The sequence below is a fragment of the Emys orbicularis genome, chromosome 17 (genome assembly GCF_028017835.1).
Source record: "Emys orbicularis isolate rEmyOrb1 chromosome 17, rEmyOrb1.hap1, whole genome shotgun sequence".
NCBI lineage: Eukaryota > Metazoa > Chordata > Testudines > Emydidae > Emys > Emys orbicularis.
In genome coordinates, this window is record NC_088699.1 from 1397504 (window position 1) to 1537988 (window position 140485).

Sequence of the window (140485 nt, forward strand, 5' to 3'; positions counted from 1 at the left end):
AAAGGGCAGATTAATCGTCTTGTGCTGGTTCTGTCACATGCAGGGATATATTTTCTTGTTGGAATTTACAAGTAGTTCCATCTGAGAAATAAACAACCAGAGATAAAAATTACATTGTCACAGTGCAGGTGTGATAGATGTAAGCGACAAGCCATCCCGGTCTCCAAGGCAGCACCCGGCTGACACACTCCACTAAGTGAGACCTGGAGGAGCCCCAGGCCAGGGGAATGAGCTGCTGCTGGGATCTTCACAAGGAGAGCGTGGAAACGTGGCAATTGTCACTGAATCACTCTAAAGCACAGAGTGCTCTAGGTACCTGCCCCCCCCAGGGGACCACACAGTGTGATCCCAGGCATACTACAGCCAGCGGAGAGGACAAGCACTGAGCCCAAGGCCCAGGGATGAATGGGGAGATGTGCTCACCTCCAGACTGGCCAGAGTGAATTAGTGTGAGCAGAGATAGCTCCACCATCACCCCCTGAGAACCATGCCCTTGCTGGGCCTTCAGAGGAAAGAGGGCACCTCCTCAGAGTTCACTGAGACAGAGCCTGGCGATCTGAGCTTGGGGTTATCGTGTGACTAGTTATATCATGTCTGCATTTCAGATCTCGCTTCCAACCTCAGACTTGACTGGAGAGATCTACGGGCTGCGATGGAGTCACTACATTTCCCATCATTAAGCTCCATTGCACAGGGCGAGCTGACTTTATGATGTGGAGTGGGCCAGGAAATGGAGCCTCACAACCAGGACCCTCCCGAGAGCAAGCAGGTGACAGAGCAAACTCTGCCTTCAGTTGTCACTCCCGTAGGGAAGAGAAGCCTGATCCCCGTGCCCTCTGGAAAGACCATGTCAAAGGAGCAGTCATCATCTCCCCTTCCTCTTAAGACATCCCTGCAGCTGGTGTTGGCAGACAAGACCCTGGAGACAAGGAAATAGACCCCACCCAGGTAATCGTTCCATAAGGCTTTGTGCTGCTGCGAAGGGTTCTCTTGCTCCCCAGCCTGGCAAAGGCTGTGCACACACTCTGGGAGAGGAAAGAATTCCCCCTGGACTGGGGAGGCCAGGGACCCTCTGCCCTGGGACAGCAGCATCTAGTCTCTTATAAAACTGCGTCTGGGTTCTGAGAGCTTGGAGCCACAAACCGTTCTAATCAGCCTCTGTCTTCTCATTCCACGTTTTCCTTTCTTTGTGGGACACTGACATGGCTGAGCACTGCATGCAACAGCCTGGCTAAGTCTTTGCAGGGCCCGGGATGTCCCTGGCAAGCCTTCTAGGCAAAGTGGTAAGAAGGATTAAGGTTATTTACCCTGGGCCCCTTCTCAGTTAGTTTACTCCTTCATCTTTATCTGTTTCCCATGACTCTGTTTTCCTTGGTGTGTCTGTATCACTGAGCAGATCTACAGACTGGGTCACTGCTGTTCATTGTGGAGGGACAGAAATCTAAAACTGTACTGAAACCTGTAAAAAAAAAAAAAAAAAAAAGGATCTAAAATGGCTGAATGGATTCTCCCCCCTGCCAGCAGGATGTGGGTCAGCAGCTGCTGGGGCAGCGCCAGGCCTCCCTGAGGGTCACTTGAGGCCCCACACCAGGGCAGGTCTCATTACTCCACACTTAGAGGCTGACAGCAGCACCCCAAATTACTTTCAGTCTATAAATAAACCTGGAAGCAGCTGCTGGAGTCCCTTCCGTGCCAGTCAGGATTTATCCACATTGCTCTGCCTTATCAGGTCTGCTTTTCACAAGCACTTAAATTCATGGGGAAAGGAAAAAGTGAAATCAGATAGAAATGCGGGTCTGTTTGCTGTTTTCTCCAATGAAATGGTTCTGGGTAAACAGCAGACGCCTTTGATGAAATCCCAGCAGGCTTAGACAATAAAGCTGGTTACAAACTCAATCTGGTGCAGATATCAGATCTGAAATTGTTTCAAAAAACATGTCAACATTTTCTAATGCTGCTGCAAAACTTCCTCAGCGCCCTGCCACAAACCTGCAGCTGTGGCACGGGGCCTGCTAGTGCCGGGGTTTACAATGGCTCCAGTGGCTCCATGGCGCCGGGCCCATGCTCAGAAGGGGCCCCGGCCTGCTCTGCTTGCACTGCGCCCCGAGACCCCACTGGCTCCCCCCGCGCACCACTTGCTCCTCTCGGCCTGCCCGCCGGCTGGGCGAGGGTTCCTCTCCGCTCCCTGCCCCCACCCCCTGCTCCTCCCACCCCCCTGGCCAGACCCCAGTGCTCCTTCGGCTCTGGGCAGTCTCTGCTTCCCACCACCTGTGGGGCCCCACCTGTCTCTCCGGAGCTGAGCCGCCTGGGACTGGTGCAGAAGCCTGGCCAGTCTCAGCCCAGGGGTGGAGGAAGACAGTGTGGGGGGCTTGGCTGGACCCCTCCAGGCAAGTGCAACTTGAGAGAGCCCGGCCAGGGCAGGCCCTGGCCTGGCTGATTGCACCACTCCCGAAGGGACGGAGCGATTCCCGGCCCCGGGACCAGCCCTGGCTGCGCTGCCGGCTCAGCCTGGCAGACAGAGTCACCTCCCAGCAGGGACGGTGAGTGCAGCCGGGAGGCAGGGTGCAAGGGAGTGGGTCTCTTCGGGGTCTGGGGGGGGTGCGGGGCTGTGAAGGGGCGGGGAGGATCTGTGTGTGTTGGGGCACTAGGGAGTGGGGGTTCTGTGGGGGGTGCTGGGCAGTTGTGGGGCTGTGGGCTGGGGTGGTGTTGTGCAGAGCACTGTGCATTTGTGGGTGGGTCTGGGGGCCTCTGGCCATAGAGAGTTGGGGGGTGTTGGGCAGGGGAGCTGTGTGGTGGGGCATGGGCCCGCCCCCGAGGGGAAGGGGCACACTGACAGCACAGGGCCGGGCAGGCCATTGTGCATCTGGCAACTGCCGGTTTGTAAATAGTGCCCTTGCCTTGGGTGGAGCAGGGCCACCCCTGCCAGGCCCCATTGCCTCTGCTGGCCCCTCGCTCCGGGGACTGACCTCCCCGCGCCAGGCCCCATTGCCTCTGCTGGCCCCTCGCTCCGGGGACTGACCTCCCCGCGCCAGGCTCCATTGCCTCCATGGGGGCCCACAAATATGTTTGGCGCCGGGCTCACAAAAGGTGAATCCAGCCCTGGCACTGCCATCCCCACGCTCATCCCTCAGCTGGTGTCCAGAATGAATTCCCACCAGAGAATCCTGTGCCCAGATTACTCATCTTCTCTGTCTGCACAGACAGCACCTGCAGGGCAAGACAGTGGCAAATATCAACTTGGAGAGACAAAGCAACCTCTTGAAGTCAGCAAGGATGACTGTGGCATAACATGTGACCTCAGAAAGCAGCTATTCCTTTCCCAGCATGTTCTGTATTTCCTCACCTCTCACCTTAACCACCTTTACTTCTGTTTTTAATCATCTCAGAACAAAGCCTCTTCTTGTATTTCATGTATAGCCCTCACTTGCATGCAACTACCAGGAGTGTAGTGCTGCTGGAGCGATCTGGAGTGTTGCTCCAGAACCTGAAATCCAGGATGGAGCAGTGCTTTGGCACTTCACCTGGTGCATGAGGTCGCAATGCCACTCAAATGTGGCCCAGCCGCCCCTCTGTCATGACTGAGGAGTGGCAGCCTGGGCCAAACCTGAGTGGCACTGCACCCTGCGTGCCAGGTCACAATGCCACTCATCCCTCAAATTTGGCCCAGGCCGTGTGAGTGCAGGGTGGGTGATGGTAGCAAGCGGAACTGCTGCCCTTGCCCAGGATGGGAGCAGAGTGCTAAGTTGGGGGGGGGAGGCAGGAAGATCCCAGAGGTGCTGAATGAGGGACTGGGGGTGAGTTGTTGATGGGCTATGGGGTGACTGGGGAGTATTGGTGGACTTGGAGTCTGGGGTTGCAGGATGTTGGGGAGCGGTAGTGTTGGGGGCCAGGATATTGGGGGTCATCATCAGCATAGCTTATCACTCCAACATGGCAGCCAAAACCTGGTGTTATAATTTCTCTCTAATAGTTTCTTGGGACTACAGGATGTTGACAAGAGACACCATGTCAGGCTTGCCTAGGCTTCCCACATTCACACTTGGGGTCATTCTTCAGTTTCTACACGGTTATTTTGTCACCAGTCTTGGTCGCCCCAGTTCCTGCTCAATCCAGAGTGCACCAGTGTTTTCATTTGAGGTCAGTGCCTAAGGGGAGTTGTTCTGAAGGAACCAGGTTTTCCAGGATCATCAGCATTTCCCACCATGTTGTTACTCGGTAGCCTTCCACAGTGGTATTTTGGGGTAAAGGATTTTCAGAGGCAAAGCTTTTTCTGAACTTCAGCGCCCTGGGTGATGGAATTTGTCCGTGCTGTGTGTGTTTGGATCATACACCTGTTTTTGTCTCTCGTTTTTACTGAATATATCCCATCACTGAGGGAGGTGTGATCCTGGCCAGGCAGTCTAGCGACAGGTTGGAAATCAGTTTCAAGGTCCCAGTGGTGATCTTTCAGGAGTGATTAAATTCAGTATCAATTTCGTATGCATGTTTTGAATGTGACATACTGGGGCACAGCACTTCACGGTTGAGTACACAGCAAGATTGAATACACAGTTCAGAGTGTTTTGGGGTCAGCTCCCCATTTTGAGTTGGCCAGTTTCTTGAGTACACAATTCCTGGAGTTCAGTTTCTTTTTCAGCTTCTTGATGTGCTCTCTGAATGTCAGCGTTCAATCTAATGTGACCGCAAGGTACACTGGATATTCATAGTGCTCAAGGATTGTACCATCCCACCGTATCTGGAGTTTTTGCTTGGCCTGACAGTGTTCCAGATGGAAGGGGCAAACGTGTCTCACTGGGGTTGGCATTCAGGAATCATGTGCAATACTGTAGTATTCTCCAAGTAGACTCAGGGAACCAGTTAGAATGTGCTCTGTGTCCTCAGTCTTTCTGATTGGATGTCAGTGCAAAGATCATCTGCATAAATGAATGTTTGCGTGTTGGGGAATTCTGGTTCGTCATTTGCATAGACATTAAACAGCAATTGTGATAGCACTAAACCTTGGAACAATGCATTCTGTTCTCAACAAAGAAATGTTGATTTTCAAGCAAGGATTAGATGATTTGGACCATCTTGCTATTTCTCAAAATTCTTGCCAGTTTCAGAAGTGCATGATGGTTCAGAATAACATAAGCAGCCAACAGATCAACAAACAGATCCCCTGTAATGTTGCAGGTTGCAAAGCTCTCTGATGTACTGAGTTCAGTTTACAACTTGACCACATCATGAATGCCCTAGGCAGAAACCAGGCTGGTCATCAGTCAGCTGCCCTTCCACTACTGGCGCTATTCTACCCGTTATCCCCTCATCTAGCTTGTAGCTTGAGCAGAGTAAGGATATTGGCTGGTAGCTCTTTGCAGAGTTAGGGTATTTATGTGGTTTGAGTAGTGCAATCACTTCGGCCTGTCTCCACTGTCTGCATTATTTCCAGGCAAGAATTCAAGAAGTTAAGTAGCCACTTTTGTGTTCTTGGTCAGAAGTGTAGTAATAGTTCATTGAATGTGCCTTCAAGTCCAGCTGCCTTTCCACTTTCCAGGGGTTTCATGGCTATTGTCAGCTCCTCCACATTAAGCTGCTCATTGTGGACTTTGCTGTCCTGGGGAGTGAGCAAAGTTCCTGCTTAACTTGTTTTGTTTTGTGCTTTGTGGACTGGTTTGCCATTGAGGATGAGTAGGTGTGCAACTTGGCTGGGACACACTGCGGCAATGTGCTTTGGATGTTGTCCATCAGGGTTCAGCTTACGAATGGTGGCCCAGGCTTTCTTGTTATTGTGGCACAGGTGAGGTATTTCAATCCGCTCCCTTCTGTGGTCACATTGCTCATCTCCGTCTCTCTCATAAGCATTTCCCTGATCCAGTGATTCCTTCACTCAAGGGATGCAGGTCAAACAGTTCTGAATAGCCCTTATATTATTGGCTTGTCTGTTCTGAAAGCCCAAGTACAGATAAGGTCTTATATCCCCTGGGGGCGTGCTTTGGGTCATCTTCCACACCAGAGAGACAAATTCTCCATAGTGCTTGTGTCAGAGCAATGTTAGGGATGGATTCATCCAGTTCAGAGGTCAGGCCTTCCCAGTCAGCCTTTCCGAAGTTGGGTGTTGACAGGTGCTGTGTATTCTTGGGTTGTACTGCAGCCTGTATTGTCACTTGCACTGGTGTGTCCTGCAACTTGGGATTGCTGCCATGACCTCCCTTCTGACGTTGCTGCGTTTTCAGAGGTGACAGAGACTACATCAGGGTTGTACCCCTTGCTCCATTGTGCACTTTGGAAGATACATTTATCCTTGAAGACTCAGAGCAAGGTCAAGTTGTTCGCTGCCACCCTTTTCTCAACTTCTTCCCCATTGTTGTCATTGGTGGGGTATCCAATGTTGAAGTCAGAAGGCACGATTTTTTTCTGGCCATGCAAATTGTTCACCTGGTGGTTTGTAAACAGGAACTACAGCCATTTGATCCAGTTCAGCCATGACAGGTTCCATTGTACCATTGTGTTTCACAGCAGTGTTTCTAACCAATTGTTTGTTACTGTAGCGGGCTGGTTACCCGCTCCGGCCCTGAAAGGGTTACAGCCAGGCCTGGGAGAGGGCTGGGGCTGTGAGCCAAAGATGAGGCGGATGGGGAAGCAGCCACAGCTGGGGCCACGCCCCAATCAGGCCACAGCTGGCCCTATAAAAGGCTGTGGGCCAGGCGCTCAGGCAGTCTCTCTCTAGCTCTGGCCTGGCTGCTTGGGAGTTCGGCAGGGTACCTACAGAGGAGCTGGGGAGCTCCAGGCTGGAAAAGCCCCCAGGCTGCAGGCCTTGCCGAAGGCCTAAAGCAGGTACTGGGGTTGCAGAGGGGCAGCCCAAGGGTAGGCAGAGGCAGCAGGTCCAAACCCCCCTTGCCGATGATGAGCGGTTTACAGACTGCGTCCGCCCCAGTGTGCGAGGGCTAGATGGTGACTGGCAGTAGCCACTGAGGCAAGGTTGGGAAAGAAGGTTGGGGGGGGGTTCCCCTGGGTGGGGAGACCCAGAGAGTGGGGGTACTGCCAGGGGGCAGCACCCAAGGTAAAGGAGCACCGGGGTCCAGGAGGGACACGGGGGCCTGAGGCACGCAGGATACCGGCTGGCAGAGGACGCTCCAAGGCTGGAAAAGCTAATTCCCTGGACGACCAGCAGGAGGCACCACACCGGTGAGTCGTCGCCTCGCTACGGTTGCGTACAGCTATCGGGCTACCATAGGTGTTGCTTTCAGTGTTTGCATCAATATGCATGCCAGGAATGTTTGGTGCTGTCGTCTCCCTGCGAGTTTCTTGCAGGCACATGATGTCTGCTTCATCCTAGACAGACCATTAGCCTTCTCTGCCAAGAATCCCTCCACTGCTGATTTAAAATACTGTACTGTCTACAAGGGGCCATTTGTGTCAATGTCTGTCTAGACTCTAGATTGTCTACTGTGGTCTCTGTGCATATGTTGGGGGTGAGCGGGGCATGTTGGAGGCTGTGGCCAGTGGGGCTGAGGTGTTGGGGGCTGTGATGAGTGGCATGTATGTCAGGGTTGCTAGGATACTGTCAGGATAAGTGGGAGCAGGTGGAAAACCATTGTCAACCTGGTCTGATCTGCCAGTTTAACTGGGTTTTTGGAATGGCCCCAAAGTAGTTGGAGCATCCCAGTGAATCTTGCCCTTGTTTGAAGTTTGCAGGAAATATTAATGTTGTAAAAACAATATGTTACATGTGCCGCTAATGGGCTTTTTGACTAACTACATATGTGCTTTGGATGTGCCTTGCTACTTAGTTTAAAGTTTGGCATATAAAAGCTGAGTTATGCATGTTTTCTGTTGTATCAAGTATAATATGTGTATTTATTACTAACGTGCAAAGTATCATAATTGCTGTTGTGCAGTTTTTCAATTAGATAAATTTAAATGGTAAACTGTTAGCTGGGTTTTGAATATGGATGCTTTATCTTATGGTGACATCACACAGAAGATAGATTTTGGAGACTATCTCATGTGAGACAGAATTACTAACTTGAGATCACTTTTGCAGGAAGTAGTGCTACATCCCTGGCAGCTCCGCCCACCCTCACACACACTCATGCCACACACCTCTCCTGGCCAGGCTTGCATCTATGTTTACACTTGCCTCAGTGCAATGCCAGCTAAATGATGGAGACTTCACTAGCACCTTCCCAGTTAAGGCTGTGTTGATATTTACATGTAAAGCAGGACTAAAATCCCTCTATTTCACTTTCATTACTGTATTTGGTCTCCAGATTTGGCACAATCACTTCAGAGGACAACTGACTTTTCCATGTACATTTTTGGAAAAATATTGACTAACTTTTGCAGAAGAAACATTTATAAATGCTCCTTTAGGAAATTTTACTTTGACAGTATCACAGTTTGAAGTTCCTCTAGGAAACAGACACAATCCCTACAAACTCCACACTTCACAACCACCCATTTGCAGTGTTAACTCTGGCCGTCAGTACAGTACGCTATTGTACACACAGACAGAGAGTTCAGTTCTGTAACTTCTGCATAGAAAGCAATGCCAAATTAAGAGCCATCACTAGCGAGATAGCTCATCCATTCACATAATGTTTCCTAAACATTGCAGAAATACGTCTTGCACTGGCACTACCTCATTATTTACATGGCCCAACACACAACCATGTAGAGAATTATGTGCCCTGTACAGTATAGAAACCACACCAACCTGTGGTCATGACCAAAGCATGGGAAGATGTACCAAGTGCTCACGCTGGAGTTTGAGAGTGCTTGCTGGTTCATCAGGAGGGTGACGATACTTGGGCTGTGGCTGGGCATAAGGAGAATTGTTGTGTGGAGCACAGATGGGGTGTGAACAGACTTGGGCTTTGTCTTGACTAGGAAAAGTGGGTGAAGATAGGTCAGGGTTAGCTAACAAGTGCTAGCTACGCCTGACCTAAACTCCACTTTTTTCCTAGTGTAGAGGCAGGGTAAATCCTCTAGTTCAATTTTAGCTGCTTATGTTGTAGCCTAGGGTGTGTCCAGGCTTGGACACAACTAGCTAAAATGGAACTAGAGGTGTTACCTGGCCTCTACAGTTTGGAAACGGTGGGGCTTAGTTCGTATGTGTTAGCTAAACCTGACCTACCCTCACCCACTCTTTCTAGTCATGACAAAGTCATAGCTACTATTTCCGTGCTTTGGACACTGTACGTTGGTGGGATATGCAGTCTGGCAACCTCCAGTTAACAAAGCTTTTTGTGTGACAATATATATCCGTGATGAGCAAATGCGCCAGTATGTGGATTGGGGGTAGGAGGGGGAGTTATTTGCATTCAGAAAAACATTGTTTGGAAATAGGGTAAAATTGCAACTAGAAACAGGCAGGCGGATTCTGAAGGGTTGTGGCACGGTTTCTGAACTTCTGGAGACTGGTGTTTTCAGCCTAGTGTTGGGAAGCATTCCGTTTTCCAAATGAGGGTGGTATTCAGGCTCTTTGGACACTTATTGTTGTGGGTGGCACATCCCTAAGGTGGATAATGTAGAGGGGGTGTGGAGATGCAATTGGAAGGGCTTTAATGCTTAACTCAAAGGAATGGTTTTCCATGATTTAATATTTTGCATGCCCCATGTGCAGCTCTGGGTGCATGCACAGGAATTAAATGATAACACAGACTGCTCGTCCAAGTGTCACAACCTGGCCCAGTCCCGCTCTCTGGACAGACACAAGTCTGTTGTGAGTGGATACAACCACCAGATCCACAAGCTTCTAACACCCTGGGGCTGGGTAGTGGCTGGTCACTGTGCCTAGCTCAGGGTCTCTCAGGCACACTCCCAGGTGCAGACCAGGTGTCTGACACTCTTCTTGGGCAGTGGGACACCACAATCCAGCTACCTCAACTCTGGATCTAGTCCCTCTGCTCTCCCAAGCCCCCAGTCCCGTAGACACATTTCCCCAGAATCCAGGAGCTCTGGTTTCTCATTAACCCCGATGTGTCAGGAAAACAAGGAATGCAGATTATCAAGGGTTTTTCTTAACCAAAGACCCTTTACTCTTGAAAGCACTAGAGTTACAGATCTATGAAAAACAAAATCCTGGACACAACCCCGCCCCAGATCTAATCTCTTTCCTTCTGTGAGTCCTGGGGTTGACCAGCATTCACAGGCTAGGACTCTTCCTGCTTTCACCTGGCCTTCTTGCACGGGGCAGTGGTCTGCCCTCCTTCACGGGGAGCTTTCCGCCTTAAATATAGTCTCTGATCCCCTTTCTGCCCATGTGCTTCAGCCAGGGGAATTATAGGCTCCAATCCCACCCTTATCAGCTCTCATTGTCCCAGTAGGAAAGAATCATTCGATGCTGATGGCCCTCGATGGCTCTGTCACAGCTCCTAACACACAGTCTTTCTACTAGTTACAAAATGGCTGTTCTATTCACAAAGGAGATTACAATACAAAGTAGAGACCCTGAAACACAGTGGGGTTCACCATTAGAGCCAGGCATATCCCCAGTCTGTCACATCTCACCCCTATCAAAGATGAAAGGATCAGAGGCACCCCCTAAGCACCCTAGGGAAGTTCTCATATCTCCCTCTGCCCTGCCTGTATTTCAGACAGCTCCCTATTGATTTAAACCCATATATTCATACAGTGAACATCCTATAACCAAGCCAAGAGGCAGTATTCATACATCATTACAGGGCAGCTCCCAGTCCATCACCTTTCCACCTTTAGATCACACTGGATGGGTACCCGGGGAGTTTCACATGCCCTCATGTGCCCCCGCGACCTCAAAGAATTGGAGGGGCTGAGGCTGGGACTGAGGCAGGCAGTCGTGCTGTGCACTGCCAGGGCTGCACACTCCAGGTGGGGCGGTGAGGGTGGCGCCCCCTTGAGTAGTTTGAGTGGTCAGGACAGGCCTGGCCCCCTGCAGAGCTGCTCCTATCCAAGTTGTAACTCCTGGGCTTTGGTTCCCCAGTGTCGGGGAGGAAGGGATTCAGGCCCCGGCTCTGACATGCCTTCTCAGGGTGTCTTTCCCCACCCCAGCACCAAGTGTCTGTGAGGAAACCATTTCCTTCTTCGGAGACAGATCCCTCTCTCTGCCTCCGTACAATATCAACGGGAATATCCTCTAACATTCCTGCCACCAGAACCCCTGAGCCCTCCCGGTCATAAAGTGTGGGGACGATACCGAGCAGGGAGGGGCTGCAGATGCTTTGGGGACAGGATTAAAATTCAAAATGATCTGGACAAACTGGAGAAACGGTCTGAGGTAAATAAGATGAAATTCAATAAGCACAAATGCAAAGTACTCCACAGTCAGCTGCACACATACAAAATGGGAAATGAGTGCCTAGGAAGGAGTACTGTGGAAAGGGATCAGGGGGTCATAGTGGATCGCAAGCTAAATATGAGTCAACAGTGTAACGCTGTTGCAAGAAAAGCGAACATCATTCTGGGATGTATTAGCAGGAGTGTTGTAAGCAAGACACGAGGAGTAATTCTTCTGCTCTACTCTGTGCTGATTAGGCCTCAACTGGAGTATTGTGTCCAGTTCTGGGCGCCACATTTCAGGAAAGATGTGGACAAATTGGAGAAAGTCCACAGAAGAGCAACAAAAATGATTAAAGGTCTAGAAAACGTGACCTCTGAGTGAAGATTGAAAAAATTGGGTTTGTTTAGTCTGGAGAAGACTGAAGGGGGACATGATAATAGTTTTCAAGTACATAAAAGGTTGTTACAAGGAGAAGGGAGAAATATTGTTCTCCTTAACCTCTGAGGATAGGACAAGAAGCAATGGGCTTAAATTGTAGCAAGGGCGGTTTAGGTTGGTTGTTAGAAAAAACTTCCCAACTGTCAGGGTGGTTAAGCACTGGAATAAATTGCCTAGGGAGGTCGTGGAATCTCCATCATTGGAGATTTTTAAGAACAGGTTGAACAAACACCTGTCAAGGATGGGCTAGATAATACTTAGTCCTGCCATGAGTGCAGGGGACTACACTAGACAACCTTTTGAGGTCCCTTCCAGTCCTATGATTCCATGACTTCAGTAACTCAGCCAGTGGCTAGAGGTCTATTAGAGGAGCAGGTGGGCGAGGTTCTGTGGCCTGTGATGTGCAGGAGGTCAGACTAGGCCAGTCCAGGCGCAAAAGGGGAACAGATCCATAACCCAATGGATGCCTCCACTCAAACTGCTGGGAAATATGTGCTGGGGTAAGCAGCGAGGTGAGGGAGAGAGAAGGAAGGAGAGAACCAGAGAGAGGGCAACCAAGACAAAAGCAAACATAAGAATGGCCATACTCAGATCAGTGGTCCATCTAGCTCAGTATCCTGTCTTCTGACAGTAGCCAAAGCCAGATGCTTCAGGGGGAATGAACAGAACAACGCAATTATTGAGTGATCCATCCCTTGTCATCCTCTCTTAGCTTCTGGCAGCCAGAGGTTAAGGGACACCCAAAGCATGGGGTTGCATCCCTGACCATCTTGGCTAATAGCCATTGATGGACCAACCCATCCTCCATGAACGTATCTAATTCTTTTTTGAACCCAGTTATACTTCTGACCTTCACAACATCCTCTGGCAACAAGTTCTACAGGTTGATCGTGCGTTATGTGAAGAAATACTTCCTTCTGTTGCCTATTAATTTCATTGGGTGACCCCTCGTTCTTGTCTTCTGAGAAGAGTAAATAACACTTCCCTATTCACTTGCTCCAAACCATTCATGATTTTATAGACCTTTATCATATTCCTCCTTAGTCATCTCTTTTCTAAGCTGAACAGTCCCACTCTTTTTAATCTCTCCTCATACAGAAGCTGTTCCCTACCCCTAATCAATTTTGTTGCCCTTCTCTGTACCTTTTTCCATTCCAATATATCTTTTTGGAGGTGAAGCAACCACATCTGCACGCAGTATTCAAGATGTGGGCGTAGCATGGATTTATATAGAGGCAATATGATATTTTCTATCTTATTATCTATCCCTTTCTTAATGGTTCCCAACAGTCTGTTGGCTTTTTTGATCTCCGCTGCATATTGAGCGGATGTTTTCAGAGAACTATCCATGAAAATAGATAGAAAGTGAGAAAAGGGGGAAGAGAGCGACTGCAGGGAGAAGGAGCCAGACCCTGAGGGGAGAGACCCCCGGGCCTTGTTCCCAGCTGACATATGCTGGTATCACTAGCTGCATTGATGCCTGGTGGGCACTGGTGTTAGGCGGACAAGGCAGACCTAGGGATGGAGGAGTGCTGACTACAAATGACAGGGAGAGAGAGGGGTGGTGAGCCTGGGCAGGTGCTGAGGAAGTGGCAGGAGCTGACCCCTTCACTGACGTTGGCTTTGCTATCGATTCCCGCTGCACTCGGCCTCATTATCGCTGATGAGCTGCTGCGAGTGGCTGGCAGAGGAGACGGACGGGGAAACGGGGGAGTGTTCTCCTTGGCTCTCTGGGTCATATTAAATATTTACTGGGTTTGGTTTGGTTTTGTTCCCTGGCCTATTGATCAGAGAGCCGGAGCGGAGAGGCTGGGCAGGCCTGCTGGATAGGAACAGCCGGGAAAGATGCCGAGCAGCAACACAAAGTGCTGGGGATATGCAGCTTTTAGGGCTCTGCCAGACACTTCTGCCCACCCACATTTACGGCTCCTCCGTGTGAGTGCAGCCACCTCCCTGGGCCCTTCTCTGCCCCCTGGGACAAGTGCAGGGAGGGATATCGGAGGAGCAGAGTTTACAGGCAGGGACTGAACTGGGCTGTGTCCAATTTCATTAGATGGGGCAATCAGGCACCTCCATCCATCCCTGTTTGGCTCAGACAGGGCCCCCACCCCCAAGGACATTGGGCCCTGGCACAAAGCACACAGGGAGGGAGGTGGCCACCCCAGCTCAGGGCTCCCAGACCCATGGGAAGGGCCACATGCACAGGATCATGAGGGGCTCGCTGTGGCGTCTGTCTCTCTCCAGGGGAACAGAAGGGCAATGCCCCAGTGGACGGCTGGGCACAGGGGAGACTGGTGCAGCCAACTCGGTTTCTATTTAAAGAGAAGCTCCACTGGAAAAGGAACAAAAGCTGAAAGAAGCTATAAATAGCATCCTCCTTCACACTGGCTCCTCTCACTCTAATACTCTGGCTCTGCTGGTGCTACCACTCTAGGCTGAGCAGCCGCACTCCCCTAGGAAGAGGAAGAGGCTCCCGCGCTAGCTGGGGCTGCCCCCCCACGTGGCTATCACAGAGCTCTTCCTTATCAGACAGCTTCAAGGGTGTCTGTCAGACAGCAACAAGCAGCTCAGGTCTGTGTCAGAGAACATCTGATAGCAGAGAGCTGTCCAGACAGATCCAGCTGCAGGTGGGGAATGAGCAGCAAGAGCAGATGAGACTCTTGAGATCCTGTCTTCATGCCGATGTCCGTAGGAGTAAAGAACAAGAGAACAGAAAGCGGCAGCAATAGGTGCAGCCCGAGCAGCTCTGTCTCTACACAGAGTGTTTTTCCCCAAGAAAGTTTCCTCTGGGGACGAGCAGCTCTGAGGGTACGCAGCCTGCGGTGCCCACAGCTCCCTCTCTGTACAGCTGCGGTAGGATGGGGCGAAGGGTCACCAGAATGCAGCAGCTTTAAGCTTCCAGCTTGTGGAAGCTGCACCAATTCACAGTTCCGGCATCACTTCCAAGGCCAGATGGGGCTGGAGGCCCGTGGCGCCCCCAGCCCGCTGTTCAGCAGGAAAGCTACGATTCTGGCACAGAAATGTTTAGTACATTTTACGGCAGAGGTGCGGGAATGAAACGATACATCACGGAAAGAAGAGCAAGCCCACCCCTCACTTGCCCCGCAGTGGGGGGTCCTGCCATACGGGGCGGAGCCCAGCTCCCTGCTCCAGACCTGGCACACATGGTCACAGCAGCGGTGGAGATGGAGGGGTGGCCGGCCCAAACCTGAGTGCCCCTGCGACTACACGGGCCAGGTCACAATGCCAGTTGGTTTCACGGACTTTATTGAATAGCCCTACGCATCAGCAATGAAAGCTCCACTCACCCGCGGAGAGCACCCTCCATGCCTCTGCAGGACGTTTCTAGTGCGCAGGTTGTGTTAACACAATATTGACAGGGTTTCCCTAGGCCTGGCAAGACTCACAGCACAGGGGTTTGATTAACTAGTATAATACCCTCCTCTCCTGCCTCCAGCTACTACCAGGTTCTTCCAACACAAGCAGCCAATCCCTATGGGCAGTCCCTGCCCCTTTTCAGTGCCAATTCAATGTGTTCTCAACAAGTTGGCAGGGTGGTAGTGCATCGAAGAGAGAGGAGGCCCCTCTCCATAATCCCCCATACCTAGTGTGTGCTTTTCCCCTGCTTCAGGGGCTAGAAGACTCTGATCTCATCCTGATGTGAATCAGGAGTGAAGTCAGAGCAGCACCACTGCTGCAAAACTTGGTTGGGGGAGAACTGGACCCACATCTCTTCTTTCTCTCCTTCTCTGTCTCCCCTCCGCTCTCTGCATCTCTCTCTGTCTGTCTTCCCATTTCTCTCCCCTCTTTCCTCCTCTGCAGTGGTTCCCTGGCTTCTGACACTTTGTGTGGGCCCCTCCCTTGCCCTGGAAGAGGATCACTGGATGCAAGAGGGGGTGAGCAGAGGAGTCTCAGGCAGACCTACTTTCAAGGCTTTAATCCTTTTTGCTTAAAGGATTTTTTTTTTCTCAGCAAAGATGCGGTCTGATCAGAGGAGAGACGCAGAGCGCTGACAAGCTGCGGAAGGCGGAAAAAAAGGAGAAAGAAATACATATTTATTACCCTCAATTATTAAAAAATAGATAGCAGCAGATCTTAGGCCCTGGCAGAGGCACTGCAGAGTCATTTGTGTGAGGACTATTTTGTTTTTTTAAATCCCATTGAAATTATAATATTCTGGGCTTGTTAGCAGAAACACCCGGCAAATTCTTGCAGAAAGAGGAACCATGATGGAAGAAGTGTAGAACCCTGATGCCCAGAGAATTACTGATCCCTCCAGATCCCTGCTCTAGACAGTGGTAGGGAAAATCTACAGCCTTATCCGTCCCCAGGGTGAGAGAATGGACAGCTGGAAGTCCCATCCTGAATCCAGCAGGGGCTGCAAAACCAGCTCCTGCCCCCCTCAGCCAAACAGAGAGGGAAGGACCTGTTCTGGGGAAGGAACTGATTTAGTCCATCACAAAGGGCAAAGACTGAAATGCCCAAGACTCCAGGTGTGCTAACTTGTACTGCACTCAGGCTGCTCATACGGGACTGACAGGGATATGCTCTGTGAAGTCCCTGGAGTTACTCTGGATTTACACCAGGGACACTGAGCAGGATCTGCCCACAAGTAAATAAATCTCCAGACCTTGCTCCTGATTTGTGTCCTTCTATAAGAAGCTCTCATATTTCCACGGTGAGGGTTTGTTCTATGAATTACCCTACTGATCTCACAGGTCCCCTCTTTCACTGCCTCCAGGGAGCTGCTGTGGCAAGAGACACAGGGAATTCCTAGCCCCTGGTGCGGAGCTCGACCAGGAACCATTTTCTGCCAAGGAGACTGTTGCCAATGGCAAAAGCTGCATGGCTGTGGCAGAGCTGATAGAAGGTCTCCACGCCCAGCATTGGCACGCTTGGAGCCACCAAGGAAAGCACCCTCTTGTGAAGAAGTGAAAAAGGGACCCAGTCTGCATGCAGACGGCGAAGGGGGAGTGACAAGAGGCTAAAGCTCAGACCTCTGTCCTCCAGAGACTGGGCTTACATTTAAAAACCTCCTATAAGAGGCGACTTTATGGACTCAGCCTACTCCCTTGTGCAGCGGCTGTTAAAGTTCTCCTGGTGCGGGCCAGTTCTTAAGACAGAGACTTCCCGTTTCTATAGCTTCCCTGTGGCATATCTAATGCTTGTTACATAAAGTCATGTTAGGACAGATCAAAATAAACAGCCTCACTGTGCTGAGTGCAGCTGGTTGGCTACGTGCCCCTGTTCTGGGTCTGGGCTGTTTATTTCCACTCCCTGGCTGCAGGTCCAAGTCTCCCCTCATTACTCGCAGCCCTTCCACTCGCTCCTCTCTCGGTCCGTTTGCAGTCGGGTTTTGCCACTTGTGTGTTTGCTACCTCGTCCATGTTGCTGTTGTCAGCAAATCTGATCGGTTAAATTTACACCAAAGAGATGCCCAATAAAGAAAGAGTCTCATTAACAGGCTTCTATGCCTGTTCAGGAGCCCAAACAGGCAGGAGAACACAAGGGAGCCCTGACAGGCGGGCAGGGAGCTCTGCCTGAAGACTGGCACATGCACAATTGAAATAGTCTAGCAGGGCAGGACTGTCTCTTGTTTCCATTGCGCACGCTTCACCACTGTGACCAAGACAGCTAGAGTTGTGTCGTCCCCCCCCCAAGTGCTGCTCCACAGACCCCACATTGAGAACCACCAACCTACGGCATGGTTGTATTAATCACAGCAAGAGCTGCTGCTCAGAACAGGCCGGGCAGTTACAGCCGGGGGGGGCTGCAGGACAGAGCTGGGGTGCACTGACTGAGCAGTGCTAGGGAGCCAGACAGCTGCAGATCAGGACGGAGATGATTAACAGAACTGTGCATGGGGTTGCTCAGCATCTGCCTGCAGTCTCTCACTTCCATGAGTATTAAAATTCACTCAATAATTATAAAACGAAGACACAAACCTGTGTGTCTGTGAAGTCACACGTCTCTCGTTTGCTAAGTTCAACAACAAGGGAACCTGCGCCTTTGAGCAGGTAGCTCCACAGTGAAGGGGAGTCCAAGCCTGCTCCAGCGTCCCCGGGGTGCTTCTCCCTTGGTGGGATTGCCCTGTGGTGCAAGTTCTCATTTTGCCTTGGGACCTCCAGGTAGATTTATCTGGGCTTTCTGGCTACACTTATCACCATGGTATCTGAGTGCTCACTCCCAAATAAGTGAGGAATTACTACAAGGTCCACAACACTTCCGGAGGCTTTCACCTTCCACTGGGTCGATGACGTGAACTGGATTCTATAAAAATAAGACCAGCAAAACCAAAACTCCAAACCGACTTGCTATTTCTGTCGCTAATGCAGTCCTGGCCTGCTCGGGTGTCTAACAGTGCCCGAGTTCTCAAACTGCAGCCCATACAACACGTGTTGTGTACCCACGGAAAGGAGGCAGATCACATGGTTCTGGCTCCTCCTCCTTGTTTTCAAATGCTACTTCACATTAAAAGAAGCTAAAACTCTTTAAATAATTCCCTAATATTAACTTCCCATGTAAACAACGGATGCAGTTGCCACAGGGACGTTATGAGATCATGAACGGAGGCAAGTGGTCCACCCTACTTAAAGGTTTGAGACCCTCTAACTAGAGGCTTAAATACAGTGTCGGGTTTAAGGGGATAAACTCCCCTGCAGCTGCTGGACATTGTACCTGATAAGCATCAGTTGGTATCACTGCTCTCTAAATACAAAGCAGTGCTGGAGAGGTGCTGTTCTTCCTAGAGTCCTTCCTTCGGACAGCCATTGCTGGCTGGAACAATGCCTGCACCACACACACTTATCAGTGCCTCTGCACTGATAAACCTCCACTCTAGCACACAGAAGGAGTAGACAGGGTCTCCTAGTTGATGACCTGAGCAAAAGCCCCCTGCAGTCCTATGGCAGGTACCAAATAGGCCTCAGGGGTTTGTCTGCTCCATTTCAAAGCCAACAAGCCTCTCTACTGCGCAGCAGCCAAGCCTGCTCACCTACATTGAGCTCCCCATTGACAGACCAGTAATGCAGCCCCACGCTTACCCTCCCAGTCAGTGCTGGGAATCTGGTGGCAGGAGAACAGCCCTCCTGGCCTTGTCTGCAAGACTCATAAGAAGCTGCTTGTGAAGCCAAGGCAAGCACAGAAACATCAGCTAGGCCAAGCAGACCGTTTCCAGAGCCCATGATGCAGGTGCACAAACTGGGAAGCAAACAGAAAACAGCTGTAGGTGCTTAAAAATACAAGGAGCAAAAAAGAGGCTTTCTGCACCAAATGGAGCATTTTCTGTTTCATAACTTTTCAATCCTACTCTGCACAAAGAAGATTGTCTTCTAATATCTCCCTGCCACTGCTGCCCTGCATCTGCCACTCATGTCACACCCATCCATAAGCATTCAGCACCAGCACTGAGGACAGCCCAGATCAGCATTCTGCTAGCCTGGCCTCACCCTGCCGTCCACATGGGCAAGCCATCCCTCCCATGAATAGAACAAAACCCAGCTGCTTGGCAGAGCTATGCATACCCAGCAATGGAACCTCAGCTTCCTAGTCACTTGTGATCAGTGAATAGAATACACCTCTACCCCGATATAACGCTGACCTCGGGAGCCAAAAAATCTTACCGCGTTATAGGTGAAACTGCGTTATATTGAACTTGCTTTGATCTGCCGGAGTGCGCAGCCCCGCCCCCCCGGAGCGCAGCTTTACCGCATTATATCCGAATTCGTGTTATATCGGGTCGCGTTATATTGGGGTAGAGGTGTATTCCTGAGAGTGTCCATCTGACCCTAGGGTGCATCTGAAGAAGTGGTGTTTTACCCACGAAAGCTTATGCCCAAATAAATCTGTTAGTCTTTAACGTGCCACCAGACTCCTTGTTTTTGTGGATACAGACTAACACGGCTACCCCCTGATACTATGCACAGGATGGTGAGTTTCCATAAAGACATCCTTAACTGGGACTCTGGCCGGGATGGTTTCTTTGGAGGTACAATCCAGCATGAAAATCCACATTTCGGCACCTTTCCAGCATGCAATGTGAGGTCCCTTTCTGAGTCATGTATGGGACAAATGGAGCTGTTACAAGAAGTGGTGCTAACCTGCCCTCTGAGCCTACCCTTGGTGTTGTGGGCTCACCAATACCACCGGGTTTGCACTTGCTGTGACGTGTCAGTCTGCCTGTTGTACATGCCTATGAAATCCCTTGGCCAGTGCTCCAGCTGTGTATGCACACCCTTCTGCACATGCTCAGTGCATTGCAACAGCTGTGCTCGCAGTGGGTGCATTACACTAATACACCCCTCTACGCAGACCTTTCCCATGGGCACCAAGGCACATGCACGCTCACACACACGATGCCAAAATCCTTACTTAGCAGCTGTTTTTCTAAACAAACTATAACTTGGGTGGTTTCAGTTTCGCTTCTCCATGTACTCAGAGTGATTACACAGTAAAATCACCAGGCTTCACACAGTTTGCCTGTGCAGCTATTCTTATAACTGTTGCCCTCCTCCTCCCTCCCACACTGTTACATCCACTTGTTGCATCTTTAGGGCAGGGACTGTTTGTATTTGTATGTTTGTAAAGCACCTAGCGCACCAGAGCCCCAATCCGCAATACAAATACATACAATATCATAATGAACTGTGCACTCTGTCACAGATCCATCACAGCCCCAGTGCCATCCACTGATCGATCACACAGCTGGAAAGAAAACATCTCTAGTTGATAATCGTATATAGTTTCTAAATGTTGAGTTGACAACCCTAGTTGATTTATATGTTTAATAATATTAAACACTGGTACAGCTCTTCACAAACACTGACAAATTCTCAGCTCCTTTATGTGTCAGGTAAAGTAATTGTTACTATCCCTGTTTCACAGAGGTGGCAAATGGAAGATTCAATGACTTACCCAAGGCCCCACATTAAGTCAATGTCAGAGCTGGAACTAGAATTTAGGAGTTGCCGGCTCAGTGCGGTGCTCAGACCAATGGTGTTCATACCATGTGCCTCAGACAATGTGCAAGACACGAACCAGTTAGCATGTTATAAAAACTCACTGTATAGAAACTCACTCTGAATCCTGGGCAGGTAGGTCAGAGTGATTATTCCCATTTTACAGACTAGAGACAGGCATTAAGCAATTTGCCCAAGATCACAGAGCAAGGGGTGGCAAAGGCAGAATAAGAACTCCCTGGCTCCCAGCAAAGTGCTCATTTCTACAGACTACATTGCTTGTTCCTTTGTTCGGGTTTTTATTTCATTCCCTTCTTGTAAATAAATTTTTTTTCACTGTGCTATTCAGGAGCAGGCTGTTTACACAGGGATAAATCTAGTAACCTTGGGACACTAAACGTGTAGTCTAGGCTGAGGGTTTCTTCCCACATTTCAGCTGAGTGTCTTGGGTGGGCCCCTATAGCTGGTAGGCAGTGAAGGAGCATATCTAACAATCAAGTCTGCACACGGGATGGCTCAGGGGATTGATAATGGGTTACAGCTCCAGCTTTTCAACTCCAGCTTTCTGCGTCAAACGTGGCGCAAGTTCTTAGCTGTCAAAAGCTGTTATCATTCAAAGGCTGTTCAGTGGCTTGTGTAAGAGGAAGTCCCAATGCAGTTCCCAGATGTCCACCTCAGAACTGGCACACTTCAAGTCCAGACCCCTGCGCTGAGGCAGGCTCAAAGAAACCCAGACCCTCCCTGACAGTACTTTGTCCAATCTTATTCTTAACAACCTCCAGGGATGGGGATTCCACACCTCCTTTGGTAACCAATTCCAGTATCTCACTACCCTTAGGGTTAGGAAGTTTTCCCTAATATCTAACCTAAAACTTCCTGGCTGCAGATTAAGCCCATTGCTTCTTGTCCTACCTTCAGTGGACATGGAGAACAATAAATCATTATCCGCTTTATAACAACGCTTAGCCTATGTGAAGATTGTTATCAGGTTCCCCCTCCGTCTTCTTTTCTCAAGACTAAACATGCCTAGTTTTTTTAACCTTTCCTCATAGGTCAGGTTTTGTAAACCCTGATTTGTGTTGCTCTCCTCTGGATTCTCTACAATTTGTCCACATCTTTCCTAAAGTTTGGCACCCAAAATTGGACACAGGACTCCAACTGAAGCCTCACCAGTGCCGAGTAGAGCGGAACAATTACCTCCCATGTCTTACATACGTTACTCCTGTTAATACGCCCAAAAATGATATTAGCCTTTTTTGCAGCTCATGTTCAATTTGTGATCCACTTTACCCCCCAGTTCTTTTGAGCATATTACCACGAAGCTAGTTATTCCCAATTTTGTAATTGTGCATTTTATTTTTCCTTCCTAAGTGGAGTACTTTGCATTTGTCTTTATTTAATTTCATCTTGTTGATTTCAGACTAATTCTCTAATTTGTCAAGGTCATTTTGAATTCTAACCCTGTCCTCGAAAGTGCTTCTAACCCCTCCCAGCTTGGTGTCATCCTCAAATGTTATGAGAATGCTCTCCACTCCATTATCCAAGTCATGAATGAAAATACTGAATAGTACCGAACCCAGGACTGACCCCTATGGGACCCCATCAGATACATCCTCCCAGTTTGACTGCAAACCATTGTAACTACTCTTTGAGTATGGTCTTTCAACCAGTTGTGCATCCACCTATCCACATCTCTGCAGAAGAGCTAGAGATTGAGTGGATCAGACAGAGACTACTCCCTTGTACACCTGACAGAGCCATGAGGGAGGTTTGCTCCTCAAACACCCATGCTGTACCTACTCCATGGATAATAGGAGTTCATTCACCAAGACCAGCATGCCAGGGAAAGGTGTACTGAAAATCACTTGGAAGCAAAGAGTAAAGCATACATCTAAAAGAGAGAAGCAGTTCTCTGGCATGGGGTGGGTTTTATTTTGATGTATTTTTTAATGTAGCTCTTTGATCCCACTCAGAAGTTTGGAATGTTCGAAATAGTCTTGCAGTAATGGCTGAGTGGGCTGAGTGCAGGTGAGATGGCCGTGGGTACACACTCTGCATAATCTAGCAAATGGATCTTGCTGCAAAATAGGTGATCTACCGAGATACAGATATATTTGGTCTGCAGGACAGTGGCCTTTGTTCCGAGCAGCCTGTGCTCTGCAGGACAAATGGCTGTAGATGCTTCTTAGTGTAAGGGCCATGGTGGGAACCGGCTGGTGTCATGTGCCACATCTAGGGAGGAGACACAAAATGCAGCTGAGGGACTATTTTTAGCATACAGGTATGCCTAGAAACGTCTGAGCAGAGAGTGTTGCTGCTGCCCTGTAGAACTAGCTAGCCACATCCCAAGGGTCAATTCTCTGTTCGCTCTCACACTCACCTAAGCTCTACCGTTAAACTTCTTGGCCACTTCACAGTGATGACCCTCCACTCTGCACATTCTGACACCTCTAATGACCCCCACCTGACAACCTTCAGCTTGCATTGAACAAATAAAGTTGTGGCTTCTTCTCAATTCTCGTAACAGAATTGACCTCTCCTAGGCAGAAAGATCTCTTAGATCTTTGGCACAAGAACCATCTTTTAGTAGCTGTTTGTCCAAGGTCCGGCTCAATGGGTCCCTGATCCCAAATGAAGCCTATGTTCTACTCTGATGAAAATGTTGTTATTAAATAAGGTCCCAGGCAAGAAACTAGCCCTTGAGCTCAGCTCCATCTCTCTCCCCTCCTTGAGGAAAACTGCCCAGGATTATCCCTTTTCCTTCAGGGTCAGTCTCTTTACACCTGAAGCTGGCTGTAAAGAGAAACTGACTAAAGCGTCTGGTCCCTTCCCCTTGGCAGCCAGGCCCTCTGATGCAGAATGAACAAGGATTGATCCTAGTCAGTTTCTCTCTGCAAGTTATTAACAAAAAGAGCCTTCTGCAAAGGGAAATGGGCAGAAGCTCAAATTGGCCCCTTTAGCTCCTTCCCTACCCCAGCAACTCCAGCCTGCGTCTTCCTGGCTCCCTTCCAGGTACCAGCCGAGCAACAACATGAAATTAACTTCATGTCATTTTGCTGCTCATCTGGCGCATGAAGCTTTCAGCTAAGCAGGAGAGGAGCTAAAAAGACATGTCAATGGACTGAACGAGCCACATGGACAACTTCAACCCCTGGACTCTGTTGTCCATGGTCTTGGCATCCTCCTTGACCTTGAACTCACCGTCTCCTCCCCAATCTCCTAGTCTGCACATCTGACTATTGCCATCTCTGGAAGAACGCATGGATACAGCATGGCTTTTGCTCCACTTCTCCTGACATGCTCACCCAGGCCTTCGTTACGTTGTCACTATGATTTAGTCCTGCAATGCCTAGCCCTTTACAGACTGATAACACTGTCAGTGTCCCTACTCCAAAAAGCTCGCAGGCATTGGGACACCATGGTGAAGAGAGCAGCGCAGATGCTCAGACAGATTAGCTTGCCTCTTGCCATGACAGTTGTGACTCCCTGCTCTGTAGCTCCCCACAGCCCACCTCTCCAAGCTCTGGTCTGTGCGGAATGCTGCCACCCACCGGGGTGCTGGAACTAGGGGTGCGGGGGGGCTGTCCCCCCCCCCCGGCTTGAAGTGGTTCCATCATACACCGGGTTTACAGTTTGGTTCAATGGCTCTCAGCTCCCCCACTATACACATTGTCCCCCCTGCTCACGTATGTGCAGTCACATGACACAGCATCCCTTCCTCAGACCTCTCCACTGGCTCCTGCCCACTGTAAGAGCCAGCTGAAAACCTCCCTTTGCCCATCCCCTCACCCACCTCTCCCGTAGCACTGGCCTCCTCAGTGTCCCTGCCCACAGTCTGGGCCGTCGGGGAGAGCCTGCTCCCGGGACCTGCTGTGTCTCTTCTGCTGCATCTCAGCTGGAAACCTTCATCTCCCCCACTGTCTGCCCCAGGCTGTTCTCAGCAAGGTGTCCGGGAGGTACACTTTGGAACAGGACACTGTGAACAGTAGTGCTAGACTGGGGGGCATTGACATGGACTGCAATAAAATCCCTCCCAGGGATTTCTACTTGGCGTCCTCGGGACCCCAGCAGTGACAAACCAGCTCTGTCATGTGGGAGGCAAAACAAAAAGCCACTATTTAATCCTCTTCACTCACGAGGGAAACTGCCCAAGCACATGTCTCCTGGCCCCTGGAATGGCCTCCAGAAACCTCTGTGCCCCTGGCCACAGCCTGCTGGCTGCTTCCTGAGACATCCCATGGAGTGGGTATGGGGAGCCCAGAGGAGGCCACAGCCCACGCCAGCTCCAAATTGCCACGTTCCTCTGACATGGAGCACGACCAGCTCACAGCTGCAGTGATGCTCTAGGGAAATCAGCGTGGCTCTAGTGCTCCACAGAAAGTTCCCTGCTTCCCTCAGCCATTCCCCACAGGGAGGGAGCGCCTGGGAGTCTGCCTCCTCACTCCCTCTTGTTGTGGGGAAGGGCAGACTGGCCCCTCCTGCACACTGCGCACACTCCCAACCTGTCTCGTGGGGTCTGTTTGGTTTCATTCCCTTCCCAGAAGAATTACATGGCCTCACCGGGGAAGCACTTGGGACTGTACACGTGTACCAGACTGTCTGTGCCACAGAACTGCAGACTTGCCAAGGAATTGGGCCTATTCAAGCTGCCATACAGGGACCATCTGGCTACAGAAACCCAGAGAATGGAATGCATCTTGCAGGAATGCAGGCCTTAATCTAGCTGCTTGTTGAATTATTCAGAGATGGCATTAACTTATAAATGAGTGTGTTTGACTGATTTTGTGGTTGATGTACAGATAAATTCTAATGAAAGACAGCTACAAGATTTTAAATTATTAATTAGACTGCCACTTAACAAAGCCTATTTGGCACTCTATTTCCTTGCTTAACAAGACAAAAACTTTAAGAATAGGTTCTGTATTAGCCCAGAGGCTGTTGATTTGCATTTTGTTTTTCTAGCTCTGAAAATGAGAGCTGTAGATCTTGACCTTAACAGGCTAGCCCTGGTGAAATGAAACCCTTTTACCAGACCTTCCTTCCTGTTTGCGGGGAGCAGCTCCACCTAGTCTCTGCATCTCATTTCCTCTCAATTTTTCAGACCAGGGCAGTGCTTTGCTATCCCCAGGAGTGCCTGGGTGATGGAGGGGCTGGAAACCAGGGCAGCTGCTATTTCTCTCTTCTCTGAGCATTGTCAGCAGCTCCGGCACACTTGGGATTCTGAGCAAGTTTTGTTTTCTGATGGGGTCCATTTGCAGGGATGGTGCTCGCCAGAGGACACAGCACACTGAGCACCTAACCCCAGGGGCAACAACAAACTTGTTTTGACTAATAAGCTGCACAAAGTCCACCTGGAAGTCAGAGAACTAAGACTCAGAACCCAAGGCCCTGCAGCTGCAAGGTGCCTTTACTCCCCAGCAGAGAAACTCCTTCCCGTGCTCCAGGCTCTCCAAGCGGGATCCCAAGTTCTCACCTGTGCAGCATTCCAGGAAGTCCTCACCCTGGGCAAGCTTTAGTGCTGGTGCCACCAGCTATGCGTTGAGAGACGGGCCTAGTGTCCTTTATTCCTGATGCCCCGAGCGCACATCTAGCCTATGTGCTAGATCCTGAGCACCTGAAGTGAGTTCAGCACCTCGAGGGGCTGGCACAGACCATCCCTCAGCACAAGCCTGTGGAGGAAGTGCCAGTCCTGGTGCCACTGCCCTGGCCTGTTCCACACTCACCCTGCATCGGACAGGGTAGGCGAGAGTGCCTAGTGCCTACTGCAAGGACTCAATCTCTCAGCGTGGGCCAGCTGCAGCTGAGAACTTCCAGAAGAGGGGACCAACAGGAGGGAGTGGAGCCACAGCCCCTGGAAACCTCCCCAAGTCCCCAGGATGCCTCAGTGGTCACCCGTGGCCTGGTTCAGAGCCTCAGGGCTTGGTGCAGACTTTGGCCAGCTCCTGGCCTCCTGGCTACCAAGTCTTGGCCTGTCCCAGGACTCTACCAAGCCACACAGCCTGCCCAGCCATTGCTTTCCGCATAGCCAGTGGCTGGCATTGGTGCATGTGTGAGGAGGGAGAGGACCCAGACTTTGGCTTCTTCCTTTGTAGTGATGTCAAAAACCTTGGCCTATGACGTCCTAGTTTGTTGCCATGGAAATAGTTGTGATGTCACCTGCCCAGAGTTGTGACAACTGCAGAATTACATGGGCACAGAGGGGTGCAGCCATGGGGGGACTCTTGAGACATGTGAGGGGAGCTGAGACTTTTCCCTTGAATAACGCCAAACGTTAGCGTTAGCTGGAAGGTTCCCCCAGCTCACTGCCAGTCCCAGAAGCCCCCTTCTTACAACAGCCCCCCCGCCCGGCCCTCTCGTCCTGTGCTTTTATTGCCCTCCCCCTGGGCCAGTCAGTAGGAATTAAAAAACAGCCTGCGCCAAGGATCCGCACAGCTCTGCCAAGTAACCCGCCAGCCCCGCGGCGCCCAGGCCGGCTGCTACCAGAGCCCTCGCCCCTGCTCCCTCGGGCCCTGGCGGCACCGCCTGCCCGAGGGGTAGAGAGGCGGCCCAAGGGCGTGCTGAGAGGAGCGCCCCTTCCCTTCTTGGAGAGCAAGAGCTCCAGCAGCGCCGAGCCCAGCGCCCAGGGAATTACATCACCAGCGGCTGCCGGAGCCCATCAGCTCCCCAAGGGGAAGGAGCATCTCGGGGGAGCGCCCGGCAGGTGGGGAGCGCAGCCCGGCTCCCGGCGCCTCAGGGGTTAACGATAAAAGACCCAACTCTCCAGCCTTTGGAAAATTAATGAGCTACCTTGGCAAGTCCTATAATCCCCGCGTCTGGGGCTGTGAAATATTGATTCTGCTCTCGGCCTCCCAGAGGGCTTGGATCAGAACATCCAGCTTCGGCAGGGCCGGGGGGAGCGGGGCAGGGGCAGAGGGGGGCGGCGGGGACAGAGACAGCGAGGAACAAAGGGGAAGAGACAAAGCCAGCGAGTTTCCAGCCCCCAGCTCGGTCCCGTGAGCCCCCCCCCCAACTCTTCCCTGCATTAAAGTTTGAGGCTGGGGCGATGCGCCCCCGAGCTCCCAGGCCCCCAGCCCAGGCGTCTCCCCGCCGGCAGCAGCTGGGGCTCCGACCCCCCGGCGCTGGGCGGCCGCCGGACCCTGAGCGCCCTGCCCGGCAACAGCACCCTGGACAGCGGACCGGAGCCCCGGCGCGTCCCCGCCGCTCCCGCCGCGGCTCCTAAGTTTGGTGACACGGAGCCAAGTGCCAAAGTTGAGGCCCCGCGGGCGGGCGCCAGGCGCGGGATCGGCCCCTCCGGAGCGGCGCAGCCCCTGCCCCGCGCAGCCCCCGCCCGGACTCACCTTTGCGGAGCATCTTGGAGCCGGTGCCGCTGGGAAGGACGCGGTGAAACCTCCCGGCGCGGCGCCGATCAGCGCCTGGGGCCGGCTTGCGGGCGGCGGCAGCGGCTAATCCGAGAGCGCGGAGCCGGATCCCGGGGCAGCTGCCCCTGCAGGGGCATCGCGAGCGGCAGCGGAGCCGAGTCCGGGCTGCGAGCGCGCAGGGCGGCGGCGCGGTGCTGCTTCCTCCCTCCCTCCCTCCCCTGTGACTGGCGCTCGCTCCCTTCGGCGGCTTTTAGGGGGAGCCGCCCCCCTTTGGGCCGGGAGCCGCCGCCGCCCCCCACCCCCTCGGGCTGCGCCTATAAAGGGCTGCGCGGCGCGCCGGGTCCCTCTCCCCGCTCCTCCCGCAGCGGCGGCGGCAGCTGGGCTGGGCTGGGCTGGGCTGGGCTGGGCGAGCCCGGCCGCTCCCCTCCCGTCGCTCCCGCCTCCCATCCAACATTTATGAAAGTGCTTCGCTGCCGAGCTCCCACGTACACCGCCCGGCCCGGCTCCTGCCTCGGGCTCTGCCCCGGCGGCCACCGCCCCCTGCCCTGCCCTGCCCCGGGGGCCTCGGAACCGGACCCTGCCCCTGCCTCGGACCCTGCACCTGGCTGTGCCCCGGCGGTCACCGCCCCCTGCCCTGCCCTGCCCTGCCCCGGGGGCCTCGGACCCTGCCCCGGGGGCTCTGCCCCTGGCTCTGGCCATGGGGGCTCGGGGGCGGCCCTGCATCCACTTGCCCGATGGGGGCAGCACCTGCCTCTCGGTGCCCTGGGCTGAGCCTCTGCCTCCCTGCGCGGGAGCTTCGGGCGCCAGCTGTGCCTGGCTCCGGGGAGCGCAGGGCCCGGGCCGGGCAGGCCCGTCTGCCCCGGCGAGGAGGCGCGAGGCCACGGGCCGGCTCGGGCCATTGGCCGCAGCGAGCGCGGCGGGCTGCAGGATGGGGAGGGGGGGCTGGCCGGGGCGCTCCTCGCCCTGACAGACAGCTGCTGTAACTATGACAACGTGCCAGGCAAGACCCTCTCCCCATCTCTATGACAACGCCAGGAGCCAACTCCCCCGGCACGCGGGGGGCACTGGCGCGCGCCGCTCCCGCCCCGTCCCGGGGGAGCCCGGCGCACCAGCCTGGCTGCAGCCCGGTGCCTGGAGCCCGGCGCCGCGTGTCCCCCCTGCCCGCGGGGCGCCCGGCTCCGGAGCCGCCCGGGACCGGCCGCAGGTGCTGGCCAGGGTGCTGGGGGAGCCCGGGGACGGGCGGGCCGCTCCCCGCAGGCCAGTGGGTGCTGCTGGGCGGGGCGGGGCTGGCAGGGCCGGGGGCGCTCGGACTGCTCCAAGGCACAAGCCAGGCCCGTTTCAAACAGCCTCAGTGCGGGACTTGGGGCCGGGGCAGCAGCGGGCTCCGCAGGGCCACGGGGGCTGCCTCCGGCAGCAGAGACAGACTGGGGGGCAGCGAAGGGAAGCTCCTGGGCAGGTGATCTGGACCCTTCAGGAAAACCAGAGCTGCCGAGGGAGGGGAGCGGCTGGGGCCGAACACCCCGAGCGCCCCCCAGTCCCTGGCATTTCCATCCCGTGGCTGCAGGGAAACCTGCCCAGGGAGGAGGGCCCGGAGCCTGCACCATGTGCGGTCATACACGGCTAAGTGCTAAGCTACGGATCCGCCTGGCAGCGCCTGCACCCGCTGCGCCCTCCCTGCATCCCTGTCACTGCGTGTGGGCTGGGCCCAGTGTCACCTGCCCCTGCTGGTCCCTGAATCCAGCTGGGAGCCAGGCTCCTGGCTGCATGTCTGCAGGGAAAGGCTCATGGGAGTGTCACCTGGGTAGCTCTCTGTGCCACCCTTCCCCATCTCCCTATCGCTTTCTCTCATCCCTTCTTCTCTTTCCCTCTCTCAGCCCCTTCCCCACTGCTCTGTCTCCCCCTCTCCTTTTCTCACACTACTTTCTAATTAGATGGGAGAGCCAACCCAAGTCAGCAGTCTGGGGTGTGATCAGTGAGAACACAGGGCACACTCCCACCAGCCTCATTCCACCATTGCAAGTCAGCCAGTTCTCACAGAGGCATTTTTGCACTTGAGTATTGGAACAAGTTCAGTCTGAAGCCAAGCGAGTGGGGAGCACGGCAGAGCCTCTCTCTGTTTGCAGCTGGGAGTTCCCCCATCCCCAATGGATGCAGGCAAAGGCCTCCCAGAAGGAGATGTTTGAGCGCACAGACACCAAAGAATGAACGATAGATTTGGGCCTCCGGTTGGAAGGTGTAAGTCACTAATAATTCTCTCCACCAAGGGCCTGCTGTGGAGAGTGGCGGGGAGACGGGCCCAGCAGATTAGAGTTTGGGAGCTTCATAAAGTCTCTGTCAACCCAAAAGCTAAGAGTTTTTGGCGAGCTAGTTGGGGTGATTTGCCTTCTATACAGCTTTGATTGTGGACAAACTGGAAAGAGTCCAAACAAGAGCAACAAAAATGACCCAGCATGTAGAAAACCTGACCTGTGAGGAAAGCTTGAGACAACTGAGCATGTTTAGTTTTGAGAAAAGAAGCCAGAGCCTGAAAACAGTCTTCAGATATGTGAAGGGCTGTTTTAAAGAGCACTGCGCTCAATTGTTCTCCATGGCCAGTGAAGGAAGTAATGGGCTTAATCTGCAGCAAGGGAGATGTAGGTTAGATATGAGGAAACACTTGTAACTCTACGGGGAGTTGAGCTCTGGAACGGGTTATTGAGGGAGGCTGTGGAATTCTCATCATTGGGGGGTTTCAGAACAGGCTGGACAAACACGGATCAGGGCTGATCTAGGGTTCCTTGGATCTGCCTCAGCGCAGAGGCTGAACTAGATGATTTCTCGAGGTCCCTTCCAGCCCCGCATTTCTCTGAGTCTGCGATGTGAACATCACGAGTGTGGTTACTGTTCTTTCCACACACACTGGGAATGCTTCCAAAGACGGAGCAGCCCAGTGACTGTACTCGCCTGGAATGTACAAACCCCTCCGCAGCCCTGGGAGAATAAGGGGCCTGGGCACATTGGTGGGATGGTGTGAAATGGGGGCGTGAGATGAGCCCACTATTGGACGAAGTCTGTCCAGAGTGAGGCAGGCACTGATTACTCAAGCGCTGAGTAAGGGAGTGTGTGGTGCAGCTGTCACTCAACCTGTGTAGGGGAGGGAAGGTCTAATTTAATTAGTTTGTAATCAAATGTCAGAGAAGTCCAAATGCAGCAGCGAGTGTGTCAGTGTGTGACGCCAGCAAGAGGCTCCAGGCCTGCGGGGCTCCAGCAGGGAGATCCCCTGGGACAGCTCCACTCCTCTGGGGCAGTGAAGCCCCAATGCCCAGCGAGGCCAGCGAGAAGGCCCTTCACCTGTGCAATGCCCAGACAGGGGAGAGGAAGCTGAGCGTGAGTGTCCTCAGAGTGCACTGCCGGGCCCAGCACGTAGGATAAGGCACCCCCTGAATGATGGTGGTTTGCAGGAGAGTGGAGCCTCTGGACTTAGGAGAGGCAAAAAGCAGAGCCCACTGGGGCCCCTTTATGAGAACTGTAATTCCTGTCCCCGGTGCTCCGAGACTAATGTGAGGGGGGCCTTAGAAATAGCAGTCCGGGGAGCAGAGCCCTGAGCACTAGCCAGGTGGTGAATGTGACAGAGGCCCTGATGCACTTCAGCAAACCCTGATCGAGCCCCAAAGCTCCTGCCCAATGCGCCTGTGTTTTCTCTCTCTCCTGCCCCATCCCTGCCGGCCCAGGAGCTCTGTATGTAAATCTTTCTCTTTTCCAGCCAAACTCTTCCTCCTGCCCGATTCGCTCAGTGACATTGCATCCAAGGGTTGTGGTGAAGTGGATCTCCAGGGAGCCCCTTCTTCCTGCCCTTGTCCCTCCCTGGAGCACAGTCCCATTGGTGAGGTTACAGCTGGATGCTGATGTTACAGACATAGATGGATGAACTGAATCCAGCCAATCTGTGGATCAGGGTCCCACGTCTGAGGGATCCTGACACCTGCCTGGTTTTATCCGACAGGGAGGGCTCCTGCTGAGCGTGTTGACCTCATCCTGAGCCTGACAGACAGAGAGAGTTGAATGCCTGTCAGTGCACTGTGTCAAAACAGCAGCCTCCTAAGGGGGGAGGGGGGGAGGAAAGGGAGGGGATGAGAGAGAAGGGCTTGGGGGCGCTGCAGGCGCAGCAATGGCCAGAGCTGGTCCTGAAACCCTCCTTGATGGGGGTTTTGGTCCATTGCCCCAGAGCGCCTGATCCAGGGATTTAGAGATCAGAACATTCCCAGACAGCTTGTTCCAGCAGAGCTCCATGGCGCAGCTGAGAGGGGGCCCGGCACATTGCTCAGGGGATGTCAGGCTTCCGTCTGGGGTTTGAGGGAAAGGGTTCATTGTTTAGGGCCATATGAATTGCTATCGCAGGACCACCTTTTGCTAGGGCTCTAATTAGCAGGAGGATATGAGGCAGGTTTCTTTGGGTTCTGGTGATTGCAGGAAGTTAATCCCACACAATGACAATCTGCCCAGCATTTCTCTGCTCCAGCCAGGGCAGTTGTGGAGGAACTGCTTTCGCTTCAGACGGGGCTGGGACTGAGGACAGGCCATGAGGACGTTTAGTGCTGTGGAGAGAAGCTGAAGGAACAGGCAGCCTTGTCTATGCACTTACATAACTTGTTTTGAAAACGCAAAGAGCCCTGAGAGCAAGTAGGTCCTGGCACATGCTTTGGGATCGGGACCCGAGGGCAGGTATGAAGAGAGACTTGTGTGGTGAAGGAAAGCTGCAGCCCCGTGTAAGGAAGGGGGCCCCTTCAGGCAGTATTTGGTCACCCATTACACCTCATTTTGGGTGCTAGGGAACTGGCAGGTTGGGGGGCACCATCAGTCCCCCATTAGAGGTGGTCCCTTGCAGGTGGCCCAGCCTTGGAGAGGGGAATCCATTCACTGTGAGGGAGCACTAGAAAAGACATTGTTTTTGCGGCGATGGGAGGCCCGCTCCGGGACGAGCATGCAGGAGAGGGGCTGTTGGAATTATTACACCTGTGGGCAAAGAACCCTCTCTGTCAACACATGGTGCCAAGCGTGCAGCAGGAGCGTTCCTCTGTCAAACAGCTAAACCAGGCTGGAGTGATCACTGGAGGCAGATCTCTGAGCAGGGCCTTGAGAACCAGACCCTCTGAAGGTGTTGTCATGGCCATCCCTGTGAATGGTTCCTTTGGCCTTATGGACACACATCCCCTCAGAGAGTGGGGAGAAACCCATGCAGCCCAAACGGGGCCCAGCACCATTATAAAACCACTTGCCCAACTACACCAACAAAGCATTGGCCACGTTTGCTACCAAGTTTCTGGAGTCCCAGGAAGTGCTAGTAGCAAAGGCTTGGGCACGCTACACTAGGGAAGCCAGTGTAACCTGCGGCTTCAGAAGTCTCTGGAGGGGTACTGGGTGCCAGTCCTGTCCCTGAGGCGTCTAGCTCCTTCTACTACTCTTTCAGCTTCTGTAGAGGAGGCCAGGTCAGTGGAGAGAAGAGGCAGCCAGGGGGAGCAATGGGCAGGAGGCACATGTGGGGAGTGTGATGGGGCGCACTTGGCCCGCACTGGACGGGGAAGGGTTAACCCTACACTAAGGAAACCACGCCCCCTTCACTCTACTGGGCCTGCCCCAGGTGCACCGGTATAAAAGGGAGCAGCTTAGCTCAGTTGGGGGCTGCCCACCGGGGAGGACGCATGCACGCCTGGCCACACACCCACCCACCCGCACGCCCGCTGGCTCCATCCAAGTATCAGCCGAAGCCCAAGACTGTGGAGCTGGAGACGCTGTAACCCAGGCAGATGCCAAGGGACCTACAGAGACCTTGCTGAGTCCGGAGTCCCCAGGGACAGCACAGACCGGAGAACCCAAAGATAACAGATGCCCAGACTGTGACAGCGGGAACTATGGTAGGAAGCAGCCTAGGAGTATTTGATAGGGGCCCGGTTTGTGAACCGGAAATTTGAGTCAGTGTGTTTTGGTCGGAACCGCCCCCTCTCCCGCTGACTCAGTGGCACACGCCCCTGCCACCACCAGGGCCCTGGGCTGGGGTTCAGTGCAGAGGGAGGGCCCTGACCCCCCTACCCGGGCTGCCATCTCCTTTCTTGTGCATGGTGGCCCCCATCCAGGCTGACCCTGGCCACTAGGCCTTCCTGCCCTGCTGACAAGGGCGACTTTACTGACTGTGGCCACTACGCCTTACTGCTCTGCCAAGAGGGGCGAATCTATTGACTCTGGCCGCTAGGCCTTTTGGCCCTGTCTCACTGGGGCAAATTGACTGTAGCCATTAGGCTGCACTGCCCCGCCAAGAGGGGCACACCTATGGACACTTGGTGATTAACTGTGGATTATCGAGAGCTCAACCAAGTGACACCTAGGCTCACTCCAGTGGTTGCTGCCATGATTTCCTGGTATTTGGCAATCTCAACAGGAGCGCAGTGGTACCGAACGCCTTCTTCTCTATCCCACTTCACCCCGAATCACGGTACAAGTTCACATTCACCTTTGATAATAACCAATATACCTTTAGCTGTGATCCCCAGGGGTTCTACAGTGCACCCTCCATCTGCCACAAGTGTCACAGAATGTGGAACACCATTCCAGAGAAGCATAAAATAATTAGCTACGTCGATGACATCCTTACTGCGACGTCAACCATGGAAGAAAATCTAAAACTGTTAAATGTAGTCCTGGGAAAAGTAAAGACAACAGGATTTCTTATAAATCCTATAAAGGCCTCACAAAAAGTGACTTACTGAGGAGTGGAACTTGGAGTAGAGGGTAGAAGACCTTATGTCCAACGCATACAGCTTATATGTAAGCTCCCCGCCCCACAAGATATCTCGGCTCTGAGATCCAGTCTTGGCCTCACAGGCTTTCTCCTGGGGTTTCGTGGCGAACTCCTCAGAGGTCGCCACCCACTCACCAACCGCTGCGAAAGGACAAGGGTGGAAATGGAATGAAGAACACATGGAGTCCTTCAACACACGTAATCAGGCTCTAACTAAGCACCAGCACTCACTTATCCCAGGCGGGACAAACCATTCCAGCTACAGTTAGCCAAGACTGAAAGGGTTAAGTGCTGTGCTTCTTCAAGATAATGGGAATGGACCCAAACCAGTGGCATATGGGTCAAAAGCACTGAGTGACATCGAGCAAAGGTATTCCCCTTGTGAGTGTGAGGTATTGGCACTGATCTGGGCCATGCACCATTGGGAGTACTTGATAGGCATGTCACCAGTGATGCTCCAGACAACACATACTTTACAGGTGTATGTTCTATCCGGACAGATTAATGATGGAAGGGTATCCAACCCCAGGTTGGCAGGGTGGACCCTAAATTTACTGAACAAAAATATTGAAGTCAGCAAAATACCACATCTGTCACCATCCCTTATGCGTTATTAGCACAGGGAAGACCATGCGTGCCCTTTGCAGAGGCGGTAGCTGCCTGGCCACGCTGGATGCAGCTGCCTCAGAAGCTTGCTTGTTTATTTGTTCACACTCTGACTGGGTGGTCAAGTAGCGTGACCAGACAGCAAGTGTGAAAAATCGGGACAGAGGGTGAGGGGTAATAGGAGCCTATATAAGAAAAAGCCCCAAATATAGGGACTGTCCCTATAAAATTGGGACACCTGGTCACCCTATGGTCAAGGCACTTACCAAATAGATGCCCATTTGGATCACCTAGGGATATGACTTCAGCAGACAGCAAGCTAATAGCACATGCCAAATACCTGAAGCATGCATGGCAATTAGTAACAACCAGAAAGGGGGATACTTACCTGTTCAAGGTGAAAGCCCATAAGAAAGATCAAGCTGAAGTATCCAAATTAAAGAAGAAGGTCAACAGACTCGCTAAACACACTGCACTGCAAGGTACAGGGCAACTGTGGACCAAATCTGATCTAAAGGCATATCAAATTCAGGAAAAAAACCCTGAAATAGAAGATCAAAAGGACATTGTTGCACTGCAGAAACAGGACAAAGAGTTGCAAGATCTCTTAGTCAAGGAACAGCATCAAAATTACAGCATCGTTCAGAACAAAGATGAACTAACCCTGGCTTTAAGAAAAGACCTAAACAACATAAACCCAGTTTTAGTAGTTCCCGTATGCCTAAGGAAAGAACTCATTGCATTATCTCACAGTCACGGCCATTTTGGCTTAGAGAAGACGGCGAGCAGACTGCCTGTGGATTTGGTGGCCCAGTTTAACCAGAGACGTGGAGAAGCACCTGCAGAATTGCCTGAATTGTGCAGAGAATAATCCAGATCATAACATCGATAAGGGTCCAATACTCCATCGAAAAATACTGGGCCCAGGGTCCTGACTACAGATTTGATAGGATCGCTGGGAATGGCAATAAACACTGCCTAGTGGTCGTGGATTCATTCTCCAAATGGATAGAAGCGTATCCTGCTAAGAATAATACAACCACCACCACTGCAAGAGATTTCTCGAACAAACTTTCTCAAGGTTTGGATTGCCCGACGAGATCGACTCCAATCAAGGCCCCCACTTCATGGGAGAAGTAATGAGGTAACTTTGTCACCGTTTTTGTCAGCTATTACCATATAAGTGCTGTTGGCCTCCGCCAACGCCACCATTGAGACATTTCCTCATGTGGGGTACAGCCGTGGTTCTCAAACTTTTGTACTGGTGACCACTTTCACACAGCAAACTTATGAGTGCGACCCCCTTTTGTAATAGCTGACAAAAACGCTGACCAGACAAGCTTTGTTCACAAATGGGAAAAGGCTTGCAAGTGGGAGCTTAATGATGACCACTTGGGCAATTGTTCAGAGGTGTTAAGAGTGAGAGGTGAATCTAGATGTGTCAGCATCAATTCAAAGATCCCCTTGTATTAAAGATGGGAGTGTTTAAGGTAAAGGTACAAGTGCAATTTGTGGTAAAGGTTTTAAATATAAAGATACATACTTCCTCTAATGTGTGTATAGCAGAAGTACAATAACACCAAGGACTTACAATGAATTACTTAATTCATTTAGTAATTTGTTTCTGTAATGTAGTAGATGTAAAATGTGCAACTGTTACGGTACCAGCGATATGAATGTCAACATACACGACACAGGCAGATGGGTTGTAATTGGTATATATGGAGCCAGAGAGGTCAAACAAGTGGCAGTGGTACCAGAGCCTTATATAAGCAATGTAGGTCCTGTGCTAGTAAAGGAGAATTCCAAAAGGCTATTGCTCATTGAGCCAATCTATTCTCTAAAGAAGATCACTATGCCTTGCAAGTGGAAGTAAGCAGCATTGAACCTAAGTGTGCACCGTAGGTCCAAACACTGATCTCAGGATGGGACACTTGGGTGAAAAGCATCTTGCCCAAGCTAAATAGGGTCAAAAGGGATGTAGTGGCAAAGGTGTTAGGAGGAGTTGGTACCGGTCTAGGTATTTTAAACTCAATTGATGCCAACATCCTGGCTGGAAAAATCAGTAGTATGGGGCATGATGTGGCCTCACTGAGCCAGCCAGTGATCTCCTCATTAAACCTCTTGAACAGTCTGGAATATGAAGTTGTTAAGACCCTACCAAAATGGTTTGGTTTGCAAGAGGAGGATCATAAACAAATTAAAGATGCCGTAGGGGTGTTACACGGCAACCTCTCATGGGCTTTAACTTGTGCTCAAGCCCAATCCTGGCTGCTCAATACAGCTAGCAGCATTCTCACGGATGGAGTCAATGGAATCCTCCCTTCAGAGCTGAAGCAACTACTGCTAAGAAATGTTAGCTCTTGTGAAGCAGTCCACCAGGCAGGGTGGAAGGCTGTCAATTTCTCATGACCTGGAAACCCACTTCACCACCACATTTATACTAACTAGACTCAATGCCAGTCAAAGGTGGGTGTACCCCTTCGGACCAATAGGCTTAAATGTCAACAACTCTGTTCTCATCCCTATGGACATTCCTAAATGGGTGCACAGAGATGATGCAGGATATAATAGTGTCAACTGAAATTCCTGCAACTGGGAATCGGGTATTGGCTATACATGTACCACAGGTTTTATTGAGGGTCCACGTATCGGTGTAAATATGGACCAAGGAAAATGTCACTAGTCTCCAGCCAAGTAGTCGTAATAGCTCAGCCATTGTTTATGCATATGTGTTTGAAGCTGGTGTACCCGTTTCTTGGTTAATTCCTTTTATAATGTCAGTCGTCATCCCCAGGTCAATTTGGGGTGTAACATTGACTTTCTGTTTAAAAATATTTCTGTGCAAGCTGTTCATGTTGCCTACATGTTATATAAAGGTGAATCCCATCATTTTGGGGGTAAACACATCTGTGTTAAAACAAAAAGAACAGGAGTACTTGTGGCACCTTAGAGACTAACAAATTTATTACAAATAAATGTGTTAGTCTCTAAGGTGCCACAAGTACTCCTGTTCTTTTTGCTGATACAGACTAACACGGCTGCTACTCTGAAACCTGTGTTAAAACAGTTAATAGTGCACCCGAGTTTAAGACAGCACCTTAAAAGGTGGAGGCACAAGGTAAAAATGTGATGGTCACCATGCACCACTCCACTAATAAGCTAGAAAAGCTTCTTGAAGGGGTGCAAAGGGAGACATCTTTCTCACACTGGTGGGAAGCTTGTTTCTCAATCCCACCAACTTCAAGGAAGCATGGAGTGTGTTGATTCACCCATTTGTCTTATTTTAATAATACAATTTGGTTTGTTGCGATTGTTGAGACTATCTGTTGGATAAAGAGAAAGTTAAAAACCCTCTAGAGAAGCCAAAGGTCTGTCATGCCAATGGTCTAACAAAAGGCTCAGTGTCGACTGTCTCAGTTCTTCCTTTGGCGGGAAGGTCTCGGGGTGAGGAAGGGGATTGCTACCTGTGATTAGATACGGACCAAGGGGGACCTGTAATAAGGAGGGAAGGGGAATTATTTCCTGGCTTCTCTTCCAACCAATTGTAGGTTTAGCACTCCTTCCCTCACTTACTGGTACTGCTTGGTCTCCTTCTTGTGCCTCCAATTGATAATCTCCAGTGTGGAAGCAAAAAAAGAACTGTCAGAAAAGAACTGCAATGCATGACAGTTTGTTAGCAAGAGTCAGGCTAACTGTAGCCCTGATAACGCGAGATTTGTAAAAGCGAGAATTGTGTAAGGCGGGTAAAAAAGTACTGTGTAAAAAGTTATTGTAACTTTGTATAAATAAGGTGTAAAAGACCTTGTGTAAATAAGGTATAAAAAATATTGTATGTTGGCAAAAGTCAAAACAATTAAAAAATAAAATATCAAGATGGCTTATGTATAACAAAATGCAGCTGTCCCTCATTATTAAAAAGTATAAATGCTTGTTGTAATTAAGTATCAGTGAAAAAGACCTGCTTGGCTCTCTCCCTCTGCACAATTGTGAGAGTAAATAAAGCTTCTGACTTGCTGTACCCAAACAAAAAGTGAGAACTCAGTTTTTCTCCGACAATTTGGGGGCTCGTCCGGGATGGCAACGCCCTCAGAGGCACCGGCAGTTACTACGGATCGTTCCCCTTCGAACCCCATGGCGCCACAATAGAGGTAGGAGACCTTTTGAAATCTCTATTGGGGTGTCGAAGGAGGACTGTCCGTGGGGCCGTCTGTCCCTGTTGGGCTCACGCCATCCGAACTTATTGACTGTGCAGCAAGGTCAGATGCTGAGCGGCGTAGGGGAATTGTTTGCCGCCCCCTGTATGCATATGCGAGGTGCATAGGATTGCACCTGTGTTGAGGGGTTGTTACCGCCTCAGCAGGAGGGGTTTTTACTGCCTCATAGTCCGGACAGAGGGGTTGTTTACCGCCTCAAGAGGGGTTTTTACCGCCTCGAGTAATGCATCGAGGTACTTGGGAATAGTACCTGAGGTACTTGGGAATAGTACCTGGAGTAAGGCCTTGGTGTGTGTGTGTGTGTGTGTGTGTGTGTGTGTGTGTGTGTGTGTGTGTACACCAGTGTGAATTGAGTGTTACCGGAAGACGCCCAGAGTACTCTGCGAAGTCTTTTGGCTCGTGACCAGAACTACTCTAACGCAAGCCCGGTAACTAGAGGATCTTTTAGGAGATCCGACCCACGGTACGCTAACTCGGCCTGGCATCGTCCGGCGAGGAAGCTGCCTGGGTCTAGGAGTGTGTGAACCCATCTTCCCTCCCCTTTTCCTCTCCGTGTGAGCCACTGACTGTCGGACCATCTCACTGGATGCAACAGAGTAAGCGGCGCCGTCTCTCTGAGATTAGCCGACGCTCTTTGCTGAAGGGAGATGTAGGAGGTCATGGCTATCCTCGTTAGTCTCTCCTGTGTGAGTACCCTGTAGGGAGAGATCCTTAGTTTATATGCCGCTAGCGCGGACAGGGCATCCTCCTCCCTGTGTGTGTGATTGGAAAATGGGTGGGGGACAGTCTAAGGATTCCCTCTCACCCCCTAAGGGTACCCCAGCTTATTTTATGTACGTACATTATGGTCCATCAACCTGCAGGTATTTAGAGAATTGGAATCATTACACGCGTAAAAATTCATCTAAACAATGCCCACTAGAAGGTACCTTCAATCTAGATAAGATCATACATCTCAGAGGAGTTTTTAATCACCAAAAAAGAAAGCCTCTGACACACAATGGGAGCAATTTGTCTATTGAGGAAAGGAACGGGTTAATTTGAAATTCAGCTTGGTCCAGAAATAAAAAGAAAGTTAATCTGCGTTCAAGGTCAAGAATCAATGCAGACCAGGCTAAGTACAAAGAAAAACTACTTTCGGCCCCAGCTGGCTGTAAAAAAATATAGACATAGTCAAACCAAAGGCAATACAAGTTACAGTGCTGAAATTACATTTGCAAAGCTTAACTGTCCAGTGAGATCCAACAGTCTGCCTTTACGACCCTGGAGCCGGCGTGGTTTGGGGACGCTGAAGAAGCCACAGGCAGCCGGCCTGGACTGAAATCACTGAAAAGACGCCCCAGGAGACTTCAGGGTGTAAAAGAACTGCCCTCCCAAGAGAGGAAGCAAGTTGGAGATTGCACAGCACCTTCTCTCAACGTTATACACAGACGTGGCCAGTCTGGACATACGTGTGTGAGTATGAAAGTGTGCCTACTCTCAGCCGCAGTAAGTCTGAGAACCGGAGAGGGATTTAGCATTCCTCTCTCCACCCCGGTTGACCGGGAAGGGTGTCAGGTGGATCTACCCCAGTCGTAGCAGGACTGGGCAATAGAGAAGTTGGAGTAATAGAAAAAGTTGTGTACTTGATAACTAGAATTGAGCAATTAAAAGCATAGATCATGAACCAGGCAGCAACTCAAACCTATGCCCAGGGCAAGTTGCAAGCCTTGAGACAGGACTTCCAGGCAGAAAAGGAAGCACTGGCTAAGCAAGTACCGGTCCTTCAGGGACTTGTCAAAATTTAACCATTTGTGTTTGCATATGCTGTAACAGCAGTGTGTTTGCCACAAGAGAAAATTGAATAGTTAAACGCCAATGGGCCCTGCGTTTTGCCCAAGTGGCAAGCCTCACGAGGGAGGACTCGGGTAGCCTTGTGAGTAAGAATGTTTAAAAGAAGAGACCAGGAAGGGTGGGGGCTAGTTGAGAAGCCCACCCTCCTATCTAAATTGGTAGTGAAAAAGCCGGTGCCCATGGAAGGGACGGTTCAGCAAGAAAAGCAGGATTGAGCCCAAGCGGGCAGGCAATAGATAGAGAGATTGGAAAACAGGTTGGAAACTTTAAGGGCATAGTGAAAGAAAAGAAGTAAGTAATTATAAACATGGGGATTTCAAATCCCCAGAATAATAATTGGAATGGTAAAATCTGAGTTGAGTTGGGTGTAGTTTTGAAAGACAAGCAAGTAATTTAAAAAAAAAAAGTGAAAAGTTAACTCTGTAGTTGCTAGAGGGAATCAAGCAGTAAAACTTGGTAGGAATGTCTGTAAGTAATTCAGGCAAGAGGTTATTTAAGTGGAATTATTCAACTATGAATAAGTTAGTCAAATGTGCTGAAGAACACTCCTGCTGTGTACAATCTGTGTTTTATAAGTTTGAAATGAATTGGTATTGTTTTAAAGTTGCAAAAACCGAAAATACTTTTGCCAGACACAGGAAACTAGTGTTGTTTAATATGGTGTTTAGCATTTAATCCTTAAGGTGACTTAATGCTTTACAAGATTTAAAATGTTTTAACTAAAGACCAAAGGTTGTGGCTGCAGCAGGGTAGTCAAAAGCCAAAAAAATAAAAAATTTAAATTTGTTTTTGGGTAACAAAATAGCAAATAAAAAATCTGGTAAAAAAATAAAAAAGAACAGTGCCCCTGGCTCTGTGTGGTCGAGCTGTCACTTTACTAGGGGTGCATAAAAATTTTGTAAGCACAAAAAAAACAGTTACACCTTGTGTAAAAATGGATGTGGCTAGTGTTGTGGAAATTGAATTGTGAAGAGGATGTGCATTTTCCCCAAAACATGTGCAGTGTATATTGTAGCAAAGGTAAAAAAAATGCAAACCTACCAGTATAGGTTGTGTTGTCTTTTTCAGATCACTGAGTGTTTGAAAGCAGGAGCTAGAAGTAAAAGGCAATCAAAAGTCTAAAAAAGTTAATTGTGTCCCTTTTAAAATAAGAATCTTTAAGCTGTGAATAGCTTTAGATCTGGAAGCAAGCCAGAAAGCATCTGTATTAATGCAATTTTCTAACTAATAAGGTAGAAGCCACTAAAACCTGGGCTGCCTATAAAACAAATACAAGGAAATATGGGGTAATTCCTCTGTTTTGTCTAAAATCAACAAAAGTATGTGTATATAAAAAAAATATTTTAAGCAATGACTGACTACCCAAAAAGGATAGACCTCTGTTCTTTTGTCTTTCAAATCATCAAAGAAAACGGATGCCAGCTGAACAGCATTCAATGTACCATGCATTTACTGGTACAATAGGAATTATTTTTGTGTTCTTTGTCCTGTCTTGTGGTGTTTGTCTTGTGGCCAGAATTGTTGTGTTTAATAATTTCATAAAACAGTCTAGTTCAAAATTAAATAGAAGGGTTAAATCAAAAAAAGCAAATACTTGTTTTATTCAACTTAAAATACAAAAAGTGTTTAAATAAATCAGGAAAATGTGATATACTAAAGTCTAATACAGTTGCTTAAGTAAGAAAAAAAAACTTCATTGGCCAGATTTTTAATTAAAAAAATTGTTGTTAAAATTTGCATACCAACAGTCTTTGGAAGCAAGGACATGGAAGGTTAACCCACTCCCCATATTGCCCATGGGATCCTTCTGGCTACCTCAGATTTCTAGCCAGAGGGCTGGGAAGGGAAAAAAGCTATTGGACACCTGAGGTTGTACCGAGTGAACTCCTCAAAAGTGGGTGTGCTTGTCCTGGTTTGTTGCTCCAAAGCTCTGTAATAAAGTTATTTTACTGGAAGGGTGTACATGGCATACATTAAATAAAACAACTAATGTACTGTATAATGGCAATGTGTATGTGTTCATTGTTAAAAAAAAGTGTATAAGTAAAAAGTGAACGTTTCCTTTGTAAGTTAAAAAAAGCCAAAAAAAAAAAAAAAAAAAAAAACAAAATAAGTTAACTAAAAAAAAAATAGCTAGCAAGCTCAGTCCAAAAATAAGACGTTGGCCCCATCCAAGAATACTACCCACAGCTAAAACTTGGCTAACAGCCAAGAAAAGGGGGGGCCTAAATGTGCCCAACAACTATAATATCTGCAAAACACTGCCAGGCATTAATGAAATGTGTTAGGTTTCTTTTCTCACAGATAAAAGAAGTGCTACCCAAAGACCCTAGCAGCCCTGCCATTCATTGAAACAAGGAGACTGAGTCTATGTAAAGTCCATCAACAAAAAACTGCTTTGGCTCCATGCTGGAAAGGCCCTTTCCAAGTCCTGTTAACCACCAACACCGCTGTGAAGTGCCAAGGACTGCCCACCTGGAACCATGCTTCTTACTGCAAAAAAACCCCTCCACCTGGAAAGGATTCTCCAGCTGCTGATCAGCCTATTTCTCCTGCTAGCTCTGCTGTGCCTCCTGGACAGCAAAAAAAAAGGACAAGGTGAAGTGCTAGTAACCTCTCCTTTGTCCTCTGACAGATCTACAATGCCTTTGAATTCTTTTACAGGAATCACACCAGTACAGGGTGAAGTGCTAGTAACCTCTCCCCTGCACTATGGTAAATCACAACTGCTTTTAAAAAAAAAAAAAAGAAACACTCGCTCTGCTGAAACCACCAAAGTCCAGGAATTCCTGACTACAAAAGACATTAAAAACTGGCCCTGGTGAAAAAAACGGAGCATCGTTTATTGGCAAAAAGGGAACTGTGGGGACCGTTCCTGGGAATGCGGGGTCCAGTGGTGGGGTGGATTCTTTCCAGAATCAGGACTTTGTGCTTATAGACAGGTACCTTCAGGGTGCACTGCCCTTCCTAATTGGCTTTCAAAAAATGAATATCAAAACCGCCTTGCCACCACTAGGACTACACCCACTAGTCCCTTGACCCCTGCCACCACCACTGTAACTTACCCAAATACAAACCGTACTGTATATTCCAATGAAACCCATTGGCCAAGGCTTTCACATCTTAGTAATTTACTAAAATTTTGTTCAAAAAAATTATTCTTTAAAGTTCAAAATAATGTATATAAGCAAACAATTAAATAAAAAACAAATAAATCAATAAAAATAAAAATACATAATATCACTACCAGCAAACCCCAAAAATTAATAATTGCAATTAATGGGTTCTATAGTAAAGTAAATATAATAGTTGTTCCTAAAACTTGTACTGTGTTAAATAAAAAAGGCCCTTATTGTTATTTGGTCACCCAATTAGTAAATAATCAAACAAATACCCAAATTGTTCACAGGGGGCTGCCATTAAATTAGCACAACAAAGGGCTTGGGTTATTTCCTCTAAAAAAAAAAAAGACTTGACCGAATCCCTGTGGAATGGGGCCAATAGTGCAGCAGCAGTGTAAAATATTTTTAAAAACCAAAAACATAATGAAAAATTGGGCCAACTAAAAAAGGCCATTGGCCTTGTTTCTGGAGCACAACTAACCCAGGTACAGGCTGGAGTTGGTAAGTTACATGTTATTTCCGCCCTTAGTTCTATAACCCAAAAGTTGCTAAAAAAAATGGTACTAAATATCACTAAGGCTGGAAAGGCATTGCAGTGAAATCTAGCATATTCAAAGACTCAGGATTTCCTAAATGACCAGCTGATGTCCATTCAAAATAATCTAGAACATCAGGCTTGGCCCACTGCCCTTACAGACACATCAGGAGTACCATCTGATCTGTGGCCATAAAAACTTACTTAAAAACTTTCTGAATAAAAGTGCGAACGTTCTCAGTGCTCCTTCCAAGCATATGGACCGGTAAAGGGGGTGTGGGCTCCTACATACCGTATCCTGCCGGGTCCATAAAAAGAATGCATGTGAAATTGAATAATTCACCAAGACATCTAGAAAATTAGACCACCTGATATGCCCAATCAATTTTTAGTCAGTGCTCCTGAAATTACACCTCACATTTAAATGGGGTTAGGAAGTCAGTGGACATTTTGGCCATTAGAACCCCACAGCTTCAGTGTAACCGTAAACTAAAGCCAAAAGAAGTTGTCACTGTTTATAACTACGTTTGCTGAAAAAGTAGGGGACAAGGAACTACCCTGACAGGACACTTACTTTTTCAAGCTAACGATACCTGTATGTATGTTAATGACACCACATTACAAGACATACATTTTAATCTCACTACCACTGCAGGCAATCATATTATTTACTGGCCTGCAAATAAAGCTTTCCAAGTAGCCCTTAGGTTCCAAATACCCTTTAATTAAACTAGTTTAATACCTAATAAATTTCAAAATTTGTTTTCACTGTTACCAAAAATTCAAAAAATCTCTAAAGTACAAAAGCAAATTCACATGCTTCAAAATATATATCAAGTTAAAAAGTATGCCTTTCAGACTGCTTATAAAGTATCCACTTTATGTACTAAATATAATGTATTGTGCTTTGTAACTAAAACTGTACAACAACCCCATTATAGTATTGCTATAAAAATGTTATTGCTTGTATTGTTATTAGTTATCTTAAAATTATGTTATTGTTGTTGTAAAAAACGTAATAATAGTAATACCTTTCATGTTCATGCTAATCATGCATTGTCATTACATCCAATCAAAACCGCTAAAATTAAAACATCTAATATAAAATCTAAAGTCCAAAACTTAATGCAAATAAAAGTTTAAAAATGTTTGTTGTACTAGAAGTACAAAAGGGGGGGTTGTGGAAGCAAAAAAAGAACTGTCAGAAAAGAACTGCAATGCATGACAGTTTGTTAGCAAGAGTCAGGCTAACTGTAGCCCTGATAACGCGAGATTTGTAAAAGCGAGAATTGTGTAAGGCGGGTAAAAAAGTACTGTGTAAAAAGTTATTGTAACCTTGTATAAATAAGGTGTAAAAGACCTTGTGTAAATAAGGTATAAAAAATATTGTATGTTGGCAAAAGTCAAAACAATTAAAAAATAAAATATCAAGATGGCTTATGTATAACAAAATGCAGCTGTCCCTCATTATTAAAAAGTATAAATGCTTGTTGTAATTAAGTATCAGTAAAAAAAACCTGCTTGGCTCTCTCCCTCTGCACAATTGTGAAAGTAAATAAAGCTTCTGACTTGCTGTACCCAAACAAAAAGTGAGAACTCAGTTTTTCTCCGACACCAGGGAGCAGGAATCCAGACCCCAGATGCAGGGGTCCCCCTGGCTGCAGGCGCATGCACAGGGGCTGGGGGACAGGTGCAGCGGGCTCAGCCACGCTGGCTTGCTGCTGCGACAGCATGGTGCCCGCCACAAGAAGGGGGTGGGCCTGGCAGCCTGGGGAGAAAAGGGGGGTTAGAGGGACAGCGACAGGGGCTTCCCCCCCACTCCACCCCCTCCCACTGGGATCCCCAACCTGGGCTGTGTGGGTGAACCTGCTGCCCCCAGCCATGGAGACCCACCCCACAAGCTGCTCTCTGCCCCATGGCCCCCCTGCACCTCTCAGCCTCCCAGCCCTCGTTGGGCTCCCTCCCACCCCCCTCCAGGCCTCTGCCTCCCCCCTTCCCTATGCCTTGCGCCTCTCTGTTCACCTCCATGTGAGCAGTGGGTGGGGTCTTGGGGGGAAGTATGGGTGCAGTGGGTGCCAGGGCCCACAAAAGATGAATCCGGCTCTGCCTGCACTGTATGCGAGGGCCGGGGTCGGGCTGGGCTGGGCTTCCACTGAAGAGGAGGGCAGCTGCACCTTGGTCCAGCTTATGCCAGTAAGTCTGGCCTTGGAGCTCCTGGCTCAGAGCCAGCATGGGAGGGCTCTGCCCAGACACCGTCCTGTGTATATTCTGCCCACCACTCACTGAATGTGCTGAATGTGACGCAGCTCATATGGTCCGAGTCGTATGTTATTGCTATGACCCCTGCAAACTGCAGGACAAACCAGCCCCCTGTGTGCCATGGGGGAAAATTACAGTAAGGGGCAGTGTTATGCAGGGGGGTGTTATGCGGGGGGCGCCCCTGGGGCAGAACCGGGGGGTGTTAGGCGGGGGGCACCCCAGGGGCAGGAGCAGGGGGGTGTTAGGCGGGGGGCACCCCGCGGGCAGGAGCGGGGGGGTGTTAGGCGGGGGGCACCCCGGGGGCAGAACCGGGGGGTGTTAGGCGGGAGGGTTATGCAGGGGGCACCCCTGGGGCAGAACCAGGGGGTGTTAGGCGCGGGGCACCCCGGGGGCAGGAGCGGGGGGTGTTAGGCAGGGGACACCCCGGGGGCAGGAGCGGGGGGGTGTTAGGCGGGGGGGTTATGCAGGGGGCACCCCTGGGGCAGAACCGGGGGGTGTTAGGCAGGGGACACCCCGGGGGCAGGAGCGGGGGGGTGTTAGGCGGGGGGGTTATGCAGGGGGCACCCCGGGGGCAGGAGCAGGGGGGGTTAGGCAGGGCGCTCTGCGCTGTTCAAGCCCCACACACTGCTGCGGCGCGGGAGCAGAGCTCTCCCTCCCATGGTGGGGTCGAATGGGAAAAGCCAGGGGCAGGGCGTTCCAGAGGCCCCGCCCCCATACGCTCGATTGCTCGGTCCGCGTCTGCTCCTGTCTAGGATCTGGTGGCTCACACGTGGCTCTATTGGCGCTGCCTTTCCGGCCTCCACGTGGGTTTGTTTGCGATGGCGGCCCAGGAGCAGCCGGCGCGGAGCGAGCCCCCGGCTGCGGCGCCAGGTGGGACCTTGGTGTGTGGGGAGCGAGGGGTCCCGCCCGCCGCCGGGCCAGGGGCCGGTTCAATCCGGTCCCAGCCTGACCTGGCCCGTATCCCCCGGCTTGGGACCGGTCTAGAGAGCGAAGGCCCCGGATCCGCCCCGACCTCCCCTCCCCTCCCCCGCCAGGGGACGGGCTCCGGGGCCTTTACCGCCCCCGTGGCTCTCTGCAGGCCAGGGGAGGGGAACGTGCCTGTCTGTCCCCAGAGTGTGTGAGCGCGTCCCACGCTGCAGCCGGTGCCGGGACCCGCGATGCCCCCCCCCCCCTTCATCAGATGTCCCGAGCTTTGGCCCTTCGGGGCTTGGGGCAGTGGCTGCTCGGGCCCGGTTCTCCCGGCCAGGCTGCGCACCAACCTCCTCTGACGTGCCATGCTGAGGGTGCCAACTTTGGTTGGACGGTTTCATGGAGGTTTCATCTAATCTTTAATTTCTGGAGACTCCAGGCCAATCCTGGAGGGTCGGTAACCCTGTCTGACGGGTGCTTTCCCCAGGAGCTAGGCCTGCCCCTACCCCCATGCAGCGCTAGCTTCTGGGCCCGAGCATGAGGTGACATGCCCCGTGTGTGGCGCAGAGATGCGCTCTGCAGAGGATGCTGGCTAGTCTGAAGGGAGGCTCTGCTGGGAGTGGAGGAGGGTGGGTCCATCAGTCTTGAGCTGTGCTCGGAATACATTCTCTGACTCCAGCGTCTCCTTGGTCCCAGATCTATCCCACGTTCCAGTAACCCGCTAGCAGTCACCTCTGCCTGTTGCTCACTTGGTGGACAGAACGGTCAGCAGGGGCTTTTCCTGCCTGGCATGGCTGAGACGAAGCCAGTCAGCCATAAGGACTTCAGTGTCCCAGTTGTCTAAGTTACTTTGTAGCATTTAATTTATCCCGGCAGTTTGCTTCACAGGAGCCTGGATAACTCATTTAGTGAGTGGGCAAAGCAGCTCGTGAGTCACTGGCCTTCAGACAGCAACGAACACCTGTTCGCTGTGAGACACTATCATGAAAGGGCCCTTTGCAAGCATAAATAAAGCAGCCCTTACGCTGCATCTGGCAGTGTTCGCATTGCTGACACCTTTCTGATTCAGAGTCCCACAAAAGGGTCTCGAGCAGTCATGGTAAAACAGGAATAGAAACCTGCTCTTTTCAGCTCCCATCACTTTGTCAAGTGAGATACTAGAGAACTAACACGGGCCCTTCCCTTGCAGATCACTGCCCCTACAGGAGTGCCAGCCAGCTGCCGCCCCTTCCACAGGGCATCCTGGACACACTTGTGGCAGTGCTGGCTCTGGGCCAGTTGGTGGGATTCTGCTAGCGGGTGGGATGGGGAGCTCCTGTGGGGTCCTGTCTGGGTAGGGAAGAGGAGTCCTTGTGAGGGCAGAGGACCAGCAGGGAGAAGGGAGCTCCCTTGGAGGCAGGGTCTGGGGATAGGAGCAGGGGAGCTCCCTCAGACACAGCCTTTAGTGTCAGTGGGTGCGAAGTGTTTGGCAGCCAGTGTGTGCTAGGGCTGCTCAGCCTTAACCTGAGACTCCCTTGGGGCCAAGTCGTGAATCCGGCTCAGGGCAGCCCTTATGCGAGAGCCCCCCACCCCACCCCACCTCCGTGCTGGCTCTGCGAGGGGCTGCAGGTGGAGCTGGTTCTGGGGGGCTTGCTGGGCTCTGGGTAGCAGGATGTCAGGTGACTCCTCACTGCTGAGGAGGGGGCGCTGCGGCTGGAGCTTGTGTGTGGTGACCCAGTGTGTAGGACCTTCCGACCTGCATTTGGGCCCCTGTAGCCGCATCGTGGTCACCTTTAAACTTGCCAGCTGCCTGAGAGAACAAAAGACTTCTCCGTGTTCCCTGGATGGCGGCAGGGGGGCACTGTCTGGGGACGCAGGCAGCTGGCAAGTGGAAGTGGTCTCTGCACAGAAGCCTTGCTAGGCCTCATGTAGCTGGGGCGATGGGGTCATGCTGGAGCAGGCACCAGCTCCTCAGCTGTCGCTGGCTGGACTCCTGCTCTCCGGGGAGTCGTCATTGTCCTTCCCCTGAACTCGGCATCGAGTGACTGGCCTGGCCGCTGCCTCTCCTGGAAGGTGGTGCTGCCCCTAGCTGCTCAGCCGAGCTTTCCCCGCTGGGTTACTGGCACTGAGCGGCCCCTGGGCAGTGGGTTTCTGGCTCTGGGCAAGGCCCCCATCTCTGTGCATGTCAGTGGGGTGGGGGCTATGGCCAAGCCTCTCTGTTAGTTCTGTTTGGAGTTTCTAATCTGGGCTCAGTGCAGGCCCCGACAGCTGCCCCTTGCCCCCTCCATTGCTCCCGCATCACTCAGCAGGATTGAATGTAATTACATAGCTTTCATTGTATCATTTTCTTGCCTTTAATGTTAGTTTATTGAGGGGTCAGAGCATGAAGTTACTCTGCGCCTCCGACCCCCTCCCCTCCCCCCGGCTGTGCTAGATTAGCAGGCTTGGTGCCTCCCCGCATTACGGAGCCTGGCTGCTGGGGGGTGGAAACCTCTTCCCCTTGTCCTGCACCCAGTCAGTCTCTCTGGTTGGGGGGTGGGTGTGGGGACTGCTGTGGATCTCTGCCTTGCGGGAATGCTGCAGGACTGTGGGTCCCCTGTGCTCTCAGGCGAGCAGAGGGGTCTGAGCTCTGGCTCTGGAGTCGTTTGAGTGAGTTGGCATCTCCGGATGGATGCTGCATCATCAGGCCTCTGGAGGCAATAGGTGGTTCCCTCTTTGTGACACATCCAGCATGTCTCACCGTGCCTCCCAACCAGTCCTCGCTGCTGGCTGGACAGAGCCAGGCTTTCCCCCGGCTCTGCTGGTGTGATGGCCTGTCTCCCTGTGCAGTGGGAGCCAGGTGTCAAACTCGGCGGTAGCTAACGGAGTCAGGTGCGGCACATGCGGCTGGTGGGTGGCCAGCGGCTCAGCGCCTTCCCGCTCTTCATGGATCCTTTGGCTCCTTGCACTTCTGTTTAAGAAGCTCCTTGGCTCTCCTTGCAGGCCGAGGACCCCAGCGCCGACGGGTGGCTATGCAGATCCCCGAGGCAATTCTCACCAATAAGGAGCTGCAGGAGGCAGTTGGAGCCCTCCCCAGCAACTATAACTTTGAGATCTACAAGACAGTCTGGAGAATTCAGCAGGCCGAGGCAAAGAGAGGTAAGTGGCCGCTCGGGGCCATGCTGCACTCTTAGCGTCCAGGCTCGAGCTGTGCCCGAGAACGCAGCTGCCGGGCTTCGTGCACCAGCTCACCACCGGGGCTGAGTGGGGGCTAGATCCCATTGACCCTGTTGTCGCAGCCCCGGCCCCTCCTGAGTCAGAACGTGCCTGGCCCTCGCCAGCATGTGGGTCCCAATCAGTCCGGAGAGGGTGTGTTGTAAGGCCAGGCCAGGAGCTGGGCTGAGAGCACTTGGGGCTAGGTTACCTAGGGGAACGTACTGATGGCTGCTGGCTGTGCCAAGCTGTCAGTCAGGCTGGGAAGCAGCTGCCACACCGCCGGCATTTAACGTTACGGGGAGCTGGCCATAACTCTTCCGACGATTGAGCGTGTTTGTATCTCAGGTTTATAATCACATTAGACAGGACGGGCTGAGTCGCCTGTAGCTGTCATCCTGCTGGAGATTGGGCTGGGATGCTGGCCAGGGCTCCAGTTACAGCTCTCTGTCTCTTTCCTCTTTCCCTGTGCTTCCTGGCTGAGCCTTTGGGGATTGGGGGGTACACCCGGGTGAGCGAGTGCCCAGGTGGAATATGGGTGAAGGGCAAGGCCCCCCAATGGTGGGGGATGGCATTGGGGTCTTGGGAAGCAGTTCCATTGATACGGGGGGAGGGGCAGGCATAGGCATGAGCTCCTGACTCTGTGGGCTGCGTGTTTCCAGGCTTGGGGAGAGGGAGGCGCAGGTGCCCTGGTCTCTGCTGGGGCATCTCTGACTTGGATGTGGTTTCAGCTGTGGCAGCTGCTTTATTTCCCCCATGGCCTCAGCTGCTGAGGAGTAGATGCCCCAGCCCTCTCCCTGGTTGGGGTCGCTGGCCACAGCCTGCTCAGCCCTGTTCCTCATGGGCTGCCAGTGCAGAGAATAATGCATCCGACTCCCGATCCTCACTGGGCCACCCATGCCCTGGATGAAAGGAGCAGGCACCTATGGGTGCTGGGAAGGGAGAGGTGCTTGGTGTGTCTGAACTGTTACTGCAGGCTGGGCTGGTGGGGGGCAGGTGAGCACGGGCTGTCGCAGGCGGTGGGCTGGGGAAGGGCTCATGAGTGGGGTCTGTGACATGATCGTGTGGACAGGGCCCCCATAGTGTGCCCTCTCTGCCCTCGGCACTGTTCGGGTTCCTGGAAGCTGGGGCGTGTGGAGGGGCTGAGTAGCTGCAGCTCCGCGGTTTGTGACTGGCCGGGGGCCCTGGCAGCCGGAGGCGTCAAGCCTGGAATGTTTGATCGGGCAAGGAGCACAGAGAGCGACAGGGTCACCGATGAACCCGTGGGATGCTCTTGTGACCTTTGAGGGGAAGGATGACCCAGGGGTTAGGGCATCTGCCAGGACCCAGTTCGGCTCCCTGCCCTGCTGCAGGCTCCCCATGGGACCTTGAACAAGTCCCTGGCCTGCCTCAGTTCCCACCGGTAACGTGGGGATGGCAGCCCTGCCCTGGCAGAGTCACTGAGGATTGTGAGGTGCTGGGACCGTTGAGAGATCTGAGTATGTGTCACTCCTGTCTTGGCTTGGTCGCTCTCAGGGCCCAGACCGTCATGCCCTGTCCCCAGGGGGTGCTCAGGTTGGGAGGAGGCAGAGGGGGAGTGTGTGGGCTATCCTGGCCATGGCACTGCCTGGGCACCCTGTGCTGTGTGGTTTGTTCTAATGAAATGCAAACATGCGGCTCAGATTTAGGTTTTAGCCTCTCGGGGAATATTGGAAGCTGAACCCATCAGCCGTGCTGGGCTCTCAGATGTGCACATGCAGAGGCCAGCGCAGGTCTTGCTGGCAAGGGGCTGCAGCTGGACCCGAGAGGGCAGGAGATCAGGGCAAGGCTTCCCTGTGCCAGCGCCTGGTGGGGAGGGGATGTGATGGGCTGGAGGTGTGTATCTGGGCCTGGGTCGTAGCAGAGAGGCCAGCGGAGAGCCACTGGGTACAGAGGGCAGGTGCTTTGCTAACGGAGGGGAAGCCAGCTGTCCTGTGCTTCCCCCACCCACTCCCAGCACCTGGGGGAAGCACAGGCCTCACTTGGGAAGGCAAGTCTGTTTTCTGGCCGGCAGTCCAGGGCCCAGGGCTGGAGCTGATTTTACCCCAGGGGGAGGAAGAATTCGGAGCCCCTCGAGCCAGCTGTGCCGAGCCCTGGGCACTTGCTGCCCCAGTGGGACGAGCAGGGTGCTAGTGCTCAGAGCAAGGTGCTGCGAGTTGGGCTCCTTGGAGCCCTGCCACCTGCCCTGGGCCCTGAAATATCTGTGAAGTGCCTCTTGCCTTGCGTGGGCTGGGCTCTCTGCTCCTTATCCGGGAAGCAAGGCTGCCGATTAATCGCCGTTACCACACGCCATGCACGCAAAAACATTAACTGCGATTAATCGCACTATTAAAACAATAGAATACCAATTGAAATTTATTAAATATTTTTGGATGCTTTTCTACATTTTCAAATATATCGATTTCTATTACAACACAGAATACATACTGTACAGTGCTCACTTTTATATTATTATTTTTTATTATAAATATTTGCACTGTAAAAATGATAAACAAAAGAAATAGTATTTTTCAATTAATCTCATACAAGTACTGTAGTGCAATCTCTTTATCCTGAAAGTGTAACTTACAAATGTAGTTTTTTTTGTTACATAACTGCAATCAAAAACAAAACAATGTAAAACTCTAGAGCCTACAAGTCCACTCAGTCCTACTTCTTGTTCAGCCAATTGTTAAGACAAACAAGTTTATTTACATTTGTAGGAGATAATGCTGCCCGCTTCTTGTTTACAATGTCACCTGAAAGTGAGAACAGGTGTTCGCATGGCACTTTTGTAGCCAGCGTTGCAAGGTATTTACATGCCAGATATGCTACACATTCATATGCCCCTTCATGCTTCGGCCACCATTCCAGAGGACATGCTTCCATGCTGATGATGCTCATTAAAAAATAATGCATTAATTAAATTTGTGACTGAACTCCTTGGGGGAGAATTGTATGTGTCCTGCTCTGTGTTTTACTTGCATTCTGCCATATATTTCAAGTTATAGCAGTCTCGGATGATGACCCAGCACATGTTTGTTTTAAGAACGCTTTCACAGCAGATTTGACAAAACACAAAGAAGGTACCAATGTGAGCTGTCTAAAGATAGCTACAGCGCTCGACCCAAGGTTTAAGAATCTGGAGTGCCTTCCAAAATCTGAGAGGGATGAGGTATGGAGCATGCTTTCAGATGTCTTAAAAGAGCAACACTCCGATGCAGAAACTACAGAACCTGAACCACCAAAAAAGAAAATCAACCTTCTACTGGTGGCTTCTGACTCATGATGAAAATGAATATGCGTTGGTTCGCTCTGCTTTGGATGGTTATCGAGCAGAACCCGTCATCAGCATGGACGCATGTCTTCTGGAATGGCGGTTGAAGCATGAAGACATATGAATCTTTAGCGCATCTGGCACGTAAATATCTTGCGATGCCGACTACAACAGTGCTATGCAAAGGACTGTTCTCACTTTCAGGTGACATTGTAAACAAGATGTGTGCAGCATTATCTCCTGCAAATTGTAACCAAACCTGTTTGTCTGAGCAATTGGCTGACGTAGGACTGAGTGGACTTGTAGGTTCTAAAGTTTTACATTGTTTTATTTTTGAATGCAGTTATTTTTTGTAACTAAGTCTACATTTGTAAGTTTAACTTTCATTATAAAGAGATTGCACTACAGTACTTGTATGAGGTGAATTGAAATGTACTATTTCTTTTGTTTTTTACAGTGCAAATATTTGTAATAAAAAATAAATATGAAGTGAGCACTGTACACTTTGTATTCTGTATTGTAATTGACATCAATATATTTGAAAATGTAGAAAAACATCCAAAAATATGTAAATAAATGGTATTTTATTATTGTTTAACAGTGTCATTAATCAGGATTAATTGTTTTAATCGCTTGACAGCCCTACTGGGAAGGGCTGGCAGATGTGGCCCACGCTGCTTTCCAGACGTCCCAGGGCAGCAGAGGCTGGCTGGGGCGGAAGCGGCGCTCTGGGACCCCTCCTGAGGTGCCTGAAGCCCGGATTTCCCTGGCTGGGTAAGCCGAGTACTTAGCCTTAGAAGAGCTTTGTGAGTCGGGGCAGCTGGAGATTAGCGTGGTTCCAACCCATTGGCCTAAAACAAGGTCTTTAAATAGAGCTGGTGTTTGCCCAGGCAGGGCTCAGTAGCTGGGGATTTGGGGAGGGAGACCGTGGGTACGTGTCATTAAGGCTGGGATGCGTTAGTGGGATCTAGAGTTAAGAGAATAACGGGATTAATGGGACCTGCAGCTGGAGTTCAAGGCCACAGTTCCGGCGCTCAGTCCCCACCCCAGCATGGGGACCGTCCCTCGCCTCTCCGAGGATCTGGAGGACAGCAAAGGGGGTTGAGTCACAGTCTGACTGTTAGCATAAGAACAGCCACACTGTGTCAGAGCAATGGCCCACCTGCCCCAGGATCTTGTCTTCCAACAGTGCCACTGCCAGGTGCTGCAGAGGGAGTGAACAGAACAGGGCCACTATCGAGTGATCCGGCCCCTGGCGTCCAGTCCCAGCTTCTGGCAGCCAGAGGTTTAGGGACACCTGGAGCATGGGTTGTGTCCCTGTCCAGCCTGGCCAACGGCGGATCTAGCCTCGTTCTGTTTGGAACCCATTTTACTTCTGGCCTTCGACACACCCTGGCAGCAAGCTCCTGGGCCGTCTGTGTGTGTGGGAAGAGGCACTTCCTGCTGTTTGCTTTAAACCTGCTGCCTGTCACCTGGGCCAGCACCCGGGAGGGCCTTGGCTCACTGCTGGGCTGCAGCACGTGGGGCCTGGGCACAGAGGTGCTGGCCTAGAACCCTGAGCCCTGGTGCTTGGCCTGCACCTTGGGGCCACGCGCCTCGCTGTGCCGGGTGGGTTCACCACCCAGCTGCAGGGAGTTCTCCAGCTCTCCCCTTCCTGCATCGTTGCCGTGTTGTGACGACTCCTCCCCAGAGTGGCCAGGGAGCAGAGTGTTGCAGCTGCCCAGTGCAGAGGACTCCTGACTCCCTCCCCTTAGGAAGTGCTCAGGAGCTCCTGGAGCCAGCAGCAATGCTGGGTGTTATTGGCGGAGTGCGCCGGTGTCCCAGCATGCTGGGGGGCAGCTCTGGCTCGGAGGCGGAAGGACTGAGCTGTGTGTGGCTCAGTGTGCCCAGGGGTGTTGTCAGGCTTGTACCAAGATGTTCGCTTTGCGGAGGAAATGACCTGCTCAGTGCATCCTAACCCTGGGGATCTGTCTCTCTCCTAGTGGCTCTGCAGATGCCCGAAGGCCTCCTCATGTTTGCGTGCACCATCGCTGACATCATTGAAAGGTGAGTGAAAGACGTAGGCTCTTTGCCCTTGGAGGGGTGTCTGCCCTTGCCACACACCCTGGCATCTGGCATCTCACCAGACAGGTCCCCTGGGCAGAAAAGTAATGCCCCACATCAAACAGCTTTGCTAAAGCATTGATCTGCCTGTCCCGTGGTCCTGCCTCCCGCCACGGAGCCGCCCGCGGTGCATGTAGTTGGAATCTCCTGCATTCGGTAGTGCCCAGCTGTGCAGTGCGGGGTGGGGCGGCCGGCCAGTGTTCACTCGGCGCATTCCTGGCTTCCCACCCATAGAGGCTGTTTGTGGTTGAATTTATGCGGCCGTGCGAGTGGTGATCGGTGAGAGACGACCATGCTGTCGGCTGATCTCGCTGCCTGGCTCTGCCCCCCACCCTTCGGCGCGTTCGAGCCAGCAGCCGACAAGCTCAGCATGTCCTGGCCCTCGCTGGGGTCACGGCGCCCGTGTTAACAACTGGCTGATGTGAGCTCGGGGCCTGTGTGCCGAGGAGCGCTCTGGGCTGCAGTGGGGGCAGGGCCTGGTGGCAGCAGGTGAGCTCTGAGAGGCTGGTGCTTTCGGGCACTCTCCATTCAGTGGCCTGCGGCTTTGGGGGGGAAAGGGGCTCCCTCGAGCCCCTGCCTCGCTGGCCATGGCCTCTGCACCGTGCTCATCCTGGGCTCCAGGGGAAAGGCCCTGCTGCCCATTTACCCTGGCATCCGCCCCCTCGCTCCTTGGGGCTGAGCGGGCAGCTGTGATTGGCAGGCGGCTGTGGGCAGGGGTCTGTGCCTGGGCACGCAGGTTCTCCCGGCTGCTCACATGGGCCCAGAGAGAGGCGGGGGTGGGGGGCGGGAGACCCCTGTCCCCGATGCTACTTCCCACCCGATGTGTCGCAGCCCAGCGGAAGCAGAAGGGGAGGGTGAAGTGCTGAGAGGCCATTGGGAGCTGAGCGGAGCTCTCAGCAGATTGCGGCACCTTGCAGGATTTAGGCTAATCTCTTTCTCCTGCCTGCTGTAACCGCCCCCCAGCTCCCTCTGTTTGCACACAGGGAGTGAGAGCCAGTAGCACCCTGCGGGGTCACGACACTCACTGGCACACCGTCTGCCTGGTGCAATGGCTGGCTTCCCTTCCCACCTGCCCTTCACCAAACAGCTGCGAATGCTGTGCCTGGCAGGCAGGATCAGAGCAGGGCACCCTCCCAGCTCTGCCAGGAACCCCCGCGGCCCGCCCCCCTGCACAATGGGGCGGAGCGGCTGGGTGACTAGCCCCTCTGTCCCCAGCGCACTGTGCTGCTGCTTGTGGCTCTGGGCTATGTAGGTGCCAGCTGGGCTTGTTGGCAGCATCGTTGCCCAGCAGGCTGGTGGCTGCTCTGTGGCCCTGCCCTGCCCTGCCCTCCGAGCCAGCACTGGTGCCCCGGGGTGCTGCAGCACTTAGCCGTGCGGGGGTGAGCAGGGGGAGCTGGCAGAGTGTCTCGCTGTCTCCTGCCGGCCTCCGGGACTTGGGGAGCGACCGGGCTGGGCCTCGTCAAAGCCTGCCTGGGAGCTCCCAGTGCCCCGTGCTGCACAGCGGGGAGCTGCTTTCATGGTCCAACTTCAAAGGCAGCAGATTAAGGGATTTTTTTTATCGGAATGAATGGGGAGCCCGAGCCCCTGTGCACAGCGCAGCCTGCCCGCCCTACACGGGGCGCTCCCGCCTCCAGCACCCCGGCTGGGGCTCCCAGGGTGGGGCTGCAAATGGAGGGGCCTCTAGGATGGGAGGAGAGAGGGTTGTGGGGGGGAGCTGTATGCTGGGGGGGAGCTGTGTGTATATGTGGGGGGTGCCCATGGGCGGGGGCTGTGTGCCGGGGGGGGATCTGTGTGTATATGTGGGGGGTGCCCATGGGTGGGGGCTGTGTGCCGGGGGGGGATCTGTGTGTATATGTGGGGGGTGCCCATGGGTGGGGGCTGTGTGCCGGGGGGGGATCTGTGTGTATATGTGGGGGGTGCCCATGGGTGGGGGCTGTGTGCCGGGGGGGGGATCTGTGTGTATATGTGGGGGGTGCCCATGGGTGGGGGCTGTGTGCCGGGGGGGGGATCTGTGTGTATATGTGGGGGGTGCCCATGGGTGGGGGCTGTGTGCCGGGGGGGGGATCTGTGTGTATATGTGGGGGGTGCCCATGGGTGGGGGCTGTGTGCCGGGGGGGATCTGTGTGCGGATGGGGGTGCCCATGGGTAGGGGCTGTGTGCCGGGGGGGGGGGATCTGTGTGCGGATGGGGGTGCCCATGGGTTGGGGATCTGTGGGGAGGAGGCCCGCAGCAAATTAACACTAACACAGAAGATGTGGGTGCCGTCTCCCCCCCCCCCCGGGCCCTGTGCCAGCCCTGAGCCCCCGGGCGCCGCCCCCACCCCCTGGGCCAGCTCTGAGCCCCCCTCCTTGTGCTGTGCCAGCCTACTGGGTGTAACTCTGAAGATACCAGCTGGGAGTCTGAGACCTGGTCTACATCTGAGACGTAGGTTGTCCTGGCTACACGGTGCAGGGCTGCGCGTCGTCAGGGCGAGTGACCCCTGGAGCTGCAGCTCGGGCGTGGCTAGGAGCCTTCCGTCCATGGCTGTGGCCAGCAGTGACTCGTGGCTGGAGCCCTTTATAGCCACTGCCTGAGCCTGTGCCGCTTAGTGCGACGCCATCGAACCCCCGCCCCTCACTCCCCAAGGAGCTGCCACGGGTCAGGAGAGAACTGCAGTAGGTGAGGGGTTAGTGCGACAGAGGGCCTCGTTAGTGCCTGGCTCGTTAGTGCCTGGCTCCTCGTGCCATTAATATTTATAGCTGGTGCGAATGTGGAAGCTTAGCTTGGCCGCTGCTTCGGCTGGCCCTTTTCACCCAGCTGCCTCGGCTCCAGACGTGACAGAAATAGCTCCTTCTGCCCGCAGCAGCGCGCCATGTGGGAGCAGCCCTGTAGGACTGCAGGTCGCAGAGTCCCAGTCACACGGGGAGCCTGTTCGGAGCCTGCCCCATGCCCAGGACGGACGAGATCCTAGACAAGTTGGGGGCCCCATTACCTCACCAAGGGCGACTGGCTGGCGCCTTTGGAGCCAGATGCCAGGTTGAAATCTGCTTTCATCACCCCGTTGGGGCTCTGTGCGTTCCTGGTCCTGCCTTTCGGCTCCAGGGGGCGTCGGCCACCTGCCAGCGCCGGGTGGGTCAGGCACAGGGGGAGGGAGCACTTGGCCCTGGCGCACATGGATGACATGTGTCTTTAGCCAGACTGCGGAGGAGCCTGTGTCCCAGGTGAGGAGGGGGCTGGGGCGTCTCCAGGAGGCCAGGCTGGCTATAAAGGCTGGGAAGTGCAAGGTGGGGATGGCCGAGGTGTCGTGCCTGGGCCTCAAGGTGGGAAGCAGCTGCCTGAAGCCAGAGCCAGCCATGGTGGAGGCAACCAGAGACTGACCTGCTCCCCAAACCAAGAAGCAGGTCCAGGCCTTTATGGGGATGGTGGGACACTGCTGGAGATTTGTACCCCACTTGAGCTCCCTAGCAGCCCCATCACGGAGCTATGTAAGAAGGGCAAGGTGGTCTGGACTGAGCAGTGCCAGGGGCTCTCTGGGCTCTGAAGGAGGCACTAGTCAAGGGCCCAGTGCTGGTGAGCCCAGACTTTGACAAGCCTTGTGGCGTTCACAGACGCCCCAGACGCAGGGCTGGGCGCGGTGCTGATGCAAGCCAATGCGAAGGGGGAGAGACACCCCATCGGGTACCTGAGCGGGAAGCTGCTGCCCCGGGAGCAGAACTATGCGGCCATCGAGAAGGAATGCCTGGCCACGCGGTGGGTGCTTAAAAAGCTGCAGTCGTATCTATTTGGGAGGCACTTTACTGTGTATACTGACCACTCTCCTCTGACGGGCTGTACCAAAGAGAGGGGCTAATGCCGAGCTCCTGCAATGGAGTCTGACCCTCCAGGATTATGAGATGGAGGTGGTCCATGGGAATGCAAAGGTTATAGCCGATGTTTTGTCCCAGAGAGGGGGGCCTGCACTTCCCCAGGCCATTAGCTGAAGGGACCCTGCTCAATTCAGACTCGAAGGGGGCGGGGGGGATGTGACGAAGTGGGGAGTTTTCTTAATGTTGTGTATGATTATTGTGCGTGCCTCGGTTTCCCTGTGAATTGCATGTCTAACCAGGCGGGGGAAGGAAAGATGTTGATCTTTGCTGAGATCCCTAGAGGATCAGATGCGACTGTCGCTGGCTACCTGGGCCCAGCCAATGGCCAGACAGTTTGTCACTTCTGTCGCTCGGACGGGGAGGGGTCAGAACATTCACACCCCTGAGTGACATCGGTTTTGCTGACATAGGCCACGTCTACAATGCAGCCTAAGCCAGGGGAGGTGGCAGTGGCAGGAAGATTGTGGCTTGTAACCACCCCTTCTCAGGCTTGGCTGGGGAGCCTGGCTAGCGCCGGGGGTGCCCTTCCTCTTGGAGTCTGGACTGAGGCAAGGCCCTAGCGTGGCGCGTACTAGGCGGGAGCATCCTAGGGCTGCCAGCTGGCTGGCTGGGGCTCGCACTGAGCAAAGGGCCAGGAGTCATGAGACCTGGTTCTTCCGTTAACACGGACTTGCTGGGTGGCTTCGGATGTCGCCGACCTTGTGGGCTTGAGGTCCGGGTCGTGCTCTCGTTCTTGAAACCCGTCTGAAGGAGGGACACAAACATGCTGTTTAACAAACCCCCTTAACCCCCAGGTGGGCTCTGCCTTCCCGTCCTCTGCGGGGAGCATCTTGCACTACCCTTGGCAGGGTTTGCAGGGGAGGGGCTCTGGAAAGCTCCCACTCCGCTGTGCATAGAGGTAGCACTCCAGTTAATTGCTAAGCAGGAGCATGCCCAGGGACCGCGAGAGCTGGCAGCGTGGGCTGGCTCGCTCCCCATGCCTTGAAGACAAGGATTACAATTCAGGGAAGTGCTCCAGTTATGCTGGGATCCCAGGGCCCTTTCTTCCGGCACCGCTTGCGCGCCCCATGTCTTTGTTTCAGGTTTATCTCTGTTGTGGAGTTGACATCTGTTAAAGGATTCTCACTGCATCTGGCTGCATTAGTGACAGGAACCGCCAGCGCCTGTAGTCACTACAAATGCACCACCAAGAGGAGCCCGGGGCCCCTGCCTATCTGTCTGTCTGCTCCGCAGCCATGCTGTGAGGGATGGGGAGGTTCTCAGATACTTCTGTTACCCACGTTGCTGGGGCTCCGAGCCCCTCGAAAAGCCCCTGAGTCTCTCCCCCAGCAGGGGGCAAGCCCAGAACCTGGCACCTCCCACTTGTTCCTGCCCCCAGCGCTCACCCTGCCATGGCTGAGCCCTGGGGCTGCTCCCAGTGTGGCAGGAGAGGGCCCCTCAGGCCCTCCTGGGACAGCGTGGAGCAGAGTTTGGGATTCTCAGTGAGGTGGGAGCTGCTGCTGGGGTGGGCGGGGAGCAACTTGCAGAGCACAAGAGGGAAAGGACCCAGCAGCATGGAGCCCTGCAGGAGGGCAGGTGCTGTGGCCTGCAGCCATGCCCTGTGGGTGAGCAGCTAGAGTCAGCCCCGTAAAGGGGTCTGGGAACTGGTGCCGAGAGGGTGGTGCAGAGTCGTGAGGGGCGGGTGCTGGGGGTACCTGAGCCGTGCTGACTTCTGGGGGCTGGATGGGACTAGTGTGCCGGGGTCGGCAGACAGGGGAGGTCCCCCTCAGCCGCGGCGCTCTTTGGGCTGGATGTGAGGCAGGGGGCTGGGTCCCGGGCTCCCTTTGAGCAGACTCAGATCCAACGCTGTGCGGGGACCCCGGTGCCCTGAGCCTCGGGCTGTGGTGGTGGCAGGGAGCGGGGAGCATGTGGGCTGGGGGCCTTGGAGCCGTCTGTGTGGATCAAAGGCTTCTCTGCTGAGACAGTGTGAACACAAGCGCTGAATGCTGATCACGGTGGCTGACAAGGAAAAGTTAACCAGGAGCCCAAACAAACCAGTGCAGGGGGCAGGCAGCATCCAGCACAGGGCACTGGGCCATGGAGCAGTGCATGGGCCCCGCTGAGCTCTCGGCCACCACAGGGCTGCCGTGGTGAGGGCTAACTGCACCATTGCCCCATCAGTCTGCGTGCATACCCTCCAGGGGACCGGCCCTGAGCCTTCATCCAGCGGATGCTACGATTCTCCCGCTCTGACTGGGCACAGCGCCCTGCGAATGCCCAGCCTGGATTGCGCGGCCCTGTGGGAGCCGTGACCAGCAGCACCAAACACCCCAGCTCGGAGGAGCGCCGCGGAGGGCTGTTATCACAGCACGACTCTGTGTCCATAGCCAGGTAGGGCCAGCTTATCCAGACACCCCGCTGCTGGGCTTTGGGGGAGCAACCTACACCCCGGCCTCCCTCCTCCCCCCCTGCTCTTCAGAGGTTGCCCTTGTTTTCTCCCTCGAAGCTTCTGGTCTGCCAGGGTCTCCAGACCCTGCTTAAACCAGGTTATGTCCCCATGGGGCAAATGGATTGATCGATTGTAAAGCCAGAAGGGAACATTGGTGGTGTAGTCTGACCTCCTGCACACCCAGAGCAGAGATTGTCCTGAATTCATTGGTGTGTCTGACCTCCTGCACACCCAGAGCAGAGATTGTCCTGAATTCATTGGTGTGTCTGACCTCCTGCACACCCAGAGCAGAGATTGTCCTGAATTCATTGGTGTGTCTGACCTCCTGCACACCCAGAGCAGAGATTGTCCTGAATTCATTGGTGTGTCTGACCTCCTGCACACCCAGAGCAGAGATTGTCCTGAATTCATTGGTGTGTCTGACCTCCTGCACACCCAGAGCAGAGATTGTCCTGAATTCGTTGGTGTCCTTCAGAAAATGGCCAGGGCTGGAGAATCCCCCGAGACTCTTGGGGAATTGTTCCAGTGACTAATCGCCCACTGCTAAAATCTCACCCCTTATTCTAGTCTAGACACGTCCGGCTTCAGCGTCCAGTCACTGGCTCGGGTTGGACCTGTTGCTGCTGGGTTGCAGAGCCCATCATCGATGTTTGTTCCCCATGTCAGTACTTAGAGACCGTGATCGTCACCCTGACCCTTCTCTCCAAGTTAAAAGATTGAGCTCCTTGAGTCTATCACTACAAGGCAGGTTTTCTAACCCTTTAATCTTCTCATGGCTCTTCTCTGACCCCTCTCCAATTTATCAACGTCCTCCTTGAACGGTGGGCACTGGAACTGGACTCAGGATTCCAGCCGCGGTTGCACCAGCACCAAACACAGAGGTAAAACAACCTCCCTGCTCCTTCGGATCCCCTGTGTGTGCTTCCAAGGATCACGTTAGCCTTGTTGGCTACGGTGTTGCATGGGGAGCTCATGTCCAGCACCTGTCCGGTGCAACTCCCACGTCTGTTTCATAGTCCCTGCTTTCCAGGAGAGAGCCCCCAGCCTGTGAAGACGGCCTGTGTTTAGATGTAGGACTTCGCATTCAACCATAGTGAAACTCAGATTACCGAGCGATCCTGATCACGCTGTATGGTGACCTGTCCTCTCCATTATTGCCCAATCCTTGTCTCGGCTGCAAACTTTCTCGGCAAGGAGTTTGTCGTCTTCCAAGTCATTGATGAAAATGTTAAATAGCGTAAGGACAAGAACCCATCCCTGTGGGGCCCACTACCAACACACCCACTCGATGATGGTGCCCTGTTTACAGTTCCATTTTGAGACCGATCAGTCAGCCAGGGTTTAATCCGTTTAACGAGGGCCATGTCAGGTTTGTATCATTCTAGTTTTTTAATCCAAATGTTGTGTGGTACCAAGTCCAAGTGGTGCCTCTACCCAGCCGACCAACCAGCCAGGGGGTCAAGGGGCAGGGCCTGGTCTACGGACCCAGCCTCACGCTACAGGGCTGAAAATAGCAGGGAGACGTTCCAGCTGGAGCTGGGGCTCTGCAGCCCCAGGCGGGAGGGTGGCTCTCAGACCTTGAGCCCCCCCAGCCCCATAGCTATTTTGTGCCGTAGCGAGTGGCTGAGGCTATACCTGGGATCCGAGATGTCTGGGTGGCTCTCCGAGGGGCTGCCCGAGTTCCACCCTCCTGTCCTGTCCGCCCTGCTGGAATTGCTCCTTTGTCGTCATGCAGCAGCCAAGGCGCACAGTCCGACAGAGGACTGTATGGTATCCTCACAATACAGGCTTCTTCTGTGCCCGCCACAGGCGCGCTGACTGGTCAAGCGGCACTGATCCGGGAAGGAACGACTTTCCCCGGGAAAAGCAAAGGGGGCAGCACATTGGGGTGCCAGGAAAGCTGCAGTTGCCCCGGTGTTGGGACGCCGGAGCACTTGCTGTGTAGGCTCTGGCCAAGGGAGATGTCCCGGACATGGACTCTGCGCCCGGTGCAGGGCTGCTTCTGCCACCCACAGCCAGAGGCATCCGCTCTAAGCCACTGCTCCCTGCTCCAGCATAGCCCTCCTGGTAGCCCGAGTGCTGGGGGGGCGGGATGGAGACCCTTAGCCTTCGCCGTCCTGCTGCTGTCCGCTCTGGCTATCTGGAGGGGCCTGCACTGTCATGGGGGCGGGGGAGAGGGATGTCCGAGGCTCTCCCAGTGCCAGCTGTGGGGAAGGGCCCAAGTGTGAGGTGAACGCGAGGGTCTGTGGGGAGAAAGGGGCTGGTGGCTCAGACTGGGTAGCATGGCTGGGGGATCCCTCCCTGCAGCGTGAAGGGGAGGGGGCTTGCGTCTCTTCCGATGGGCTGGGACTCTGAGATCAGGCTGCAGCTGTCCCTCTTGTGGCCCCAGAACCTGGCCCGTTAGGGCTTGGCTGTGCCCCGGGGGACTGTGAGCTAAATGAAGACACAGTTAGCCCAGTACCGCAGCTGCCTCCTGACAGACTGAGCATAGAGCTTTGAAATGTACAGCACACTTACAGAATTGATCGGTGCAAGGCCTCATTAATTAGTGTTAATAGGTTTGTCTTTGTTATCTACTTCCTAACAAACTGCACTTCTCCGTGCAAGGAACAGGAGCTTTGCCCAGAACGGCTGGAGCGAGAGCAGACCCTGCAGAGCTCAGCACCCTGAAGACCGGCTTAAATGCGGGCACCGTCCCTGGTCTCAGTGTTGGGCCGTGACCTCGCTGCATTGGGCCGGGCCCGGGGTGAGGTTGTGGGATGCTGGCCCTGCTCGGCCGGGCTGTGACTGGCTGGGCCGGGCCGGGCTGTGACTGGCTGGGCCGGGCCGGGCTGTGACTGGCTGGGCCGGGCCGGGCTGCCTGCAGGGCTGTGAACGCCATGCGGCTGTGGCTGAGTCAAGGTCTCTGTCGGTCGCAGGCCGGGCCGTGCATGGGAGCTGCGGTGTCCTCAGCTCGCTGCCGCCCTGTGTGGGAGCTGTGTGCTGCGGCTCTGTTCCCGCTGAGCTGGCAGGGCTACTGCCTGCTGGAAATCGCATCATGATGTTATCTCGGAAAGGTCCAAATTGGCTCCGTTTATCAGGGCTGATGTGATTTGGCCGCGGGGAGCCGTCCCTCGAGCCAGGGGGGGAGCGTGCGGGTCAGCCCTGCAGGAGTGTGGCCAGGCAGCTGCTGGAGAGCCCTGCCCGGGTCCCCACTCAGGCTGGTGGGTGCAGTCGCCAGCCAGGATCAGCCCCTGCGCTGCGTGCCATGGGGAGCTGTGTGCCCAGGCCGAGTGACTGGAGAGCCAGCGCCCTGCTCTGGGGGCCAGCATGGGCTCTGGGCGGGTGCTGGAGCAGCTCCTCAGATGGGGTCTTGATTCCCTGTTAATAAGCTCCAAGTGTTAGGGGCTGCGGTTGCTAATCCCTGTCTCCTCTCTCAGTGTGACCAGCTCCTGGTAATCACAGGGGACCCCAGCAGCCCTGACAGGAACCTGGGCTCCCCAGCTCCCTCCCCCATCCCGCCCATCCCTCCTCTTAACACACTGGCCTCTCTGAGCAGGCAGGAGACCAGCTGCAGATTCTGCTCTGGGGCTGGGGAACTCCATGGGCCTGCGAAGTTCCCATTCACCTCTGTCCTGGGAGGGGTGGCCTGGCCCTGCTGATCCCTGTGTTGCTGGGGCAGCTCGGGGGTGCTGCTGGGCTGCCAGCTGGTGCCCCCACTGTCCCAGCCCTGAGGGGAGAGGGCCCCAAGGGCTCTGCATGGGCAGAGTAAGCCCTGTGTCCATGGCAGGGCCCCCATGCAGCACAATCTGTGGAGCAGCCCAAATGTTTCCTGATGGCCCCGGGGTCCTGCGGTGCTGGATGGCAAGCGGGGCGGGAGAGGAGAATTTGGCCTGGGATGAGCTGGCTCCTTTCTCGAGGGGCGCAGGGGCTGGGGGACGATGCGCGCGTCACTGCGGTGTTGCACGCAGGGGCTGGCCCTGGGCCCTGGATTGTAACGGACTGTGCCCCATAGTGCCCCACACAGCTTGCTGGACTACGGGGCGGCGGGGAGGCAGCAGCTGGGAGCGCATGTTGTGTGTTAGCAGTTGGACAGCGGGGCGGGGTGGGCAGCCCGCAGCCCTTGGGTGGGGTGAGCCTGGGGCAGGGAGCTGATGCATCTTGATGGGCATCCACTGTCCATCCGTCCCTCCCCGTGCACTGGCTGGAGACTCCAAGGGGGCCAAGCGAAGTCGCGTTGTCCCTGGTGGGCAGTGAAGAGTTAAGCGTCTCAGGCAGGGTCTGCGCTTGCTGGGAACATGGCCTGGCTGGCGCGTGCGGAGCAGCAAACGGCTCTGGCGCAGCTTGAAAGGCCCCGTAAACCAGAAAAGGGAGATAATGAGGAGCAAAAAAGCTTCTGACAACTGGCTTGCGTCTGAAACTCTGAGATGCCTCAGCCAGTCGGTGTGGCCTCCTGGGGCCCGTCGCCCCTCCCAGCCCGGGGCTCCGCGTCAGACACCAGGGCGGCTGTGCTGGGGCAGAGGTGCTCCCCACCCACCCAGGTGGGGCCAGGCTGAGCTAGCGTCCCGAGCTCGCTAGCACTGTGCTGGCCAGCAGTTACCCTACAGCCGGGGCGCCTGGCTGGACAGGGGCTGGAGGGATTTTCTGGGGCACTGCCCACTTCTCCGTGGCCCCGGAGCTGACAGCAGCTCCTGCCCCTGCAAGGTGTCCCTGTGCGTGGCCCTGCTGAGTCACGCAGTGCTGTCCTGGTCCCCAGGCAGAGCTCGCCGATGGCATGGAACTGTTCCCAACGCGCGGTGTGCTGTGCAGGGGACTTTAATTACCGTCATTAACCGCACAACAGCATCGTTAAGAGGGAATGAAGTTCTCACTTCACTGGAGATGCTGCAAACCCCTGTGCGGGGAGTGATGGCGCAGGGAGGGGGCGAGTCCGGCCCGGTGCCTTGGGCTCGGGACCACCAAGCCCGACGCTGGCGTTGTGGTGAGAGCTCACTCCCACCCGTGGCAGATCAGTTCTAATCACACCCCGCCCTGCCGGCCCCAGGGTTCCCTGGGCTCTCCTCTCCCTCGGCCTCTGGGCCCCACCCGCATGCCTGCCCCTCGTGCTTCTCTGTGTTCCCCTCTCCGGACTTGCCTTCCATGGTGCACTGCCTGGCTGGGTGGGAGCAGCACCGGGGGCCACTGCACTGCTGCAGCTCCCATGGTGAGGAGCGAGGCCGGGGTGGGGACCGACCCAGGCGGCTGCGGGGGTCTCCGGTCCCCTCTGGGACACCGGGCCTGGAGGCTCCTGCACACAGCAGAAATGGCAAAGGCTTCTCTGGCCCAGCTCGCCCAGCGCAGGCTCGTCCTGTGTGTCGAGGCTGGCGCCCGTCGGGCGGGCTGCCCGAGAGGGGCCCCCATGCAGGGCCCTCGTGTAGGTACCAGAGGAGCGACCCCCCCTCCCGTGTGGGGAGGAAGGTCGGGGGCTCTAAGCGGGAGGGTGATGGAGTGGGGGTGCATAGCCAGGGCTGCTCCGCCTGCGGGGAGGGTGATGGGGTCATGCCAGCAGGACTCCGGGCGGCCCCGTCTCGCAGCGTGACCCACTTGCAGCCTGCAGATGCTCTGGGGCCGTCTCGGTGCCAGGCTCCGCGCACAGACTGTAATTGCCCAGCTGCAGCAGCGCTGTTCCAAAGCCGTTTGCAGTAAAATTGCAAGCTCATTATTTTAATTACGTGCAGCCTGCCTGTGCTAATGAAGTTGGAAGCCTGTTAATGGGGCTTGGTGACGAGCTCCCCGCTAATGAAATGCATTTTTCTCTGGTTCTCCAGTAAGGAGTCCACTGTCCAGGACCTTCCAGCCAGCACGTGCCGGGGGGGGGGAGGGGGGATGATCCCAGTGAGGTGTTTGCACCCTGGAGCCCATCACACCCAAGCTCCCGTGCACGTGGGGCCTGGCGGGGTGGGGGCTGTCGTGTCTCAGTGCCGGTCCCTGGCCCTCGTGCTGCTGCTGCTTGAGGCAGCGTTTAAACCTCCTCTTGCGGGCACCTCCTGGCTGGGGAGTTGGCAGGGAAACCACTGCTGCCCAGCAGCCTGGCCCGAGGCCCTGCCCCTGTGCCTGGCTCTCCCCTGCTGTGGGGTTCAGGCCCCCCCTGGCGCTGTGCCTGGGTGCCCCAGGCTGGGCGAATGGGCCTGTACCTTGTAATCAGCCACTAACCCACCATATACCCTGCCCATGTGTGTTAGTTCCCCAGAGCCTCTGCTCCCTGCCCCCCCTCCCCCCCCCTGCTGTCAGCTCCTGCACCGGGTGCCCAGCCTCAGGGGCTCTCCGTGTTCGTCCTGGCCTGGCTTCCTGCGTCCCCGTCCGGCTGCAGCGCTGGCTTGCTCTGCAGTGGCTGGGCCCAGTCGCTCTGACCCTACCTGGCACAGCACGGTGGCGTTAGTAAACAGAGGGAGAGGCCCTGGGCGGCCACAGGGGGAGCAGGACGGACTCCAGGCCCCACCCCAGCCTGCAGTGCCCCGTCCCCCCTTTCTGGCCTGGTCCTCGGGAGCCCCAGGCCCCAGTCGCTCTCAACGCTGTCTCCCAGCCTGCCTGAGCAGCAGAGCCCAAGGCCCTGATTAGCATCAGTCACAGTGAAACGTTAGCGCTCAGCTCCAGCCACCCTGGGCACCGCTGGGAGAGACGGGCAGGTTGAGGTGTACGCTCGCTGGCAGAGGTGGTGCTGGCTGCTGGGGGGCGGCGGAGGAGAGGGGGCCATGCCAGGGCAGGCTGCTGAGAAGGGATGGGGCAGCGGTGCCCTTGGCGTGGGATGGGAGCTCTAAACGGGTGTCTGGAGCGAGCGGCTGGTCCATACGCAGTCAGCACTGGGGGCAGGAGTGTCCAGCCAGTCTGTCTGTTCCGGGGCCAGGGTTGGGTTGACTAATTTCTCGGCCCTGCTGTGTGGCCAACTTTCCAACCGCGCACAGCCGAACACCCCTGCCCTGCCGCTTCTCCGAGGCCCCACCCCGCTCACTCCATCCCCCTCCCTCCGTCATTCGCTCCCCCCACCCTCACTCACTTGCTCATTGTTACCAGGCCGGGGAGAGTCAGGTTGAAAACCGGACACCTGGCAACCCTAGCCAGGGCTGCGTTGTCTGAGTGGCCGCGGGCTGCGCTTCGTCGCCAGCCCAGGACTCTGGGTATCTGTTGTGTGCTCTGGTTAAACCTCTTTTCTGCCTGAGCGTGTTGGGTTGGGTGGCTGCTTTGTGGGTCTGCGTGTTCACCCCTCTGCTCCCAAGAGTGCGCTGAAGTTCACACGGCCATGCTGGCCCCTGGGGGGGCACCATCAGGAGCTGCTTTGGGAAATGGTGTGATAAGCAGAACTGCAGTCAGAGCGGCGGTGCCAGGGCTAGTGGCCGGCCCTTGGCAGCAGGCTGGGCTGGCCCAGTCCTGGTGCATGTAGCTCTGAGCTCCCGCTTCTCCTCTGCCTGGAAATCCGCCCGGGTGCCCTCTAGGCAGCATCCCCTGAGTTTGGGGTTGTGGTGCACTTGCCCCCATGCCGGTGGGCGGGGGTCCCGAGGGGCTGCTCGGGGCAGGTCTGTCTGTGCTGAACGGGGCACTTTGCAGACGGCCTTTGGGAGGAGATAGGGACTGAGGGGGAAGAGGAGAGAAATGCGCAGGCTGGGAGGTTTTTCACACTGAGCTGGAAGATGAATAACCTTCCCAAGTGTTCAATATTCATGAGCTCCCTGCTGAGTGGGCGGGAGAGGCTGTGCTGGGAGGGGGTGGGACGACTGCTGTTGTGGCCGAGAGCAGTAGGCTCCTGGCAGGTGGGTTGACGCTCAGTGGGGTGCCCTGGCCCACTGCCCTGGGCCCCAGGCCTGGCATAGAGCAGGTGCTGCTGGCGCCGGTCGGAGGGCGAGAGATGGGTCTGCCCTGCACTGAGTCAGTTCAGGTGGATGCTAATTGAAGTTTCCTTCCTCTGTAGCTGGAGGAAAGGCTTGGGCAGGCGGTAGCAGCACCGCCGTGATTGAAACAGCCAGGGGAGCCTCTGGCACTTGCCTGGGATCTGTCTTGGGAGATGGTTATTGCTGTTCCCCGGCTCCAGCCACCAGCAGCTGTCCCCACGCTGCAGCCCCCATGCTGGGCCAGGGCACAGGGTCCTGCTCCCCTCCCACTCTGAGCACGGGTGAGCAAGGCTGGCCTTACCTACCTCGCTGGGCCATGTGCCCCCTCCTGCCGCTGCACCCCCTTCCCTGCACCCCCAGCCCCATAGCCGTGTCCTGCTCCCAGGCTGGGGGTGGGGCTGAGTACTCAGGGCAGGTCCCCAGCCTGCTCCCCCCCCTCCTCTGGGAGTCGCAGAGCCGGGGTTGGGGGGGGGGGGGGCTGAGTACTCAGGGCAGGTCCCCAGTCTGCTCTCTTCCCCCCCCCCTCCCCGTTGCTGTTTCACTTTCTTGCTCTGCACCCCCAGGGACTTCCTCTGGGGCTTGGGCCAATTTGCATACATTTTAATCTATAAAAAATTAAGCAGAGCTGGCAGCCGCTCTGAGTCAGACCTCCCCATCCGGAATCTCAAGGAGATGAATAATTTCCCACTCTCCCCGCCCGTCTGATTCATGTTAATTTCATCCCCGCTTATTAGAGGAGGCGCTTCGAGTCCGGATTGGCTGGGGGTCGAGAGCCGCGTTCTGGAATCTCCGAGGCTCCCTTGGAGTGAGGGGCAGCCACTTGCTGGGTGCCCCTCGCCCGGCACCCCTTGTGCGCACTGTGGGGGAGGGTGGCAGTTGTCGCCCTGTGTCTGGAAGGCCGCATTCCCCTCGCTGCGGGAGCTGGATGGTTCAGGGCAGGGGAGCTGCCTGGAGTCTGGGCCTTCCCAGCGTGACACTGTGTGTCATTGTCCTCCTACAGGCTGGTTTGAGGTCGCTAGCACCCTGGCAGGCCATTCTGGGCCGGGGCTGCAGCGTGCCAGCCAGTAGAGGTGGGGCCTCCGTCAGCACAGGAGCTGGGAGGTTCCCTGCAGACGGGTGTTTGTCCCCCAGGCAGGCGGAGGGGCTGCCCCAGGCCTGGGGGCTGCTGCGTGTGCAGGGAAGGTCTTGCTGAAGACGCGATCCCTTTGCCTGCCCCGGCGCTGACGGATGCGATCGAGCTGTTAATATTCAGCACGCTCTGCGATTTCTCCCCCCCGCCATCTGGCCGGATCTGCCCACAGTTTCTATTCTCGAGTGGTACGTAGCTCCCTGCCCCGCTCTCCAGGCGGCGTTCGCAGTGTGGCATTGTGCTGGGGGCTCTGCCCGAGCAGCCTGGGGGCTGGTCCCTGCGTGAGTTTGATTGGGGTTGTCAGTGAGTTGCTCTGCTCCGGAGAGCTGGGCGCTCAGGGTCCGAGAGCCCCCATGCTGTGGCCTGTGGGTTGGATGGGACAGCGAGAGGCACCCTGGTTCCTGGGCCGTCGCGGCGTCCCACCAGGGCTGGGTGACTTGGAGACTGCGCCACCGCTGCCTGCACTGCCCCCTGGGGGGCCTGGGAACGGCCCAAAGGGCTGGGCTGGGCTGCCGGGCCCTTCCCCTGGGCCGCTGCTGGACCCCGCGTGGGGTCTCGGGCCATGTCGCAGGAAGCCCCGCAGCTTGCCCCTTGCTGGCTACCTAAGCAGAGCCGTCCAGGAGCAAAGGGGCTGCGTAGACTGAGCCCCTCGCTGTGAGATGGGCCCTCCCGATCCGTCTCCTTTCCCAGCACGGGCAGCTGAGCCCTGTCGGTGAGCCAGCCCACTGCTCCGTGCGCTGCCCATGTCCCAGCCCGGGGGGGAGGCGAGGCCGGAGGACCTGGTGCAGTGAGATACGGCCCAGACAATAGGAGGAGAGCAGCTCCTGCAAGTGCTCAGTGAAACCTGATGTAACTAAGGAATTAGCCTATGGTTTAACCAGCCCCTCCGGGCGGGGGCTTTGTCATTACAATACCTGCTTTCCTAATTAAAATACCACAGCAGCTCCCCGGGCATGCGGCCAAGCTAATCATCCCTGGACTGGCGCAATAAAATACCTACAGAGGTGGTGCCTTTAAATCACAGAGCATCCTCTGCCTCTGGCACCGGGCCTGTCACAAGCCGCCCCACCCTGGCCTCGTGGGTGCCAGCCGGATGGCGGCTCTTCCTGGCGGGTTCTGGCTCTGTTCCGGCTGAGTGGGACTGGGAGCTGGGCACGCTTTTCCTCCGCGGAGGCTCGTTCCAGGAGCAGAAGGCGAGTGCTGACGGGGAGCTGTGTGACTCACACTTCTCTCCAGGTGCCACCTAAGCAGCAGATGCTCCTCTAATGGGCCAGTGGCTCGTGTGGGCCAGTGCCTGGGCCCCTCTGTGAGAGTGGAGAAGGGCCCCAGTCTGCTCCCCACAGACACAGGAGTGAGGTGCCGTTGGCATGCTGGATGCAGGGCCGCGGGGCGCCTTGGGTATGCAGGCTGAGCGGGGATGGGGTTCAGACCCTGCTAGCAGTGCCAGACGTGGGGCAGGCATAGTTGACAGGAGCCATGCAGAGGTGAAGCCAGCGCTGCTCCCTCGGACACATGGACTTGATCAAATCTGAGCCCCTGCTCCAAGTGGGGCGGTGGCCTGGCTGGAGCGCTGGCGGGACGGGATAGAGGGGGCCAGGGCTGGGATCCTGGGAGCGGCTCTCCCACGTGAATGGGGGTCTGTCACTTCCCACTCGGGCTCACCCTGGCCGCTGCTTGGCTCTTGCTGCGCTTGTTCCAGGAGGCTCGCGTGTCCCCAGGATATGCTGGCGGGAGACTGACAGCGCCTCGCCTCTCCTCTCCCCGGCCTGGTACGTTGGGAAGCTGGCAGCGTAATATCTGATGAGCAGATAATCCCCTGAATTGCAAACAGCTTTACCCAATTGAAGGGGCGGATTACCTCTCTCCAGTGTAATCATGGTGCCGTCTCGGGGAGTAGCCGGTGCCTGTCCTGGTCCCCTGCTGCGGCAGGCTTGCAGCGGCTGCAATCCATGGCAGGACTTGCGGGAGCCTGGCACATGCCCCTGCCCTGCTGTGCTGCCTTGCACGAGCATCGAAGGCAGCAATGCCGGTCAGGGAATGGCCATGGGGAGACGCTCGCCTGGAGCAGGCTCTGCTAGGGTCAGCTGGGCTCCGAGGCTCCTGTGGGCTCAGGCCGTAGCACCTGACCCCAGCTCCCCCCTGTGTGAGCCCCTCCCCATCCTGCTGCCAGGAGCCCAGCGCTGGGGTCAGGGGAGGCCCCTTTCTCATCCTGCTGTTGCTGAGCTCCTTGGCTCGGGGCTGAGGGGAGGGGCTCCCCGTGCCCTGGGGGACTAGTGAATCTCCCTGTGGGGAGGGGTCCGCACGCCAAGCCGGGGCAGTGGTGTTAACGGACAGGCCGTGGCACACCTTCGTGGTTTCCTGTGGCTCGCTGAGGCCGGCTCTGCAGTCAGACTGGGCTGAAAACGAGCCTCCAGCCAGGCAGGTATTGCCCCATCCCCGAGGCGAGTGCAGGAGGGTTTGGCCCTGGCCAAGCCGCCTGTTTATATCTCCCCCTCTCCCCCCCCCCCGCACAGCCACCGGCCACCTGGTGCATCTCTCCCTACCACTAGCCTGCCCTCCCCACAGGTTCACCGGTGCCGAGGTGGTGGTGATGGGAGACGTGACGTACGGTGCGTGCTGTGTGGATGACTTCACGGCCAGGGCCCTCGGGGCGGACTTCATGGTACACTACGGACACAGCTGCCTGGGTACGTACCCTGCCAGCAGAGACCTGGGGGAAGGGGGCTCGGGGGTGTCTTGGTGCTGGTGCCTTGGGGTGTTCTGGGTCAGGATCAGTACAGAGGGAAAAGCCAGTGTAAAACAGGCCAACCCTCCCTCCCACGGAACCCCAGGCCGATCCCCCCCAACACCCCAACCCCCAGTCCCCAGGCTGAACCCCCCCAGGCCGATCCCCCCCCAAACCCCAGTCCCTAGGCTGATCCCCCCCAACCCTCCCGCCCACGGAACCCCAGGCCGATCCCCCCCAACACCCCGACCCCCAGTCCCCAGGCTGAACCCCCCCAGGCCGATCCCCCCCAAACCCCAGTCCCTAGGCTGATCCCCCCCAACCCTCCTTAATCCCGGTCCCCAGGCCGATCCCCCCCAAACCCCAGTCCCCAGGCCGATCCCCCTCCAACCCCCCCCAAACCCCAGTCCCCAGGCCGATCCCCCTCCAACCCCCCCCGACCCCCAGTCCCCAGGCTGATTCCCCCCCCCAGGCCGATCCCCCCCGACTGCCAGTCCCCAGGCCGATCCCCCTCCAACCCCCCCCGACCCCCAGTCCCCAGGCTGATTCCCCCCCCCCCGGCCGATCCCCCCCGACTGCCAGTCCCCAGGCCGATCCCCCTCCAACCCCCCCCGACCCCCAGTCCCCCAGCTGATCCCCCCCAGCCCTGACCCCCAGTCCCCAGGCCGATCCCCCTCCAGCTCTTGACCCCCAGTCCGATCCCCCCCCAGCCCCAACCCCCAGGCCCAGGCTCCCCTGCCCCTGAGCCCATGACCCGGCGAGCCCCCGAGCCCAGGAGTGGCCGTGCCCAGGCAGCAGTCTCAGAGCTGAGTGGCACTGGCTGCAGTCTGTTCATGTGGCAGCTGCAGCCCGTGAAGGGTCGGGGCCTGTGCAGCGGCTGATGTCAGTGGTGAGGGGCTCTCTGCAGCGGGCAGAGAGGTGTGAGCTGTGCTGGGGCTGGGGGATCTTGGAAGCAAAGCGGATTAGTTAGAGAGCTGGCAGGTGGCTTCTGCACTGGGTGGGGCAGGCCCTGGTGTTGGGGGTGGGCAGTGCAGGCCCTAGCTGGGAGGGGTTGAGGGAAGGGCAGCGTGGGGAAGGTGGCACTGGGTAGGAGGAGTGGGAGCAGAAGAGTGCCAGCGTTGGGCAGGGGGTGGCGGGGCGGTTGGTGCTGGCAGAGCCCCTGCATTGTGTGTGGGGAGCTCTGAGCCCCGGGCAGAGCCCATCCCATCTTGGCAACATGCCAAGCGCCCTCTCAGGGCGGCAGGGAACTGCAGACGGGCCCCAGTCCCCTCTCGGAGCCAGTCCCCAGCTTAGTGGTGAGTCCATAATCTCCTGAAGAGGGAATCTCTCTGCTCTGGCCCAGAGCGGCTTTGTTGTCTGTTCGGCCAAGCTCCCTGTTCTCTGGCCTCAGTTCAGGCTGCATGGGAGGAACCTTTGCTGCTCTGTGGCTGGGGCCCTCTGGCTCGGAGGCTGTGCCGATGCCCGGCAGAGCCGGGCCATGGAGGGCCTGGCAGGGATCAGAGGCCTGCGAGTGTGGCACTGGCAGTGGCGTGTCTCAGGTTTTCTCTCGAGCCCTGCGCCGCAGCAGCCAGGCTGGTGTCTCCAGGAGGCGTTAGGACACTGAGGGGTTTGTCCTTAGCATGTGCCGCAGCATCCGTGTGGCCGAGCATTGGGGTGCTGGCTCCCCAGTAGCTCCTCCTGCAGCCGCCCAGGGACGAGACATCATCCCCGCTGCGCCCGCAGGCCCCCTGGGGTGGGGAGCTTGGAGGGCGGGTCGCCCGCCTCACCCACTCCTGAGCCTTAGGAGAAGCGAATGGCAGCCTGGATTCTCTGGCCTCCTCCAGTGCCTCAGCCAGCCCAGCCCGCTCAGCCCTGTCTGGCCCTGCCGTGCACGGGATCCCCAGGCTGCTGGGGCCCTGTGGGGAGCCCAGCCTTGCCGGATCCGAGCTGTGGCTGTCTGTCGCTCGCTCCTATGGGCACTGGGTGGTGCCTGCCAGGAGGCTGCGCTGTGCCCTTGGGGGCACTCGGCCAGCTTGTGAGCTCCCTCGGGCCATGTATTGAGCTGGGCTCCCGCTCTGTGGGGAGGTGCTTGCTGCCCGACAGGCAGGCTCTGTGAACAAGACGGCCAGCTCTGCCCAGCCGAGCTGCAAGCCGCGCCGTGTGCTCCGGGGCCCGAACCGGCTGGGTGCGCCGAGGGGAGGAGCTCCCAGCTGGAAAACACTGGTCCCATTCACATGGAGACGTTTGCCGTAGCCTCTTCTGCACCCCCACCAGCTGGAGGCTCCTGTCGCTTTGGCCCGAGCTAGGGAGAGTGGATATGGCCCCCCAATGGGATCCAAACGCCTCCCAAGGGAGGGGGGGTCACGCCTCCCTCCTGGGCTGCTGCCGTCCATTGCACAGGGACCCCTTGGAGGCAGCATTGCCCAGTCTGTCCCCCTCCCCACGTCTAGCTCTCTCTGCCTCCCCCGGCCCCCCCGCCTGTTGCTGGCCTCGCGCTCCCTGCTCATGGTGGCCTTTGCCTCTCCGGAGCCTGGCTTCCATGGTGCAGTGCACAGTCTGGGACCGACCAGCCCCCTCCTGCTGCTGCCATTAACAGTGGTCCTGGCAAGGGGGCTGCAGCCCCCGGCGTGATGGCGTTACAGCCCACTCCAGTCACAGGGTCTCGGCACAGGAGTGATCCCCAGGTCCGAGCCAGCCCTGCAGCGCTGTTCCCTGCTGCATGTGCCAGACACTTGGGCCTGGGCGGGTCCTTTAGATACTGAATGCCCAGGCCTGGGGCGAGGGCTGCATGACAGACGAAGGAAGCCCCTGGGCAGCCCTGTCCTGTCCCCAAGGAGCTGCTGCTCAGAAAACACCCTCTCATCTCCTGCCTGGAGGGAAGGGGGAGCGTCCCTGCACCTGTGCGGCGGGGGGGGGGGCACACGCTCTGCCAGCCTCGCCCCACTTCTGGGGCACTGGGTGTTGTGTGTTCAGGCTCTAGAACCGTGAGACCACCAGGCCTGCAGCGCCTCGGCCCAGGACGGACTGGGGGCGGCCGGATGCACATTGATCAGTGACCCCTCCCCGGCCCGGCAGGCAGGTGGGTGCTCTCCCCATGGGACGAGGGGGAAGAGCCGGGGCCAGGAGTCCTGAGTCCCCGTCACATGCCCAGTCTCCATCTCCAGAGGCACTGGTAGGGGAGGCTCCACATGCAGTGGGGCTGTGAGGCTGCAAAGCTCCTTACCCCAGTCCCAGGTGCTGGGGAGAGGAGTGGGAGGTGCTGTGCTTGTGAGCAGGAGCCAGGGGGTCTGGTGGGAGCCGGAGCAGAAGGGAGTGGAGGCCTAGGGGAGCAGAAGAGGTGGGTCTGGCTGGGGCTCCCTGCTCTGGGGCCCCTGCTAGCCCTGGTCTGGTGGCAGCAGGGGCCGTAAGGGCTGGTTTAAAGGGCAGGCGAGGAGCGGCTCTGCGCTCCCTAGGCAGAAGGGTACTCTGGATTCAGTTGCCATGGAAACTGCGCTGCTGTCCCAGATGCTGCTAACTTTGAAGTCCACCCAGGGTGGAATCAGCCCAAAAATAACAATCAGACATTTGGGGTTTTAAGGTGGCTCTGTGGAATTGTTGCCCCAGATAACGGAGGGCCGGGCAAGCCTGGGGTGGACGGAGCCCAGCTGCAGGAGGCCGCCCCCTGGCTCGGGGTGGGTGGGCTCTGCTGCCCTTACCCCACTGAGACTGGCCTGGGCCTGACTGTCTCTGCTGGGGTGGCCAGAGCACGTCTGCCTGCCCGGCTGTGCTGTGTGCCCCAGGGGCCCTGCTGACACACTCCCTGGGCATTTCCAGTGCAGGGCAGAGCACCCCCGCCCGCCGCGCCCTCCAGCATCCATCACCCACGACCCTTCCTGTGTGTCCTTGGCATCGGCGGGCATGGGGGGGGGCTGTCTGCGCTTTCCAGAGGCTCAGGCACCGTGCCGTGGGAGCTGGGGTCTGGCTGAGTCCGGAGCCGGTTCTGAGCCCCGGTTCTGGCTCCCTGGGACCAGCTCCCTCGCTCCCAGAGCACTCTGCAGTCCAGTCCCCACCGGTGGCAGGTCAGCCCAGGCGCCCCACCCAGAGTGGGTCCTCCACCTGTCTCTGCGTCGTGGGCCCCAGATGGGGTAGCCTTGCTGGGAGGTGAATTTACAGGGCATAGAAATGACTTTTAATAATCACATTTGTTATAGAATATTGCAGGGTTGAAAAGTGAGGGTCCCAACCCACGTCCGGGGGGTGACCGCAGCGATCAGTGTCCATCACTGCAGTATAGGAGCGAGGGTCGGGGGGAGACAGCGTCAGTAGCCTGGGGGCGTTAAAACTCCTGGTCTGTCCTGGCTGTTAGATTAACGAACGGCGAGAAGAGAAGCACTCGGGAGCAGGAGCTCACACGATGCTGCTGCCTGCCTGGGCTCTCCTGGTGAAGGTCCCCAGCCCTTTCAGGGAAATGCAGCCAGTGCTGGAAGGGAGCACTTCTTCCTGGGCAAGCAGCTCTGCCCAAGAGCTGAGGGGAAGGGACTGACTAACACTCTGCCTGATCCAGCCGGCGCGGGGGGCTGTGCCAGTGCCCGCACCTGTACCAGACATGGCCGTGACTTGGGAAGAGAGCTGGGGGCCTTTACAGCCTCTGCGAAAGGCAGCACCTCCACCTGGGCCACTGGGGTCACCCTCTGCTGAGCTACCAGCCAAATACTGACCCAGCCTGGCCCTGCTTAGCAAGATTGAGGCCTGTGGTGTTCAGAGCCGGGTGGGCACGAGGCGCCGGGTCTCCCACAGTGGCTCACATGGCGCAGGCCTGCACGATGCTGCCAGCCCCGCTGGAGCTGGGCCTGCCCAAGGCGGGATTCCCCAGGAGCCTGAGGCAGGGTATGGCGGGTTTACAGGGAAACCGGAGGGGCATGTGCTGCGGCACTGACTTCCCGGGCCTCCGGGTGGCACTCGGGCGTCAGGCCCCAGAGGTGCGGAGAGGGGCAGGCACTCTGTGTCCAGCACTGCAAGGCAGTGGTCTGGTCCCAGCGAGGAGCCAGTGGGGCTGGCTCTGTGCACTGCAGCTGCTGGCCATGCACCCCGTGTTGCATTCCCCTGGCTGTTCTGAGCAGAGCTGTGCTCAGGGGTGGTGCCCGTAGCAGGCTGGTGACCCTACCCCTGCAACGGTTACAGCGAGCGCTCCCTGGCATTTGTGCCCAGGCCTTTGTGCCATGCCCCCTGCTCTGTGAAGGACAAGGGCACATCTCCCTCTGTGGTCCTGCAACCCCTCCGCAGCCCCCCCGGAGGGAGTAATTTGGCACTTAATTGTGCTCAGGGGAATGGCACTGAAATGGGCAGTGAGCGTGGAGCTGTGGGTCGATGCAGACCCCATGTTCTTTAATTATTCGCTTAATCGTGGTGACATGGGCTCCTTAGCATGGAGGGTAATTAGATTTGTGTTCATTGATTCCCTGGGCGGCCGTTCCCCGGAGAGAAATGACCGAGTGTTGCTTTCCTTTGCCTGCCAGCGCTGTCCCAGCTGCGTGCTACACGCCTTGACCTGGCCGCGGTGGGCTGGCGCTGCCATGCCACGGGACTCGCGCACCATCTCCTGGCTAGCGCCGCGCCTGGGCCCGGGACCCCTGCCTGTGACACCTTCCTCAGAGTAAACAGCACCGGGCAGCGAGCCGGGAGCCTCTGAAAATGGGCGCAGGGGCTGCCTGGTGGCTTCTGCAAGCCAGTGCGGTGCCGCTGAGTGGGGGCGGCCCCTCTCCTTACGTAATGGCTGCACTCAGGCCCCGGGGGGACGGTTCAGCAGCTGGGCTCGAGCTCCTCTCTGGCTGCTTCCCCAGCCGGTGCCTGCGTGGGCTGGGAGGTGCTGCAGTAGGGATGCTCCGCTGGCCCTGTGCCTCGGCTCCTGGCCGGCGGGGCTGGGGGCAGCCAGCTGACCTCACGCTCTCTCTCCTTGGCCCTAGTTCCCATCGACGCCACGCAGGGGGTGAAGATGCTCTATGTGTTTGTGGATATCAAGATCGATACGTCCCACTTTGTGGAGACCGTCCACTTCAACTTCCCCAAGGGCGCCTGCCTGGCTCTCGTCAGCACCATCCAGTTCGTCTCCGCTTTGCAGGTGAGACGTCCGTGGGGCCGGGCTGGCTGCTGGGCCTGGGGCCTCACACCAGTAACAGCACGGGAGCCCCAACCCCATGCTGCCGGTGGGCTCTTTCTTTCCCACGCCCCACAACCAGCTGCCTCCCAATGCCTGTGAATGCAGATAAGCAACAACTTCCCGGAGCCAGTGCCTGGTGGCTTCCAGGTCACCCTGCTCCCATGCTGGGTCCTCTGCAGGGAGCCCAGGCCAGAAGCTATTGGAGCAGCGCCTGTCGTACCTGCAGCGCAAACCCTGGGCTCTCAGGGCTAATGGGACTGAGTGGGTTTAATAAGGAGCACAGCAGGGACCATGAACGTCCCATAATTTACAGCTCTCTCGCACGCTCCTCTCCTTGGCAGTTGCATTTGTATCAAGATCCATGTTCAGCCTGGAAATCAGGCAGTTGCGGGGGCCTCCACGCCTAAGTGGGGAGACGCTCCTGTCCTGGGGCGGGGCTCATGGGCGCGGTGTCAGGATGAAGGGAGGGGAAGGGGAAGAACTTGCTTTTCTCAAACCATTTCACTCTGAAGGGCCCTAAAACACCCGGCACTCCCTCCCTGCTGAGCTGCAGAGCGCAGCGCTGCATGTGCCCGGGCAGGGCAGGGTGCCTGCCAGAGCCTGTGGGGGTGCACACCTGTCGGGGGGGAGGGGCTGTGCAGGGTGCACACCTGTCGGGGGAGGGGCTGTGCAGGGTGCACACCTGTCGGGGGGGAGGGGCTGTGCAGGGTACACACCTGTCGGGGGAGGGGCCGTGCAGGGTGCACACCTGTGTGTCTAGTGGTGTCTCTCTTTCTAGCCTCAGCGACTGCTCAGAGCCGCCGGTTCCCCTCTAATGAGTAGCTGCAATATTATTCTCCTGCCATAATGTTGATCAAGTGCTTTGTAATAACTCTGATCAATGTTTCCTGGCCGTCCCCCCGCCCTCCCGGGGGAGCCGGCCCTGTAAATGTCAGGGCAGGCAGCAGCGCACTTGGCATTTTGCTGCGACGCTGGTAGTGGCAGGGGAAGCTCCGGCAGCCGCTGGCAGGTCTGGCTGTGGATTAGCTGCTCCTGGTGAATGGCCGGCTCAGCAGGACGGGAGAGATGAATGAGCCTCTTGAGCCGTGTCTGTCTAAACATGGGGTCATTGAAGCGTTAAACATTTTCTCTTGTATTTTAATTGATGCGTCTGCTAGCGGCTCCAAGCGTCTGGCTCACGTTCCCTCGCCGAGGCAGGGCCAGTTCACTCGGCCAGGCGAGTTCTCGCTGCTCCGGCCGGCCCCAGCCCTGCCTGGAGACCTCACCTCTGCCACACACCCCACCTCCATCCCAGGGCCCCTCGGCTGTCCCCTGGATCCATGGAATGCGCTGCCCTCTCCTTCGCCATGGGCTGGCGGAGCCGGCTGCTGGGGGTTGGCAGGGGCCAAGGACACAGAGTCTGAGGGCGGAGGTGTGATGAGGCGGCCTAGGAACGCCCTGTGCTGCCCCGTGCAGTCAGTCCGGGGCTGTATTCCAAGCGCACACCGCTGCGCCGCTCCCTCCCTCTCCACCTCCCTCAGCCTCTGGGGCAGTTTGTTCTCAGCCCAGCCCACCCTGAAGCCCCGTCCTCCACGTTTGGTATCTGACCCCTGGCCTCTTCCCCACAGGCGGCCTCCCAGGCGCTGCGCTCTGAGTACAAGGTCAGCATCCCGCAGTGCAAGCCGCTCTCGCCAGGCGAGATCCTGGGCTGCACGTCTCCCCGACTGGGGCCGGACACAGACGCCGTTGTGTAAGTACCAGGGTTTATATAGCTCTGCTTCCTTGCAAACACTTCAACGATGAGTGTTTTTAAGTCCTCTAGTTCAGGTGATACAAAACCTGTGCCTGGAGCAGGCCTCTCCCCCAATTTGTACAGCCCCATGCATGTCTGGGAGCTATGGAAACCTCGGCAGAGCCTGGGGTTCCCTGCGCTCCAGGTGCCAGGGGGGTGGGAATCTGGCAGAGGTGGGTCCCCGTGCTCCAGACCTGGGGGAGACAGGACCCACCTGGCAGGCTCTGCACAGAGTGGCTTGTGCTTGTAACGCAGAAGGAATAATTGAGTCGTAGATCAGACTAGATAATAGATGGAAAGGCGGGCAGATAATTGGAGAAGACGAATGGCTGGGCCCCAACATCACAGCACCATTAATTTTATTTAAGGACAGCAAATTAGAGGGAGCACTTCGCTTCCTATCACCTAATTATTTTAGGTAATGGAAATGCTTAATGTACTGTGAATACAGTGAGCTGCAGAATAAATAAATAAACGACCCCACCCCAGGGGGAGCCCAGGCAGAGCTGTGCTGGCCATGCCCTCAGTGGCAATCCATGTGTGGGGCAGGCGACCCACAGCTCATGCTGCCCCTTGAGCCCGCCTGGGAGCTTGAAGTGGGACGGGGTGGTACCCACCCCCTCGGGTTAGCACGCGCAGCGACTGAACGGCCTGTGTCGGGATCGCTGGCCCGTTATGCGGGGAGGGGGAGGGCTGGGGTGACTCTTGGGGTGTAGCCGGGGGCATGTTCCCGGAGGCCAGCTTGGCGTGTCTCACCCCAGCCCACAGGCGGATGCTGGCCCGTCCGTGCGCAGGGCTGTGGGGAGGGGAGGACCCCTCACACACACCCCGTCCTTCCACACTGCTCTCTGGCAGGAGCCCAAGCTGTGCCTGCTGCTCTTCCCTGGTCAAGTTCACCTCTGGCGGGCCCCAGCCTCCCTTCCTCCTGCCCGGCCTGGGCTCCGGGCTCCAGGCTCCGCTCTGCGCTGCTCCTCTCTCCCCAGAGCCTCGGGAGCGCCTGGTGCCTGTGCTTGAATCTAACGCCTCAGAGCCAGCACAGAGCCATTAGACGTCTTCTCCAGGCCTCCTGTGACTGAGTGATGGCCCCTCCGACTCGCTGTACTGCAGCTGCCCCGACTCTGGGCTGGCCGGCTCTGGGCACGTTGCACCAGGGTGGCACAGCGGGGGTGGCTGTGGTGGGTGCTGTAGACAGCGTGGTGAGCAGCACACAGGAACTGCCAGCGCCGCCCAGAGGGGCTTCCTCTATCCCAGTCACCGGCTCCAAAGGAGGCAACAAGAACCACACACACACCCCGGGGAACAACTGAAGAGTGGCGTGGCCACGTGGTCTGGGGGGGGACACGCGCGATTGGCTTCATTTCCTGAAGAGGGCTTGGCCTGGGAAAGTCTGGGGCACGCTGCTTAAGGGGGTGTCCCCTACGCCTCCTCAGCCAATGGGCGTCTCAGGCCCTGGCTCGAGGGCTCGGAGCTGTCCAGTAAATCCTCATTCTGCCTAAAGGAACTAGCCATGTAAATGCCTGATTCCTACCGCAGTCCTGTGGAGCTCCTGCCCCAGTCATGTCTTGTGGCAGTGAGTTCCGCAGGCTAATCGTGGGTTTCCTTCGATCAGTATTAAATGTGTTGCCTTCTAGTTTCCCGCCCTCCCACCCTTTCAGGGAGGGGGATTCAGGCTCCGCACCATGTTCATGTAGACCAGGGCTTTTCAAGGCCAACCCCGTTCGCTGGCCCTGCCCTCTCCTAGTGCTGGAGAGAAACTCCAGTGGCTGCAGCTTCTGGGCTCTTGTTCCATTGCAGATGTGGGTGTACAGCCGCTGCAGGTGAGTCCCAGCTGTGGCACTGGCTGTTGTACCTGCGCGACTCCACAGGCTCCTGTCTGAGTTGTTATTTTCTTATTTAGCCCCGTCTCGGGGGCTAACTTTTCCAGACAAATTAGCTTTGATCTTCCAAAATGTCATTCTCCAATTAAGGGCAAAATCTAGTCAAGTTTTACGTCTGAATTCATTTTCCAAGCCCTCACTCCATTAGGGCAGCTGAATGAAAGGCTTTGAAATGTAATTGCTGACTTGAAATCTGATTAGAAATGGAAGCAGAAATGTCTCTAACCAGACGTAGCTACTGAGCAGCTCTGAGGCTGCACATTGACTCACCCTCTCTGCCCCAGTCCAGCAGCAGGAATCCATTTTTGGGTGGAGAATGGATGCCTCTCCTGGCTCCAGCAGGGGGCGCTCACCCAGGCAGCGGTGGTGAAGTGCGCTGGCCGGGGGGCGGGGAGAGCCCCAGGTGGAGTGGTAGGAATGGAAATCGCGTTGTTTAAAATACGCTCCTGACTCATTTCCCTACCTGTGGTACGCAGGAGACGGGTCAGTGTCCAGGTGCCACTGCATCAGTGGGGCCAGCAGGGGCACATTTTGAAATGTTCAGGCGGCCGCTGGGAGTGGGCAGCTTAGGATGGCTGGGTTCTGTTCCATATGGAAGCCTGGTCTACGCTTAAAACTTAGGTCAACATAGCTACTTCACTCAGGGCTATGAAGAATCTACACCCCGAGGACCTAAGCCCCAGTGTGGACGCGTCCAGCGAGCTGGCTGCCAGCGTGCAGAAAGGGGGTGTTCCTACAGCGATAGAAACCCCCCTGCCATTGGTTTAGGCTGCGTCTACACTCCGGGCTTACAGCACCAGCTATGCTGGCCTGGCCCCTGGAACCTAGCTATGGGCTGGGCCAGGAGTGGTGAGGAGGGCCAGCCCCATTGCTGTGCAGGTGGGTGTGTTACACATGGAGAGGCCTGGCACAGTCACAGCAAACCGTTCCCTACCAGTGGAAGCAGGCGCAAAGCCCTGACCTTAACTCGGGGACCCCAGAGCCACGTCTTCGTGTTCTTTCACTGTCTGCATGTGACACTGTTAAAGCAAAGGAGGCAGCAGAGATCTGCCTGCCTGCCGCTAGCAGCCGAGTGTGTTCAACCCATAACGGCTCACGTGATGCTCCTCATCCTGCTCACTCCAGGGCTGTTTGAGCGCCACTTATAAGTCAGACAAAACGAGGGTGGCCTGCCCTGCTGTGTGAGTGCAGGATGCATGCCAGGCAGAGCGGTCCCATCCCCTCGCCAGCTGCGTGCACGGGGGGAGGTTTCTCTCACTGTTTGCCAGCATGAGCTGGTTCTCCCCTGCCCACTGGCGCTGACTGGTCCCCATGTGGCCTCACAGGCTTTGTTTGCAAGCCCCAGAGGGCAGGGCTGCTTGAACCCAGCCCGTAGTCGGTTGCTTTGCCTGCTCTGTGCCTGTTGTGCTCAGCACGGGCTGGTATGGGCTCCTGCACCCAGCGCTGAGATGCAGCAGCAGCCACCCGGCAGTCAGAGCGGCCTGAACCAAACGTCCCCAGCTCTGGGACAGTGCTCTGGAGTCAGCTGGCAGCGTCCCTGAGCTCTTCTCTCCCTGCTGCAGGTACCTGGGGGATGGGCGCTTCCACCTGGAATCTGTCATGATTGCCAACCCCGGAGTTCCCGCCTACAGGTACTGGAGCCAGCCAGGCTGCAGGGGTCACCAACATTCACACTGGGGGCATTGCTGGGGAGTGGATATGGGATTTCCTGGCATGGGCATAGTCAGACTGTCTGTGGATACCTCCCCTCCCATTTCTGGCTGGGCATCCCGCCTCTCCTTCCCCTGGCTGTCGCTCAGACCCGGCTCCCCTCCCATTGGCTTTTGCCTGGCCCCGCTTTGCCCCCCCCCCCACCATGGGAGCCCATGGCAGGGATGCTGGGAAGTGTTTAATGTTTGTTTAGCTTTTTAATACAATTTACTGCCAGAGCCGAGGTGGGGAAGCCGGCAGCCAGCGCTCTGCAAACCACCACTGGTCCGGGTGCAGCGTGGCTGGGCGAGGAGAGAGGCAGTGGGGTCAAAACTTGCCTACCAGGAGCAGACCCTGTTCATGGGCTTCTCAGGCTCTGTCTCCACTACAGGTTATGTTGTATAACACACACACACACACACCCCAGCGACATACATTACACTGACATGAGCGCTTGTACTGCGCGATGCCGGCAGGAGAGCTCCCGCCCGCACAGCTTCTGCCGCTCGCGGGGGTGGTTTTATTACGCCAACGGGACACAGAGTGTCGGCATAGAGCGTCTTCACCAGACGCGCTGCAGCGGCCAGCTGTACTGGCCCAGCCTGCCGCTGCTGCGCTGGACAGGCAGACATGGCCTCAGCCAACTGTTGCTCCTGGAGCAGAACCAGGCCCTGGGCCTTCACCCTGCAGGTCCCAGCAGCACGGTCTGGCCTCCTACGGGGTGTTGGGCACTCAGGCGGACGTGGCTGGCAGTGGAGTCGTGTGGGGGAGCCCTCACGGAGCAATCACAAGCGGCTCCAGGGCTGAGGGAGAGGTGCAGAGGGGAGTCGGGCTTGATGAGATGAACACCAGCCATTTACTCGGGCTGAATATAAACATTTTGACAAGTACCTGTGAAAGCTCTTTGAGGTGCAGCCATTAAACTCCCCGGCTGCTGCAGGCAGAGGCCATAAAATGTGATGATGAGGCTGCTGAAAGCAGATGAAATATCAGGAGCGAAAGGCTGGCCCATTTTGTGAAATCTGAATTTCTTAGTAGGTCGTTTGTTACTAACGGGAGACGTACGTCAGGTTTATGGGGCTGGGGAAGCTGCTGCAGCCCAAGTGGGATTTGATTAAAATTCTCTTCGTCAAACAAAGCAACAAATCAAAGATTTCTTCATAATTGATGAGGGGGAAGAATGACAGAGCAGGAGAGCGAGTGTCCCGGCCTGTGTGCATTGCAGCCTTTGGCAGGGCTGAAGCCAGGGGCCGGGCCAAGAGGAGCCGGATCTCTGTTCACGCACGCCCTACTCTGCCCTGCGTTGGGAGCTGACCAGAGCGCCACGGGCCACTGGCTGGGAACGTTCTCTAGTAACCCATTCCCACAGCATCTGGGCTGATTCCCCCTGTAATGCGGGTGGTAGGAAGGGCTCAGTCTTACACCACCGGGCCTGCTGGGTCCAATGGACCGTCCAGGCAGGCTCCCGTACCTGGGCCGGGCCAGAGGGCACCTCCCCCAGACTGTCCTCGCCTGGCAGGGAGAGGCTGGCACTGACGGATCAGCCTGAGGTGGCTGCCTCAGGGCCAGGGACCTCAGGAGAACAAAGAGCCCGGCCTTGCCAGGAGCCGAGTCGGAGGAGCCGTCAGTGCCTCCTGGAGGGGAGAGGGGGGTTTGGCAGGCCTGTGGGTCAGTGCTGCCCCCCATGGGGTGTGGAGGAGGGGTAGTTAGCCGGTCCCCTCTCCTCCCAGCATGCGGTCAGAGGGGAGCCCAGCGACCTGTGACTGACAGGAATGGCCGTGGTTTGGAGCTGCCTGCAGAGAGCTCATCCCAGAGCAGCAAGGGAACCTGTGCTTGTGTCCAGGCCCCTCCCTGACGGAACAGGGGGTCAGCCCCCCTCCTTCCCTGCTGCGGGGAGAGACACACCCCCCCCCCCCGAATGTTGTGTCAGTTGTGGGCAGCTGTGAGTGCAGCGCCCTGGAGGTCCCGATCCCCCCCAGGGTCTGACTCTAGGGAGGGGCCGAACTGCTGGGCACTGCCAGCCGTGCCTGCCCTCAGCTTTGTCTTCTGCGCAGGTACGACCCCTACAGCAAAGTCTTCTCCAGGGAGCACTACACCCACGAGCGCATGCAGCATGCCCGGCAGGAGGCCATCCGCACCGCCGCCCGCGCCCGGAGCTGGGGACTCATTCTCGGGACCCTGGGGCATCAGGGCTCCACCTCCATCTTGCAGGTACCTCCAGAGATGTGCCTGTCCCGCAGCTGGCTTGGCTTGGGGATCAGGCTCCCCCCAGCCCTGCTGTGGAGTCAGATCCCCCGAAGGGCTTCGCTGCGCCCCAGGAGCAGGAAAGAGAAACTGGCTTTTTCTCAGAATCCATCCTCCCTTCCAGGACCTGCTGCTGCCCCCTCTTCCCTGCCGTCCAGGAGCCACCTCGGCCCCACTCAGGACCACGTGTTGGGGTCTGCAGCACTTCCCCCCTCTCCCCCCCCGAGCCCCGCTGCTGCCCTGGCACTTGCCCGGTTGTGCCTCCTGCGTGGCCGGCGTGAGCGGCTGCCCATCATCCCCCTGGCCTCACTGTGCAGTGGGGCAGGGAGGGGATCTCACCTGGCCAGTGACTCGCCTCGTGGCCCTGGCTCATGCCCATTGATCGCCATCGACCAGGATTTCTACAGCTCGGGAGCAGAGCTGGCAGGACAATTAGCAGGAGATGAGAGGGAGCCAGTGCCGAGGCCCCTCGCAGGAGAGAGCCAGCCCCGCGAGCCCTGCGCTGGCCGCACAGCAATTAATTCTCAGCTATTTTTAGTTTAGTGACGTGAACTTGGGATTGGTTTTGCTTCCCCTGTCCTGGCCCTGTGCCAAGGGCCAGGCGGGGCTGGGGCTTTGCAGTGCCGCCTCCTTGCTGAGTTCCAGGCATGGCAGCAGCTCCACGGCTGGGACTCCACCTCCTGCCCCGTCTTGGCCTGATCCTTTTCCCACTGGCCCTGCCCGACGCGTCCCAGGGCTAGCGCAGGACAGCACGGAGCAGCTCCACAGCTGGCTAAGGCCATGGTGATGTGATGGGAGAGAGGCACCTGCTGTGTCCCTGGGTGCCCCCACCCCACATCCCACCGTGCAGCTTGGGGTCACGCCCAGAGCGCCCCCCCCAGCACTTCCATCACATGAGTGAACCCCCCCAACTTGTCTCCCGAGTCCAAGTCCCAAAACCGCCCCCAGCGAGCAGGCAGCTCTTGGGCCGGTGGGGTGGGCGGAGCTGCCGGGCTAGAATAACGGGGTGCTGGGGTCAGAGGGGAGGTGCATCAGGACTGGGGGGGCAGCGCTGAAGTGGCTGGGGGAGTGGGGCTGGGGGGTGTCACGGAGTCCCCGGGCGATGCTCTGGAACTGCTCCCCACAAAGCCAGTCAGGACTTTGGGGAGCCTCCTCTCCCTCGGAGCAGACTGTCTTCAGGGCAAGAAGCTCACACGGCTTCACCTCCCGGGTCTGACCTTGGAGCATTCAGCATATGCCCCTCCGTGCGCTTCCCACAGCGAGTCCGCCCAGGCGGGGTCCTGGGGAAGCCAGAGGGTCCTGCACCCTCACTTTGCAGTCAGACGTGACTCTCAGCCAGCCAGTAAAATGGAGGTTTATTAGATGACAGGAACACGGTCTAAAACAGAGCTTGTAGGTACAAAGAACCGGATCCCTCAGCCGGATCCATTCTGGGGTCCCACGAGCCAGACACCCCCATCTGCCCTCACTTCCCATCCCCAGCCAGCCCCAAACTGAAACCCTCTCCAGCCCCTCCTTTCTGGCCTTTGTCTCTTTCCCGGGCCAGGAAGTCACCTGATCTCTTTGTTCACCTTTAGCTATCCCCTTGCAAGGGGGGAAGGGCCCTGGCCATTTGTTGCTAGGAGACAGAGGTCAGCCATTTATGCACACTGGAGACTTAAGAAATGCATAGGGGAAACTGAGGCACCCACACAGTATTCAGAGGAAACATTAAGAACAGTCCCACTTCGTCACAGGGGGTGCTCTGGGTCAGGGGGCAGGGCCCAAGGCTGGGGTATGGGGGCTGCTCTGGGTTGGGGGGCAGGGCCCAGGGCTGGCATGGGGGCTGCTCTGGGTCGGGGAGCAGGGCTGGCATGGGGGCTGCTCTGGGTCAGGGCACAGGGCTGACATGGGGGTGCTCTGGGTTGGGGAGCAGGGCTGGTATGGGGGGTGCTCTGGATCGGGGAGGGCACAGGGCACAGGGCTGGCATGGGGGCTGCTCGGGGGCAGGGGGCAGGGCCCAGGGCTGACATGGGGGTGCTCTGGGGCAGGGCCCAGGGCTGGCATGGGGGCTGCTCTGGGTCGGGGGGCAGGGCACTGGCAGTGCTGCGGAGGGCGAGCGTGTACAGCCCCATGCCCGGCTCAGCTCTCAGCCTGCTCCCTCAGCGCTGGCTAGTAGCTGCTCCCTGTTGGGCCGATGCAACGAGTGGCTGCAGGCTTCGCTGGCCCTTCAGCTGACGATGCCAGGAAGAGCAGACTGGGGCCTGCGGGAGCTCGGGCTCTCACGGGTCAAGACAGAGGATGATGCTGCCTGCGGCTTAGAATCATAGACTCAGGGTTGGAAGGGACCTCAGGAGGTATCTAGTCCCACCCCCTGCTCAAAGCAGGACCAACCCCAACTAAATCATCCCTTCTCCCTGGCTGCTGTGGCAAAGGCCATGATGGCTAGAAGGCAGGACCGAGGCAGAATGACCAGTGATGGCTGGGCCAGGATGGAGGGGAGCCCACCCAGTCCCTGCTGCAGGCAGCCGAGGAGAAGGCTGCTGCTAACGAGAACAGATTGTTGTCATTGAACAGTAATTACTTCATTAGGCTCAGCTGCGAGTGTTGAGGGTGGAGCTGAGCAAAGCTGCTGTTTGGGGCTGATGGGGTCTGGGCTCCAGCTGCTTGGCTGCCGAAGATGCACCCCAGTGTCCCCCATGTGCTGTCCCAAGGAACTGACAGTCCTGCAGAGAGGCCAGGGACTGGGTGGGCTCTGGGGAAGAGCCCCTGGGAGGGGCAGTGAGGGTGGGGGAGCTTGTCCTGCTGCTGTCTGGGCTGCTCCTGGGCTGGGTAGAGAGAAGTCCCCTCTCCAGGGCTCCAGATGGGGCTCAGGTGGGACTGCTCCAGTCTCCTGTCTAATGGGCCCCATCCCGTCCCCCAGTAGCTCTCCCTGCTGTAGCAGTGATGGCTGGAGGGACCAGGGACTTCCAGAGCCTTATGGTATCGATTACCCCACCCCCCCATCCCAGGGGTCAGGCCCCCCACGCTCCTGAGGCCCTTCCCAGTTGTACTGGGCAGCCCCTCCCCTGCTCGTTGCCCCCCTTTGCTCTGGCAGGGCCTTGCCCAGGTTCCTGTCAGGGTAGCGGAGGCTGGATTGCCCAGGGAATGACACATTCCCTGCCTGCCTGACGGGCATTGCCGAGCTGGGGCTCTCCTAACACTCCCTATGTCTCGTTCCCCACAGCACCTGGAGGGGCGGCTCCAAGCCCTCGGCCTCCCATTCGTCAGGGTGCTGCTCTCAGAGATCTTCCCCAGCAAGCTGCAGCTGTTCGCCGACGTGGATGCGTGAGTGTGGGCCTTGCTCTGCCTGTGTCTGCCCTGTTCCCCCGGGCCCTCTGGATCTTGTCTCACCTGGTCTCCTCACACAGCCGCCATCACAGCCCCTGCGCCGTCCCAGGGGATCCCTCGCTCCCCCTCCCTGCTGGACCCTGCTCTCTGGTGAGAGTGACCCCTCCTCAGCCCCGAGCCCTGGCCTGTCTCCTCTGCTGCGGAGGAGGAGAATAACCCTGCAACCGCTCTTCCCAAGGCAGGTCCCAGTCTGCCCCTCTGCACGGGGGGAGGCGGGCCCGGGCCGGAGTCCTCACGCGGGTGCACACGTGTAGGAGGCGCCGTCCTTTGCGTGTGCCAGATGTCCAGTTCATTCCCCCGTCCAGTCCGTGGGGCTGGCTGGGCAGACCCCTGGTGCCAGTCTGAACCCCAGCCTGGTGCTGCCCCTCTGCACATGGGTGGTTGGGCGTGATGGTCTCGTACGAGGCCCCTGTGGCCTCCTGAGGCACTTGCTGTGTCAGTGGCATGTGGGCCCATGTCCCTTTGGGAGCTCAGAGGCAGGCGCATTCTGCTGTGGGGCCCTCAGGGACTGGGAATGGGCTGAATTTAAATCCAGTCTCGTTACTGTAGGAGCAGGAGTCTCTCCCAGGGGGCCTTGGGGCAGGGACACGTCCTGGTGATTTCATTAGGGTGCTGGAGCACCGAGGCCTTTGTCTCTGCGCCAGGATGTTGGAGCGTCGCTCCCTGGTGTCCAAGCACAGGTGCTGTGTCAGCAGAGCCGGCCCTAGGCATGAGCAGGCCAAGCAATTGCTCAGGGCCCCGACCAACTTCTTATGATGTGTTGTGGGGACCCCCGATGGGCCTGCACCTCCTGTCTGTCAGTGCCCCCCACACTCCCCCAGTGCCGCCCCAGCCGTGGGAGTGGGGCGCAGGCCCCGTGGAAACGCTCTGGTTAGTGTCAGTGGAGAGCTCAGCTCTGGCTCCTGGAGACTCCTGGGCAGTGGCTTGGGGGGCTGCGGCATAGAGCCTGAGCAGGAAGCCACAAGGCCCCACCCTCCCCAGCGGGTCCAGCTGCCCCCCCCATCCCCTGCAGCCGTGGTGCTGAGTGGCGAGGTACCAAGCATGCGCTCCAGTGTGGGCCCCCCCACCCCGGTAGCTGGGGGCAGGAGCCAGTTTGGAGATGCCTGGCTGGGGTCAGAGGGGTGACCCCCAGGGGACTTAAGCAGGCCCCCCAGCTCTGGGATCCCATGTGGCCACGAGCCCCTCCCCGTGCCCTAGTTCAGCAAGACGTGTCCATGTGGAGCCGCCCACCCGCTGTGCTCTGTGGGGCAGGCTCTGCATTCGCCTGTCCTCCCAGGGGTCCTCTTCGCTGCATCGCTATTCTCCAGGGCTTGTCCGGGCGCCGTCCCGCGTCCCCTCCCATCCTCTCCCATGCGAGTGTCTGCAGAGCCGCCCCGCAGAAGCGGGTCACCCCCTTTCTCCTGGCCGTGGGCCCCCACTGCCCAGTGAGAGGTGCCTGCAGATCTCCCTCCCTTGCTGTGGGAGTGGTTCGGGGGGTGGCCCCCAGGCCGTGTTCCCCTGTGCTCGGGAAGTAGCCTCTCCCAGCCCTGCATGTTTGACCCTGGGCTCTGAAATATTCCCGGGTGCCGGGGCTGCGTCGTGCGATGCTCTCGCTCGGCTGGACTCGGCTAAACATGATGGAGAGCAGGACAGATCCCTGGTGACGGGGATGCAGCCCAGGCCAAGCTGAAATAAACACGCCAAGTGCTGTTTGCTGCTTCGCAGGTTTCCTCCACTTAGCTGAGCGGGTTGTGGCAGGGGGCGGGCAGCCCCGGGCCCCTGCAGACAGTGCCCTTGTCACACTGAGCTGGAGGGTCTGGCTTTTCCAAAGGACGATAATTGCTCTGTAGTTTCAGAGCTCCCTCGTGTCTGCTGGGCCCCTCTTCCTCCCTCTGCCCTGAATGGCCAAGCCCCTGGCCCTGGCAGCAGCTCCTTAGACATGGGGTGGCCGTAAAGGCAGCCACTGAAGGTCCCCAAAACCTAAGGATCTCCCCAGCGAATGCGGCCCGTGCCCCCCACACGCTGGGGATTCGCCCACCCTAGGGAGCTGACCGGGTCTGAGAGGGACCCCCACCGGGGGAGGCCAAGCTAGGCCAGCAACGACTGCTCACAGGTGACTGCCCAGCACCCTGTGTGGGCCAGGAGCTACCTGCTGCATTGCTCCTAGCCCGTGGAATCACCGGGCAGCGTATGAGCAAGTCCCTGCCCAGTGGTTGGACCCTGTCTGCAGCTCTGGCCTGAACTAAGTGAGTAACGTGGCCCCTGTGCTTCCCTTCCAGGTGGGTGCAGGTGGCTTGTCCCCGGCTCTCCATTGACTGGGGAGGAGCCTTCAGCAAGCCGCTGCTCACACCCTACGAGGTAAGAAGTTCCCGGCAGCCCTCTGTCTCGCCTTGGCAGAGGTGGGACGGGAATTCGCCCCAGTGCCCAGCACCGCAGGGAGAGGAGTCGGTGGACCCGACGGACAAGGCTCAGGGCCCAGAACAGACATTCCCTTGGCTGAACTTGTTCCATTGCACAGATCAGGTGCACCTCCGGCCCTGCCCAGCCGGCCCCAAGCTCCCCAAATGCCTCCTGCTCCTCCACCAACTGCCTGGCCCAATGCAGGCGAGCTGTGAGGAAGGCAGAGGCTCTGGGAGCCGGGCACAGACAAATAACAGCAGGGGAACTTTGAGCCTGGCTGTGACTGGGCCGCCCCTATCGCTGCAGACAGGGACTAAGGGGCCAGCACCACATTATTTTAGGGAAGATTTATGGACACGTTTGTAATTCTCTGCCTGGTCTGCGTGTCCCGTTGAGTGGGAGGGCCGCCTCCACATGCTTCTGCAGATCACACCAAGCGCTGCAGGGTCGTTCTCCATGTGCTCCCAGTCGTCTCTGCTCCCCCCACCACATCAGAGCGAGCACCTGGATTGTTCCTAATGCTCTGTCATGATTTAATATGCAGTCCAGCGCTGCGAGCTTCCCCACAGCAGTGCCCAGCCAGGGACCCCAGCGCTGCGAGCTTCCCCACAGCAGTGCCCAGCCAGGGACCCCAGTGCTGCGAGCTTCCCCACAGCAGTGCCCTTTTAGTACCAAGCACCTCAGAAAGCTGCAGACTCTGATTTGGAGTTTAATGCTTCTAACCATTTTACTAAGTCGTTAAAGTGCATGTGTGGAGCAGTCTGAGCCCCCGGCATCTGCTGAGAGGGGCTGGTACACTGGTCGCTTCTCCATGCGACTCTCCTGTGGAGGATGCTGGGTCCTTTGTTGTGGTGACATGACTTTGCACCCATCCAGGCTGCTGTGGCTCTGAAGGAAATCGAGTGGCAGCAGACTTACCCCATGGATTTCTACGCCGGCCAGTCCCTGGGGCCTTGGACAGTCAACCATGCCAGCCACCAGCCCCAGAGGGGCACCAGCCGGCCAACGCAGGTAAGGCACCTGCAATGGGGTTGCAAGGAAGAAGGGTCCCTGGGGCGACACAAGCTCTCACTGCTGCCTCCTCCTGACCCGTTTCTCTTGGGGTGATGCTGGGGAACATGGCCACAAACCTGCCCCAGCCAAGGCCTTGGCTCCTCCTGAGCCTCACCCCTCCCCTTTCACCCTAGGCAGTCCAGCGGCCTGCTGCTGTGCACAAGAGAAACACCATGTGCTGCCTGCACCTGACCACCAGGGGACTGGGCAGGTGCCCAGAGCTTTGTACTGTTGTGTGCGGACAAAGACAGGACCAGGAGGGAGCTGGGCCCTGGCCCTGCACTTTCCCTTCTCTGCCCCCCAGCTGGTGGCCCCAGTACTCCCTAGGGACGGAGGGGACAGTGCCAGAGCCCTGGGCAACAAGACACCAGCCCTTGGGACAGCTTTAATTCCTGCTTCTCTGGGTTTGGGGTTTTCCTGTTGACAAGGAAGCTGCCCTCCAGCCTGCGCTGCCTGGGCTCTGCCGTGAGCTGAGAGCACCACCCAGTGGCTGGTGATAATGAAATACTTGGTGTCGGCCCAGTGCTCGGCAGCCGGAGCCGCCCCCCTCCTTCACGCTCCCTGTTGGCCTGGAAAGGGGCTCAGACTTTCACCTAAAGTCATGTGGCAAATGGACCCAGGACTTCCAGCCTCAAGCTCTGAATCCGAAGCCCATTCCGATGCTGGCCTCATGCTGCGGCTGTGTGTGGCAGGGATGCTGAGCAGCTTTGCTTGCTGTGGCTTCCCAAGAGGCCAGCTCCCTTTGGGGTGGAGGGGCCCAGCAGAGTCCTCTGGGGTCATTGCTGAGCCAGCTCACCCCACTGGTCAATGCTCCTGCTCCCACCATGTGTGGCAGAGCTGGATGCTTTCTGGGGTAGGCTCAGACCAGGGCTCCCAGCTCTCGCTGGGTATGTCACAATACCCTAGCACAAGGAGCTGGTGTCTAGAGGACTTTCTGGGAAGTGATTTAAGGGGCCAGCAGGACTGGAGTGGCTATGAGAAGCAGCAATCTTGTCTGATCGGTATCGGCTGTTCCCGCTGAGATATAGGCCTGGGAGCAGGCGCTCCTCTGAGTTATTGTCGCTGTTTCTGTAACAAGTGGCAGCTGCTGGGTGCCTGTCTGGAGTGTGATAAGCAGGAGCAGCACAAAGGGCTGTGTCACAGCCTGTCACTTGTTCACTGTAGGGCAATGCAGGAGCATTTATTGGTGTCATTTGCCTAGGAAATGAGAGGGGAGGCTTAACGTGCCCATAAATCCATGCTGAGAACACGACTTCCAGCACGTGAGCTTTCCGCAGGGGATGGAAAGGAGGCCAAGATAACCTAATAAGGGCCACAAGGGGAGTGGGGCAGGTGCGTTTCAAGAGCAGCAGCTGGGACTAGGGAGCAGGTGTGATGATAGCACGGTGCTGGCAGAACCCTGGGGACGGATCCTCTTCTGAATGGTCTCTCTCTCTCTCTCTCTCGGCCGTAGAGGAAGCTGCCTGAACCTGTGGTACCAGTGGATGCTGGTGTGGGGAAGAAATGCACCGACTGCAGCTGTCAAGACAAGGCCCCATTGCAGCCAGAGCACCCCTGAACCCCCAAACAATGGGGATATCGGCAGGTACAGCCCTGCAGTTACCAGCCTGGAAACAAGCGCTCCCAGCTTTGCTCTCAGGAAGGGCTGTCTCTGACTTCAGAGCTGGTGAAATGGGCCAGATCAACAGCCCTATAGATTGACTGACTGGCACCCAGAACAGGTACAGAGTAGGCAGTGGCAGGGCCACTCTCTCACTGCCCTGGAGAACCATCTCTCAGTGTCTGGCCCATTCAGCCTGAAGTGTTTCCACGGAGGCTGCCTGAAAGAACCAGCTGTAGCAGTGGTTTCTGTGATAGGAACCATTCCCTGGGCACTGGACTGAGATCCCCCGTTAAGGAACAGCTGTGCCCAAACCATGATTAATTTGCATTGAAATGTACTGTGTGTACTACAGAGAGGTGGAAATGGCCACGCAAAGGCCCTTCAACTCTGCTGGGTTTCGGACATAGTCTCACTAATGGGATGTTGAGAAGCACAAAGTTGGGAGCAGTGGCGAGGTTCCGGTTGTGTTCTGCCTGGGGAAGATGGATTTTAGGCCAACACACTGCTCTGTTCCCCTCGGTGCCTCAGCCCCAGTGTGTAGACATCAAGGCTCAGCCTGGCGGCAGCAGTGAACCCTAACTTACACAGTGTAGTTACCTTGATACATTTGCCAGTTACAGTGGAGGGACAGATTCTTTGTCTCTTTGTGTTTCATCTTCCATGGTTTGCAAAATCCTCTTTGAAACTTGGAAATAAAGTGTCCTCCAGCCCCAGAGTCCTTTCACATGTGGGCAGATGTGGGCTCTCCTCCCGGGGCCTTGGTTCTACTCACAGAGCAGCCTTCACCTGCTATCACTAGCTCCTGATTACACTGATCTAAAGGAGAAGAGAAACAAGCCCCGTATCTCTGTCAGAGCCCATGTTAACTTGCCTCTTCTGTGTGGTTGTCTTTGCTCTGTCCCCAGTGGCGTTGCTGGGGGTGGTGGTGGGAGATAAATGGTGAGGAGCCAGGGATAGAGAGGGGCTCCCAGCAGAGAGGGACAGGGCAGGCCCTGTAAAACTATCCCAGCCTTGGGCTCCTGCTGGTGCCCCTCACTCCTGACCCACGGCCCCCTGCTATCCCAGCCTTGCCCCCCCCCCCCCCCCACTCTGAGCTAGGCCTGGCCCCAGGGGGCTGCTGGCTGCCTAGAGACTGACAGGCTGGGTGAGGTCATCGCTTGTATTGGACCGGCTTGGGGGAGCTCAGGCTGGCCAAGGAACGGGGCCCCTTGGTGGGGCGAACCCGGTCCCAGGGCCCATTGCCCCACCAAGGGGTGCAGCGGGGGGGGCTGGGAATAACTCAGGCTCGGCCTCGGCCTGGCGCAGGTTGGGGGGGGGGGGGTCTGTGCTGGGGGCTCCTGTCCCAGCCCTGACAGCCCCGGCTGGGCCCCTCACAGCTGGACCGCCCTGGCTCCGCCTCTCAGCACGCGCTGGCCAATGAAAACCCCCATTCAGCCCCATGGCAACGCTCGTTCCGCCCAGAGCGGGGCATAGGCATTTCCTGTTTGAAAGCCGGATATCCGGTTCCGATGACCGCCATGTCCGGGGGGAAGCGGCCGCTCCGGCTCCTGGGTCTCCATGGTTACCGCCAGAACCAGCGCAGCTTCCACGAGCGGACCGGGGCGCTGCGCAAAGCGCTGCGGGGCCGCGCGGAGCTGGTGAGCGTGAGCGCGCCCCACCCGGTCCCGGGGCCTGCGCCCGAGCACGGTAACGTACCGGGGCAGCGGCGGGGAACCGGGCGGGACGGGCAGAGCCTGGTACCGCCCCTGGAGCCTGGGCCCGGTGTTCTCTCTCCCCGCAGGACGCCGGCCCCGGAGCCGCAGGACGCCGAGCCCCGCGGCTGGTGGTTTTCCAGGCCGCGGGAGGAGACGTTCGACGCCCTGGAGGAAGCTGCCGCGTGCAAGGGGCTGGACGAGTCCCTGGACACGGTGGCCCGGGCGCTCGCGGAGCACGGGCCCTTCGACGGGCTGCTGGGCTTCAGCCAGGGCGCGGCGCTGGTGGCCATGGTCTGCGCCCTGAAGCAGCGCGGAGACGCGCGGTTCCCTTTTGAGTTCGCTATTGTGGTGGCCGGCTTCAAGAGCCGGGCTGCCCCGCACAGCAGCTTCTACCGGGAGCCCATTGCCGTGCCCACGCTCCATGTGCTGGGGGACACAGACCGGGTCATCCCGCCAGGACTGAGCAGGGAGCTGGCTTCCCACTTCGTCGATCCAGCAGTCCTCACCCATCCCGGGGGACACTTTGTCCCTGCCTCTGCACCCCAGAAGAGAGCCTATCTTGAGTTTTTGGGCAAGTTTTTGAAATAAAAGAGGAGGGACCTGCCCTTGGGCATGGAGGGGAGGAGGCTAAAGGCGCTCCGTTGACTTAGATGACCCAAGAGAAAGTTGAGGTGATGTGATCACTGTCTAGAAGTACCTACACCGGGAGAAGCTTTCTGATAAGCAGAGGGCTCTTTAATCGATAATAAGATCCAGTAATTGGAAGCTGAAGCCAGACAAATTCAGACTAGAAATAAGGCACAAATTTTTAACACCGTAACAACCATCAGACCATTTTACCTAGGGTTGTGGCGGATTCTCTGGCACATGGACTCTAAATCAATACTAAATTTAAAAAAATAAATATTAGATGGCTTTATAAAAGATACTCTTGAAGTTACGGGTTTGGTGCAGGAAGCACTGGTTGAAATTAAATGTTTTGTGTTATACTGGAGAACAAATTAAATGATCATACTATTTCTGGTGTTAAAAATCTACAACTCTTATCATGGGTCTTATAGCACAGAAGATGTGAGGCCAGGTGGAGTTTTGTCACAGGAGATGGATATTTGGTGATATGATCTATAATAAATGGAACTCCAATTGAGCTGTCGTCCGTGTGTCTGCGTAGGTTCCAAAGGTCCCTATGTTCTCCTGCCACCTGGATGGGCTGAGGACAGGGCATTTGCTGCCTCACTTCAGATCCAGAATTTCTTTGGTGAAATAACTCAGGAAAATATTAAACCCTCCCTGCCTTCGCTCTTTACCTCTTTCCCATTTTCTGCAATCTCATTTTGTAGAGCATCAAAGCACTAGCATGAGGAGCCTCATAATGGAAAGGCCACACAAGTCTGCTGTGTAGTTTTTCTTGTGGTCTCTGTGGAGACTTATCTGGCTGCTCTGAGTGGTATTAATGGGAGTCCCAGATCTTGGCCAGAGAAAGTGTCCGCAGAGACACAGAATGAGGGGTTGGTTCAAAGCATTAGGATCTCACATAGCCTTTATGCCCCAAAGTGGTCCCCTCAAAGAAAACCAGCTACTTGGCCAAACTTGGTGCCTTGCCAAAGCTGCTACTTTCTAGCTCTAGAAAAGATTCCATCTGCCCCTCTGCTGGTGCCAAGGCATTTGGTACATTCCCCCTCCTAGCTAAGTTCTTGTGCACATCCAGCCCTGAGGAGCTAGATGTAATTTCACTCCTTGCAGTTTGTCCCATATCAAGTGCATTTTCTCAAAGAAAGAGCCTTGAGTGTGACAGTCCTGCTTGCCAAACCTAGGCCAGATCTTTGGCTGAGACATTTTCCTGGAACATACAGTAAGCTTCATTCAAAAAAAAAGGGGGGGGGGAGGGGGGAGAGTTGGGGGCTGCTGGACATCTCACACTGGTTGTACTAGCCACTCTTGAAGTGGAATCTGCAGTATCTGAGGCCAAGGGTACTTCTCTGAAAAGAGCCTGAGTCAACAGCTTCTGTTAAAAGGATTCTCTGAAAACACCTGTTCCAGAGCAACACAACCCGTGTCTCTCAACAGAAGAGATAACATCACAGTGATGATGCTGTCCCAGTTCACAGATGAGATTCATACCCTCTTCTAGGTGCTAACAGGACAGTATTGTGGTATCTCTGCCCTGCAGCTGTAGAGCAGGTGAAGAAATCCCAGTTGTTGCTGTAAGGGGGAGATAATAGTGTTGTCCAGGAATGATCCCTGAAGACCACACAGTACTGCTGATGTATTCATAGATCTAGATGAGGGTAGGAAAAGTCCTGCAATTCTTCAGAGTGGTAGGCAGATCTATGCTAAGGTGCCTTCGGTTGCTGTGACAGGATTCTGGCTGATAGGAGCATTTTGCCCTCTCGTGGTAGTTGTGCTAAGTGCAGGATTTAAAACTGTATCCAACGTTGTGTTTTCAGCATTTGTACCCTGACTGGTGGCCAGTTCATAATCACTGTAGTAATTACAGCCGACTTACCCCGCTGTATGGACGGTGGCAAAATCGACCTCTGCGGCTTCCTGTCGACGGCGCTTACTCCCACCTTCGCTGGTGGAGTAAGAGCGTCGATTCGGGGATCGATTGTCGCGTCCCAACGGGACGCGATAAATCGATCCCCGAGAGGTCGATTTCTACCCGCCGATTCAGGCGGGTAGTGTAGACCTAGCCTGAGTCTGGCTCCGCTTTCTAAAGGCTTTTGAGATGGGATGTAGGGAGTGCTGCATGCACAGTAGAAGTAGCTCTGCTCTAAGGGGTGCCTGCACTTCAGAGTGAGACAGGCCCAGAGAGACCGTTAGATGCTCTTTGTTTTGGTGTTGCGCATTCCACTGAGCTGTTCTGAATTACGAAAGGGCTGCAGCTGGACAAGCACTTTGCAGAAACCAAGTTTGAGTCATTTATTTCAAAGATGTAATTTTTCAGTCTAGCTACCTGTGTCTGCAGCAATTTTCATGGACTAAGAATTAAAAGAATAACTCCCACCCCTGAGCTGCAGTATAACAACTGCCTCCTGTCTCTACTGGGTTCTCCAGACAAACACAACAGAGCTTGACTTGCCTCTTTATCTTTAGCCCTGTGCTAAATAGTGCAGGCCAGTGCACATCAACCCTCACCTACAGCCCCTTACCCTACAGCTCTTGTCAGGGTGGAGCAAGGGGGACCAGGAAGAAAGCACCAAACCAACTTTCACTTGTACCCTGAACAGAACTGAACCAAAGTTGTGTGTGGTAAGGATCTGCACATGCCTCTTAACTCTATTGTACCTGCCTCCCTTCAAAAATATAAATCGGGCTGGTTTGTAAAAGTATTGAGGCATGTGAAGAGCAGATAAGTACCTAGTAGGATTTTTTAAAGCACTACAACTCCCATGGGGTTAGGCACTTTTGAAAAACCTGTGTGGTACCTATCTGCAGGTGCCTGAACACCTTACAAACCTGGCCCTTTATGCGAGGATAACACAACGCTTTACAAAAAGTCAGTGCTGCTAGAAGAGGGAAGTGACTTGCCCAGGGACACACAGTGAGTCACTGAGGAATTGAAAATGTAATCCCAGAGTCCTGGCTCTCTGCTCCCTTTAACTAGACAATACAACTTCAAAACTCTCTCTGTCTGATGTAAAGTAGGTATTACCTTGCTGTGTGTTCAGCTGTGGACAGCAATACAAAACTGATATTAAAGACCCCACTCCATGCATGCAGCCTGCTCTGTGGCTCAGACTCAAGCCCTGAGTTTGAGTATTACTCTAGAAAGGCCAGTGTACGAGGGGAGCACAGAACAGCTTTGGGGAGTGCGACTGGAAAAGAACTAGAGGAAGATCTATCCCCCAAATCACTCCCACTGTTGACGCTAGTTGCCTGTTGGTAGAAAGTCCAAGGATTGACCTCCCCTGGCTCCTGGAGAGGAGCTGTCCATGGCAGCATTGGCGCATGTTGGTGAGGCAGAGGTGTGGGAGAAGCCTGCCTGGCCACAGGACTCTACTGCTGTCACTAGCACAGCATTCCCTGAGGAGGAGGGTGGGTCAGCAAGTTGTGCAATGGACTCCCTGAGCTGAGTTCTGGTAAGGAATGACTGAACTACTAATGCTAATGGATTCCAGGCAACGACATTTCACACACTGTCCTTTACGGTTTGACTTTGAGTGACTTGGATGGCTCTGGTCTCTTGGCTGCTTGTATTTACTTCTTAATGGCCCTGGTGTAATGATACCAGTGACTACTGTAGTGTAAGGTTCTCTGTTGTGCGGCCCTGCTCTGCCTCCTGTTCCCAGCAATGGCTTCTAACCGCTAGGTCTCTGAAGGTGGGAGCTTCCTCACAGCAGAGTCCATGTTTATCATGGGACCAGCAGGCAATAGGTGACAGCTCTGCTTCTCTTCTTCAGTGTGATGGCTCTGCATAGGAGAAGGGCTTGAGCATGCCGCTTACCATGAACAGAGCTGCCATTTCAAGCCCCACTTTTGCTGTTGGGAGCAATCTTTCTTTCTGCCCCCTCAGCTGAACTGAGCCCATTTAAAGGTCTGCAGCCTTCTCCTCCCACTAGTCAAAAGTATTGAAGGGGAAATAGGTAAGACAGCTAGAACTTCAGCTTGAAGAGACTAATGTCCAAACCAATGAAACCTCCCCCATCCCCTTCCAAACCCCACCTGTCCTTCCGCATTTCCTATCGGCTCCACCCATCTTACTCTATCCCCCTTCTCAGCTGTGGTACAACTTCCAGCCAATCCCACCCCTTCTCCATTTCAACTCTCATTTTATTTCAGCACGAACTGTCCCCAGTCTAGATCCATTCCCAGCCCCACTAATTCTGTATCTGCCAAAGCCATTCAGCCCCAGACACCTGCAATGGGGTGCACACGGAACAGAGCCAGGAGTTTCCAGGCACTGCTGATACGAAACCCAGAACCACAAGCCAAGCTTCTTACTCAGCTCTTTGCCTTTCCTTATAAACAAGAGAGTGCTGCTAGTAAGTGTCTGACAACGTGATGAGGCTGACGCATGAGGCTGGGGTGATGGTACAAATGGAAATCATCAACATGTTTCACAGACAGTTACGCAACTCAAACCCCTGAGTCCAAGCTTGTCTGTATGCCTGGAATGTATTTGGAACCGTTTCCTCAGCCCGGAAGGGGGCAGACAGGAGAAAATGCGTGCGGAGTGTTGAGAGGGGGCAGAGAGGAAACATAAAGGAGGATGTGGACCGGAAGGAAGGAGTATATGTTGCAGAGGGGAGTTATGCTGGATCACGGCAGGCAGGCAGGTGTGGAGAGACGAGGTCATTCTCTGCCCGTGGTGTCTGCATTTGGCAAGGAGCAGAGACACATGGTCTCAAATGAAATATCTCCTCCTCCCCCATTTAACCCACAGAATCTTCTAGTTGCGTCTGAGTCACTCTTGCTCCAGCTCCCTTTCTCCTTGTTTTTGATGGAAGTTTTCCATGGAAACCCATGCTGGGCTGGGCCACTAGCTGGGATAAACACATGGCTGAATCACAAAGGCCACTCAGCCAAGAGCTGTCAGCTGGTAACAATAGCATGTGCTACATAAAGACACCAACTCTGAAAAAGCCAGATTCTAGCTGCAGCTCCAGTAAAACCAAAGGGAGGGTGAGCCACCAGGCTGCACTCTAGGGGAGATACGGCCCTAGAACCATGTCTCCTCTGACCAGAGACCCCCTGTGCTCCCATCTCACAGCAGCCCTCTTCCAGGAGTACAGCAGAGAAGCAGTATTGCATGGGCCCTTTGTGCAGAGACATGTTGGGGCAAAAGACTCTTTCCCAGCACAGGACAGAACAAAGGAAGGCAGGACACTCCAGGCCTGACCCCTTCTGATGCAAAATAGGGGTCTGTGCACCTGGCTCTTAACTGAACCCAGGTAAACACAAAACAAAACCCAAGGCTTTTATTATGTATTTCTATGTTAGCATTATGTTGTGCTTGCAGAAGTGCCTTGGGAAGGCGGCTAAATCAGTCTTAGGCCCCATTGTGCTAACAGCTGCACAAATTTGTACTTTCTCTGATGTCCATGGTGATGCAAGTAAGAGCTGATGTGCATAAGGACAAGGTAATACAATTTTGATTGAGTCATTTTTCTTTTAGATGGGCTGCTTTTTAGGGCAGGAATAGGTGGCAGAATCCCAGTACAGAAAGGAGCGAGTCATGTCACAGACCATAAGTAGCTAAAAAAAAAAAATAGTTCCGCCTCAGCCGTGGCAGAGACAAGGCACAAATCCCTCCCCTCCTCTGGCCTGCCTCTACCCTTCAGTATTGACATCTGTATGAATTCCCAGCAGCTTGGAGACATAGAAAGTTGGGTTCCAGTTTAATAGAATCCATGATATTTTTAAGAACTCTTTGGGAAGCAAAATTAGCTCCACTGTGTAAGTTATGGCTTAAAGTTCCCAGGGAGGGGAGGGTACAAAACCCCTAAAGCCTTCACCCTCTTCATGATCCCCTTAGGTATCTAAGTCACTACCTCAGTCCACGGCCAGGCCTTAGCTGAGTGCAAATTCACTGTTACAGAAAGGTGGTTTTGGGATCTGGGGCAGTGGGTTTAGACAGAGTCAAGGCATCCACATGTTTGCTGCAAATAATTGAGTGGCAGATGCAACCAGATTGCAGTTGCTCAGTTTGACACTTGGAGGTTGAGTTTAAGAACAGGACTGTTAGGGGAGGGAGAAAATCTCAAATCGCTCTCTGGAGCAGCCTTGGGGCCCTTCATGTCTGGAATGGTTTGATAACAACTTGGCCACCTCTCATCAAGTTGAATGTCAGGGTTGAGCAATACCCAGAAGACATGATCCACCACAGAGAGCATCACACAGGGTAGCGTCAGAGCCCCAGTTCGTGGTTCACCTCAGTGGGAGAGACACAGGCTTAGCTGTCTGGTAGGTGAGGCATGAAAGCTAGACAGAGACGATATCTGGCTGGGTTTGGACAGCATTGCTAAGCTGTGGGTGTAATGTATTTCCTCTTTACAGCTCCTCTGTGACAGAAGCTAGAATAGTGCTGGCCATCTCCAAACCCACCAGGCCCCACCCAGAAGGGTTGTTCTTCTCCAAGTAGTTGTCCTTATGGGTGCTCTTCTTTGGGTGCATCTGGGTGTCCATGTGCCTTTGGAGATTTTCAGCAGCAGTGTCCAAGTCTATACCCTACACATCCTCATGTGCCAGTCTGAGGACATAGAGGGAAGGGTAGACGTGCCATCGCTCCAGTTCCTTCTCAGCTGCCTGTGGCCTGAGACAGAGCCTTGTGGTGTCCCCTAGTAAGCTTGCTAACTCGCTTTTCTGACTCATGCCATCTAAATGGGTCTTGGGCTGTATTCTGTTATGCCATGTCCTGATCGCACCCTGCTCCTTGGGTTACAGCTCATGCTACTAGGGCATGGTCCACAGAGGGCTCTGCTTAAGAACCATTGTGGACATCTGTAAGGCTGCAGCTGAACATCTATTCACACCTTTCCCAGGCTCTATGCTATCATCCATATTTCCAGAGCAGATGCTGTCCTCCAATCAGTATTAGACCCTACTCCTCAGCATCCACTGCCATAGTCTGGGCACGGCCCAGGAGTCACATGAAGTGGTGCACCCGTAGGGCCAACTATGTGACAACAAAGGAGATGTTATGTATATAGTAACTAGGGTTCTTCAAAATGTGTTGCCCCATGGGTGCACCCCCACCTGCCCTCCTTCCCTTCTGCTTCAGTGTCCTGGTGTCTTGTTGAGATGGAACTACAGGGTGGTAGGGCCCTAGACCAGAGCATGAGGATGGGTAAGGGCAGCTGTGGACCCATGGGACCCTACAAGCATAAAATCTCCAAGCAATGACACATGGGCTTGTGGGCACCTCAAGTGGTGCCCCAATAAGGACAGAACTTCTCAAAGAACTTGTTACTATACAAGTAAGTAACCTCTCCTCCCAGTTTTACTATGGGGAAAATGAGGCAGCGAATGCAATTAAATGACGGACCTAGGTCCTGTAGTCAGTGGCAGAGTACGAATGAGCGCTGAGACTTGCAGACTCCAGCCCCGTGCTCAGCCCTTGCGGGGAGCTGCCCGCGCGCTGGCCCCAGGACGGGGGCTGTGAGCCGGAGGAGCGGCACCGCCAGCCCTACCGCCGCTGCCAGCTCAGCCCCCGGTATAGGGGCTGGAGACAGCCCCCCCACCCGGCCTGGGGGGGCACAGGCGCGTGCGCCGCGGCCTGGGCGACCCGTCCACAGACAGCGCGCGCGGCTCCGAGCTGGTGCCCAGGGCTCGTGCGGAGGCGCGGGCTGGGGGCGCCACGTGCGGCGCAGGGCCGGGCTCCGGGCCGTGTCATGCATGCGCAGCGCCCCCCCCGCAACTCGCCACGGGGCATGGCAATTAGCATATGCAAATAAGCCTTAAACTGCAGCCTCTTTGGGCGAAGGGGGGGACAAGCTGGGTGTAACCCGGGAACGGGAATAGCCCCCCCCCCTTCGAGCAGCGCCCGGGCCCCTCCCCCCCAACAGCGGCCTGGGCCCGGGGGGGTCCCCCGGCCTGAAGCGTCCCGGGCAGGCTGTCCCGGGGCTGGGGCGCTCGCCCGGCCCGTGGGGGGGGGGGGGGAGGCTGGGTTGTCCTGCGGGGGGAGAGGGGGACGGTCTTGGCGCTCCTGCCCCCCCCCGCCGCTCGGGTTGTGCAACCTGTTGACTGCGCGTCCCGCCCCCGCGGACTGGTCCGGCCCAGCCGGCGGGACACGGCGAAGCGCCCTCAGTGCCCGTCGGGCCGGGCCGGGCCCCGGGCGGTCCGAGTCCAGCGCAGCCGGAGGCGGCAGCAGGCAAGCGGGTGCTGGGGGGGGGGGGTATGGCGGCGGGAGCATAAGGGCTGTGACTGACGTTAGGTTCTGGGGTGCGGGTGATGGGGGTGGCGCGCTGCACGTCGTCCCCCCCCCCCCCAGCGCCCCCCTCCCCATGGTTGGGGCTGGACTAGCCAGGCGTTCCCAGCCCCCCGCCCCCGTTCTCCAGCGGGGGGGGGGGGTCCTGTCCGGATGAAGGAGGCAGAGACATGACGCCCCCCTCCCCCCCCCCCCCCGGTTTCGTGCTGCTGTTTCCCCTTGACAGGCGCAGGCTGCACGTGCCCCCCTGTGCAGGGCAGCTGGGCACAGGCGGGGGCTGGAGGGGGCAGTGGGTGCAGGCGGGGGGGGGCTCAGGTGAGGCTGGTGACTGAGCGGAAGGGGCCCCAGGGGCAGGTGCTGCTGGGGGGGGGGGGGCTGCAGCTCCCACCAGTGCCCACATGCAGCCATGGGGGGGCGGTGTTCTGAAAATGTTGCAGCAGCGCCTGTCACGACAGACACCACCCCCTGGCCGGGGCTCCAGGGAGGGGCGCTGGCCCCGCCCTGCATGCCGATCCTGAACAGCGGGCCTGGGGTAGGGCTGGTCCTGGCCCTCCTCCAACTCCCCAGTGTAACCCATCTGCCCCCCACGGCAGCAGCAGCACACCCCCCCCTTTGGCACTTTACAGCCCAGGCTTTGCTGTCCCATGCGCTTTGTGCATGCCCCCCCCCCCCCCCGTGACAGTCCCTTGTGCAGAGCCGTGCCAGGACTGTTGTACCCGGAGGGGCAGCCAGGTGCCCAGCGAACGAGGCCCTGGCCAGGGCAGCCAGCCTGCTCTGGGGGCAGGTGGGAAAGTCCCAGACCTGAGACCTGGCTCCACGCTGCTCAGCAGCAGCGAGGGAGCCAAGCAGGCACTTCCTGTGCTGGGGACGGCCTGTTCCCTGTAAGAAGGGAGGGCTGAGGCTGCCAAAGCAAGCGGCACGTTCCAGCAGGGTTGGGAATTGCTTCCAGATGCAGCAGGAAGAAAGCTGAGCCTTGCCATGGGAGACCCTCCGGGCCTGCTGGGTGGGACCTGACCCCTCGGGGCTGCCGCCTACCCTGTCAGGGCGGAGTGTGTCTTCTGTCCTGCAGTTAGTCATGTTCTTTGCCCTGATGGACGGCAGCAGCCGCCCCTTACCCTGGGCACCCATTCCAAACCCACCCCCGGCTCAGGTGGAAAGGCTCCCACCCCACTCGCGCTGCTCCCGCCATTCCAGCATGAGGACTCACTTCCCGGGACCCAGGCAGCCAGCGTCTCTTGCCAACAATCCTGGAAAACTGAGGCAATGGAAAGCAGCTTTAGAGGTCTGCCCTGAGCTCTCTCCAACTCCTGCTCGGGGCTCCAGGCCGTGTCCTGCCACTGAAACTTCATGACAAGGTGTGAGCAGGGAGGAGAGGGTTACAGTGAGGTGCAGGGCTGCAGGGATGGAAGGAGTCCCCCAGCTGTAGTCTGTGCGGCCTGTATACTGGAGCCAGTCTGCATGGCAGTGTCTCCAGCCCACTGACCCCGCTGCCAGGGAGGCAAGGCAGGGCTCCGTGCAGCCAGGGGTGTCTGAGTTAGAAAAGCGGCCCCTGTACTCCAGCAGCAGCGTTGTCCCAGGCTCCTGTAGAAGGAGCAGGATTTCATGACATCCAGGCCACCCCAGGCCCCCATGGCTCTAGCATAGGCAAGGCCAGAGGCGTCTTCCGCCTCAGTTGTGCAGGGAATGCCACAAAACCTCTGGCCAGGCCCGAGGGGGACCAGATGTTCCGATTTTATAGGGACAGTCCCGATTTTGGGGTCTTTTTCTTATATAGGCTCCTATTACCCCCAGCCCCCATCCTGATTTTTCACATTTGCTGTCTGGTCCCCCTACCAGGCCCCCACCCCTCTCACCCTGCCCGGTGGTCACCTCAGCTGCAGGGAGCCACTGGCCCTAGCCTGCAGCCCAGCTGAGCAGCACCGTGCCTAGGCAGGTCTTCCCTGCCCCACCCAAGGGCAACCCTGCTCAGCAGCTGTTTTGCTGAATGGCCTACCAGAGCCCATGGTTAAGAACATAAGAATGGCCCTACTGGGTCAGAGCAAAGGACCATCCAGCCCAGTGTCCTGTCTACTGCCAGTGGCCAGGGCCCGGTGCCCCAGAGGGAATGTACAGAGCAGGGAATCCTGCAGTGACCCCTCCCCTGCTGCCCAGTCCCAGCTCCTGGCAGACAGGCTCGGGACACCCTCCCTGCCTGGTTCAGCATGTGGGTCTGGTTCCCTTGTGCTTGGTGTTACCATGTCAGATTCCCAGCCTTGAATGGTGGCCCCGGGACAGGGGGCATAATTCTGCTGAGAGCATGGGTGAGATTGATGGGGAGAGAGCACCCCCGCCATGTTAATCATTTCTTCTCCCTCGCTTGGTCTGAGGCAGCAGGGAGCAGCGTAGAACACATCAGCCAGAGCCTCCAACAAGCCCTTGGGTTTCCCCAAACAGTAAGAGTTTATGTGCGGTGAGAGCTAGAATCTGCATGTGGACTCCTACTGCTCCGGGAGGCTGGAAGTACCACAACCCAGGAGCACCCCCCGCCAGCCCCATCCCCCCCACCCCGAGCTGGGGAAGGCCAGGTAAGAATCCAGCAGTGCAGCCCCAGCCCCCTCAGGAACCAGCACGGTGTGTCTCTTCCACACCCAGCCCTGACCCAGCCCAAGGCTGACGCTGGGGAGACAGCAGAGGGAAGATGAGAGCACCAGGGGAGCAGACAGCATTGGGGGGAAGCTAAAAGGGGAGCGGGGCTGAGCACAGGGTGATTAAGATACTAGATCTCTCCCCCCCCCCCCCCAGCTGCATGGCATCCCTGGAAAGAGCAATGCAGTCCAGCCCCTCTGCCAAAACCGGACAAAGCCAGGGATGGATAAGGCACAGCTGAGAACAGCCTCTTCCCCTCCCTCCCTGCACCGCTGGGACCCTGCTGGCCCTGCAGCAAGGAGTGGGAGACAGCAGCAGGGCCATGACCTGCTCCCCACACAGGTGAGGCACATGAGCCCTCAGCACCGCGGCAGAGCCGGGGGCTACAGGAGTGGTGTGGAATGGAAGCAGGGCCTGGCTCGGAGCGCACACGGATGGGATAATGCTGGCCTGGGCCAGACCAGCAGAGCACTGGACCAACCCTACACCTGGGCAGGCTCTGGTCCGTTCCCTCACAGAGCTCAGGACAGGACAGCTCAGACAGACTCCAGCCCTGGAGCCAGCGAGTCCAGGACCCAGCAACCGGCAAGATCAGCTGCTTCAGAGCAGGGGGAACTGAGCACTGCTGGAGAGGGGAAATCCCAGACCCTTACAGTTCAGCTCACACCCTGAGGCAGCAGTATCACCCTGCCCCCAGGTGGGTCACAACTCCCCCCCCGACACCATGCTGGGCTCGCTGATGCTGTACAGCTCATTTCCAAAGGTAACTAGGCCCTGTCCATTCGGCGGTTCCCTAGTTACAAGGCCTGAGTCCAATGCTGTGGCTCCTTGCTCTACTGTTGTGTGACTGGGGTAAGGAGAAGGGGCTAGGCTGGTCTCATGAAGTTATAGGACGGTCTGTTGCTCCTGTTCCAAGGAGCAGGCTAGAAGACCTAGCGTTGTATGCACGCACATGTGCTCACGTGCACCAGCTCCCTATCTGCCTCCCACCTGGCTGGGAGGCTCATGTGCAGGGCACTTTGGCTTCCTAGTTTCTCCAGCTGATCCCAGGACCTGCCCAGCCCCACCTGCCCAATGCATTTGTCCACATGATGCGGGGAAGGTCAGAGCCCACACCATGAGGGAAGCAAGGTCCCTGTGTGCAGCACCTGCCGTCTCCTTAGCAGGAGCCCCACTGCCAGCCTGCTGGCCAGCCTGCACCAGGGCCCCTCCTTACCTAGCTCCCCACACAGCTGAGTGGCCCAAGGCAGCACCCCACAGCCCTTCCCCCTCTCCCTCCAATACACCCCACACTGCCCCCTGCAGAGGGCTCAGGGCAGCACCGTTCAATGCATGAGAGAACTCCCTTCTCTGCCCGGCCATGTGCTGCAGCTGCTGCCCCCATAGCCAGGCACCCCTGCTTGCAGGCAGGCATGGCACTGCCTCTCCCATACTGGCTGGGCAGGCCCCTTTGAGACAGGGCTGGCTCTGGCCCCTGGAGACAGGATCCCCCAGCAGCTGCAGAGCGGCCAGGGCTCCAGCCCTGTGATGAGTGTGTGTCTAGCCCAAGCGACCATGGCTGTAGACTGTTACCAACACACAACCACAGTAACAATCTAAAGCCACGGTTGCCCTGGAGACATGGGGGCGTGGGCAGAAGAAGTTGGTACCATGGTGACAGGGAGAAGGTAGGCTCAGTCAGGGCAGGAGGAGAAAAGGACTCCAGCACCTACATCACAGCCCAGCAGGATCAACTCCCCCCCCAGCCCACTGCCCCCCCTCCCTCTTCACACCAGGGCACAGCACCCCGCTCCTCTTCATTTTAACCCATCACACTCAGGCCAGCTCAGCTGCTCCCCATGGGGACACCTCCCCCGGCCTCTTACATCCCAGTGCTGGGAGCATGTGTTCACTGTGACCTCCACCTGAGACCTGCAGCTCAGAGATGGGAGATGCTATTTCCCCTCACCTCCCCGCTCCCCCCTGCCATGGAAGAGCTGGCAGTAAAGCTCCCCTCCCAGGCAGAGGCTGGAGTGCAGAACAGAGCCTCCCACAGTGGTTGCGCCCCAGTGAAGACTCAGTTCTGATGCCCCAGCAGGGAGTCTCACAGCCTGGGAGGTGGAGATGTGGTACTGGCTGGAGGAAGAGCCAAGGCCACCACAGCTGCCTCTAGTTCTGCACCTGCCCATGTCTGTGCCTTGCAATGTACTGGCCCTGGCAGGGGTCAGACAGCCCCACCTGGCACCTGAACTTGCAAGCCCCTAGGGCAGAGAGGCCACTCGGCTGCACCAGAGCTCAGTGCCAGAGACAATGCAACTTCTCTAGGTTGTACAGTGCCACTGACCTCTGCTCACCTTGCAGCTGTATTTTTAGATCCACAACAGGTGCTGAGCTGCGAGAGGACACAATGTGCCACTATGTTCTCACACAGCAGCACCAGCAAAACTGTGCATGGTGGGGGAGCTCAGGGCTGGAAGAGCAGGAGTGGAGGGGGACCCTGCTTCACAAGGCCTGCCCTTGTTCCAGGCTCACCAACCCCATCTGCCCTTCTCACTCCCTGCTGCTAAATTCTCCTTCTGTGACTGGCCATGCTCCTGCCCGGAATAGCCATCCTACAGCTGGATTCAGGTTCAGCCTCTGCATGTGCTTTCCAGGTCCATGCCCTGTGAGGCTGCAGATGGTTTTATTATTCTGCTCCGCTCCCCTTGTGGGGCTGCAGAAAGGTACGAGCCATGCATGTCCACACCAGAGTTGGGCACCTGCTGCCAGACAGGAAGAGGCCCAAGGGCCCAGAAGAGAAAGTCCACAGTTCAGAGTGCGTCCCAAGTGTAGGACAACAGGGCTGGGCTGCTCCTTTCCACACCTGAGGACAAGGGGAAGAAGAGAGATCAGCATCAACCCAAGGCATGTTGTATACGTAACAGGAAGGAGGAACTCCATCCACCCCACACCTGCTCCCCAAACCAGCCTGGGCAGCATCACCCATGCGCAAGATCATCTGCTGGCCCCTCCCTCCTATCCCAGAGCATGCAGGGAAATGCATCCAGCCCTTGGCAGTAGGGAACCAGGCTGGGCTACATGAGGAACAACTCCCAATTCAGAGATGCACCTAGAAGAAAGCTGCTGAGGAGGCAGGTAGCTCTCACAGCAGTCAGCCAGGGCGCAGTGTGGGCAGAGCCAGCATCTCCTCCAGGCTGGGGCTGGGGAGTTCCTAGGCCATGACTTTCCCTTGTAAGAGAACCGATGGGCTCCCTCTTTCCCACCCCATTCCACATCTCCTCTGGCTAATGACTGGCCCTGCAGCAGGCAGGAGGTGGTGAGTCAGGCTGGAGTGGCTAATGGGGGGGGGGGGGGGAAATGCAGCTGGGCTTTGTAGACTCCCTCTTGCTACTTGCCTGATCTCCCACCCCTTTAACAAAACAGCATGCTCAGCTGGGCCCTCAGGAACCCTGGTGATGAGCACACGATACCCACCACCACAGGACAGACCCTGGGCCCCGTCCAGCAGCCTTGCTCTGCCTGCCCTTTGGTGTGCATACAGCCACAGCATGCTGGTGGCCATTGTGGGAACCCCACCAAGGGGCACAGAGAAGAGGGAGCTGCTAAAGGCTGAGAAATGTGCACAGCAAAACAAGTTCCTGGGAATCCAAGGCAGGTGGGGGCCAGATAACTCCCCCCCCCCCCCAACCCTACCTGCTTAGCCTCACAGAGGTGTCTCCCTCAGCAGAGATGCAGCTGGGGGAGTTTCTGCCAAGATGGGACATGTCTGGATTTTGACCTTGTGAGGTTTTGCTGATTTACAAGTACTCGCTGTGCTGAGCTCTCTGCAGGGGCAGCGATCCCACAGACATGCCTCAGTGGAACTGCCATTAACACGCTTCACTACATTAGCTTCAGCTACAAGAGCAGCTTTGTACACTCAAAAACAAACACAAATGAAGTTGGGCAGCCAGACACTGTCCCTGGTGGCAGGGAGCCTGCCCATAGTACCCATCATCAAATGTCAGTATCCCAGCATCTGGAACATGGCCCCTTCCTGGGCAGGCAGCATGTACAAGTCTACCCTGTATGCACCTCTCACCCCACCAACCTCTCATTCAAATTCTGCCTAAAGACTCACGCCTGCTGCATGGCTGACAGAGCGTGATTAACACTAGTTACCTTGTCACACGTGCACACGGGGACCCAGGCAGGCATGTTGCACGTGTCTGACCATCTTCAACATTTCACCAAGGGTGGGGTGGGGTTCATGTGTGGTCCTCAAAAGCGAAGAACCAGCTGATCATGATGGCTACTGCAAGAGGTTTGTACACATTTTAAGAGATGTGTAATGTAGACTAGTACGTGTCACGGGTGGCTTGTGCGTCAAGTGGGGCTGCTCCCACTGGCCCAGAGCAGGGTTGGTACACCTCGGCACAGTGTGTTCCAGAACTGTTGGAAATGACGCATGTCACCTGAGGGTGGGCAGGTCCCAGCTAGTGCACAAGAGTGAGACCCACCCCCCATCTCTCAGCCCAGCCCAGCGTTTACAGTCTAGAACAGAGCCAGGCCTGAAGAAAAGAGACTGACATGGGGACCCTCAGGCTTAGCTGAAGTTTGTGAAATGCCTGGATTATGAAGAGACAAGTCTTGGATTGTGTAAGACGAGAGGAAAGGGCCCACGCTGTTCTCCATTAGCGAGGCCCTCTGCCCAATGCCAGTGTTTTACTGAAACAGGTCCCAGCTTTCTGGACTGGAGATGTGTGCAGAGGACTAACCACAGGGTGAGAAATACCTTGTTAGACAGGACCAGAACTTGGTCCTAAGTAAGGGCTCTAGACTGCACTTGATATTTATCTGTAACCTTGGGTTTCCAGCCCTTTCACCTGCACCTACTTGGGCTCAGCTCAAGCTCAGTTAAACATCTGTTTAGTTTTACTATTGACAGGACAAAGCGACTTGTGCTAGAGAGTTTGGTGAACAGAGGCCAGGCTGGTGCCCTGGGGTGCACTGCTAGCACAGGCAGCGGTTGGGGTGCATTGCAGGTGTCCAGAAGACCCGGGGCTGGGCACTTGTGTTTAACCAGGGGTGTGTGCCAATTTCTAGCCTGCGGGGGGAGAAGCAGGGGGCTTGCTGAGCACAGAGCAGAGCACTTGTGCTGCCAGCAGGTTTGGGAGGCTTCCCTGGTGGGCACAGACAAGGCTCTTGCATTGTAAGCGGGTGGTAGCGATTCATGCTGGACACCTCAGGTAACCCCGGAAGCGTCACAGTGGGGTAATCAGCAGGATCTGCACCCAGTTTATTAGCTAAGCAAAGTTAATGCTCAAGACACTTACAAGCTAAATTAAAATAATACACACCATCAGGCTCTAGAGTAATAAGGCTGGAAACAAAGAAAAGGTCCCACTGTGTTTTTTCCCCTCTTTAATTTGAGTGAGAGGAATTGAACATAAAGCCACGCGAAATGAGCAAGCAAGAAACATTCCAAACCAGCCAGGCTGGAGTCTGGGCACTGCAGGGGAAGTGTCAAGGAAATGAGGTTTATGCTTCTGGAACAAGACAAGTTATGGAGGGTGGCTAACTCCCTTGGGTAGGCAGGAGGATGGGGAGAGCACAGATTTCAGGGTGACACTCCAGCTAAGGGGAGCCAGCCCAGCCCAGTTCTCATTCAAGTGGCCATATGATTAGAGAGATGGCCTGACTGGAGTTTGTGACACTGGAAAAGGAACGTGAACACCTGAGGTGGATGGAGGAGGAAGCAGCAGCTGCAGAGGGACAGGCAGTGGAGGAAGCCACTCACTGGAGACTTTTGGAGCTGGAAGACCCAAAGTGCAAAGAGAGGGAGCATGTGCTCAGAATGCTGGAATTACTAAATAAAAGCCTCTCTCCCCTGCATAAGCATCCCCAGTGAGCCCCCTGCAGTGACCAGTTACACCTCAGCCTCAGGCATTGAGACTGGATGATGGAATTCCTGACTAGCTTTGAGAGGACATGCAGAGTGCACCAGCTTCCTGACACACAGGAAGGGAGCATCTGGTAAAGCCTTACCTGTGTTTAACTCTATGGCCTGGGGCAGGCTGAGCTGTAGAGTCCATTCAAGGAAACAGTGTTGAAAAGTTTTCAAGTCACCCCCGAGGTATCTCGCCTAGAATCAGAAACCTCAGAGAGCCAAGCTAAGCCTCGGGAACAGGTTTCTAGATGGGGGTTGTGTCAGACAATGGATGAGGGGGTAAAGGGCAGAGGGTTATGAGAAGCTGGTAGGGCCATCTGCCCAAGAGATGGCCTTCGATGCCTGCAGTGATGAAGTAAGGGCTGCGGTGTGGGATAAACCCCCAGGGCCTGTAAAAGATGCAGCCGAGGTACATGTGCAAGTGGGGCTGGTTCAGCTCAGAGTGAGCCTGGGCAGCAGGTTTGGGAGGCTCCCAGACAAAGCTCTCACACTGCAGGCAGGTGGTAGCGATTCACCTCGAGTAACCCCGGAAGGGAAAGACACCACACCACCATGACAGACACCTGCAGTTACATGGTACGAGTATTTCCAGATAAGAAACAGTGAAATCCTGACTCCACTAAATTCAGACTTCAGTGGGGCTGAGAAGTCACCCTAGAAATCTAGGCAAATGCCAGTGAAGCCAACAGTAGCAGACACCCAGACCAGCCTCGACTCCTCGGTGCCCACACAAATTCCAGGATTCCTCACAATCCCACTCCCATTTCCACAGCTGGAGGCTCCCAATGGCCAGATGGTCTGCTTGGTACCCTGCAAAACCAAGAGCCAGTCTCGCCCGTAACAGCTGGAAGTCTCCGCAGATGCTGGGCCTGGAGAGAGGTAAATGTACCGAGAAGTCGCTGCTCTGAAGTCAGTTCAGGGAGCGGGATGTGGCCAGCTGCAGGGCCAGGCAGACTTTGCAGAAGTGACTTTCCAAACACACTGTGCTTCCCACCCGGCTACAGCCCAGCACCATGGACAGCTGCCAGGAAGCCCATCTATGGCAAACTGTCACTGGCGCAGCAGCGCTTTGATTGAGGCTCAGTTCAGCCAGCTGCCTGGACAATACAATGTCCAAACGACACAGGCCTGCACAGCCAGCCCAGCTCCTCCCGCAGACAGAGGGGGTGAAGGACGTGCGAGGCCGGGCCAGATGTGCCAGTTGGAATGGCGTTCTAAGACAGTGCGGATTGTTAGAAGGCCACTAGACATAGGACCAGAGTGTAAGGTCATGTCAAAGCCCCCCGAACCCCTCCACACACACACACCCTCAGCAAGGGGAACTTGCACAGCTGATTGTCTTGGCCTCCTAGTCCCGCTGGAGCCAAACCCCGGGTTTGAGTTTGATAACTGCCGGCAGTTCATCCACACAGCACAGAACCAGCCACCCCCATGAAGGCTGCAGCCATGAGCAGGCAGGCCTCCCAATCAACTCCATGGCCCTCCACTGCCCAGCAGCAGCTGTGACCCCACAGAATCCAGCACTAGCCTGGCTAGTACTGGGTTGAGACCAGGCCATAGGGCAGGGCTGCCATTTTAGAGGACCTCACTTGTCAGCCTAGTAGGCCCCTGGACTGTGACCTCAGTTCTGTCTGGTGGAAGCTGGATTTAAGTTCCGGGAGCCTTACATGATCACCCTGCTCTTCCCCATCAGATGGGAACAAACAAGGACAGGAGCTCTGAGGGCATCACTGATGCTGCAGGCAAAGAGGCAGCCCCTGCTTTGTGCTGGGGAGGGGAGGGAAGAAATTGCCAATGCAAACATGGGCAAATTCTCTAGCACCTCCACATGGCAAATTTACAGCACCTCCTGCTAGTGGGGATACGACTGAGTAGCTGAGAGAGTGCCCCTGCCCCTCACTCCAAATATTTCCTGCCAGAGCTCCCACTAGGCCTTTGATCCCTGTGATCCCCCTGCCCCGGTGTGTCTCTACATGGTTGATGGAGAGATGGATGAGCAGCAGACCCCTGCCTGCAGCCCTTGGTTGCCTCTACTGCTTTAACCTCTGTCTCCCAGCCCTGGCACTCCTGTATGGCTGGGCTGGTTCTGGCTGCTCGGCGGCTCTGGGTGCAGGTGCTGTAGCTGTCATGCTTCAGTAGCCATGACTGTAGACTGTTACTGTGTCTTTAACGCTATTTAGCAGTAATCAGTCTAGAGCCAAGGTGCCGACGCGCTGACTTGGGATCTTCTCACCCGTGTCTCCACAAGTGGCTCTTCACAGGCATGGGCATGGGGATGGCAGTGGCATGGAGCTAAGGGTGATTTATGCGGATTAGATCTCCTGGATGGGTAGGGATGACACATGGGAGCTTTCTCTCTCTCCTACAGAGACGGAATCAGGGAGCCTGTCAAAGGATATTTCTGTTGTGAAGCCAATGGCAGGTCTGGGAGTTCCAGGGCTGGGCCGTAGGCACCAGCTCCTACAAATGCTTAGGGTGCTGGCCAATTAAGCCATAACAGCGGCCACACTGGGTCAGACCAATGGTCCATGTAGTCCAGTGTCCGGTCTTCCAACAGTGGCCAGTGACAGATGCTTCAGAGGGAATGAACAGAACGGGGCAATTTTGAGTGATCCATCCCCTGTCATCTAATCCTGGGTTCTGGCAGTCAGAGATTTAGGGACAGAGCATGGGGTTGTATCCCTGACCATCTTGGGGATAGCCATTAATGGATCTATCCTCCATCAACTGATCTAATTCTTTTTTGAACCAGTTTTGCTTTTGGCTGTCACAACATCCCGGCAACAAGTTCCACAGGTTGACTGTGTGGTGTGAAGAAACATAAGGAAGTACTTGTTTTAAACCTGCTGCCTATTAATTTAATTGGGTGACCCCTAGTTCTTGTATCACCTAAAGGGGTAAATAACACTTCCTCATTCACTTTTTCCACACCAGTCATGATTTTGTAGATTTGTCATATCCCACCCACCCCTTTGAAAAAAAAAAAGATGACTAAGCTGCACAGGCCTAGTCTTTGTAATTTCTTCTCATATGAAAGATGTTCCATACCCCTAATCACTTTTGTTGCCCATCTGTCCTTTTCCCAATTCTAATATTTTTTTTTAATTAAGACCAGAACTGGACACAGTATCAAGGTGTGAGCATGTAATATACTTATATAGTTGCATTAATATTTTCTGTCTTATTATCTACCTCTTTCCTAATGGTTCCTAACATTTGGTTAGCTTTGACTGCAGCTGCACACTGAGTGGATGTTTTCAGATAACTATTCATGATGCCAAGATCTCTTTCTAACAGCTAAATTAGACCCCATCATTTGGTTTGCATCACTGGGATTAATTTTGCCAATATGCATTACTCTGCACTCACGGAATTTCATCTGCCATTTTGTCACCCAGTCTTGTGAGGTTCCTTTGTAGCTCTTCACACTCTGCTTTGGACTTAACGATCTTGAGTAATTTTGTATCATCTGCAAATTTTGTCACCTCTGTTTACCCCCCTTTCTGGATCATTTATGAACACGTTGAACAGCATTGGTTTCAGTACAAATCCGTGGGAGACCCCACCATTTCCATCTCCATTGGGAAACCTGACTGACTGTTCCTACCCTTGGTTTCCTATCTTTTAACCAGTTACTGATCCATGAGAGGACCTTCCCTCTTGTCCCACGACTGCTCACTTTGCTTAAGAAACTTTGGTGAGGGGCCTTGTCAAAGGATTTTGAAAAGTCCAAATACACTGGATCCCCTTCCGCACATGCTCATTGACCCCCTCAGAGAACTCATAGATTTGTAAAGGGAAATCATGGCTCACCAAAGCCATATTGACTCTTTCAACATTTTTAAAAGGCTCCAGAGGTGATCCCGGCCATTACAGCCTAGTGAGCCTAACTTCAGTACCAGGGAAACTGGTTGAAACTGGGGACCAGTACTGGGGAGATGGGGGGGCTCTTCCTGGTTCTGCCTCTCAAGGGCTGTACTGATTTCTGCTTCAAGAGACTTGAAACCTCTGTAGAGAGAGTCCGGCCTGGGGAGTGGATTGGGCTTTGGGGGCAGAATGCTCTGGAGGAACAAAACCAAACCACTGAATACCAAGGTGACCAAAAGCCAGGACAGAAAGGCCTGTCTGCTCCCCCGAGACAGTCACTGCCTGGGAAGTGGAGAATAGCCCTCCCATATACTCCCCTCCCCCAGGCTGGATCTATCTCACAGCACATGCTGGGCAGGTGAGGGCACCTGGGGGTGGCAGCCAGCAGGCCAGTGCCTGATGACACTGGCTAGTTAAGCCTGTTTGATGTCACTCCAAGCACCCAGGGACTGTGAAAACAAATGAGCACAATGCTGGAGGGTGCTGGGAAAGGGAGACCGTCCTCTGTTCCCAGCTGGAAGAAGCCCAGCCCCCCACGCTCAGCATTGCCCCAGGACATCCGTGCCCCCAAGCTGTGCCTGGCAGCCGGCATGGGGAAGCCAGACGTCTCTGCACAGGCATACCTGGGACTTGGCGGCCATTTCTGTTCCATTCTGTTCAGGTTCTCACACAGGCTCACACCAGTGTCTGAGCACCAACACAGACGGGCTTTAGTGGCCAGTGAGGTCAGGAGTGAGCAGCTGGTTGCCACCTCCAGGCTTTTTGCCCATTTTCTGCCTTGGAAAGTAGCTGCTTGGACTCTATTTGCTCACAATAGCCTGTGCCAGCCCAGGCCCCTCCATCCATCTCCATCCTCTGACAAACAGAGGCTAGGGACACCATCCCTGCCCATCCTGGCTTGATGGACATATCCTCCATGAACTTATCTAGTTCTTTTTTGAACCCTGTTATGGTCTTGGCCTTCACAACATCCTCTGGCAAAGAGTTCCACAGGTTGACTGTGCATTGTGTGAAGAAATACTTCCATTTGTTTTAAACCTGCTGCCTATTTACCTTGGGCTACGCCTTCAGCTTGGGCTCCTGTACATTGAGGTTTTATTCTGAACTGGGGTTCGTTATCTCTTGGTGACTCTAGATCAAGTGCACTCCAGTTCATGAAAACTGGAGGGCAAAGCCTGTCTCTCTGGCGCCTGCAATGCTAAGGGATTCTGCACGGCCGGTGACAGGGTCAGGCAAGCAGAACTTGGCCTTGAGAAGGGGAACTTTCACTCTCCCTCCCCATCCCCTGCCCTGAGTGCCCAGCCCAGATCTCTGGTGAAACAGGGGCTGTGGAAGGGGAGGGGTCAGGGCCAGTTGGGGATTCCTGAGGAGGAAGGAAATTGATGGTTAAGATAGATCACTTGGGACAGCTGGCTCTACTGGTCCTCCCCCAGGAGCCAAGTTCCAAGTTATTATTGGGTCTTCGCACAATGTGGTGGTGGGGGGGGGGGGTGTGCTCCAGACACAGGAAGAGCTCAGTCACATGTAAGGAGTGTAAAGAGGGAGGAACAAGACCCTATGGTCACAGGTCAGGAACATCACAACTTGGGCGGCCTGAAGAACGTGACCAGTGTCAGTTTGTATCAAATCACCATCCCCACCTGGCTCTTAACATCCCCTTCCCAGCTTCCTAGGACACTTTCACATTTAAAAAAAAAACAAACCTCTTTCCCAGGCCCTCTCTTCAGACCTTCAGAAACACCCCAAGCTCATCAGAAGCTCCCCAGTGAAGGACCCACCAACTCAAAGCAGCACCAGACCCTGCCAGAAACAGATGCAAAACCTGCAAACACCCCCCTCCCCCCACAATTCACCTTTCAAGATCCCTGGGTCCTACACATGCCTATCACAATGTGTGGTGGACCTCAGCCCGTGCACTAAATGCCCAATGAAACTATGTGGGTGAAACCAGACAATCACTCAAGAGCAGCAGAGTGAACTCTCACAAAAAAATGCTACAGGAAAAAATACCCTAGCACCTGTGGGCAAACACTTCTTACAAAGTGATGACTCGATATCTGACCTCTCAGTCCTCATCCTCAAAGGAAACCAGCACAACGCCCTCAAAAGATGAGCCTGGGAGCTTAAATTCAGAACTTGGATAGACACTAAAAAAAAAAGATTCAAAAAAATAAAAATCAGGGTCTTAAGACACTATTTATGACTTATTACAACAATCTGTGACCCACTAACCCCTTTTTTGGTCCTATGACTGCTGATACATTAACAGGCTACTTCACCTTGAATGGCCCCTTGACATGAGTTCAGCATAAGTAGTTAATCTGTTCCCCCTATATTCAGCGGTGACCCTCTATGTACCTTTCCCAAACCTGAAGAGCTCTGCTTCCTGGAAAGCTTGTCTCTCTCCCCAGCAGAAGTTGGTCCAATAAAAGATCTTTCCAAAATCATGGCACCAACATTGCAAACAGGAATATTGCGTCCATTCTAGGCACCTCAGTACCAGACACACTTTGGTGACCTAGAAGGGGTTCAAGATAAGCAGCCAAATGACTGGGGAGCCAGAGTGCACCCTCAGAAGAAACTGGAGAAGAATTAAATAGTTTCTCCTGCCCCACCCTACTCTTCACATCAGTCAATGGCACAGCCTAGGCTCCTTGGAATGCTGGGGTCCCTTTCCAGGGTGCAGTCCAGGCCAGTGAGGGGCTGCGCCACCACCTGACTTGCACCATTGGGTGCCTCACAGCACTTCACTGCTGTAACTCCCAACCTGGGCCTCTTAAACAGCCACTAGTGTGCAGGTCATACCCTGAGTGTCGGTGTCTAGCCACAGCCTGGCCCAGCAGCCCTGACCCCAGCAGCCTGCCAGCAACACACCAGCCACACACTGGCTTCCACCAGCCTCAGTTATTACTTGCAGGGTGACCCCAGCACACTCCCAGTCCCTAATTTCCCCCCAAACATGTGTTCCACACTGTCCAGCCCAGATATTACAGGTCCATTGCCCTGTCAAGGGTCAATATGTATCAGCCTATGACTTGAACTGGAGTTACCCAACCAGTTCAATTTAAACACGGCACTGGATTAGTTTTGATTACAAAGCTAAAACAAGTTTATTTAATTACAAAGGTTTTAAGGGAGCACAAGTACAAGGCATTAAAGTCAGAAATGGTCACAGGAGAAAATGATAAAATGCTTTCTAGTAGCTACAGCTTAAAACGAGACTTGGTTCAAGGTGAAACCCTCCCCACATGTTCCCAGCAACAGAGCTGACCACATTTCCACGTCAGGATCCCTCTCAGAGTCAAAAGGCCGGTTCCTTTGTCGCTTAGATGAAAGAGAGACAGACCCTGGGGTGCTTCACCCCTCACTTGCATAGGTCAGTCACCCCTAGAAAAAGTTCCTTCCTGCTGGGAAGAAATGGAGTCTACAATGCAGATTGATCTGTCCCAGCCCTCCTTAGTTGCCAAGGAACGGCCACTTGACCAGTGATGGCCAATCAACTGTAATGACACCTGGTTGGAGGCATCAGCTTGTCCTTTGCCTTTGAGAAACAGGTTTACCCCCTTCCCAGACTTGTCTGGTAACCACACCTCAGTCATAACAGCAGCTTATGTTCATAACTTTACATAGGATATTATTGGCCAGTGAGCAATAAGTTTTCAAATGATACATCACAAGGCATATTGTGTACAAAGATTGTTACACTAGGGTGTGACTACAGGGGTGCATTCGGTCACAGTTGGGCCTGTGTGTCTGCCAGCAAATGCCAGCACAACTCTGGGTACTGCGATAATAAACCAGAGCTCAACTGTGCAATAGCCAAGGAGCATTGGGGGCGGGGGAAAAAGACATGACACATGATCCATCTATGAATGGATGAAAGATGCAATCCCTAGAGGGGCAGTTAGGGAAATAAAAGCATCAGGGAGCAACTGAGGCCTGGTTTATACTAGACAATTCGACTGGCATAACTATGTCACTGAGGGGTATGAAAAATCCACACCCTTGAGCAATGAGTTAAACTGACCTATCTCCTGGCGTAGGCAGCGCTAGGTTGACAGGAGAATTCGCCCAGTGACTTCACCGCCCTGAGAGGCAGCAGCCGATGGGCGAACCCCTCCTGTCAGCACAGATCGGGTCTCCACTGAAGCAGGGCAGCTGCGCCGCTGCAGTGTTTTAAGTGTAGACAAGACCCAAGAGGAGGACGAATGCAGGCTGAACAACACACAAGGCATAATTAGATGGTGGAACTCAACATGACAGATATTGTTGAGGCCAAGGACACAAGACGACTCAAGGAGGGGTAAGAATACCCAGCGTTAGAACATTAAACACTAACCGAAAGGGAAGGCTATAAAATCGCCTACTTCAGGGCTTCAGCGGAGAGACCCGTGGCTGGCCTGGGTCAGCTGACTTGGGCTTGAGTTGCAGGGCTATGAAATTGCAGTGTAGGCGGTCAGGTTCCAGCTGGAGCCCAGGCTCCGAGACCCCAAGATGGGGGAGGGTCCCAGAGCCGGGGCTCCAGCATGAACCCAAACATCTACATTGCAATTGTATAGCCCCACAGCCCAATCCTGAGCCCAAGTCAGTGACGCAGACTCAGACTTGGTGCCATGGGTGGGTGCCAAGAGACCAGGGCCAGAGGGGCAGTTTACCCCACAGCTCTCTGCTGCCAGGTTCTTCCCCTTCGGCCTCTGGTGCTTCCACAGGCAGAGGCAGGAGATCGGGCTAGATGGATCTTGGTCTGACACAGCCTGGCAGTTCTGTGTTCTTACATCAGGTGATTCAATGCAAAGTACAGCACTAGGAGGGAAGGCGCAATCAACTACACAGTTACCAAGTGGGAAAGGACTGCCTAGAAGTACTGCAGAGAAGGATGGGGCGGTTATAGTAGAGCAAACTAAACAGGAGTCAAGGGTGTGACACGTTCTGGGTTGTGCTGTATGAACAGACGGGCTGGAAGCAAACGATTAAAGGTCTAGCAGCCAGGCCCTAGGAGGGAAGAGCGAAAGCCCTGGGCTGTTTAGTCTGGTCTGGAGAAGACGGAGGGCGGCTGTAAGTGTGGGAGGGTTTGGGGCATTCGGAACAGCTCCCGGGGGTAGTTACGCTGTGGAACAGTTACCCGAGGAGGCTGCGGAATCTCGGTCATTGTCCAACCTGCTCCGTAAAACCTCCAGACACCGGTCATGGGCTGGACCCCGGGGTCCGGCCTCTCCAGGCCCCTTCGGCCCAGCGGTTCCGGGATTCATCCCCGGGCGAGGCATGAGGCTGGGGAGCCCTCGCCAAGCGAGCTGCCCGGCCGGAGCCCCGGAGATCGGACTGCAGGGCGCCCGAGCCCGCCAGCCCCGTTCTCCCGGGCCGGCCCGAAGCGGCTGCGTCACAGGACCCGGGGGAACCCGCCACCGGCTCCGCGCTGCCCCCGCTCGCGGGAGCGGAGGAAGCGAAGCGAAGCGGCCTGGACGTGCGACGGCCCCCCGCGGCGGGTGACGCGGGAGCCCCAGGTCCGCGCAGGAACGGGACGCGCCACACGGAGCGCGCAGGTAGCGGCGGGTTTCGGGCGGGGCGCAGCGGGGAACCCCCCCCCCGGAGGGAAACAAGTGACCCCCCCAGCACCCCCCGCCGGCCTCGAACAGCCCCGCGCCAAGCTCCCCCCCGGGCTGCGGCTCCGCACCAGGGACACCGCCGAGTCTGAGCCCCCGCCCCCGCGGCACGTGCTGGGGGAGCCAATGGGCGGCAGCCGGGCCACGTGAGCCCCGGCGGGCCGGGCCGGGCCGAGCTGTCCGGTCCCGGTCCCGGTCCCGGTGCCCGCCCGGGTCTGAGCCCCGCAGCCCGTGTCCCGCCCGCCCGCGGCCCTTACCTGACCGAACCGCCTCCTTCGCCGCCGCGGAGCCCGAGCCGCTGCCACTGCCCGCTGCAGCCCGCGGAGCTTTTATAGGCTCTGGCTCGTAGTAACGGGGATCTCGGCTCATTCATAGAAAAGCATCAACCTACACAATGACGTGAGCGCGACGTCAGCGGGAAAATTTAGGAAACGGGAAGCAGGTGCTATTTATATCGCGGGGGGGAGGGGCGGCGGGAGCCGAACCAGGGGCCCCGGGCCCGGCCGGGTCACGCAGGGGTTAATTAGCAGGTGCCTCGGGGCAGCGGGAAGCTCCAGGCGGGAGCCGGTCCCCGGGGAAGGCGCAGCCTCGCGGGCGGGGGGCACGTGCCCAGGTTCCCGCCAGGAAACGGGTGAGGGAAGCAGAAGGGTCTGTCCTGTCCCCGCTCCATTCCAGCCTGGGCTTCTCCACCCTATAGCCCCCCCCCACATCCCATCCCATCCTGGGCTCCTCCATCCCACCCCCCATCCCATCCTATCCCTGCTCCTCCATCCCACCCCACAGCCCCCCCCCCCCCCATCCCATCCCATCCCTGCCTGGGCTCCTCCATCCCACCCCACAGCCCCCCCCCATCCCATCCCTGCCTGGGCTCCTCCATCCCACCCCATAGCCCCCCCCATCCCTGCCTGGGCTCCTCCACCCCACAGCCCCACCTCCCATCCCTGCCTGGGCTCCTCCATCCCAGCCTGACTCCTGCCTGGTCCAGCTGCAATCTCTTTCCTTGCAGGAGACACTGGAGAAAAGTGCAGCACCCAGCTATTCTAATCCCAGTGTCTCCCAGCAGGAGGCACTGTAGGTACTGGGGCAGGAGTGCTGACTGTGGGGGGAGATCAAGGCTACTCCAGTCCCCCCCACCCCACCTCTCCCAGCACCGGTACTCCAGGGAGCAGCTCAGTTCTGGCTGGACACGCTCCGGGCTGTTCCAATGCCAGCAGGGGAGGCTAAGGGAGTTTTGCATATTAGTGATTCCTTCACAAGTGGTTTTTGACTGTTGGCTGAAAAGCCTCCCACCAATGGGGCAGCCCATCAGGCTCCTGGGTGATCACTCCATTGCCCACAGCATGAATCAGCTCCTGCTCCTAGCCCTCCTCTGACTCAGCCATAAGCTGCTCGCGAGGCCTGTGCAGTCTGACTGCAGTGTGTGCTGAGAGCATCATGCTTGGCTACTCAACTGCAGCTCGAGAGAAGCCCCAGGCCAGCTGTCTCTGCCTCCCCTGCCTCCCTCGCCACCCCCTCCTCCCACTGCCACCTGCTTGGGAGCAGCAGCTTGCTCACTGCTGAGCTGCCAGTGCATTTGGAGGTTTAAAGGGACAGTGGCCCCCTCTGCCAGGCCCAGGTAGAGGGAATGGGCTGCATGTGCCCTTCCCATGCCCTGAGCCCTCTGGGTCCTTGAGCACATCCCTCAGGGCTCACTCTGATGTGACTAAATTAGGGGCCAGCTAGAGGCAAGATGGGGCAGGGAGCTGCTCCAACTGCCGCAGCCTCCCATCTCTGCGTTCCTTCAGTCTGTTCCCACACACGCTGCTGCTAGTCTCAGCCTGCTGCCTGGCCGAGGCTGGCCCGGGCCTGGCCCCGGCGAGATGAAAGCAGAAGGAATTCGTTGTGCACCTTGGCAGCTCAGACTCTTCCTTCCCCCTCCTGCTGACCAGCTTCTCGGCTGCTTATTTCTACTCTGGTCCCCAGCTTCCTCCAGCTGCACCACAGCTCTGCCCACAGCTCCCCTCTGCTACCTTCTCCCTTGGCCTCCCCCACCCCTCGGTCTCAGTCTCACTCCCAGTGCTGGGAACTCAGCGTGTGGGACCAGCTCCATGGGCAGGGGCGGTTTTGCTGAGCGCACTGGGGCACAAACCACAGAACCCAGTGGTGCTGGTCTGCAGCGTCCGAAGCAGACATTGGTGGAAGCAGCTCAGTGTTCTGTCCTCCACCAGTAAACACCCATCTCCCGAAACAGCCATGTAGCAGCCAGCCCACACGGCCTCTCCTGTGTCTCAGGGGAGCCTCTCCTTGCCTCCCATCTCCACTCCACTCTCCTCCTCCTTGTCCTGGTCTGGAACAGCTTGAAGCTGGAGCATGGATGTGCCTTGTTGTGACTCATCCCCCTTGCCATTAGCCCCCAGACCAGCCCCTGCGTCAGACAGAGGACGACCCTCCCAGCTTTACCTCAGTGACAGCAGTGGGAAGATTATTAGCCTTATTCACATGGCATGTGAGACTAGGCTGAGGAACCAGGAGACGTGGGTTCTGTTCCTGGCTTTGTCACTGACTCACTGGGCAAGTTGTTTCTCTGTGTCCCCATTTGTAACTAGAGTGATCCTGACCCTCCTTGTACCATGCTTTCAGAGCCGTGCAGGAGCAGGACCCAGGCAGGAGGCTGCTCCTGTCATGCGTGGTTCTGAGTGTTGCAAAGGACCCCTGTGCTAATGAGTAACTATTGCTCTGGCAGCAGCACAGAATGAGGCATTTGGCCTTTGCAGCTTGGCTGAGGTGCATTTGCTGAAGGTGGGGCTGGAGCTGCATGTGGACAAGGCTGGCTGCAGAGCAGTGAGATGCTGACGGTTCTTGGGAGGGTGGCGAGTTGCTGTTGGCCACCTCAGCTCCGAAGGGTTTTGTGATCTTCTGGGCTTCCATCTCCTCCTGCCAACTCCCACTGGAGAAGAGAAAACTCTGACTCTCCTGCACAGAGCCTGACCTCACCGTCAAAGGAGAGCTGCCCCCATTGTGTTGAGCCCCAAAGATGCCTGGGGCCTTGAGAAATGGGCCCCGGCTGGAATAAATAACATGAACTCTGGGATTGTTTTTTCTGACCCACCTGCTGCTGGTACGGGGCAGAGGGCACATTCTGTGCTGCACGCCAGGCCAGGCGGGTGGCAAAGGTGTCTTTGTGCCACCTCTGTGACTGCTGAATTCTGGGCCTAGCCCCAGTGGCTGCTTTTGATGCCCATGAATAGCCACCTGCCCACAGGCTACTGAGCAGACCAGAATAGCCAGAGTGCAGTGTCCTCCACCCACCCTGACACACCCCTTCACATTGGGTGTGGGCCACTAGAGCCCCAGGGAGAGGCTCAGCCCACAGTGTGCAACCCCCCGGGGTTCAAAGCTGTGATCACAACTCCAACCCATTCAGGACTGCCTGGAAACAGCCACACCATGTGCTAACCTGAGCTGGGCGTTGGCACCAGCGCTGTCCGGGGGGACAGACGTGCTCTAGGGAGCCAGGGCAGTGGGTGGAGATAGCTCGGCCATTTCCAGTACTGAGGAGGGGCAGCAAGGGGAACTGAGGGCAACAAGCGAAAGAGCATGAAGGGAGCAGGAGGCAAATGGGGAGCAAAGGCTGTGGCCAATGAGCCCTGGCCCAGAAATGAGGGGAGTGTAGGAGGGATCAGGGGGATTTAGGTCCTGGCCTGCTCCTCTCCAGACTCCTCCCCCCTCTCCCTCATGCATCTCTTTGCTCTTCACCTCAAAACTTTCTCCTGGTTGCTGGAGAGCTGAAGTGGCTGCTAAATGCATGTGGGTGGCAAGTCCCATTATCCTGCAGATAAATATAAGAAGGGGGAGAAGCATTGACGGTCGGGCTGGAGTGAAAGCCCACGCAATGCAGCAATGCAGTTTTCGTTTCCAGGCTGGGGGAGGGAGGGAGGGAGCTGGGTGCTGACACTGGCCCCGCAGCTGCTCCAGGCACCTCACTCTTTCCCGGGGGTCCGTAGGTATCAGGCTGAAACCAGCCTGTGCTGAAGCGGAGACCCCTCTGCTGGCGGCAGGGACATGCAGGCCGCGCTTTGGCTTCCCCTGCCGGCCCAGTGACTCACGGGGGTGCCCCTGGCAGCTGGGCTGTCCTAGGCGTTCCCCACCAGGCTCCAGCTGCACCCCAGCAGTGCCAGGGCCGAGCGAAGGCCCCGGGCCCCTGGTCTGCCCCAGGCGGGCACTGCGGGCACTGCTCAGGACACCAGGTCTAGTGCAAAGACAGCGGCTCAGTGCCAGGAGAGCTCGTGGGGTCCCTGGTTGGCGGGGCAGAGCTGGGGCCGAAGAGGAATAATGGGGGGGCTGACCGGACCCAGCAGGCTGTGAGGGGGGGGCGGACCGGACCCAGCGGGGGGACTGCAGCCCCCCCGGCCAGGCCCCTCCAGCCGCTTGGGGCGGAGCCCGCGGGGGTTTGTTCCCCTTTACCCCCATCCCCCCCGTTGTGTTGGAGGCTCTGACCTCACGCGGGCTCTGATAAAGCATCACCCTGGTCTCCATGGCAACAGCCGCGTTGTCCCTGGCAGCGGCGGGCGGGGCGGGAGCGAACCTGCCCGGCTGGGGGCCCCGCGCAGAGCCGGGGGGCGGCTCCAGCCTGAGTCACCCGGGGCGGAGCCGCGTCTGTGGGGCCCGCTGGAGCCGCCCCCGCGAGCGCCCGGCAGCAGGGAGGGGCAAGTCCCAGCTCTGCAGTGCCCCTCACTCCCGACCTGCCCCCTGCTAGCCCAGCCCTGGGACACCCCTCCCCCAGCTCTGCGGTGCCCCTCACTCCCGACCTGCCCCCTGCTAGCCCAGCCCTGGGACACCCCTCCCCCAGCTCTGGGGTGCCCCTCACTCCCGACCTGCGGCCCCCTGCTAGCCCAGCCCTGGGACACCCCCTGCCCCAGCTCTGCGGTGCCCCTCACTCCCGACCTGCAGCCCCCTGCTAGCCCAGCCCTGGGACACCCCTCCCCCAGCTCTGCGGTGCCCCTCACTCCCGACCTGCAGCCCCCTGCTAGCCCAGCCCTGGGACACCCCCCTCCAGCTCTGCGGTGCCCCTCACTCCCGACCTGCAGCTCCCTGCTAGCCCAGCCCTGGGACACCCCTCCCCCAGCTCTGGGGTGCCCCTCACTCCCGACCTGCAGCCCCCTGCTAGCCCAGCCCTGGGACACCCCCCTCACCAGCTCTGCGGTGCCCCTCACTCCTGACATGCAGCCCCCTCCTAGCCCAGCCCTGGGATACCCCCCCCCCAGCTCTGCGGTGCCCCTCACTCCTGACATGCAGCCCCCTGCTAGCCCAGCCCTGGGACACCCCTCCCCCAGCTCTGGGGTGCCCCTGACTCCCGACCTGCGGCCCCCTGCTAGCCCAGCCCTGGGACACCCCCTGCCCCAGCTCTGCGGTGCCCCTCACTCCCGACCTGCGGCCCCCTGCTAGCCCAGCCCTGGGACGCCCCCTGCTAGCCCAGCCCTGGGACAACCCCCCCTCCAGCTCTGTGGTGCCCCTCACTCCTGACATGCAGCCCCCTGCTAGAGCAGCCCTGGGACACCTCCCCCCCCAGTTCTGCGGTGCCCCTCACTCCTGACATGCAGCCCCCTGCTAGCCCAGCCCTGCGGCGCCCCTCACTTCCACCCCGCAATCCCCCTGCTAGCCCAGCCCTGGACTCCCCCCCCACCCACAGCTCTGCCAGTCCCCAGCTATTCCAGCTCCCACCTACCCCTCCCTAGCTCTGCCAATGCGCCTTACATCCGCGATGCAGTCATACTCACTCACTCATAGCCAAACGCTCATTAGCAGCAGGCAGCATGGCCCCGCGATTGCAGGAGGCTGTGGCATTTGCTCTGCTCCTTTCCCTTGTTTCTATGCTCTCAGCTGCCCTACAAAATGCTGAACACCGCAAGGCTCCCTGCACAGGATCCTGCCGACAGCATCCGTCTCAGCGTGTGTCCAAGGACACACCTGCTTCTCTGTTGCTCTATGAGCAGGTTACACCCTTGGCCCAGGGGGAAACAGGGCAGCCCAGCTGGAGCAACAATGGCTGCCCGTGTCCTCCCAAACCACCCACTGACTCGCACAGTTCAAGCACAGCGAGCTAGCACCCAGATCTGGCTGCAGCAACCTGCACACTCCAAGAGCATGCCCAGCTCTGCCCAGAGCCTGAGCATTACCCAGGCATGAGAGGTTTGCAGAGTCACCCCCCCACCCATGGGTGCTAGACAGAGGTTGGTGAAAGGGGGCAGGAAGCCAGCGGTGAAAGGGGAAAGGATCTATTTCCCAGGCCTGTGCTGTTGTGGCTTGGAGATGGAGAGGAGGGGACCCCCTCTGGTAGGCACTGTGCCGCCTGACACACATACACTGACACTCGCTTGTCCTGCCACATGCAGCACCCACACATCCCCTCTTGCACAGGTGCATCCCTCTGCATGCTGCTCCATGCCTGAGCCCACGTGCACACACACACACGAATGCAGCCACCCACAGCACCCTGCCCCCGATACAGCGTCCTCTCCTGAGAGACTGGCCCAGCAAATCCCAGGTGCTGTGGGCATGGGGACGCTCTGTTCTGAAGTGGTCCAGCTTGCGCACATACCGGTGCCTGTTATCCCCCCGCACCGAGCTGGGCACTGGGCAGGCAGCGCATGAATGTGAGGTGGAGAGAACATGCAGGGAAGCTCTCTGCCTTAGTGAGCTACAGCTGCCTTGCTGCTGCGCTAGGCCAGGAGCTGCTCCCCCCCCCCATGCAGCCCCCCAGACTGTTCCGTCTAGTGACATCCATGGCCACCGCAATTATTAGTTCTTTGGTTAGCACCCTGGGCCTGAGCCAGGCATGGGACCCACCTCCAGCAAGGCCCAGGCCTTACCCCTGGTGCTCCTGCCTGTGCTGAATGATGTTAACAGGGACGCATCTGGGCTCCGAAGCTGTGTGGCCTGCACTGGGGCCCCCCTTTCCAAACACAAGCACTGGCTGTGGTGCCTTGGTGTCTGGAGCCACCTGGGGCTACCTTTCAGGGGGCTGGTCACGTAGCTCCCATGGGGGAGCTTGGCCCCCTCTAGTCAGGCTCCTGGGTTCCCAGAAACCCAGGCAATCAGAATGTGAACACCGGCTCTGAATATTAGCAGCAGCGGCCTGGGAGCAGGTCTCTAGCTATGTCTCTGTCTCCACTGCAGCCCCCCCCCCTCCCCAACTCAGAGCACACGAATAATTTCTTTGCGGCTCTGCACAGGAGTCAGAGGGGTTGGATTAGTCAGTGCCGATTCAGCGTGAGCTGCAGCTTGGCAGACCTGGCACACTCACAGCTCCAGCCCTCCCCAGGCATGGCACATGCTCCCGCTCAGCAGCCTTGGCTTCTCAGCCCCCAGAGGCCTTGTGTATCCTGGCTTGTGGGTGGGAGAGGAGGGGAGGAGCAGGGAGAGGGGCAGGCACACGCACACACCCACACACACCCACGTTGCAGGACAGCTGCAGAAGGGGACAGTCTCTCTCTAGTCCCACTTGGGGTCTGTGCTGCAGGGATCTGCCCATTTTCCTGAAGCAAGAACAAAATCAGCCCCTGGGAAGGCTGCTGCGGCCTTGTGACTGCCCAGGGCTGTGCCCCAAGGGGCATTGTCAGCCTTGGGCTCTCTGGACAGAGGGGTCACCACGGCCCTGCAGCTTTGCTTGCAGCAGAGCTGGGGGTTCACAGAGCCATTTCCTTGGCCTCGGACTTGCCCCCAGGTGTCTTGGGCCCACGTGGTCTCTGTTTAGTGGGTGACGTTTGGAGAAACAGGCTGTGACGGAGTAGGGGAGTTACATTGGGGATGGGAGAATGCCCTTGCAGGGAGATACCTGAGCTGTAACCTGAGCCAGGAGGGGGGTTGGGAGAAGTGACACCTTCTGCCTGGGAGACTGAACAAGGGAGAGGATGAGCAGGGGGAGGGGAAGTGAGTGGCTGGAGGAGTTTTTAGTTTCAGTTTGGTGCTGGGTGGTGGAACACAGGGAACCCCGAGGCTGGGGTCTAAGCTCCCTAAACCCCCGAGAAGGACTTAACTGAGGGGTCCTGGTTGTACCTACAAGTTCTGTTGTAGACTGCGTTCCTATTGTCCAATAAACCTTCCATTGTACTGTCTGGCTGAGAGTCACGGTGAATTGCAGAAAGTGGGGGTGCAGGGCCCTGTCTCCCCCTCCCGCTCCGTGACACAGGCCTGTGCCAGGAAGAAAAGGGTTAAACTGCATTGAGGGAACAGTTTGCTCACCTGAACTAGCAGTGCAGGATCCCGAGGGTCCTGCCCATTAGTGCTTCCTCTGGGCATGATGGGGAGCTCAGGCAGAGACCAGCAGGGGCCCCAGCTCTGCCTTTCCCCCTTGGCTCCATGTGACAGGCAGGTACATTACCCGGGTCCAACCAGCTTCTCAACGTTTCCCCAAGGGGCCGTGTGGAGACTCTGCGGGAAGCTAAGCACTAGCTGATTGGCACGGTTGTGGCCAGATGTTTGTACAGGAAATAAAGTTAGAGCCATGTGTCATAGGATATTGGGTTTCAAAACTATTGCAGTGAAACTTGTCACCTGGCGGTGCCAGGCCTCACTCCATCAGCACTGAGAACAATGGACAACCCTGGAGCCAGCCCCCATTACTGTCTGGAGCAGGTGCAGGTTTACGCGGGCAAAGAACCCACAAAAGTCTCTGACTAGGGGCCCCCGGGGTAAGAGACCACAGTCTGTTACTGTCTAGCGAGAAGGAAAGAGCACAAGTTATTCATTGGAGAGGAGAGACTCTGCCAGCGGGGATGTCTCATGAAAGGTGGATCCCAGCTTTCTGGACTGGACAAATGCTGTCAGAACCGACCATTGGCTGGGCAATACCTTATCAGTGTGGGCTATAGATTGTGTTTTAGGCTTTTCTTTTACCCATAACTTTGGGTTTCCAAATCCTTCGACTTGCCTTTATCAGAGCCTCGATCTTGGGCTCCATTACGTAAACAGCAATTTTGCTTTCTTCCAAATGTACGTTCTTGGGCTAAGGCAAGCTCTGAACTGCCGCAAAACCAGCAAACTGAGCGGCACTGCTTCCGTGGGGGCCGCGGATCGGCGTGCCGTGGGGTGTGCAGAAGATAAGGGAGGCGGATCCACAGGATCTGTGCTATGCCCCAGCTATTAATCAGTCTCTTGGAGGACTGTCAGTGTGCCAGACCCCGAAGGGGTCCCTCTCTTCCTTCAGCCTCACCGCTTCCTAGACTGAGCGACTGGGCCCCAGCTCTCCTGCTGCACACCGGGAGCTCGGCTCAGCGAGTCCATCTGAGACAGACTCCTGGGGGAGACTTGTCCTCTGTGCAGGGACTAACGCACCCAGCCAGTACTTGCCGTGACACCCCCACAGAGGGGTTCATGACTCGCCTGGAACACAGCACTGGAAGTCCTCAGGGCAGCAGAGAGAAATGGAGGTTAAAGCACATTCATGCCAGTCAGGCTGTAGTGAACTCCATGTCAGGCTGGGAGAACCATTGGGGTGGGTAGTGTCTACATTGAAGCAGTATCCCTGTACTGTTTCACGTGCAAACACCCTTAGTCTGCCGAGGCTGGGGCTACATTAGGAATTGACTTTGGTGTAGCTACGTCTGTCAGGGATGCGAAAAGTCCACCCCCCGAGACTGCCCTAACCCCCGCTCTGAGCAGCGCTAGGTTGAGGGGAGCTGCCGCTCAGGAGGTGGGTTCCCTAAGCTGAGGGAGAAGCAGATGCTGAACAGCACAGCTGCTCCAAAGTGTAGACAAGCCCTGAGAGCAAATGTTACCGCCCCCCCCCCAGGGGCAGCAATGCAAAGTAGGGGGAAACTGAGGCAAGCACCATATTCATAAAAAATATTACAAAAAAAACCCCACTTCCTCCCAAAGGGGCTGAGCCTGGAGTGGCGCGGTTGTGCAGCCGGCCGCTGGTGCTGAGGAAAAGTTCCCGTGGGGGCACAGACAAGACTGACTCCCGTTGTAAGCAGGTTGGAGTGATTCTCCCCGGACACCTCAGGTGACCCCGATCGTGTCACAGGCACATACACGAGTTCAGCAAAATGCACACGAGCCTCGGGCCTGAGCTCTCCCTCCCCTCAAACGTTAACTCGCTAACGCTAGGGCCAGCGACTGGTGCCCCCTTTCCCCCCACACACACGCTGGGTTCTCAGGATCACCACGGCCAGGCTCAGATTCCGCACAACAGTCCCCTGCCCAGCCACCCCGCGTGGCACTTTCAGAGCAGCTGGAGGCCCTCAGCACAGCAATGCACAGCTCATGTTTTCAAATTCGCTTTACAACCAGGAGGGCGAGGGAGTCACTTAAACCACCCCAAAGCCGAGATTCAGTTGTAATCACCTGAGCCAGGAGCTGGGCCCTGGGCCCCGCCCCATCAGCCTCTGCAGTATCCCCAACTCCCAATGTCCAAAGCTACCAGGTCAGTCCCTCCCTCCCTCCCACCCCAGCAGTAAGTGTCCGGCTCTAGGTATTTGCCATCTGCTGTCTGTGCCTTCAGGTTTGCACTTTTCCACAGAAACACAAGGCTTAGAAGTGCCAGGGCCCTGGGACTATAACACAACAGACACTGCCAAACTTATGAGAAATGTGAAGGACCTGGTGTGACGAAGTGGGTCTGTTCTTAATGTTTCCCCAATACTGTGTGAGTGCCTCAGTTTCCCCTATGCATTTCTTAAGTCTCGAGGTGGTGGGATAAAAGCCAGCGTGCATAAATCACCGACCCTCTGTCTCCCAGTAACAAATGGCTAGGGCCCTTCCCCCCTTGCAAGGGGATAGCTAAAGGTGAACAAAGAGATCAGGTGACCTCCTGGCCCGGGAAAGAGACAAAGCCCAGAGGAGGAGGGGCTGGAGGGGGTTTCAGTTTGGGGCTGGCTGGGGACGGGGAAGTGAGGGCAGATGGGGGTGTCTGGCTCACGGGACCCCAGAATGGACCCGGCTGAGGGATCCGGTTCTCTGGACCTACAAGCTCTGTTTTAGACGGTGTTCCTGTCATCTAATAAACCTCTGTTTTACTGGCTGGCTGAGAGTCATGTCTGACTGCAAAGTGGGGGGTGCAGGACCCTCTGGCTTCCCCAGGACCCCGCCTGGGTGGACTCGCTGTGGGAAGCGCACAGAGGGGCATATGCTGAATGCTCCAAGGTCAGACCCAGGAGGTGAAGCCGTGTGAGCTGCTTGCCCTGAAGACAGTCTGCTCCGAGGGAGAGACGGCTCCCCAAAGTCCTGACTGGCTTTGTGGGGAGCAGTTCCAGAGCATCGCCCGGGGACTCCGTGACACCTGGCAACACTGCAAAATGCAGCCCTGGGCTCAGCCCCTCGTACCAGGCCACCAGGGCTGGAGTTGTGGAGACTGCGTCACTAAGGGGCAGATCAGCCCCCAGCTGCACCCCCACATCTCGCCCTACCCAGGAGGCGGGGCTCAGTCAGGGAGTCCCGGGAGAGGAACCAGGGCCTGGGTTTGGGCAGCCCAGCAGGGACCTAGGAGGAGGACGGGGGGCCTGGGCTGAGTGCCCCGGACTGTAGTTTGGGGCTCGATGCCCAGGGGACGCAGCCCTGGAGGGGCGCCGTTATCCGGAGAAGTTACCCGGGGTCCCCTCGCCTGCCCTCGCTCACAGCAGGCCGGGGAGGCCCCGCCGGGTGGGTCAGCGCCGGGGGCTGCACTAAGGCCGTTCCCGCCCCGGGCGCTGGGCGCAGCTTGGCCGCCCGGTTGTGGGGACGCCACGTGCGCCAAGACCCCCGGTGGGAGCTGGGCGCCGTCCTGGGCTGGAGCCGGGGGGGGGATGTGGCCTTTCGGGGCCGCCCCCCCTCGCCTGCAGGGCCCCCCGGCGCGTTCAGCCCCCGGCCCCAAGCTGCTCCGGGGCGGGCGGCGGCCAGGGGAGCCCGGCCCCGTTTCCAGCGGCTCCGATGACATCAGAGGGGGGGGGCTGGCAGCGCGGGGACGTCACCACCTGCGTCACTGCTCCCCGCGCCGCTGCCGGGGTTCGGGGGGCGGCTCAGGCCAAGGTCACCGGGCAGGTGCGGGGGGGGGCGGCGCTGGGGTCCCCGCGGGGCCGCCCCCGGAGATCGCTGCGGCCGGGGGGGGAGAGGCAAAGCTCGCGCCAAGCCAGCGAGCCCGGGCCCCAGAGGCGGGAGCCAGCCGGGGCTCGCCGCGTGCTGCAGGGACCGGACCCGCCCCGCCCCGCCGTGCAGGCCGAGGGGCCCCGGGGCGCTGCTCTGGTTGCTGGGCTGCAAAGCCGAGCTCGCAGTGCGCCAGCCCGGGGGGGCCGTTCGGGCCCCGCTGCCGCAGCGTTTCCTCAAGGACTTGCTACTAGGAGACAAACAGCCTCATTGTTGCCATGGCAACTTCTCTGCGCCCCCCCCCCCTTCCGTGCTCGAGCCAATCCGAGGGAGGACCGGGCAGGCGGGGCTCCGCCGGGGCTGCCCCGCGCGCGTCCACACCGGGCTCCGGGTCCTGCCAGCGCCTCCCCGAGCTGCACCCCCCTGTCCCCATGGCCGGGCCGCTCCGGACACATTTCTTACCTCTGCTGCCGGGGGCTGGTGACTGGAACCAGCGTGTGGGAAATGGCCGAGCCCGGCCTCGTGCCACTGCCCTGGATTTCCTTGGCCTGTGGGGAGACGCGGCAGCACAAGCCATGGGATAGCGATGATTAGTCGCACCTTGCAAAGGAGATGCAGCACCTGGGTCTGACCGGGCAAAGGGGAAGGAACTGCAGCAGTTGGACAAACAGAGGCTAGGGACACCATTCCTTACCCATCCTGGCTAATAGCCATTAATGGACTTAGCCACCATGAATTTATCCAGTTCTCTTTTAAACGCTGTTATAGTCCTAGCTTTCACAACCTCCTCAGGCAAGGAGTTCCACAGGTTGACTGTGCGCTGTGTGAAGAACTTCCTTTTATTTGTTTCAAACCTGCTGCCCATTCATTTCATTTGGCGGCCCCTAGTTCTTGTATTATGGGAACAAGTAAATAACTTTTCCTTATTCACTTTCTCCACATCACTCATGATTTTATATACCTCTATCATATCCCCCCTTAGTCTCCTCTTTTCCAAGCTGAAGAGTCCTAGCCTCTTTAATCTCTCCTCATATGGGACCCGTTCCAAACCCCTAATCATTTTAGTTGCCCTTCTCTGAACCTTTTCTAATGCCAGTATATCTTTTTTTGAGATGAGGAGACCACATCTGTACGCGGTATTCAAGATGTGGGCATACCACGGATTTATATAAGGGCAATAAGATATTCTCCGTCTTATTCTCTATCCCTTTTTTAATGATTCCTAACATCCTGTTTGCTTTTTTGACCGCCTCTGTACGCTGCGTGGACGTCTTCAGAGAACTAGCCACGATGACTCCAAGATCTTTTTCCTGATTCGTTGTAGCTAAATTAGCCCCCATCATATTGTATGTATAGTTGGGGTTATTTTTTCCAATGTGCATTACTTTACATTTATCCACATTAAATTTCATTTGCCATTTTGTTGCCCAATCACTTAGTTTTGTGAGATCTTTTTGAAGTTCGTTACAGTCTGCTTTGGTCTTAACTATCTTGAGCAGTTTAGTATCATCTGCAAACTTTGCCACCTCATTGTTTACCCCTTTCTCCAGATCATTTATGAATAAGTTGAATAGGATTGGTCCGAGGACTGACCCTTGTGGGACACAACTTGTTACCCCTCTCCATTCTGAGAATTTACCATTGATTCCTACCCTTTGTTCCCTGTCTTTTAACCAGTTCTCAATCCAGGAAAGGATCTTACCTCTTGTCCCATGACAACTTAATTTACATAAGAGCCTTTGGTCTTGGGGCAGTTATTCCTCATTTCACGCTCTGCGGCTGTTTGCGAGCCCCCAGTTTAGACTGGCTGAATCACTGCATCACCCTGTGACAGCAGGATTGCTTGGCTGGGAAGATGACGCGATGACATGACAGGTACTTGAAACAACAACAATTGTTCCCTTTGACGTTCAGCTGAGGCACTTAAGACTCTGCTGGTAAGTGATACATGTAACTGGGAGGGGAGAAGCAATGGGGGGAGGGGGGAACTGCCCTAGGGCTGTGCTAGGACAGAGGGTACAGGACATCCATGCCCAGGAAGCCCCCTCTAGCAGCAAACTCTGCTCCCAGGGGAAAACCGGCCCAAAAGCTCTCCCCCAGGAGAGCCAAACAAAGACCCTGCTAGCTGCACTCTGCGCTGTGGCGGGATCCCACAGGGGTGGTAGCATGGCAGTGGAGCAGGTCCCAGGCAAAGCCAGAGCAAAACAACACAGGGATTGCCAAACTAGCTCCTAGCTGGGGCCTCTGAAGTCCAGGATCCTGGGTCTGCTGGGGGTCAGCACCAGCTGTCAGAGAAGGTGCAGGAAATCTCACAGCTGAGAGAGGCGGATAAGCAGCCCCCCCGCCCTTCCTGGTTTCTCATGGTTAGAGATTGGCCGAGGCCCTGCAGCAGGAGGTTTAGTAACCCTGCCCCAGTTTAGGCTGCCATTAAGTATAACAACTCTGGCTATTCTCATTATCCACAGAGCCGTCCAATCCCTCTTTGAATCTTCCAGAGATCCCTCTTGGCCTCAGCAACAGCCTGGGGCTGCAAGTAGGGAAGGGGCAACCTGGAAGTGCCGCCTAACGCAGCTATACACAGAGTGGATGGAGCATGAGGACGAATCTCTTCTCCAGTCCTGTTGTGGGCACTCTGCAGGGTGGTCCCCAGACCCAGCTGCAAATCAGGCCCCTGCAGGACGACACCAGGGTCCCCCGGGTCACAGAGCACAGGCACAGCCAGACTTGTAGGACTCTAACCTCAGACAATGGAGGCAGGATGACCTGAGGTACCAGCTGCACTGTTACGTGGTGTGTCTCTAATGGCACATTATGGGGCCCAGGTGCCCTTCCCTGGGCTGCAGCCTGGCAATGAGGCTGGAGCTGCCCCAGCAGGTGGGGGCTACTTTCGCTCACTGAGCAGCGTTTCCCTGCTGCAATCTCCCTGGACTGCTCTCCACTGGGCCCTGCTTGCAACCAACCCCAGCACCTGCCACTCAGCCTGGCTCACAAGGATGGGTCACGTGCTGCCATCTAGTGACATCAG

The 140485-nt window shown here is 56.2% G+C and overlaps 2 protein-coding genes across 2 annotated transcripts; both read left to right on the top strand.

Moving 5' to 3' along the window:
- The first annotated feature begins 48154 nt into the window (after nt 1-48154).
- DPH1 (diphthamide biosynthesis 1) lies at nt 48155-97564 on the top strand. The gene is made up of 12 exons (XM_065418380.1): nt 48155-48206; nt 51207-51362; nt 56673-56736; nt 74602-74723; nt 80683-80837; nt 82484-82605; nt 86087-86155; nt 88268-88424; nt 91663-91763; nt 94085-94163; nt 95082-95216; nt 96712-97564. Exons 1-12 carry the CDS (start codon nt 48155-48157, stop codon nt 96814-96816), a joined length of 1317 nt encoding a protein of 438 aa, XP_065274452.1. The 3' UTR covers nt 96817-97564.
- Nucleotides 97565-98378: 814 nt separating this feature from the next.
- On the top strand, nt 98379-99438 carry OVCA2 (OVCA2 serine hydrolase domain containing). Its single transcript, XM_065418424.1, has 2 exons — nt 98379-98563; nt 98642-99438. The coding sequence occupies exons 1-2, from the start codon at nt 98379-98381 to the stop codon at nt 99141-99143; spliced, it is 687 nt and encodes a 228-aa protein (XP_065274496.1). The 3' UTR covers nt 99144-99438.
- The last annotated feature ends 41047 nt before the right edge of the window (nt 99439-140485 follow it).

Coding starts and splice junctions, on each gene's coding strand:
- DPH1 (XM_065418380.1), top strand. CDS start 48,155: ATGGCGGCCCAGGAGCAGCCGGCGCGGAGCGAGCCCCCGGCTGCGGCG. Junction 51,363..56,672: donor GCAGGCCGAGGCAAAGAGAG/GTAAGTGGCCGC, acceptor TCTCTCTCCTAG/TGGCTCTGCAGATGCCCGAA. Junction 56,737..74,601: donor ATCGCTGACATCATTGAAAG/GTGAGTGAAAGA, acceptor CCCTCCCCACAG/GTTCACCGGTGCCGAGGTGG.
- OVCA2 (XM_065418424.1), top strand. CDS start 98,379: ATGTCCGGGGGGAAGCGGCCGCTCCGGCTCCTGGGTCTCCATGGTTAC. Junction 98,564..98,641: donor CACGGTAACGTACCGGGGCA/GCGGCGGGGAAC, acceptor CTCTCCCCGCAG/GACGCCGGCCCCGGAGCCGC.